Raw genomic sequence first — 121896 nt, 5'->3', positions numbered from 1 at the left:
TACTATAGTTGATGTCAGGGGCGCCGACTTGTCAAAATTATTTGGGGGGGGCCCCTCTGATCACTGAAATAAATTAATGAATGACTCACTCACTCCCTTTTTTAAAAATAAAACGTCTTCATATAGGAGTTTTTAAGCAGCTATTATATTCCTCATGCAAATGGAATGTTACATGAAAAACGTTTAGAAAATGTTTCAAAGTCTTTGTCTTTTGTGTCTGCTCATTTGTTTTTTAGATAATTAACATTTTTATTGAAAAGTATATATTTACCTTACGAGGCCAATCTAACAGTTTTATGCCAGCCTCAGTAGCCGAGCATGTTGGGTGGTCGACTCAACACGCTTTGATCCAGAGGTCTCGGGTTCGAGTCCCAGAGAGGGCATGGGTGTGTATTAATGTCCGCAACAGACATGTGACGGGTTGAAAATAACCTTAGTGTTGACATACACATAAAATAACGAATATTTACAATATTTAACAGTTTCATTTCATTATTTACATAAATTTGTTCTTGCTACAATATTTTACTTTTTAAGTTTAATTTTGCAATAATAAAAAAAATAGTATTTACACTAAGATATAAAGTGACATACACAACAAAAACATATGAACATGATTTAAAAATAAAGCAAAAGTTGCTCTACACACTGGGTTATTTTTTTATGAACTCATTAACAAGCGGTCTCAGGTCCAAATTATCAAGCACAGTTTGATGTATGTGGACTACCGCTAAGCTGCTTAGTCTCTTCTGCCCCATTGTAGATCTCAAATATGTCTTTAGTCGGCGAATAGCACTGATTGACCTTTCGGCTGTGGCACAGTGCGGAGGACCATCATGAATTTGGCAACTTCAGGCAGAAGCTCCTGGAGGGTGCTGTCTTCCAAAAGAAACTTACTTATGTCACGCATGGTAGTTAGAACCACTTTCTTCCATTTGGCGATATCACCAAGCATGGACATGTGTAAGGAGAGCCTATCGGCATCCAAATCTTCGCGGAAGAATTCTCGCATTTGCTGAAAGTTTGTTGTGCAACCCTTCACAGCTGAGATGCATTCTTTCTCTACGGCTGTTACTTTTTGTAGTCCTGTAGATTCATGTCCTTGCTTAACACATGATTTTACAGTGTCACAGACGTCAGTGTATATTGATTTATAATGCTATTTTGGTGTAGAACTTGTGAGTTTTGGCAGCATCAGGATTTTCAAGTCTCTTAGGGATGTGACATTGCCGGGGCAATTCTGACTCATCAATGAGGCTGGGCTTGCCCTCTGTGCATTTCTACCATAACTGGTCAAAACCCATTCGCTTTTCTTGAAAGATGTCAGTCAAGTATTTTAGTTTTGATTCCACTTCTGTAGCACCAATGCGTGGAATCTTACAGTTTACCTCTTCTATTGGACCCATCACATGGCAGTAGAGGGAGAGAAAGAAAAATGTCTTGAAGTGAAGCATTGTCTCCAGGTATCCAGCACATTTTGATGCTGCGTCAGTAGAATCTTCTTCAGAAAATTTCTCAAAAAAATTGAGAAGGTTTTCATAGTTCCTTAAGATCTGTTGCATACTGGAGGCTCTCAACGTCCACCGACGAGGGCAAAGTGGTCGCAGTCCAGTAGGAGTCCTGGGTTTTGTTATAGTGGAACAACCTGCACAGACCCCTGACTCCTGTGCACCGTACCCCCGCAAGTAGGGGAGGGGAAGAGTGGACCATGCTTCCTTATGGCCCGAGGTGGAGGGAAGAAGGGAAAGTTGCACAGGGAACTTTTTGTCCCAAGGTTTTTTTTTCCTTGTGGTCGATCTATACCTGGTGGAGACACATACTGGTTCAGATTCCACTTTAAAATGTAGGTTCAGTCCCAACTAGCCTATATGTGTATAAAGTGGACATAAAAAACTCATAAACTTGCAAAAAATATATAGAATGTATTTACATGTCTTTAGAAGGTAATTTCCTGTACCATAAAATAGCAAAATAATATGGGGTTCCAAACTGTCCTTAAAAATAGCAAAATAAAATGGGGTTCCAATCTGTCCTGAAAAAGCTCTTTCGGTTTTATGCTGAGCAAGATTCCTGGGAAGGATAGAGGCACTTGCGTGGGTGGGGGTGGGGGGGATTGTAACACTTAAAAAACAGTTTTCAGGATATTCTGATGGCTTTATAGAAAATAAATAAAACATTCTGTGGGATATAGGGGGTCGAAACTCCAACAAATATTTTTCTGGGTGGCTATCAGTCTAAAAAAAACGTGAAAAATTAAAGTGAATTTTAATGTTTGTGTAATAATTGTTCTGAAAATGTGCAACTATTTGCATAAAAATAGTGTACATGCACTGTACATTATATTTTGCTAAAGTGATCCCACATAGCCTGAAATAGATTTATGTGCTTCAAGTATATGGACATCGTGAAAGGAAAATGCATTTATGTACTATGCTGTAACTCAAGAAATTCTTATAAACTAATGTACTATTTTCTTAGTGTCAGCATTCCCAAGGTATTGTAGATTGCAAAAAATGCTAATCGGCACAGTTAAAGAATTCTTAGCCTACCCAGAGATAAAATTATACCCCTTGTACTTTATAAAACATTTTGAAATTAATAACTGTATTGCAATGCAGATTAATTATATAAGGTGGATGGGAATTTTAAACATAATCCACATTCTTGGTCTGCAAACTAAACCCTACTTCATTGTTTAAACAGCAGTACTTGCATAATATATAAATAGAATAATAGATTATGAAAAGTGCTTAATCTCTGGATTGTTGCAGGTTATTTTAGGCAGCTCCTTAAGATGCTCTTTTTTTTAATGAGTTTTATGTATATCTTGCATGTCAAGTAAAAAGATTTCCTTATATGTAATTACCCAATCCTGATTGCAATGCCCACTAGATACCATGAAAAACATTTTTAGTAGAATCTCACATGTAGCACCCAAAATCAAAAGCATGTAACCTTTCCAATGTTAATGTATAATGATTTTAATTGAATGTGTAACAACTGAGTAAATTATTGAATTTTGGTACTTTCACTGTGAGCTAATATAACATTCTGGCTGAGTGTTTTAATATTGCAGATTGAATGTAGAAGACACCATGCCTGAAAAGTATTATTATTATACATCCAAGTAAAAATACATTTTTGAAACTATAGTTTTCCTCTACTATGCTAGATACAATAAAATGAATTCCCTTTGAAAATTTGTATGTCCAATTTACTTCAAGTGAGAAATTAAAGGAGTTTATTGCTTATTTAGAGAAAGCAACTGACAGCAAATGAGCATTTGTACTTCATTTCATCTGGTCAGCTTGTAACATTTTTTATATCTATAGCGTAACACCACTGCACAGATTTCCACTCATTGGAAGTCACTGGGTCTGTTCCAAACCAGAAGTGTCCCTGACAGTACCACAATTACATAATCAAAACAAAGGATATAGTTAACAGAACTTCTAGTTGATTGTTTCAGTAATAGCATTAGCATTGCATTACCTAAAATGTAATAAAACATTACTTTGATTTTATACTCGTTTATTCTAAATTCTGAAGTGGGTTATTTATTCCACTGGAATAAAGGAGTTTTTAAATTTTGAGAATTCACATATTACTCTGCGCAGAGTGTGAGAGAGATATGTTTATGTAGTTGCCACCTAATCGCCCTTTGGATGGTCGACAGCAAGGACAGAATGCAAGGATAATGACGTGCAGCCGGTAGCTCCTCCCCCTTGCTACTGCACAGCCATGCTTGGGCAGGGTTCACCCACAAAGATACAGCTCATCAACTCTACCTACATTTGTGATCAAGCTCCTTTAATACGTGGGTCGTTCAATATATAAGTTTCTGTATGCTGTAAAAAAATTATTTTTAAGATACATTAGAAAACTATACATACATACGTGTGTAGGAGGATCCTTCCTCACTTCTCCACATAATCCCCATAGAGATTCAAGCATTTGTCCCACCGTTGCACCAATTTTTCCATACCCTTTGCAAGAAAATCAGGGCTCTGGCTATTGAGCACTATTCTCACATTACGCTTCACTTCTTCATCTGTTTCGAAAAAGGTAACCCTGCAATTCAGACTTTAACACTGGAAATAGGTGGAAATCACTCGGTGCTAAATCGGGGCTGTATGGAGGGTGGGGCAGCCGTTCCAACCCCAATTTTTCAATTTTGTGTTGTGTTTGCACTGTTGAGTGGGGGGCGAGTGTTATCGTCAAGAAGAAAGACACCAGCTGACAGGAGACCCGGTCGCTTATGTCGAATTGCATTTTTCAGTTTATCCAATGTTTGACAATAACGATCAGCATTAATTGTTCTTCCTCGTTGCAAAAAGTCCATCAGCAGAATGCCCTTAGCATCCATGCTTCTGAACTCCTTATGACGTGAGCCCACATTTTCCGATCAAGCATTTACTTTTCGCCCTTGAGCGCATGCGCCTTCACGTCTGATAACGAATCGATTGTTGTTCCTTGTAGACGAAGGATGGTGCTTGTCAACCGTGTGCTTCTTTTTAATGGCATTGCTTTATACAATATTTTATAGCACAGGGAAACTTATATATTGAACGTCCCTAGTAATAACCCATGGTGCAACAGTCCATTGAGGGCCTGGGCCTACCTACCGACTGCTGGCCTCACTCCTACCTGATCCTACTCACTCACTCGAGCTGGATCATGCAACCAGTTATGAAGTGATGTGTGGTCAGCATGACGAACTCCCAGTCATTGTAGGTTTTCATGACCACGTTATTCGTAGCTCCCCACAATTTCTTCATGATGGTGGGTGGCCACGGGTCCCATACACAGGCCGAAATCTCAAGAGAAAAGTTATGCTCCCCCCAGGAGACTCAAACCTGCATGGATCCCGTAGCCAGAGCACAAAGCTTGGTGCAGGACATGAAGCACCTTTGGTACAGTCAACGGTAAAGATAATGGTAGGCGAATTGCACACCGCTATTTTCATTACTTTTTTATTCTACATCCTGTGTTGTTTTAAGGAATGAAACTACGTTAGTTCGAAGCGGGCATTGCCCCTCTGCTTATTGAAGTCATTATTTCAATTTGTAATCATTACACTGTGTAATGTAGACCGAATTAAAATGGCGATGGACAATTCGTATATTGTTTCTTTTGCTGTTGGGTGTACCTAAGATAAGTCCTGTCAGTCATCTTTTGTTGATCCAAAAATTCCTTGTTACCTTGTCCCAGGCAGGAGAGCAATTAGCAGAAAGCTTTCTCTGAAACTTCGTGGAAACGATTGGTTTGTGTTAGGGGATCTTCAATCTGACCAGTTATTTGTGCAAAAACAAGATGACATTTGCAACTTGAGATGAGACCAAGACTGAAGTTTCAAACTCAGGGAAATGTTGAAGGTATGTTATTTTTCTTTCTACAGTAATATAAATAGTATTTTTTTATATTAGTATTTTAGAATAATGAAAGATTGCTGCAAAAGGAGCAGCATAGCATAAGGTTGAGAAAAACCTTTCTGGCTACAAGTAACATGTTATACTGTTTGAAGCAAAGTAACAGTAACATTTAATTTTTTGAGTAGTTTATCCAACTCTGTATCCAACTAACCTTTGGTTCATAAAAAAGTTAGCATGTTTAGCCTTTTCATCTACATTTTCTATATCTCTGGCAATAAGTACACTATTTCCCATAAATATTTTAACAAACTGAACAAGAGGTGAGAACAAACAGATTTATAGAATAACAAAACAATGTGAAAGATTTATTTCATAAGATTACATGCCCATTCAAAAACACTTCATTATCTACATGTCAGCGTCTTTTAGACCTATCTGGTATGTCGAAACGCCACTCATCATCGAGTGCTTCTTCTTCGATCACCTCTTCCTCACGTTTACTGTTCTGAACGTGCCTCTCAATTTCTATTCGCCTGTCTTCATGCTGGAAGAGGTCCCTTCCTCCTATGATATGTGGAAGAATACCATGGCTGTAGGGTCGACTCTGAAACAAACAATTTATCAGTGTGCAAGATATCAGATTTAGTTATAGAACTTTATCAGGAAGCTTTCCTTCAGAAACCCGAGATGAATTACAAGAGAGTTGTTGAGAGCTAACATTATTATTATTATTATTAATTACTACTGCTTGCATCTTAATCACTGTTTTACAAAGTAAGAACACCATTCACAAATAAAAAATGCACAGTTCACAGTAGAGTGCTGCAATGAGCTTTTTCTGCTCGAGTGGAAAATAGTTCGCACGGGCAACGCTAGATGGCACACAGAATTGATAGTTCTTCCGCTCGAGCGAGAAACGATCGAACAAGTGAAATACACTTGAACTCTATTAGTATACGTATTTCCGTCATTTGTCTATGGTAGTGGGCCTTCAAATATGGATCTTGAAGTAAAAGACGAAGTGAAATTGAAAAATAAGAACATAATCATCATCTCCATGTTAGAATGCAGTTTTGTGTATCATACCGAGATACGTGAAAATGAAATAGATGATTATGAGCTGAAACTGCTTAGGCTGACATTTTATGTTTCTACGATTATTGTCACATTGAAATGATGTTTGATTGAATGTTATAACTTCAGTTTATTATTTTGCAGAATATGATTATCCTTTCCGGTAAGTGAAAAATGATGTACACGTACTTCTTGCACTGTGATATGATAGTTGTAATTGCTTAGGGAGGTCTCTCGGCATGTGTATCCATTTTACGTTTCGGTCTGTAGTTATTGCATACGTTCATATATGCTGTATTTGAGTCTTACATAATAATGTACGGAATTATTATTTAGAATTGTAATTGCATAGAGTGATTTCCTTCCTTTGGGTTTTAGGTTGACAGGGATGTTTATTAGGCTCTGAAATATGGGACGTTGCCAATCATTCCACTACGAGTGCGGTACGATCGAGCGTGGGAGATTCGAAAGAGTATTTTCGAGCGAAAGTGGTCCAACGCAGTACTCTAATTCACAGCAATTATAAAACTAAAATGTAACATCAACGTCATGAATGCATCAACAGAGCCAAATAGAGAGAATTTATACTTTACCCACTGTGATAAAAAATCGAACACATCACACTTTTGAGTGATATGGAGCAAATGTTTCTTACTAAGGGCATGACTCACTGTCATTTTTAACTATACTGCTGTTAGTGTGATGATGGCGAGATGCACAAGTTAATGATTTTCGCCAGTGAAGAGCCCATGCATTGTGCATATATTAACAACACTATGCAAAAGTTCATTTATAAAAGGTGCACTAAGACTAGACCTACACTTAAATCCCTTAAATGTACTCCTAACAAGTGATACAAAGAATGACACATTGTTTCCAAGATAAGTCTCTTGAGCACTAAATATTCTAATAATCGAGTACAAAGAATCGTACCTTTCTGAACTTCTTAAAGTTGACTGCAGTTGAGTCTTCTGCATTGGTCTCTTTTCTGTTTCCTGGAATTACTCGTTGCGGACGAAGCAAATCCTTCTCAATTACCTCTAGTGCCTCAAACTCCCTTGTCAAGTGCTCATCAGGATTTACTTTCTTTTCCACTTCCTGCAACAGTAACCAGTTAAACATTTCCCTTCCAGCAACTCTCAAAAATATTAATGGTCACTTACACAGTATAAGTAAAAGTTAACTTGAAATCTAAATTAATACAGTTGGTGGAAAATTGTCTCCATAGACTTGGATGAAAAGAAGTATCCTCAGTTACTAGGAATGTTGCAGATCAATTGGTACTCGTTATTGGTATAGGTCAATATAAACATATCAGTAAGTGGTTCTATCCAACATCTTATTTTTACATGAACTAATCAATGGCCACAAAATTGCCTGTTGCCTCTATAAAAACCACTTTGTTAGTTTTGTTTTTTACAAACATATCTGAATATGAGTTGACAATTTACAACACACAATATCAGCTGTGTTTGAATGTAGAGCACTTTAGAACTATAACTTGCAGATCATCACAAAAAAAAAATCCAAATTAGATAAACTGTACCAAAAGGTAGCAAAGAAATGTGGAACTAGGTACAGTACAGAAGATTGTTTGCTATCTATTTTCAAAATTTATGCTCCCAAAAACTAGTGCATATTATACATGAAATAATTTCGACATGAAACCGTGAATGTTTTCACCATGTCACTGCTTTAACACGTACATAACATATCAATGTGCACAAATACAAATTACCAGGTTGGATTTCGTTAGTAATAATAATTTTAAAAAAACACTATAAAGGTGAAATGTCCATTTCCTATGATTTTTCACTTTGTATCGGAGCATTTTGAGGCATCATGAAAAGCAGCACCATTCTTGTAGAATTCGAGCATGTACCTCTTGTCATTCAGGATGCATATCAATGGTATTTGTTGGGAAAAAAATTATTGGAAAATAACTTCCTGACCGCTGGAAATCCATAACACAATTTTGATATTTCTGCTTCTACTACAGAAGTGAAAGCATTAGGATGCTAAACACAGTGGAGGGAGAAGTGGTGGTTCCTGACTCAGTGTATATGTATGATGTCATTCACAATAGCATAGCAATAGCTTTACAACCTACAACTAAGAAAACCATTTCTTGAACCTGCATTGTGTTGCACGTTACATACGAGATATAATTTTTTGTTGCTTTTTCCCATTAAAAAAAGGGGTGTGCATTATGTACGCATGCACATCATGCATGCATAAATATGGTAATTCCATCATGCCTACCTTATTCTCATTGTCTTTTGACATGAAACCTTGAGTAGCTTCTTTCTCGGGTTCATTTGCCTTCTTTGATTCATTTTGTGCTAAGCTGCGTTCACGGACATTCACTTTCTTTGCAGGAGGTTCGTCCAAACTAATTGTAAAGCTGCTTGGTTTCCTCTTCTTCCTTCCAGTCACGGAATCTATGTCTTCCACTGCCTCCGGAGCTGCTGATGTTGGCTTGTCAGCATAAGAGAACGGGTCAACACCTGATACTTTCCTACTTTGTGTCTTTACGGTGGCAAACTCAAACAGATCTGCATCCTCATTATTTATGCTAATGTTATCTTGTGGCTCTTCCTTCACAGGTTGCGGGAAATCCAAAATTTCATCTTTTATAGGCATGCAACTCCATTTTTCACTCTGAATGGTGTTCGTCTCGTTAGCTACCTTCTTTCGTAATGGATCACTTTCATCATCATTGTCACTATCATCTCTTGTCCTGTAAATATGAAAGAATGTACATGTGTATAGAATTGAATAACAATAAGTTTCAGAATTGAAAGGCTTATGCCACAAAAACATATTTTTTACAGAATTATTTCTGTTGTAGTTTCCAGATGTTAGAAGCATACCAACACAATTTTTGTTGTAACATTTTGGGAGAATACACACTCCATTCATCAGACATTTATTTTAAAACTTAATTGTGTTTATATCCTTGTAATGAAAATTGTGTTTTCATGCTTGTAACAAATGTAAACTACAAGAGAATGATTCTACAATGCAAGCATTACATACATACAAGAAAATAATTTTACAGATAAAGCATTTTTAAGGCAATGTGTTTCCTACAAAAGGTAACAGACAGACATTTGTAAATGCTTCTGTAATGAGGTAGGTACATTCCATAATGTTTCCAACATTAGAGGAAAGTTCAGGTACCAGTTCCTTGCACCAGGGCTGACACCAGTGAGGCATGGGCCCCTTTCCTCTAAGTCTTGCTATTCAATGAGAGTAGGCAAACATGTAAAACAGTTTAACATCAGCCTTTTTCAAGAAGACATTGTGTTTTATCAACTATTTTACACAAAACTTTCATTACTTTTACACAGGGATCCCATTCAGCACCTACAATTTACATCTATGACAACTGCATGGGACCACTTTGGGTCTCTCAAACTCGTTCGAGTCACCCATGCTGAAGCATGCTACACTCGAGTGTACAGCACTCGTAGTGGAATGATTGACAACATCCCATATTTCAGAGCCTAATAAGCAGCACACTCAACCTAAAACCCATACATGGAAGGAAACCACTCTATGCAATTACAATTCTAAATCATAATTCCATATATTATTATGTAAGCCTCAAATACAACACATGTGAAAGTATGCAATAACTACAGACCGAAACGTAAAATAGATACACATTTGACAGACCTGTCTAAGCAATTAAAAACATCGTATCACAGTGCATGTATTGACATATACATCATTGTTCACTTACCGAAAAGGATAATCATATTCTGTGAAATAATAAAATGCAGTTATAACATTCAATCGAACATCATTTTAACGTGACGATAATTGTAGAAACATAAAATGTCAGTCTAGGTAGTTTCAGCCCATAATTATATATTTCATTTTCACATATCTCGGTAAGATACACAAAACTGCATTTTAACATGAAGATTATGACCATGTTCACTTATTTTTCAATTTCACTTTGATTTTTACTTCATGATCCATATTTGAGGGCTCACTACCATAGACAAATGACGGAAATATGTGTACTAATATGTTTGCTGTTTCGAGCATTTTTTGTGCAAACTAAAATACTGGCTTTGGTAAAGAAAACAAAGGGAGGTTTTATTATTTATTTATTTTTTTGGAACTGTCAGCATGAAATCTCTAAGAGCTGAATTTTTAGTGTTCACATAACAAGTTTCCTTTTTTAAAAACAGCACAATACAGGTTTCAGAATAAAAAATATTTCTGTAAAATCATATGCATTATAGTATTATTCAGATGCTGTTGCACATGCAGTTTATCTGAAATTGCACACATGAAAAATTGTTGAGGATTTGAGAGGTTCTGTATGGAGTCAATTAACAAAAAGGAAGAAATCGGAACTATTACCAACTCGAACAAGTGTTTGCACTACCACCTCCATCATAAATGCTGTATCTGTTAAGGAAGGCAGTGGTCCTATGAAATTAATAAGAAACCCAATAAAAACTGCAATGCGGAAATACAGAACTTCACCTATGCAAAACCTTTAGAGTAGTCAGTGTACCAGGTGACTCTGAGGTACCAAGCTTACGTCATTCATCACTGGAGGCAGAAAGGTAAATTGTGGTGAAAGTTGACGTAAAAGAATACGGAAAACCCTGCCACAAGCCTATGGACATTAAGTAATGATGTGCTCAAATTATTTTGTCATTGGTACGGTCAGTTCTGCCAAATCAACAGAAATTTCACATGCAGAAGACAAAAAAAAAGTTGTTCTATAGAATCATAGAAAATGTACTGTACATTAAAACTATGGAAAAATGAAGCTAAAATAAACACACACATACATTCATAATTTCATCAATCCATTGACTGAATTCATCAGCCACTGGTAGAAAATTTCATTTAATTTGTTCAGTGAAGTTCTTATTTTTTTTTCAGTTTTTGTTTTAAGTCCACTTTATGCACTGATAGACTAATCGGGACTGGATCTACAGTTTAAAGTGGAATCTGATGTGCCTCCACCAGGTATCAAAACTTGGACCTCTTCATTCCCTCTACACCATCAGTAAGGCCCTTTTTCTACATTTTCAATGTGGCATGATGCCTGCAACAGGCACAGTTGTTCTGCCACCCAATGTTAGCTTTGTGAAATTTAAATTTATGGAAGACTTGCAACATCAGAATGATGGCTAATTTTTGCAAGTGCAGTCATAGAGCACATTTTACTCTAGTGACAATTTTCATACAAATAAAATGAAACTTACAAATAACGTAAAATGAGGGCAAATATGGAATCACCATACAAGTCAATGCTGTGAATTTTACATGTGACTTCATCAATCCATCGTGTTTATCTGAGGATCATGGAGTTTTCATTGATAAATTAATAAGCACATCAATAAAAATTTTAAATGGGTATCTTCATGGGTAGAAAAATACAGGACATTCAGTCACCATAGCACCTGAATTTTCAAATTCAAATTCATTTTTTTTTATATATATTTTGAGTTTGGTTATGAGAATTTTGATTATTTTTTTAAAAAAAATAACGAGTAGTGTTTTTTTAAATGTTTGTGTGTTTTCTGTATCATATTTATTCTTAAATCAGAATAAATATGCTTAAATAAAGACCATTCTATTCTATTATAATTTTTTTAATTCTTGGTAGCCAAATTTTAAAATTGCAGCAATATGGTACAGTTGGCTGCATATGTATTGCATAGTTATTCATGTTGTTAATGGTTGAGCCTTCTTTACGAAGGCCACTCCTGTGTAATAATTTAATTATCTCTAATTCAATCTTATATTAATTAATAAAATGAATGTTTTGAGGTCACATTTCAAAATATGTAGCTTTATCTTAGTTGAATTGATCGCTTCCGTAGCCCATATTTGAAAAAGAAAACAATAAAAACAGGCTGCTGAGAAAAATGGGCTGGTGCCAGAATTATTTTCAGTTTTGTCTACCCTTGGCTATATTAAGATTTGTTCTCCCTGAGTGACTTGCAAAATACTAAACATCTGATCAAGTTTTGGCACATACTCACCTCTTTTGGGTATGCCTGGTCATGAATATATTGTCTTGTGACAACAGCTCCTCCTTTAGGTCATATTTCACAGGAACTGTATTCATTGAAGACATGTCTGTGGTCTCCTCATAGCTCTTTCTCTGTGCACCTGCCTTATCTTTGGAACAATGCCCAGTTTCTGGAATAATTCTACAAGTCGGGGTCAAATCACTTTGGTTCGTCGCTTTCTCCTTAGTAGATGCTTGCGAATCTGCTGCAAGGATTTGATGAGACTCTCCCTGGGTCTGAGTGGAAAGCATGTTCTTACTAAGAAGCACAGTGCCGGTTATATCGAACTCTGGGTTGCAGTGCTTCTCCATGGAGCAGAAGAGGACAGCCAGTCCAATGTCTGCCTCCGGAATAACTCGCCTACCATTCTGTTTTAAATATTCTGAAATACAATCAAAGTAACAAGTTAATTTCATAACAAGCTTATTTCGTTGCTCTTGCAGATACCACTCCTTTAGTATTGTCATAATTTAATGTAGTTCAGAATATTTACAAATGTAAATGTTAGGGCTGAACCAATACCGATACTTGAAAATTGCAATAATTAAAATTTGTTCAAAATATTGATCAATGTTGGTGTGTAAATATTCTTCTCCAATTATATCCATCAATTTACCAAGGAACTTGCTTTAGAATATTCAATAATTACCTCAGAATATTAAAATAAATGTTATGTAATCACAAAATAGTTTTTGTGCAAAACTGGTGCAAAGTGGCATTTTTGCAAACCCCGTGAAAGACCAATATGCTGTAAAATTATAGGCTGGTATAGGTAGAGGAATTCCAACCGATACTGATACATCGGTAGGAATGCCGTAGTTGGCGCTGCACTGGCTACCCATTTGCTATTTTACCCTCACACGATACTTGTTACCGCATACTTGTCGATAGACTTTTGTTCCCATAAGACATTGCGCAAAGCAGACAATCTGTACTGTAAAGATGGACGAGTAATTTGAAGAATGTTGTAGGAGAATTACTGCTTTGTGCTTTTATTAAAAACTAAAAAAGGAAAGCATGGACTAGAGATTGTCTCGAAAAAATATAGTAATCAATGTGTACTCGGGTATGCATATTTAATATTCGTACATGAGATTCACAGGATCATTCACAATTTTTTAAAAAAAACAAACATTTAATTTATTTAATACACTTGTAATAAGGATTTTCATTTTCGGCTAATTTTATTTATCACGTACACATCTCATCACTTTGCATAAATACCTAAATATTAATGAACTGAACACGAATGCACTTCACGTCATCTCGTTGCTTTTTCTTTTATCGAGAAACTAACAAAAACAGCCAACACTCGGAAACCACAGACAAAAACTCCCCTTTGCAAACTCACAGCTTATCTTCACATGCCCAAACTTTGCTCTGATTGGCTGTTCCACAGAATCCAGTCGAAGAAAGCCAGTAGCAATTAGAACATGCCCTATTGCTCCAAAGCAGGCAGCCATCACATCCGGGTAGGTAGCCAGTTCTGCGCCAACTAACTTGATATCCAGTTCCGTGTGATTTGGCCTTAAACTATAGTATCTATTTCAATCTACCAATTTTATTTTAAAATACAGCGGAACTCAATTTTACGTTCCCAGAATTTACATATTCCCGCTTTATACATTCAATCTTGATGGACCCAACATAGAAAAATGTTATAAAAATGTCCTAGTTTTTCTTTTTTTAAAATTTTCCTCCACTTTTAAGTTTTTCGATTGGTCCCCTGGTTCCAACATACTCATTATTTCACATCATACTGATGCGTCGGAATTAGTACCAACTCAGCCCTACAAAAAAAAAATTGAGCATTTCTTCCAGCCTGTTTATCTTTGTGGCTGTGACCAAATATGATAACTATCTGTTTATTTTAGAAATGTAGAGAGACCTTTTAAAATTCACTGTTAGAATTCCCTCCTCAACACATCAAGGCATGAGGGCATATCATCAATGAGATTAACCTTTTGAGTCCCAAGGCCATTTTCACAAGTAAGCTTCACGGTCCCGAGCCGATTTTGAGCAAAATGCAGAGTTTCAATTAAATGAGTGTAGATGGGAGACTAATTGCCCTAGAGAGATGAGTGATATACCGTTGTATGCGGAATGAACCAGAGATTCAGACTATATGAAATTTATGCAAATTCGGCATATATATGGAGGGGGAAAGGGGGGAAATCCCCTGAAAATACTTTTTTTTAAAAAAAAATGGGGTTTCTGATCACTGTTCACAAGTTACTTCCCTATTATTGCTAACTCTTGGTCTGTCTGCAAGCATGTAGTCTTCTCTCCAGTAGCCGTTTGAACTGGCCAAAGAGTGGGTAGAAGAATAAATGAAAGCAAACAATAACAGCAATCTGCCTACATGCTTTTTATCTTGTTATGAGAAATACCTACTGATGATTTCTTCATATGAGTCAGGTGACTGCATTGATTGTGACTTCTTGTCAGTCGAGTGCTGCATAAGAATGACATTTGGTCCACAGAAATCTTCTTTTGTCATTCCACTCCTCTCTAAGGTTGCAGCTTTACCTCCTGGCATGAAATAAACATGTCACATTTTCAATAGAACTGCATATCATATCTCAAAATAAGATTGAATAAAACAAAATTGATATGTGACAGAGTCATAAGTATTAGTTTAACAAGGAATTTATTTTGGAGGAGGATACAAGTTGATGAATTATTATCTAAAAAGTATATGTGCAAATATGGCCAATGACTAGGCTTACCATATGTTTACATTCGCGATCAAATCGTTACTGCTGAATTTCAGTTCTTTTTACAAAAATAAATTGTGCAAGAAAAAATAAATATTAACATTATTTTCTAAAATCAATCAATTAATTTTCAAATGTATACAAATAATACATTTTCTGAAGTTTAGAAAACCTCTCTGTTCTAGGTAGCATTATCTGTTAGTTGATTCAGTTGTACTTTTCACTAGACATGACTTTCTTCAGAAATTGCTTGTTTGTTTTAATAACATCATAAAATTTTACACAACATGAAAGTTCTGAATTAATTTTAACATTCAGCAGTGGATACTAGAAGTTTAACTTGAATTTCATCCTCTAAGCTGAAATATCTTACAACAATTGGAACAAGTTCTACTTGACTTCTGTTTGAATTATCCATCGATAATGTAACATAATTAATGTTTTCTAAAGAATGCAACACATTATCGTAAATAAATGGCGAAATAACAACAATTAGTTCCTCGATTTTGGTTCTAGCAGATGAAAATTTTGGGTCCTATAACTATTTAACCAGTTTAGAAGTGCAGTCTGATGTGTTGAAACTGAGTTCGTGTCTACCAGTGTGGTATGAAAATATAGCTTCTTTAGCAGCACACTCCAGATTAGGGATGGCCAGATCCGGATCCTAGCGGATCCGAAATTTGGATCCAGTTGGTTCCGGATCCAAAAAATTTTCGGATCCGGATCCAAAACTTTGGTATCCGGATCCGGATCCGTTTTGCCATCCCACATGTGCTTCTTTGGAAAGTAAGAATGTGCTTATACCATATTGTTACCTGCTAATACACATATATGTATAATATACATACTCATATATATGGTGTGTGTGCGCGCGTGCGCGATTTGTAATTAATTAATACACTTACAAGGGAGGTCTAAGTCTCTCCCTCAGATTTCCATGAAACTTGGCAGGTGTATAGAGGCCCCCCCCCTCCTCAAATGTGAAGATGAGGAGAAATTGAAGTGGGGATCTGACCCCGAAACCACGTAAATATGGCATAGGAAGAAACAGGGGGCATAGGGTCTCTCTATACACCTGTCAAATTTCATGGGAATCGGAGGGGGTCACAGGGGTCAGATGATCCCCATGTCAATTTGTCCTCATCTTGACATTTGAGGTGGGTTTTGCCCCCTAAAACAGTTTCTTAGCCGAAACAAAAAAAACACGTATTTCTTCCTTTGGGCCCCTCTATACACCTGCGAAGTTTCATGAAAATCGGAGGGGGACACAGGGGTCAGATCCTTACTTCAATTTGTCCTCATCTTGACATTTGAGGGGATTTTGCTCCCTAAAACAGTTTTTAGCTGAAACAAAAAACACGTAGTACTTCATTTGGGCCCGTATATACACACACACCTGGAAAGTTTCATGGAAATCGGAGGGGGACACAGGGGTCAGATCCCCACTTCAATTTGTCCTCATCTTGACAATTGAGTGGATTTTGCCCCCTAAAACCGTTTTTTAGCCGAAACAAAAAAAAACACGTATTTCTTCCTTTGGGCCCCTCTATACACCTGCCAAGTTTCATGGAAATCGGAAAAAAAAACACGTATTTCTTCCTTTGGGCCCCACTATACACCTGCCAAGTTTCATGGAAATCGGAGGGGGACACATAGGTCAAATGCCCACTTAAATTTGTCCTCATATTGACATTTGAGGAGGGGGGGTGCCCTCTAAAACAGTTTTTTAGCCGAAACAAAAAAAAACACGTATTTCTTCCTTTGGGTCCGTTTATAAACACACCTGCCAAGTATCATGAAAATCGGAGGGCGACACAGGGGTCAGATCCTCACTTCAATTTGTCCTCATCTTGACATTTGAAGGGGTTTTGCCCCCTAAAACCGTTTTTTAGCTGTTACAAAAAAAAACACGTATTTCTTCCATTGGGCCCCACTATACACCTGCCAAGTTTCATGGAAATCGGAGGGACACAGGGGTCAGATCCTCACTTCAATTTGAGGGGGGTTTTAACCCTAAAAGAGTCTTTCTTAGCTGAAACCAAAAAAACACGTATTTTTTCCTTTGGGCCCGTAGTACCTGCCAAGTATCATGGAAATCGGAGGGGGACACAGGGGTCAGATCCTCACTTCAATTTGTCCTCATCTTGACATTTGAGGGTTTTTTGCCCCCTAAAATCGTTTTTTAGCTGAAACAAAAAAAAACACGTATTTCTTCCTTTGGGCCCATTTATACACACACCTGCCAAGTATCATGTAAAACGGAGGGGGACAGAGGGGTCAGATCCTCACTTCAATTTGTCCTCATCAGCCCCCTAAAACAGTTTTTTTAGCTGAAACAAAATAAACACGTATTTCTTCCATTGGGCCCCACTATACACCTGCCAAGTTTCATGGAAATCGGAGGGACACAGGGGTCAGATCCTTACTTCAATTTGTCCTCATCTTGACATTTGAGGGGGTTTTAACCCTAAAACAGCTTTTTTAGCTGAAACAAAAAAACACGTATTTCTTTCTTTGGGCCCGACTATACGCCTGCCAAGTTTCGTGGAAATCGGAGGGGGACACTTAGATAACCTCCCTTGTTGGTCTTACACTTTGTAATTATATAACACTGCATATATTATAATGTTTTATTTTAATTGGTAAAGCTGTAACTGTAGAACAATTGTATAATTTTTGTATAACATTTCTATCTTCTTATGTGTGTTAAAGGTTTCATCCTGGAATGGAATGTCTCACATTTATGTGTGTTATCATTTCCAATACATTCGAATGAATAGATATTCGTTTCAATGGCATTTACAAAATCACCTCTGACATTTTATGTTAAACAAGTAAGATTATTTTTGTGCACGAGTGTGTTAGCCGATGCGTAGCAAAGTATTTTAGGAACAACACTTGAAAAAAATTCTTGTAGGACTAACTAATGAAAAATTTCTTTGTAATCGAAGATCATAATACCTTTTAAGGTGTGGTAATATTATAATGGGATTAAGATAGTTCCGGATCCGATTCAAATCCGGATCCAGATCCGAAATTTCCGGATCCGGATCCAGATCCGAAACTTTTGGATCCGGATTTTTCGGATCCGAATCCGTTTGGCCATCCCTACTCCAGATCACTGTTATTCCCATCTTCGGCTTTAAAAAAATATCTTTATGTTTGCTGAAGCAGTAGCATTAATAGCATTCCTATGTTTAACTGTTTTCACGTGGTCTTCAATATGTCTTCTCTTTATGGGCAACAGAAAATACTCCATTACAGAGTTTACATTGCACACGTTCACTGTCACTGTCGTTACACAGTTTCAAGAATTTATATTTCTGCTGCAGGTTAACGTTAAATACTCACTTTTCTTTGCCCATCTCCAAATGCAAAGACCTTGTAAATAATTATAATTATGAAAAACATGTAGACAAGTTAGTTCACACGCTTGCAAGACCAAGACGCCCACGGAAGTATGGAAACGCTCGGAAGTCGATATCTCGAAGAAAGAAAAGGTATAATCGATCGATCGTTGCCATTCATTAATTCTGGTCATGAATATTCAATACCGGTAGCTATTTTTATGTTCAGATTCTGAAAACCCAGGACATTTTGCAATCCCGGACAGCCCTAAAATACCAGAACTGTCCGGGCTAATCCCGGATGTATGGTAAGCCTACCAATGACAAATGAGAATTATCGAGGGAGGTTTGGTTTTCAGTCCAGGGGGAGGGGACCCTCCCTGGTAGCTACAGCTATGGTGGTAGGAATTTTATGTGAAATAGCATAATAAGTAATCTGTATTCACACATCAGAACACTATCAAATTATTCATGACTTTACCTACATAAAATGTATTTATAGAATATTAAGTTTCTTTGCAAATATATTAAATTTTCATATGTTCATCTCATTGTTCAATGACTGATGATGATTCATTACTTTTTCTGGCAGTGAATCATTACATATTACTCCAATTTGTATTTCCTTCATTGCACACTGCATTTGTTCTTTCTCCTCTGATTCAGAATGTAATAAAATATGAATCATGAAATAAATATAACGACGAATACCCTTTCATATTACAAATTTATATTTTGATGTAACATTGATTTTCTGAACATTTTGACAAAGTACTTTCTGTTTTTCAAGGAAAAAATTAAATTGAATTATAACTTACTGGAAACTAAAATGGTATCATAAATTTTATTTTGAAAAGTGGCTTTTATTCTTCCAGCAATATTTTGTTCTAGTTACCCAGAACGTTTCAGGAAATGTTGGCATTAAATGCTTTGAAAATTTGAAGTTTTCTTTCCCGCCATGAGAACATGGATGGTAATGAAGCTACAGTTATTTATACTGTACTTGTTATATTGACTGAACATGGAAGCAGCATGACAGCATATTTTAATAATAAATGCATTGACTTCCCAGTTGATGGAGAAATATTCTATTTTGAAAAGATCATGATTATGTCTTCATTTTGACTCTCATACTTTTACATGGGAACATATGTCCAACACGTAATTTTCGGGAGGGGAGTGATAAAAGTGCACAAATTTTTAATTTCATTTTTAAAAAAATCATTTCTCACACATTCTGTAATGAAAATACTTTTACATTCTCAGCACTATATGTTAACAAACAACATCTCACCTGCTGCAGTAATCATGCATGCCAATCTGCTGTACTGTTTCTCAGTGCGGAATACAAATGTCTTTCCAGAAAACAATTCATGCCTTTTCTCATTAATGACAAACAAAACTTCGTTCTTGTTCAGGGTCGACTCTGCAAGAACTGGGATGAATTCCTCATACTTTGGCAGAGGATTTCTCGAGGATGCAGCTTCTAAGAATTTCTGCCAGTATTCAAGGGTTACAATGGGTTTCCCAGCAGCTAGGGCGCACACGACCTGAAATTAGGTACAAGCAAACTGTATAGACATTCAACCAAGGAGCAACGTTTTTTTACATTCTGAACATACAGGGTAATTCATATAAAACTAATACATTTCTTTCTTGTTTTATTTCAACAGGAATACATAGTAATGTTAGTTTCAGATTACATCAGACATCTGGAAGATTCATACATTCTCAAGGAGTGGATAATTTCATGAAACGTATGGCCACCAAGATTAACTGATTTGACATCCCCATACTTTCTTTTTCGGTGGTATCTTGAGGAAAAAGCATGTACTACATGTCATCGACATTGGACAAATTAAAGAAACTTACAAACGAAAATGAAATCACCAGTATTGACGGAGTCCTGGGTTCGATAGCATTTAGCAAGGAACATTGAACGATGTGTCCAGCTGTGCCTTTAGGGGAGAGTCTATTTTCAGCATGTAATGTCATGGTTAAACTCCCATATCTATGCTATATTTCAGTTGTAATAACTTGTTGGTAGCTTTATTTGTTGTTCACATATATTGATAATGAAATGTTCCAGTTTTACCAGGTGTATAAGCTTAAATCTGCTGTTTTGTAGTCAGAAAAACACATGGTTTGTTCATAGAAAGCAACAAGAAATTTATTCAAAGTACTTGCCCTCGCGAGCTACACATTTTGCCCATCTCTCGGGCAATTTGTGGATACCACGCCAAAAAAAGTCCTTCTCTTTCGAGGCAAACCACTCATCAAGCCATTTTCGGACGTCTGCATACGAATCGAAGTGCTGCTCAGCGAGGGCGTGGCCCATCGACGAAAACAGATGGTAGTCGGAAGGGGCCAGGTCTGGTGAATAGGCAGGATGGGGTAGCACCTCCCAGTTGCGTGTCTTCAAGTAGTTTTGGACCAGTCTTGACGTGTGTGATGGGGCGTTGTCGTGGAGGAAAATCAGCTTGTCATGTCTTTCTTGATAATCCGGTCTTTTGTCACACAGAGCACGGTGCAATTTGATCAGTTGTTGGTGGTAGCGGTGGGCAGTGACAGTTTCACCAGGTTTCAACAGCTCAAAGTAGACGATGCCCTGTTGATCTCACCAAACACACAGCATCGTCTTCCGGCCGAAGCGATTTGGTCTCGAGGAAGATGTTGATGGTTGGCCGGGATCAACCCACGATTTCTTGCGTTTAGGTTTCTCGAAATATATCCACTTTTCATCACCAGTCACAATCCGATGCAGGAAAGACTTTCTTTTTTGTCTGGCAAGCAAGATTTCGCATGTGTTTTGGCGTCTCTCCAGCTGCCGATCGGTCAATTCATGCGGCACCCATTTTCCGATCTTTTGAACCTTTCCCATGGCACGTAGACGCATGGAAATGGCTGCTTGAGTAACACCCAATTGCTCGGCAAGCATCTTTTGCGTTTGGGTATCGTCCTCGTCCAAAAGAGCCTGCAATTGATGGTCCTCAACCTTCCTGGGCCGATTTTCACGCTTCTTGTCGCTCAGGTCAAAATTGCCGTCTTTGAACCGACGAAACCAATCCCTGCACGTTGTTTCTGATACAGCACTGTCACCATAGGCCTCCACAAGCATTCGATGCGATTCGGCAGCCGATTTCTTCAAATGGAAGCAGAAAAGCAGAGCTTCCCGCATATGCTCTTTTTCTGGCACAAAACTAGACATGCTTACCACAGGAACACTGTCTGTTGTTGTCTGCACCTGCTAACGATGTGCACTGATTTGTGTTGGCAGATGTCCAACTCATAAAAACACCAGGTATGGCGTGCTCATGGTAGCTTCATACGCTCACTAACGCCATCTATGAGCAAACAGCAGATTTAAGCTTATACACCTGGTATATGAATCACCCTGCAAACCATGTTTTGACACAAAATGCCATAGTTGCATTCATAGGATATGGCAAAGGGTAGAAATAGCAAGTAAAGAGGGAAAACATTAAAATAATAAAATTCAGAGTAGGTAAGGGCATTAGAATTGCTTCGGTAGAAAATCATGATCAGCCCAGAAGGTGATTAGCAGAATATTTCATATAACACCATATAAAAAAACAGAATAAATGCCAAACAACATCCAGACAAAGCAGAATTAGTGGACAGCTTTGCTTGGTAATTTTAGGTTTGGTGACAGTGCACTTGTTTCTACAAACTTAGAATGGAAGGCTCAATCGGCTTCTTATTTAACAAGGAGATTGATTGATTTGGTTTATTTTACTTCGCTTTTCTGCCATTTTTGGCTAATTACAAAGATGAGGACAAGTTATTTGATAAAGGGACACTCACAAAGAACACCCATGCCCAGGCGAGAATTCGAACCTGGGACCACTTACTCAACAGGGAGATTACAACATCAAACAAGAAACAAGGCCTGCATCGACGATCAGAGTATCCATGTTTTCTGTCTTTCTTCACAGAAGTATGCTATTTCTTACTTTCATATAGCATTAACAAAATCCTACATCACTACCAAACATAAAATCAGAGACGATCTACTGATTTATTGGGATAATCCAAAATCTGGAAGAGTTTTCAGAATATTTGGGTGATAAAAAAGTAAACATACTAAATATGATTTTCTGAAATCATGCAAATATATATATTATATTCAATATCCATGGATGAAACAAAATTTAGCATTCCCAAACAAGCACTCCACTTATAATGAACTCTGACATGCATTTTATCACATGTCAAAAGCAATATGAAAATCTATCATATACAACTTACCTTAACTGTGAGAGTTAAGCTGTTCATTGTAAGATGTGTGCACTTATCCTGCCAATCCCCAACCAGATGTCCCCCTAACTTTGCAAGTGTAGACTTCAATTCCTTTTTCTCAGGTACAGGGAGTGTTGATGTTGACACTATGATGGGCTCACATTCCACTCTGTTGGAAATTAAGTATAAATATCAAACAATAGAAACAGAAAAGCACAAAGGATTTCAATCCATTTCCTATGCTATTTGGAAATAAACTACATGAACCAATCTTCTTGTGGTATACCATTCATTAACTTGTAATATAATTATATTTTGACTGCTGATTTCGAAGAATTTCTGTTTTACAGGTAGGAAGAATTTTATGTCGTGAATTATTTCAAACTAATAATTGTGAAAATATGCAATCATAACTGAACATGACATTATGAAATAACTACAATATATAAATTATAACAATGCATGTTACCAAAAATCAGTTTGGTAAGCTTAAAGCAGTGCGTAATCTATATATTTGATAGAATTGCCTCTCTGATGGACTAGAGGTAATGCTTTTACATTGTAATCAAGCATTCCCAGCTTCAATCTAGTAGTTTGGAACCCACTTTTAATTGTCCTGACTAACCTCTCTGAGCATAAATGGTAAAACCAACAAAAACATTTGATAGAAACATATTGCATTGTTGTACAAGGTGTACAACTTTGCTTCCGCCGTGTTTCCCCAAAAATATGACGCTGTAATGAAAAACATTGCTTACCCAGGCATTATTCAAAGTATTGTCCATCGCTGGCCACTAATTTCTCCCATCTTTCGGGCAGCGTACGAATGCCGCGTCTAAAAAATTGTTCATCTTTGGAGGCGATCCACTTTTTGACTTCTTCATAAGATTGGAAGTGTTGGTCAGCCAGTTCATGAGCCATTGATCTAAACAGGTGATAATCAGAGGGAGCGATGTCTGGAGAATAAGGCGGGTGGGGTAGGACGTCCCATCTTAATGTTTCCAAGTACGTTTTCACCACTTTGGCAACGTGGGGTTGTGCGTTGTCATGCTGCAAAATCACTTTGTCGTGCCTCTCGCTGTATTGCGGCCGTTTGTCCTTCAATGCTCGGCTCAAACGCATTAATTGCGCTCAATAACGAGCACCTGTGATTGTTTCACTTGGTTTTAACAGCTCATTCTGCATCTTCGAAAACTTTCTGTCTTCCACCACTATGCCGGTCTTCGACGTTAAAGTCACCGTTCTTGAAGCGTTGAAACCACTCACGACAGGTTCTCTCACTTATAGCGTCCTCACCATACGTAGTGGAGAGCATTCAATGAGCCTCAGCCGCAGTTTTCTTCATATTGAAACAAAAAAGTAGAACCTCCCGCAAATGGCGAGAATTTGGCTCGTACACTGACATTTTCAATCGCAAACAACTTCACGATGCACACACCACTCGACTAATGTTTGAATGGGGTTATCTTGACAGAGGTCCAAGCTAACTGCGTGACGTCTGCGATCTGCTTCTTTCGACCGCTACTTCCTGTTGTTGCCACCTGTCGGAAAACGGCGGAAGCAAAGTTGTACACCTTGTATTAATATGGACCTGCACTACTTCTTAAATTTCTGTTTTGAGACATAAAAGCCCCAGAAAGAATTATCCTGGCTGTGGGTTCAAATGGCAATCCTCATCAGCTTAAGGTCATACCTTACACCTCAAGACATAAATGAACACATGTCCTATGTGATAGTATCTTCCTGTGGATTTTGAAAATGCTAAAAAATATTCTCATTACGCTTTCTCAAAATTATAAACAGGTTGACAATTTTAAAAATTCACTTAAACATACCATTACCTCACCTCCACTCATTCCACTGAACTCCGAATCGAACACGATCACCCTCTTGCAAAGGCTGTGGTGCATTTGGAGACATTTTTATAGACAGATCTATGTTGCCATTGATGAATGTCCCATACTTTGATCCTGTGTCCGTGAGAACCAAACGAGGAACTTCGCCTGGTCTTCCCTGAAATCACAGATGAGAGTTTTACTATAAAATAAATATAAAGGTACAAAAAGGTAAAGCATTTTGGAATTCCAAAAAGTGCAATTTATAGGCGAAAAAAATACCTTATGCAAGCATCCATGCTTCCCATCAACAAAGCATTTTTCCTTCCTAGAAGAAAGAGAATGTAACGCAGAATAGTGGAAATCACTGTGATGGTGAATTTGAAGCTTTCTGAAAGCAAGTTTGCAGTTTCGAAAAGTCTCATTTATCGATTAAAAGAAAATTTAAAAGCTACCTTACACAAATATCCCTGCTTCCCATCGACAAAGTATTCCACAGACTACTGCTGACACAAGGCTCAAATGCGTGTCATGCTTGAGACCAGCACCAACATGATGATGAGACGTTGAAAGCATTTAGGGAACTTACTGAAATGCTAAGAGCCCTTAACCTGACTCATTTAATCATTCCACAAAAGCATTTAGAGGCATTATGTGCATACTAAGATCCCTACATCTAGGGTGACCAGACACATACATTAAAAAAAGAGGACAGAGCATGGCGAAAAAGGAGGACACCGCAAAAAAATGGCTATTCATTTACCATTACTTATAATTTATTCAATGTACAAAAATCTTACCAACATTTTGCTCACACATGCTTTTCAGAAGATCTCTTTCAAGAAGTTCATCTTACCTTTAAGCAAAGAAAGCAATCTCCTAATCTGTTTTTTTTTTAACAAATTACAAAGAATATCTATAATTTGAAGCACAGAAGTTAACTCCTTTTCTATTTTTTGGATATTAGACTGAAATATCTCCACAAGTGAATGCAAATGTAACAAGTAAGATTCGCTTAACTTATTTTGAAAAGCCAAATTAAAATTTTAGGTAGTTTGGATTGGGTAGAGAAATATGATATCAATGCCACGAACATTTCTAGCACTCTTTCAACAGCAGGGGAAAGTGGCAACCACCTTACACTTTACCCCATATTCGTTTCTTCCATCCTTTAAAACTGGATATATTCTTTCGCTTCGTTATTTCATGAAAGTAAATATTACTTAATAATCAAAATTCTCACTACGCATTTCTGTATCGCGTATGTATAACTCGAAAAGGAACTGGCCGACCTCTGTGCTGGAGTGGTTATCACACCATGCCACAACGCCAGAGACCTTGGTTTCGTATCCTGGCCTGGGCATGTGTGTCCTTCATCAAAATCATCATATCATCGCTCATACTCATCTTCGCGATTAGCCAAAAGTGGCAAAAAAGCAAAGTAAAATAAACCAAATCAATCAACTGAAAAGGAACTGCAAGTACTACATGCGTTCCAGCAGTCTCAACGCTTAATACTACTGACTGGGGTGCGGAAATTTGCCTATTTTATTCCTTTGTAGTAAACCATAGGCTTTCATGTTTAAACTTTAAAGTTAGTTTCATGGAGTTTCTATTCCGAAAACACATTTTTATGGTGCCTATAAATTCCTATTTTGCTTAATCATGCCAAAAAATGGATATTGTGCAATTTTTGCATACTTCAGCTTTTTATTACGTGCATTTGGCTTTCCCTGTATTGAAAGATGTAAGGCTTTGTTGATGTTGTACTGACTGAAATCTGGAATTCGCCAGATTTGATGATCTGAATTGGAACATTGTTTTAAATATTTTTTTGTTACAATGGTGCAAATTGTTTATTCTTCATTTGTTCAAATTTGCAGTCGTTAGCACAAGCTCTTTTTGTGAGAATTACTTTAACAGACGATTCCCCGCAAATGTGAATTTCGATCAAAAGAGTTTTATAGTATGTTAATCGCTAGCACATTTTTATGTATACACTTAAGTGCTAAATACAGTATAACTAAACATTGTAAGAAGAAAATTTAAATAAGTTCACATCCATTGCCTATTTTAATGTTTTTTTTTTTTAATTTTAAGGTGCCTTTTAAGTGCCTTTTCTTAGTTTTGGTGCTTTTGTAAATGCCTATTTTCATCATTTTGTTGCCTATTTGACTACCTATTTCAGAAGTTTTTAGTGCCTTAAATATGTGCCCTACTAATGACTCAGTTGGGAAAGTGATCGTATTGAGCTCCCAGATGCAAGGTGAGCATTGCTCGAATTAACATGCACCAAATGAAGAATTCTGTATGCACCACATTTGCTATGGTCAATGCTATACTCTTTCCAAAAAAGGAGGACATTTACCGATTTCTAAAAAATCTGCCCAGACGCCAGACAAACACCTAAAAAGGAGGACATGTCCGGATAAAAGAGGACGTCTGGTCACCCTACCTACATCTGACTTGCCTAACCCTTCGCACCCCATGCATGTGACCTAGATGGTAGAAGTAGTCCGGAACCAAGACAACAAAATGAATGGCTGGTTGCAAGAGATGAACCATATAAGGGTATATGGAAGTGAAAAACCATTCTCAAGCAAACATGCAGTAAGCAATCACTAAAATTTAAAAGTATGTGTTAACAGACATAAAGAGAAATCGAACAATGAAAAAATGTCTGTGTACCATGATGAAATTGGAATTAAACAATCGGAACTTAAGCCAACAAAAAATGCTAATAAAATGAAACACAGGCTGTTTATGGATTGGGTAAAAGAAGAGAGAACAATATATGTCTTAATATAAGGGAAATCAATAGCATGTAATACCAGATTGTATTTTGATATTTATATGTTAGTGAGCTTGAAGAAAATTTCAAGACTTACCACATCTGCTTCATCAAATATAACTTGCAACATAGCATGTTTCCTGCTGATAGACTGGTCCTTGGATAGTATAAAATCTGTATCTTTTCGTCCAACCAAATGCTCCTTTCCACACAATATATAATAAGGTGGATCTGAAACAAAAAAAAATATGCTTCTTCAGACCATCTGGTATCAGCATAATGCTGGAAGAAAATTCTCTTCCCCAACAACTACGTCAATTTGTGTAAACATTAATTTCTTTGTCTTTGGCTAATCATGAACATGAGGATGGGTGATGATATGATGATAGGGACACTCATACAAAACACCTATGCCCAGGCTGGGATACAAACCCATGACCCCTGGTGCTGTGCTAACCACTCTGCCATGAAGAGTGGCACAGTTAATTAAATAATTGGCTTAATTGAAGATGACAGGAGTGTTCCCCGATTGGTTTCAAATTTTGTATACTTTCCACATGAGGCCTCCTGAACACGAATCTGACATTACAATTTCCCGGTCACGTCTGTAACTTGAAAATTTCACATAACGTTAGGTTACGTTAAGTTAGGTTAGTCTCCCAAAAATGCAGAGCTGTAACAGTGATAGCCTAAACCTTGCCAAAAAGGTACCTTTTCTAAGGGACACTGAGTATTTACACGGCTTTCTTTTCTCTTTATTTTCTACGAAACTTTTATAGCACTTCCACGAGTACTTATCAATGCGTGAACTGTCTTTGCACAAACTAAGAACATGTCCTCGGGGGACACATGTAATCACATTCTTTCGGTAGAACACCGTACTCCATTAGTTTCTTTATCAGCTGAAGTCCATTTTCCTCTACACTCCAGCAATGCAGTTGCATAACATTTACAATCTTCGGAGCGAATTGACAATATAGAGAAAGTCTCCAATTTTGTTAATTTTCGGTATACTAACTAATTTTGGCCTCCTAATCACGAATCTGTTGTAAAGAAACGGGGGTCACGTCTGAAAATTTGAAAAAAAGCAGATAGATTTTTTTTATATATATATATGTGTATACACGTAATTTTACGAACGAAAATGTAATCTCCTATTATTGTTTCCAACCACGCCGTTGTTTTACAAGAAAATGATTTATGATGTTCAATTTTAGTACGAACCCTATTTTTTCGATGAATTTAGGGGTGAAATGAGTGCTAATGGAACCTAACCTAACCTTGTGTGAATGATTCATGGGGCTACCCGTGGATGGTTTTTGGGACTAACGTCAACAGATTCTTCATTAGAAGGCCAAAATTAGTTAGTATACCGAAAATTAACAAAATTGGAGACTATATCTATATTGTCAATTCTTACCCAATCTTCACACTCTGCTGTCCCGCCATTCTCAATCGGTCCTTCCTCTTCAAGTGACAAACACACTGTGTGGCAATGCTGTAGACAGCGCAACTCAGTGGCTACATTCCACAAAACATGGCTTCCTCACTTCTTTCCGGAGAAATATCGCCATTATGAAAAGCAATATATTACACCTTACAACGTAATATCCAAAATTTCAAACAGTGACCGGGACATCAGAACCTCTGATACTTGATCCGGAAAACTTATTTGGTTAGTACAATCTCTGGTAACAGTTTCATAGATCGGAGACACATTAAAATCTGATATTTTGTGTATCGCAAGGTTCGTACTTACCAATTGTGTATTGCGGAACATAGTTCAAGGTACCATTATACTTTTTACATAAAAACGAAACACTTTTTCTACTAAAATAACGGATTTTTCTAAGTGATACCGAATGCACGTAACGGTGCGATATCGCTTACTTTGCGAATAATATCGCTTTTTTTTGTTTTCGAATATCATTGTTTCCAACCTTCTACACCGAAAAATACCCACTATTGTGTTTGTCACGTGTGCAAATTGTACATTATGAACGGGTAGCTGACGGATAGCCCCACGAACCATTTCCGATAAGGTTAGGTTAGGCAAGCATAGTTAAAAAAAAAAAAAAGATATTGGAAACACTGACATGATTTCTCGGTCAAATAGATACCACGATGAAAGAAAATACCTCGACTAACGTTGGAAACCTTAGAGGAACTCATTTCCGTAAGTAGTTTCTTCTGTAAAAATGAAGAAATGTGTCTCCGATGTATGAAACTGTTACCAAATCATTATTCATGATTATGATGACAGTCAATAATAATATCCTTGGAACAAAAAAAAATATAGTATACTTAAAACAGCTCCAAAAAGAATGGGGGAATTTAGAACAGACTCAATTATACTACAAGTATGGACTTTGAATGTGTAATATATGACAGGCTTTGCATGAGAAATATCTTCCATATACATGCTTACTATCTCTACATTAGTATCAAATATTATCGTATGATACTCACCTTCGTTTTGTAAATTTCGCAAAACCCACATCTTAGCAACTTATGAATCTGAAATCAAAGATAAATAATTAATAGCAGTTTACATCAAACAGTAATTGAATGGCTAGATGTTCATTAATATTTGCAGTGACATGACTTTAAACAAAAAGTTATCCAGCAACATTAATTACACTAGATGAAATTGAGCAAATGCACACAGACTGATACAAATCACATTCAATTCTCTAAAATCTTACACCCTCACTTCCCCTTGCAATTTGTTAAATAAACATTTTCGCACTCAAAACTACGAACATCGAATTTTAACACTAATTTTTCAAGTAAAAATTGAGAAGTGTCAAAATAAACGAGGGTGGACAGATGTATCTTGGATGCAATTATCATTGTGTACTACGGTATCTTTGATAGTTTGGTGATTAATTATGATAATTATGGCGTTTACATTTCACCTAAAACTACGGGCAATGATTATTCATGCTATGGGTATACTTTAGCTGGATGTATATAAAGCTATCAAATAAAAGTACAACAGTAGTAAATTTGACTACAATTATACTACATCAGATCGAAATTTTAATTTAAAAATAAACCTCTATTTCAAGCGAACTCCTTCGAAGCCATTCCAAACATAATAGTAAATAAATAAATAACAAACATGTACGTACACAGATTAAATGGTAAACAGTCCTTGAATCACAAGATATAACTACTGTCACACGGAAGTATGAAGGTAAAACACTATCGTCTTTACTAATTTCCTCGCAATGCAAATTGCCCACTCGCCAGGCAGCACTCTGGTATTTGACAATTTGTATCATGGCACCAAAGCATGCAAGGTCGGTGAATAAAGGTGTCCTATATGTGTGCGTCTGGTGCTGAGATGGAAAAGCGAAGTATTTAAAACGTTGTAGTAAATATAAATCGAAATAAGCAGGAATCTACTAAGTTAGTAAAAACATCGTACACTAGGAAAATGTCACATTTAGTACCAGGAAGATTATTGACTCATACCAGATTACCGGTATGCTCGTTACTAGTAAAGGTATGTGCATATGAAGAAAACATTTATATTTCGTCTCGAGTGCTTGAGATAAATTTTGACTTAATTGAAGATGACGGGAGTGTTCCCCGATTTGTATCAAATTTTGTATACTTTCTACATGAGGCCTCCTGATCACGAATCTGACATTACAATTTCCCGGTCACGTCTGTAACTTGAAAATTTCACGTAACGTTAGGTTAGGTTAAGTTAGATTAACAGTTTCATGCATCGGAGACACATTTAAATCGGATATTTTGTCTTTCTCGTGGTTTGTACTTACCAATTATGTATTGCGGAACATAGTGGAAGGTGCCAATATGCTTTTTGCACGAAAACAAACACTTTTTCTGCTAAAATAAACCATTTTCCTTAATGCTACGGAAAGCACGTCACGGTGCGATATCGCTTGCTTTGCGAATTGTAACGCTTCTTTTGTTTTCGAATATCAATGTTTCCAACTCTATTGTGCATGAAAGTTGTAAAAAACCGGGGATCACGTCTGGAAATTGTACATTTCGATGAAACATTGTTCGTTAGCCCCAAAAACCATCCACGGGTAGCCCCACAAACCATTGATGTTAGCCCCAAAAACCATCCACGGGTAGCCCCACAAACCATTGACGTTAGCCACAAAAACCATCCACGGGTAGCCCCACAAACCATTGACGTTAGCCCCAAAAACCATCCACGGGTAGCCCCACAAACCATTGACGTTAGCCCCAAAAACCATCCACGGGTAGCCCCACAAACCATTGACGTTAGCCCCAAAAACCATCCACGGGTAGCCCCACAAAACATTGACGTTAGCCCCAAAAACCATCCACGGGTAGCCCCACGAACCATTCACACGAGGTTAGGTTAGGCCTGTTAGGTTAGGTTCCATTAGCACCCATTTCACCCCTAAATTCATCGAAAAACCATTTTCCTTTCTCGACAAAAAACCGCCCGTTTCTCGAAGAAAAAAAAACTCGCGTTTCTCGAAAAAAATCGCGCGTTTGGAAACCCTGATTCCACTAGCGAGATCGCGTGACTTCCGACGCTAGAGCCATCTGCATGTACATCTTGGAAACAACGGCATGATGTTGTCGATTTTCACAAAATGCGCAATATTATTACATGGAAAGTGATTATTTATTGTTCTGCTGCATTGTAGGATGAAGTTTTAGGAAGAATATATATCGACGGAGGTTATAAACCTTGGAGAAACTCATTTCCGTAAGTAGTTTCTTGTGTAAAATTGAAGAAATGTGTCTCCGATGCATGAAACTGTTACCTAAGTTAGAAATATCGCCATTATGAAAAGCAATATATTACACCTTACACACGTAATATCCAAATTTCAAACAAAGGCCGGGACATCAAAACCTCTGATACTTGATCCGGAAAACTTATTTGGTTAGTACATTCTCTAGTAAATAAATCGGAGGGTAAGAATTTACAATATAGAGAAAGTCTCCAATTTTGTTAATTTTCTGTATACTAACTAATTTTGGCCTAATCACGAATCTGTTGTAAAAAACCGGGGGTCACGTCTGGAAATTGTACATTTTGATGAAACATTGTTCATTAGCCCCAAAAACCATCCACGGGTAGCCCCACAAACCATTGACGTTAGCCCCAAAAACCATCCACAGGTAGCCCCACAAACCATTGACGTTAGCCCCAAAAACATCCAAGGGTAACCCCACGAACCATTCACATGAGGTTAGGTTAGGCCTGTTAGGTTAGGTTCCATTAGCACTCATTTCACCTCTAAATTCATCGAAAAAATAGGGTTCGTACTAGAATTGAACATCATAAATCATTTTCTTCAAAAACAACGGTGTGGTTGGAAACAATTACATTTTCGTTCGTAAAACTACGCATACACACCTATATATATAAAAAATTCAATCTGCTTTTTTTCAAATTTCCAGACGTGACCCCCAGTTTTTTACAACAAATTCGTCATTTGGAGGCCAAAATTAGTTAGTATACCGAAAATTAACAAAATTGGTGACTTTCTCTATATTGTAAATTCGCTCCAATCGGAGAACACTCCCGTCACCTTCAATTGCCCTAATTCACGTTCCAGTCATTCATTCATTTTTCTCGAGAATGAAAATGACTTTAATTAAGTAAGAGCATCGTCCGGAAATTTTGGTAATAGTTCGTTATATCGGAGACACATTTCATCATTTTTTACAGCAGAAATTCTGGTAACAGTATGGTATAGCAACAACACATTTCTTCAAATTTACAGGAGAAACTACTTACGGAACTGGGTAAAAGTTTACTATCCGTCGGACACCTATAACTTCTGAGTTTTCGTCAATTTTGCCATTCGTACTTACCTATCTGCTTTGCGGAACATTCCATGAATTGTTTTTGGGGCTATCCATCCCGGAATCAGTGCAAAATTTAAACAAAATAAATATTTCAGTTTGAAATTTTTGACTTAAATTCCCCACCGATTGCGGGCTCCGCCCCTGGGGTGATTGACCTACCGTCCCCAACCCCGATTGTGGCCCTGCCTCCATTCCGCCTCCTACTTTTTCTATAGACTCCCTGTTAAAGGCATGTTAGAAATTAGCCGGAGTCACCTGCCCCCAAATGAGCCCCAAACTTTTAAGAAGAAATCCAGGTACTATTATTGTATGAGGGAAACACCTACGAATCATATATTTCGGACTTCTTTACATTGCTAACGTAATATTTTGGAATGCGGAACATTTCTTAAGGTGAAATAATACATTTCTAACTAAGATAATGTCTATTTCTTCTATTTACGAGTACTTACTGTTACTTGTTGTTTCGAATCTGTAACACATTATGGCCGTGATAGCGTACTGGTTTAGGGGGCGTTCTGAGAGTGTTTTGTCGATTTATGCAGTGTTGCAACCTCGTTCACCGGAAAATATCTACTTTCGTGCCCGGATTTGAAATTATGCTAATACGTTGCAAACCATTGACGTTAGCCTCACAAACCATTGACGTTATCCCCAAAAACCATTCACGTTAGCCCCAAAAACCATTTTCCGTAAGGTTAGGTTAAGTTAGGTTAGGCAAGCATAGTTAAAAAAAATTAAAAATACTCAACATGTCATGTTCTAGTGAAAACATGGTGAGGCTGAAACACTGGCTACAGGGTTGCATCATCTTAGCACACGGATATTGCAGTCTTGTGCAGAAAGCAAATGGCGGGAGCAGAAACAGCGTGTCGGACAGATTTTCGCAGAAAACAACACACATTCACATTAAAATGGATCAAATCTACATCCAGGAACTTCCAGAATGCTAAAGAAAATGATTTCCGTAAGTACGTTCTCCTGGAAATTTGAAGGCATCCGTTTCCCTCATACGATAATGTTACTGAAATCCGTTTCCAGGATACGGAAAACTTACCTGATTTCACACAAATTGCCTTCCCGATGTTAGACAATACTCCAGGAACTTATTACGGTAGGTAGTTTCTTGTGTAGAAATGAAGAAATCCATCCGATGGATAGTAAACAAGTACCCGGAAGGGAGTTTCTGTAAACTTTTGAAAGCTCGTGGAACTGTTTTTTCCCTTCGTTCAACTTATTCTCCCGGTAAATCATGTATTTTTCAACATTAATGTCTCACCGATGCACAAAAGCTCTTGCCTCGACTATGTGAACCAAATGTTCCGTCCATTCAATGACGTAACCCCCGGTCGGTGTTTCCAAACTCGCGATTGTTTTGCCAGAACATGACAATTTTCACTATGTTTGCCTAACCTCACAGAACTTAACCTAACCTTGCGTGCATGGTTCGTGGGGCTATTTATGAATGGTTTGTGTATTTATGATTGGTTTGTGGGGCTATTAGAATGGTTTGTGGGGCTACACGTGCATGGTTTGTGGGGGTTTCGAACCTGAAAAAAATACAAAATGAGTAACACGAAAGTGGGTATTTTTTGGTTAAGAAGGTTTCAACACAGCAAACCTACTGATCATAAACAACGCTAGTCAAAATTTCTCCGCCATATTGTGTGTGAGAGGAACGAAATAATTACTCGATATGTGGAAAATTGAAACTATTTTTGTGAAAGAAGCGAAATCCCACCTTAAACAATATTTCGCAATGCATAATAGGTAAGTACGAATGTAAAAAATGACTAAATGAACGAGTGAAATGTGTTTTCCCTATACCATACTGTTACCGAAATTCTTTCAAAATATTGTTACACAACTTTTCTCATTTACGAATTAGTGGTGGTGTAGTTGTGGACCAATCACTTACATCATTCGGTAACAGTATGTTATAGTGAAAACACATTTCTTCAAATTTACAGGAGAAACTACTTACGGAACTGAGTTTCTGTAGACTTTTGGAAGCTCGTGGAAGTGTTTTCTCCCTTCGTTCATCTTATTCGGCTGGAAAATCATGTATTTTTCAACATTAATGTATCTCCGATGCACGATAGCTCTAGCCACCATTACCATCGACTATGTGAATCAAATGTTCCGTGCATTCGATTATGTAACCCCCTGTTAGTGTAGCAACCATGCGGTAGTGTTACAAGATGACGTGTGAGCATTTTTTTTTCCAATGTAATTTTCTATGTTTGCCTAACCTAACTGAACCTAACCTTCCGTGAATAGTTTGTGGATCAATTTTCACTTAAAAATCATCTATGAATAGGTTGTGCGGCAGTTTTACAAGATGACGTGTGAGTGTTTTATTTTTTTCAATTTAATTTTCTATGTTTGCCTAACCTAACCTTCCGTGAATGGTTTGTGGATCAATTTTCGCTTAAAAACCTTCTGTGAATAGTTTGTGCGGCATTTTTTGGTTCATATGTTTGGAAACACTCCATATCAGCTGATGATAGACAACGTGAGTCAAGGTATGCCCGCCATATTGTGTATAACGAAAGTGAATTAGCAACGAACAATAAATACGTGTAATATGAAAAATTACGCTTATTAAGCATAATCCCATGTTCAAAAATGTTCCGCTATGCATAAGAGATAAGTACAAATGTAAATAATTAGGAAATAAGCGAGTGAAATGTGTTTTCACTATACCATACTGTTACCCATCATTCTATCTAAATTATCTATTTTATCCGTTGCTTGTGATAGGGGTCCAGGTTCTGATTGTGCAATTCCGATTTCATTCCATTACACGCGTTTTTAAGCATATAAGAAATTCTATGGGTGCATATTGAACAGATTTTCTGATAACTGCATTTTTTGTACATAATGATTTTTGGTAACAGTTTAGTATATCGGAAACACATTAAAATCCGATATTTTGTGTTTCGCATGGTTTGTACTTACCAATTGTGTATTGCGGAACATAGTTCAAGGTGCCATTATGCTTTTTACACGAAAACAAACACAATTTTTCACATACAGAGTGATTTCTTTGATTCCTTTCCTCGCTTCCGTAACACACAATATGGCGGCCACATCTTGATTCATGTTGTGGAAATTGGACATTATGCACAGGTAGCTGATGGATAGTCCCTCGAACCATTCACGGATAGCCCCACGAACCATTTCCGATAAGGTTTGGTTAGGTTAGGCAATTATAGTGAAAAAAAGGGGGTTGGAAACACTGACAGGAGTTTACGTCATGAAAGTTACGCTGCACCCAGTTTAGCTACGGGAGGCAAATGAAAACAATGGCAATTGTGCGTCAGTGAGATATTTCTCTTGAAAAATACATGATTTCCCTGTCAAATATATTCCACGTTGAAAGAAAATACCTCGATGAACGTTGTAAACCTTAGACACACTCATTTCCATAAGTAGTTTCTTCTGTAAAAATGAAGAAATGCATTTCCGATATACTAAACTGTTACCTGATATTTTTCCTTCTGACTTGTACAGAGTAGTTGCAAAGTAAACATACCCCTCTTTATTTTTTTTATTTTCGACACTACAATTATCGTTGATATGGACACATACCTGATACTTAAGAGTCTGGAGTATTGATATGGAGACTCATTTCAGTCATGACAGCCGAATTCTGCACCATGTTCTGGAACACTTCGCGTTGCAAGTGTGTAATTACCTAAAATAAGACCTACCTGGGCAAGATGTTCTGAAGATTACCCAGCTCTCTGAATCTAACTTTCAAGAAGTCCCGACATCATCTCTGGAGGTTCATCAGTGACAGAGTCTGAAAAAAAAAACGGGTATCACACAACACAACAGTTACGAGCAGCTGTGATCGATATCTTCACATACCTAACCCCATATTAATATCTGCAGAACATGGCCCCGAATTCGGCTGTGCTACGAAAATAGCAGTCTCCATACTAATGTTCCAGACTTAAAGTATCAAGTATGTGTCGATATGAAGCATTTAACCCAAAATTTCACTTTGTCGAAAATAAAATTGTGGTATGCACACTTTGTGACGACCATTCTGTAATGTTTGCATGAGAAGGTTGGTGCATTAGGATTATAATTTGTCTCATGTGTGCTTATCAGGAACTGTGTTACTATGTTTATACAGTAGCTATATATTTGAAGTAAGTTATTATTGTTATATTTGATTGGCTAAATATTTCCACATTTTTCTATATCTCCTGCCTATGTATAAAACATTTTCCATGTGAAAAGAGCACTTTAGACAGCTGTGATTTAAGAGGACAACCTCGTGTACAGACAACTTTTCACAACATAATTGACCACAAAATAATACTTTTTGAAACTTTGAAATGCACAGTTTTTCAAATTGCAACATGTCACTTATTGTTTTAATTTTAATATACTGCTGCTCCTTTATCATTAACCAGGTACCTTAAATATGTTGTGGCTTTTTCACTATAGACAATTTATAGGAAAAGTTGAGTGTGTCAGACTCATAGCTATGGTCCGTATTTTATTGTTTGCATGAAAAGGCTGGAGGATATTATTTTTTCATAGTTTCACTAACCTCCCACCAAAGAGGTTTTACAAGGTCAAAAATGTGCTAACCTCTGTGACAGAGTGGTTAGCACAATGCACTACGATGCTAGGGGTCCCAGGTTCGCTTCATGTACTTAGGCACCTGTGGCATGCGTCTGTTGACTATTTCGACCTGCTAGCATTGCCATATATGTCCCAAAAATGGTACTTTTTCACTGAACCCATAAAATGGCCAATAAGAAAATCCATCAAATGTTGCACATGATTAATATTGATCGCAAATGGCAGATTGACATGGCATCAGTCATCTAATTGTGACCCTTCGATAATTTCTTACGTATTTTTCTCATTCAACAGTGCATTTCTGGAAAAAATTTAACGCTGCCTTCCGCCAGTTATTAATTTATCTAAATTTTCTGTATGGAGAAAACTGATAATTTTAAGCATTGAAAAATATCTCAATGGATGAGACTTTATAATGCAGAAAACACGGTGACAATATTTATTACGGTTTTCATGATATACATTTTCAAAGTTTGGGTGGTGCAACTTTTGAAACACAGTATAAGAAACTGAGCATCACGGTATTCAAAACATCACTAAATCATTCGAGAAAACAGGAAATTGGGTATTGGGGGACAGAAAGGGAGAAATTATTAGACACACTGGAATGTTCACAACGTTGATTTTTTTAAAAAAAATTGCTAACTTACACTGTACTGCAATTTGAACTTAGAATCATCAAAATTTCATACATATTGCGGCATAAGATCACAGTCGCCAGGCTGAAATTTTTTGAGCCCTGGTGTAGGTGTTGTTTCGTATTTGCACAATTGAATTGTTTTTTTCCAATTAGTTTTGAAGGGCTCCAGCCTTCATTAGCAAAGGTTACGGTGTCTGGAATGGAGATGGTAGTGCATCACTGCTAGTTCTACCACCTCCACCCGGGAACAAAAAAGCAGTGATGCTCTACCATCTTTATCCCAGACACCACAACCTTTGCTAATGAAGACAGCGGTCATTCGAAATTGATTGGATTTGCAATGTGGAAATACGGAACATTACTTATGCAAGCAACATAGTGTCTGTTCAACGTAATTTGACATGTTTTTTTTATTATTATTTGTAAGTGGAAAAGTTGTAATTTTTAAATAAATATTGCTAGTCTTCATTAATGCAACTGCATATCTTTCTGTTTATAGGTCAGTACCAATGTCAAGGCCCACACAAGGCCCTTTCACTTGTCCATCTGTAGAAATGTGAACTTCTGTTTGAGAACAGAACTCAAGAGGAATGGATTGCTTAGTGCAAAAAGAAAGAATGGAATTCAGCTTGGATCCGGTGTGTTTCTGAGACTGGAGAGTACCAATGCAGCAGGAAGTGTTGTCTTTAACTCTGCATCATCTAAAAATGAAACTGTGCTACCATCTGACGTTTCGAGTCCAGTGATAGATGCCATTCCTGAGCCTCCTGTTGCCCCAGCACCTGAAGTTCTGGATGTGGTGCAGGCTGTCGGAGAACCAAGCTTTGCCAGTTTGGGTCTTGGTGGTTACACCCCTATCGGTCTAGTCCAGAATTGCATGGAGTTCTTGCACATCAACTGTGACCTGCCATGGTGGGGCTGCATAGCAATTGGTAAACATGAAATATATATGATTTACATTTATGAGTGAGAAAATATGAATAAGTTTCATATTGCTAAGTAAAATTTATATTTCATGATTGTAGCAGGGTGTCTTATTTCCTGATTTATAACAATTGTTATCCAGAAATAAAAATTAATTCATTTGATTTTTTTTAAAAATTACATTGAAAAAATTATATATCTAAAACAGTTTAAATATGATATTCAAATGAGTGTTCTGCACCATGGCACAAGAACTCTTTGAGGGGCACAAACATGGTGCATGATTAATGCACTGAGTTCCAGTACAGCGGTTATATGGCTTTCTAAACTGCAGTCCACTACTATTTCTTTCTAGTTGTTCCCCAGTTTGCTTCCACCAAGCGAACTAATAAAAAGCAATATTTGTAGCTACCAAACGTTTTTAATACTTGATGTTTCAGCACATTTTGCATATCATGACTTATAAACATAATGTTTTTTTTATTAGTTATACTGTGACTGTGGCAACATGAACAGTCTAAGAATTGAAGCTACCCCTCTCCGCAGGACTGAACCTGGAGGACTAACCAGCCAGCTATGTGGGAGATTAAGAAAATTTTACTTTATTATTGTCAAGTAAAAAATGAAATATTTGATGTTGTCAAGAATCTCAATGCACCGCAATGAATCTTGTAACAAATATGCCAACTGTTTTTGCATATCATTGTAGAATGTGCAGAAAATACCCAAAGCAGGCACATGTGAGAAATGGAGGAACCTTTCACTAAAATTACCTTGTGTAATGGTTGGAATATGGGAGGGAGTATGCTCGTCACATTTTTTTGTGATAATGGCTACCTGTGTGCAGTGTTTTGCTGCAAGTGCTATGTGTACTCTTGTCACCTGTTTATTTGTTGCATCATCTATTAATCTTTGGTCTTGGTGGTTGGAGTTGATGTGGTGTGTGTGTCTGCTCTCAATGTTTAATTTATGCTAGAAGTGCATTATCCACATTGCATAAAAAAGCTGAGCTTGGTGCATACTAGTCCAAACCTGCATCCAGTGTCAGAAAGAAGGATTTTATCTTCCTCTGTCATCCAACAACCTAGCCAAAGCCCTCCAACCATTCAAGATCAACGTAACACACACGACCCATCCCTGATAATCCATGACTGTAAAATGCAGAGTATGTGCAAGGCATATTACATCAGCAGATCCATAAAGGAAAGATTTCAGCAGCACCTCACGGATGCTAAGGAAACTCATCCCACCACTGGCCTTGCTAAGCACATCCAATAGAAAGAGCATACTAACAGAAATTATACACTGGGCATGTAGCTTTCACTATAAACATTACAAGAATTAAAAAAACTGTGCATTGTGCACTTCTGACATGAACTAAACAGTAGACAGCCACACCACAGATGGATATCTACTCCGATAGTTAATACCAAGGAGTAGCAGACATCACAACAAACAAGCAGTTGATGACAGCATGCCTAGTGACTCGGAGTAAAGTACCAGAAGTCCACCAAGAAATAACACATGCTCCTGAGAATAAAAGTATCATTGGCCACCAAAATTAATAGGATAACTTAGTTTGACCAATAAGAAAGTACTTCATTCCACTATGTTAATTTACTACCTTGTTTTTTGTTGCCTGAGACATGAGTATATGTAGTTCACATTTTGTTTTCTAATTCTCATGGTGATATTGTCCATGTTCTTGTGAATTTCCTCAAGATGAAAATATCAAAACAAGAAAATTCACAAGGACAAATACAACATTAAAAACTGTGAGGTTTTTGATGATTTCAAGGGGTTGAAGCCTCATCAATTATTTGCCCTTGCATAAATTGACAGCATCCCCCTTAATCTATCCATCAGTATTGTGCCAAATAATATAACTTGTTTGTTTGATGGCTTAACCTTTATAATTGCACAGTGCTTTGATATACAGTATGTCCTGCTTAAAAGTATAATATAAGAAAAAGTAATAACTTTTAAGTTTATTAAGATATTTCTGTACAGTTTTCTTCTATCTATAGAGTAAGTTAAAAAGTTTTTTTTCACACCTTATACACCTTGATATGTGCACCATTAGTATCATGACAGATGTCCAACTTATATTCAACCTCCGCGCATCTGTTACTGGCATTTGTGCTGCAATCCAGAATACGACATCAGTAATGCTGTACAACACATGGGCGGAGCTTGAATATAGGTTGGGCATCTGTCATGCTACTAATGGTGCACATATCAAGGTTTATTAGGTACGTAAAAAAAACTTTTTAAGTTACTCTACAGATAGAAGAAAACTACAAAAATATCTCAAAGTTATTAGTTAATAACTTAAAAGTTATTAAGTTTTCTTTTATTATATGTACTTTTAAGCTGGACACATTACATTACATAAAAGTTGCAAACGAAGAAACAGTTCTTAACAAATAATATTATTTGTAAGATGGCTGTGGTTAACAGCCAAAGTCCACTATGGAACACACTTCATTTCTCGAACAGGATTTTGTACCGAATTTTGAAATAGAAATTTGAAAAAGTACCTTTATAATGGAAACAGAATACGTATGCAATCACTTGTCTTCCAGGTACCGTAGCAGTGAGAATCCTCATCTTCCCGCTTGTAATAGCTGTTCAAAGAAATGCAGCAAAAATGAATAACCACCTTCCGCAACTACAGGTGCTGCAGATGAAGATGTCTGATGCAAGGCAGTCAGGAAACCATTTAGAAGGTGTGGTTCTTCTCCTTTTAACTCATTTGAGAAGATTGTTCAGTATGTGGAGCTATAATTTTTTTTTTCTTCAGATAAAAAAAATGCATATGAAATAAACTTAACAGAAAACACATGAGTGGTAGTAGGGATGACAATTTGTGACAAAATGCTCTACACAATTTTTGGACTATAAACATCTTATTTTCACATTTATATACTTTTTAAAGATCTTTGTAGTTGAGTTTAAAATGTAAAAAATGAACTACATTTCTTACTCATCTGAATATTGTGATCTATCATCTTCCAGTATGCACAAAATTGTTTACAGTGTGTTTTCATAAAATACCAGTTTGTATTACTGTCATCTTTTTTACTGATACTGTCTCTTCCCAGCTGCGAGATATGCACAGGAATTGATGTTGTTCATGCGGGAGAAAGGTTTGAGTCCATTCAAGAATATGCTGGTTCCCTTAGCACAGGTATGTGTAAATTGCCATATTTGCTTACATGTGTAGCACATAGCAATATGTATTCATATTGGGTGGTTATCTTGTTGTTGGCTGCAGTATGTTGTTCTAAATTCAAACGTGCAAAATATAATAGAGTATATTTCTATTGTTAAATACAGGAATAAGTCAAAATATTTCAGAAGTGATAGGTGAAAAAAGTGTTACTTTCAACTTTATTGTAACAAACTTTTCACATCTTTGATTTAACAGTTTTGTTTGCTCTAGATCTGTTTGACCTCTCTAATTTGTTTCCTTGGGGAGTGGATTTAAGTTTGTAACGGGGAGAGGTTGCTGAAGGCAAGATACGTTGTGTAAGGTGAATCTTCGATCTGGATCACTGTTTAATTTCACAACTTTTATCCCTGTTTGAAACATGGGACAAAATGTGCGTAAAAGTCCAACTCAATTTATTGTATTGCTGGTAGGTAGGCAGGCAAAATAGTTATATCTGTCCATCCATAGTTGGAGCTAAGTGACGTGCTGTATCCTTTACAGATAGAGCTGGTTTTAATATTTAGCCAGAAATTTTTGGAACCACCCTGGTAAAAAGAGTTCAACATGATATTGTATTGATCATTTGCCCGTCTGCTTGTGTCAAATTCCAGGAGTTAATTGTAAATCTTATTCTTGTGTTAATGGGTCTTTTGAAGGATTTTGGTTTCTGATGCATAGACTGTCCACCTTGCTTACCAGATCTTGCTTTGTCTATTACAGTGGAACCTCGATATTACGTTTTTCAGGAGACCAAGTTGAGAAAATGTAATATAGCATGTATTAAGCTTGAAAATGTAAAATCGGGGTTCCACTGTACCTATTTCCTCACCTTAAGGACACTGAAAGGACATACATTTTGTAAGGATTCAGAGGTGATAGCAACGACAAAGCAGTTTTTTTGTACACCAGACAGAAGAATATTTTTTTTCGAAGGGATAAGAAACTTGAAACACAATGTGCCAAGTGTGTGGAACTTCAGACTGAAAATATGAAATAGCAGGAGTTACATGTGTATCAGTAATTTCCTTCTTGACCACGCCAAGAACTTTTCAGCTACCCCTGGCATTAAATTTTTGATGTAACAAAATAAACTTCGATGAAATGTAACGAAACATGTGTATGGGAAAAAACAGAGGGTGGCTATAAACTCCATAATTAGGAGGTGTGGGGGTGTAAGGGGTGCTGCTTCCACGTAGTGCACCCAAAAGTCAACCTCACTTCCACGTAGTGCACCCTGGACAAGAGACTAACGAGACTCTGGCGACTGGCGCTATTGCCAGTATAATTTTGTGTGTGTTGTCCTGTTTTATGTCCTTGTGTGTGCTGAGTGCGCGTTTACAGCCTCAGCTTTTAACAAGTCAGAACATTTTAAGGTTTTAAAGTTTTTAGTTATGCAACGTTTGAGTTGTAATTTGTAATGGTAAGGGGCTGGACCCCGTATAATGTGACGGGAGCAAATTAGCCTAAGTGCTGACGCTCCCAAAATTTTAAATTCAAATTCAAAATTCAAATTAGGAGGTGTGGGCTGCTAATAAATAATAACAACAACAGTGGTGACACCAGAAAGAGAGTATGGAGGTAGTTTGCCCCAGTAAGAAAATCAACCTGTCCTGGACGAAAAAACACAAGAAAAAGAAGCTTATCAGTAGCGAGCAGAACTTGATGACCTAAAAAATATAGGTATATGACCTATAGAATGTCCTAAAAAAATGGGAAAATTTGCCAAAAATTACCATTAAATTTATTAGTTTCAGGTTAAAAAATTGAAATGAATAGGAAATTAAACAAAATACAATCTTACTTTTTAAAAAAGGCACCATATGATACCACATGCAATTTCAATTAAAATATGCAACGAGGATTTCCAATGGAAACAATTGAATAATTTTAAAACAATTTAACGAAAAAGTCGTATACACTGAATGGATTGGTGTAAAATGCATTAATTTCCCGCATCTTTGCCTGGTTATGTACTGTGGTGTGTTTATCTGTGGCACTGTAAAGAAAAATTATCCACGTAAGACAAGTTTTGTATAGAAATTTAACAAATTGTATAAAAAAATAGGGAAACCAAAATCAGGGACACATCCGGGAAACGGTTCATAGACACCCCCCCCCCCCCAGAAAAAGTACATCAGAAATTGTTTGAAATATCTGAGTGTACCCCAGACGGGCACCTGGTGGTTTCCCCCGACACAACAAAGACTGTCACCAGTTCAGCATTTCTTTTCCTCGTAAATTGCAATCCTGCGATATATATATATAGGCCCATGTTTACCTTAGTGAAAAGACTCAAGAATATTACCAAAATGAAAGAAGTGACAAAATGTGACGAAACAATACACTGAATATTGCGAAAAATGACATAAAACCTGAAAATTGGCAAAAAATGCACTTTAAGATAACCTTTTTTGGGTTCTAGATGAGGTGTAATATTGTGTATATTTAATGGGCATCGTGTCAGAGATGTCAGAAAAAAGATGACATTTCATCAACTTCCGCTCCCTACTTATCACTATTGGACCTAAGTTTAAAGTGGGATCCTAACTACAATGTGTCCCCACTGTCAGGAGGCACCAGGAAAGATTAGTAAAACTTTAATTGAATGTTTAACCCAAACACATGTAATATATATTAAACCCCCACAAAAATACAGAAATGTATACTTTGCCTTGATTTGCTTGTTTTTCTGGCAATAAATTTATGCTGTTGTTTCCTTTGTTTTACTGAGTAACTGAACCATAAGCGGTACTCTCTGCGCTCTTCTACATAAGAAAGTACTTTGCTGATTTATATAATATAGAATTTACCTATTGTGATTATTTTCCAGGCTCCTGTCTTTTTATCATTTTTCCTGGGATTGAGAAGAATGACAAACACTCCTGTTGAAAGCATGAAGGAAGGCGGACTGTTTTGGTTTACAGATCTTACCGTACCAGACCCATACTTCTTGTTACCTATAATAACAAGTGTTACAATGTGGATCACCATCGAGGTAAGACAGAGAAGGTTTCCTCAATTCTGACCATAATTTACATAACGGTGCATGTTGTTGCATAAATATTAAATTCTCATGCTAATAAAATAGTGTATGTGACCACTTAACCGATTGTCATCAATACTTAAACTTCATCATTGTAACAGTTTATTTAAAGTTGGGAATATTTGAGTATATTGTTGTGCAACTGCACCTAAAATTTGATTTAAAATACAATTTATAGATTCTGTTATGGGGTGATCAATATTATTAGTCAATCACAAAATTATTGAAAATTCAGTTTTATATATTTTTCAGCAGATTTAGATTCAGTGAAAGTGTAATGTGGTATTTTATGGGCTCTGTAAGTAGGTATGTGCAATATTTTGATAAATCAATGTCAACATTATCGAGATCGTTAACAACCGCATTCGTAATTTTTAAATAACATCATTCTGCATTACAATGCATGTTGGTTATGCATTCTATTCCATTTGAAAGCACTTCGCAATAATAATCAGTACAAAATAATACAAGGTACAGGACTGACACCGAGCTCAATTTAAACTTGGCACGGCCATCTTTAATCCGAGGGAGGCCTGAGCCTTCAATTTGGCAACCTTGTAAACCGTGACATCAGCCGGCCGATGTTACTTAGAAGAAACATTACAGAATGAACGTCAAGACATAAAAAAGTAATCGCTTCAGTCGCTCAAATTGTATTTACTAGTTTATTCAACGTTATTTTTCGTAAGTAAGGCAGTATGTTATTAAGTTGTTAAAGACATACATTAAAGTTTTTGAGCCGCATACCAGCATTTCACAGAGCATTCCGAACTTTTCACATGTGGTGAATCATCAAATATAATATATATCCAATAAGATTAAGATTTTTAATTATGTGCGAATATTTCAGTGACGTCGAAAAGCCATAACCATGACATAGAGGCAGACTAATGTAAAACATGTTTACACAAAAAGCAACTTCCACGCTGAGAAAAGTTGTGTGCATGAGGCACCACACACTAATCTTTAAACTTACTCATATGAAGTACAAGGGCGAAACTACAACACTCAAAAAAACAATTTGTATAACCTCTAAGAGCATAAAACTTAACAGGCTTAACCTAACGAAAACAGTAGAACACAACACTCATGCTTTCACTGTAAGATATCTCCGCAAGAGAAAAACAACAGAAATGTAAAACTAATTTCTAAACCATGCAAAATTATTCAATTTATCTCAGCGTGTATATAGTCATAAACACCCGAATTGCCACTTGTTTGGAAAGATTTATTTTAATATAATCAATTTCGTGGAAGGCATTATTTTATCCGTGTACATGTATATGCAATTGTAATTACAATGTATTGTCTGTTGAATAAAATCTTGGCAAATCATGCCATAAAACTGCTAAAATGAAGATTATGGTCAGAAATATTATGTACACAAGATAAATTTTATACTCTGTAATACTTGCCCATGCTGGTTTATCACATCCAGAACTACTTTTACGTTTTACTTTTAAAACTTTAAAGCCAGTGTGTTAGATCTTCCATCACTTAAATATTTAGTTTGTAAAGAGTTTCTAATGTCATTCTGACATTCTATCAAAAAAAATAAGGTCAAACTATTATACACATTATGGAAAGTTCCATGCTGCATATGATATGTAAAGTTTGCCTTGCATTTTCTGTTAATTTATGATTATTTAATGATAAATTTCCGTTTCTATTGTTAATGTATGTTTCCTACTTACATCGTAATGTCAATCTTCTGTCCAGATTTGGAAAAACAAAAACATTTTACACAGATTCCCTTGTTTCTTTAAAAGTCAACATCAATTTTGCTATTCGTGCCATGCTTTGTAGCTTGTAGACAGTGTTGCCAAATTTCATGATTCCGGCCTTAATAAAGCTGGCCGTGGCCATGGCCATCCTGTAGTCAGTAGTCACAAATATGCCAGGTGTCCCGGGTTCGAATCCTGGCTTGGACATGGGTGTTTTTTGTGTGTCCCTTCAACAACCTCATCATATCGTCACTCATTCTCATCTTCGCTATTCGCCAAAAGTGACAGAAATATGAAGTAAATAAAATCAAACAACAGTCAAAAGCTTCACTTAGGAAGTAGAAGTGTGGTGCAAATGAAAACCTTTTCCTTTGTAGAGCTTTGATGAGAGAAAAAAAAAGAGAATGTTCAATACATGGCAAGGTGGGAACATACAGATGGGGAACAAAATAAAACGAACACCTGTGAAAAAGTATGCCACATGTCACACTGGCAGTACAGGAGCACCACCTGGCACTGAAGTCTGCCACCTAGTGGCCGTGAAGGGGAAGGTATTAGTCTGTCAACAGCTGTCATTGGTGGTGCATTCGTCTATCGTACGTTCTCGAGAGATGCTGCAATGTCAAACCTGACAGAGTTCCAAAGAGGCATGTTGTTGGAGCACATTCAGCTGGAGCCACGGTGACGAAAGCCCCAAACCTTGTGGGGTGTGCAAGGAACACAGTATCAGCCGTTATAACAGCGTACACAACACAAGATAAAATGACCTCTTCAAAGCACAACAGTGGATGAAAGACAAAGCTTGCTGCTTGGGATAGGAGGGTGTTCAAGCACATAGTGGCCTGAAAGCACGAGCAATCGTTATCCGAGATAACATCTGAAATGAACAGGCATCTCCAGAACCCCATTTCAACCAAAACTGTCAAAATGGAACTCCATGCTGCAAACATTCATGGCAGAGTGGCAATTCGTAAGCCATTGGTGACATAACATAACGCTGTCAAGCGATGCCAATGGTGCAGTGCTCACAGAAGTTGGTCCCCACAGCAGTGGCAACAAGTCATCTGGTCTGATGAATCAACATTCATGTTATTTCAGACCACCAGGCATGTTTATGTGTGGAGAACGCCCCGAGATGCGTTTCATCCTGACTGCCTCAGACTATGAAGCATGGAGGTGGATCCATTATGGTATGGGGTGCGATATCTTGGCATGCTGTGGGACCACTTGTTTTTCTGCTTGGGAAGATCAACGCTAATCACTATCGGAGCATTCTGAGGGATCATCTCCATCCTTTTGTCCAGACTTTATTTCCTGGGGAGCGGCTACTTTTTCAAGACTACAACGCTCCTATTCATACTGCTGGGTCTGTTCAAACATGGTTCGAACAATATGACAATGAAGTAGGACGTCTTGAATGGCCCCCACAGTCTCCTGACTTGAACATTATAGAACATTTGTGGGGATATTTGGAGTCCAAACTGTGTACTCGAAGTGTGCCTCCAGCCACACTTTCGGAATTGGAGACTGCTCTGGAGGAAGAATTGCTCCAGATTCCCTTAAACATTGTTCGTATTATTTTGTCCCCCATCTGTATGTATTACACATTTGTGAGAATGGCATTTACTGGAAATATATCACTTTGTACTGGGTGTTTCAGAAATAATTGAGGAGTTATAAAAATTTATTGCAAATAAAATATTGAACTTACATTAATGAAACCAGTCCAGAAAGAACAAGGAACTCAGTTTTTTTTACACTTGCAAATATTCAATGTGTGCACCATGGGTGACACAGCACACATCGACACGATAGTCTAGTTCTTGCCATGCTCGCATCAACATTGGCCTGTTGATAGTGTGTATCACTATGATGATACACTCCTTTAAGGCTGCTATATCACACGGCATCGGTGAGACGAATACACTGTCTTTCATGAAATCCCACAAAAAGAAGTCACACGGTGTAAGATCCAGTGATCTTGGGACCAAAACATTGCACAGCTTAACAAAACATACACACACACAAAGTGTTTGAGTTCTTAGTACCTTCTGAACTGGTTTCATTAACGCAAGTTCAATAGTTTACTTGCAATAAATTTTTGTAACATCTCAATTATTTCTGAAACACCCAGTATTTCAATTTGAAATAAATTGTTTTATCCTGGTTTCTTATGATTTTAACGTGGATAATGCATATCTTGCATTAATACCATCACAAATAACAATATGAAAGTTGAAACCCCCACCTGTATTGTAGTTGTATCACCATTACATTTGTAAAGATTTGGGAATTAGTTTTAGAAGTACATGTACACACCTGTTCAGGCAAAGTTGAGGTTACATATTTGAAGTGTGTGCTACTTTATCTGAATAGGAGTGTACATAAAAACAAAATTGTCACAACTGTTGAAGTAATATCTCATCAGTAAAATTATTGTCTAGTAATCAATGACTTCTGTTCCTAGTATGCATCATATGAATCCCTCAAACAGTCCCTGTATAGTGCAAAGCAAAGCTGGGCAGCATCCAGGGTGCAAATTTTGTTGAGCGAGCAGGAAGCCCAAGAATCTCTTTTTCACATACTAAGAGACTGTTCACTTAACTGAATATATCTGATCCATCAGTGGGGCCCAATTCACAAGTACTTGGTCTATCATTTCAAATACAGTTGAACCCGAGTCATACATACGTAGGTATGTCAAAGTGAAGAGAGAAAATAATACATATAACTAACAATTACTTACAAATCAGATTTAGAAACCATGCCATATCATTATTATTTTCAGGAACGTCGGTAACGCATCTGACTACCATGCTCAAGGTCCCGGGTTCGATCCCCGGCCGGTTCAAATCTGGGAACTTTTCTAACGGTGGAAGCGGCCCGGGCGCCCACCCAGCGTCGAATAACATGGGTACCTGGGGGAAACCCTGGGGGGTAAAGGCGGTCAGGGGCATGATGCTGATCACATCATCCCCACTCACGACCGGATCAAGAAAGTGTGGGGCGTTACCCCCACACCCCCTATACGCCTTCATGGCATGGTGCTATGCACAGGGGAGCACTTTACCTTTTTTACCTTTTTTTAGGAACAAGAAGTAGTAATACAGGCTTGTCATAAAGTGGTAAATTAACGAATCTAAAAGTTAGATCCTTAAGTTTTATGTCGATTAGGGTCCACTTCCCGTATAAATGTTACTTTGTTGTCAAGCGTGTAACATTTCCTCTTTCTGTTTTCCATTGCCGACCAGTAGCAACTGAAAACGTTGTGAAGGAACCACTGTTCTGTTTTTATTATGGAACGTCAAACGTCGGCTATCTGCATATTTTTAACGTGTGTAGTTTCGTATAGCGATTACGTAGACAAAAAATGCGTCTCATGTTCTGAACAACTGCAGCAAATCTTTCTCCTCTGATTTCATGCCGTCTCTCCCTGCCTTCTCTGTGATACTGCCGTGCCACACTCATCTTTTTCGCAACTCGAGACTGACTGCCGCCATGCCATCCTATCTTGTTTCATATTTGAAAATCGTCTTGTGCTTTTGTAACCACAAGAAATGTATAGTTTTGTAGTTTGGTTACAAAAAATCAACTGTACTTTATGAAAATTACTACATATAACCCTGATTTACATATAAACACATTACCTACAAATAAGGTTTAATTAACATTTTTAAATTATATTTTGCCGGGACCTACAGTAATATCTACAAATAAGGTTTAATTAACATTTTTAAATTATATTTTGCCGGGACCTACAGTAATATACATATAAAACAGAATTATGCAGAATTGAGTTATGTATAAAGCAGTCCCAACTGTATGTATAGTAGACTAAATTTGGGCTTATAATATGGAGAGAAGGTGCTACATAACTAGCACCCTCAATTCAGACATGCTCTAACTCCAAGTGCCTTTGCCAAACTTTGCATATAGATATTATAAGAAATTGAAATCTCTGATTGAACAGCTATGGAAGTGGTTGGTTCATTAGGATTTTCTGTATCACTTGTATTAGGTTGGTTAGAATGAAATGTCCACCCCAGGTGCGTCATTGCCAAAGGCCAAAAAAATCAAAACTACAGTACCTGGTTAATCAAAATAGTCGCTGTCTGCAGCCACACACTTCTGCCATCGCTCAGCCAACAATTGGATTCCATGGCGAAAGAAGTCTGGAGTCTGCGACGCAAAGAACTCCTCAACGGCATGTTGCACCTCCCGATCATCAGCGAAGGTCTTCCTTGTCAGGAAGTGATCGAGATGCCGGAAGAGATGGTAGTGAGTTGGAGAGAGGTCGGGAGAATATGCTGGATGAGGAAGGGTTTCATATTGCAACTCATGGAGAGCCTTCACCGTTCTTTGTGCGACATGTGGGCAAGCATTGTCGTGCAACATGAGGACACCATGTCTGTGGACCCTTGCTTGCAGAGAAGTTTGCGGTGCATTTCATGGAGTTGAGCACTGTAACGATCTGCGTTGATGGTTTCACCTTGCCTGAGAAAGACATGATGGATCACACCCACCATAGTCCACCATACCAGCAACAACACCTTCCATGGGTGGAGAGGTGGTTTCGGAAACTGCCCTGGACGTTGATCATGATCCAACCCATTGTCCTGATCATTTACGATTGTCATAGCAGATCAATTTTTCATCTGAAGTGACAATCCGATACAGGAAACCATCTTGGTTATTCCTTACACTCAGAACTGCACACCTCCAGACGGTGAATCTTGTTGGCCAGTGTCAAATCATGTGGTAGCCATGAGTCCAACTTTTTCACTTTACCGATCGCAGAGAGCCACTGAACGACAGTGGTATGGTGTATGCCTAACTCGTCTGCAATGGCACGAACACTTTTCCGAGGGTCCGCTTCCACGGCGTTCCTCAGGAGCTCATCCGAACATGATGTTGGCCACGGAGCTCATTTTGCAATACTGTGTCACCGGAACGAAATTTGACAAACCAGCAGCGAATGGTGCTTTCATTTGCCATTCCTGGCCAATGTTTTTGGCAGCTTGCTGAGAAGAATGTCCCAGTTTGAATTCGTAAAGAAAAATCACTCGCAATTGTGTGTTCTCCATGGTGCACTTTCAGACGACGCTGTTCAGCAACACAGTGCCTCCTGGCTGTCTGGATGCTCCAGCCTGTTTGCTGGACATATACAGAGTTTATGACGTCATACCCATGACCTCAGTCAATCCCTGTGTTGTGTTGTTGAGTTTCCCACCAGACGTCAAAAGCGGGCATTTCATTCGCACCAATCCAATACAAGTCAGCCTCTGGTTCTTTCTCTTAGATATTGTGTGCATAAACTGAATTGAATTATGTGGCAAGAACCCTTTCAGGAACAAGGCCTGTTAAGTGTCTTCCCCCGGGTGATGTGGTCAGCACATTGAGTCCCTTCACTGCTCTGATTTCTAGACTGGAGTCTATTTCTTCTTTTCAAGGAGCTCCCCAATTGTCCTCATCATGTTAAACCAACACAGACATTTTTGACGCACCCAGAATCGAATCCTGGATTGTGACACACACCTACACTGGTCCTCTAGGGCCTTGGACGGGTTACTAAGTTACTCTGATCGAACTTCTCAGTTAGCTATTAGGGTAAACAAATTGCAGGTTCTGACTGGTCACTGGTGTAGGATTTATACCTTCCTTAAGTTAGAAATGAAAGGTTATGGAACTTTCTTCCAATAAAGTCTGTTTTATTATCGTTTATGCACAGTATACAATAACACTTATCCACTGGCAATCTTGGATTCAAGTTAACTGATGCAGATTTGAGTACAAATTTGACACTGGTAACCAATCCAAGATTATTCACAGTTGCATAGTATCGCAAGAACCTAGAGCGTGAGCAGTAGGTTTATGAGAAACTAACCCAAGCATAATGCAGCGTCCAAGAAGGGACCGGGCAGTTCTCCCAACGAAGTAAACTTGTGATACCAGCAATCGGGTAAAAAAGCCGAAACATACTCTTGTATACTAAAAGGTTGTTTACAAAATACCAAGGAAACTTAGCATATTTACACGTATCCATGGATTTCCATAATTACATCATGCAATTTAGAATTTTACAACATTTACATAAAATAATCAAAGTTGTAAATAACATACCTTTGTAAAATATTTTTCCAATTCCTAAAATATTTACATAATAAGTAATTTTGTCATCTTTAAGAAATGCAGATTAATTCCTGAACATTCGAATCTCGTGCAAGTCACAGATAATGTATGCACGCACAGATGTTGAGCTCCTGTTCTTTAAATGGAAACATGATCAGATTCGACAGGGGCGACACAATTGCTTGTAACAAAAGCAAGAGTTCTAATCATTCAGTTATGCAGGAACGCATTGTATACTTAATTTTATTCTTTGTCATACATGCCTCTTATTTATTGTATAAAGTAAAAATAAATTGTGCATATGTAATATTGATATATATATTTTTTTAGGTGGGCACAGACTCGATTCGAGCATCTGCAACAAATATGCAAATGATGAAATATCTTTTACGGGCGATGCCAGTGATAATTTTCCCATTTGCAGTAAACTTCCCTGGGGTAAGTTGGATAGACGTTCAAGCATGCCTGTTGGAAGTGGAATTGAAATACCTGTTGCTATTAACTCTGTTCACAATTATCACGTAGCCTTCCTCACAAAAAATTACATGTTTGGCACAAGTGACATTGATTTGAATTTACACAGGTTTTGGACACACTGTATCTTGTGTCGCTGCTACTTAAATTTCTAGATGAAATTTTATATTTTCCCAATATTTCTGAACACTTTTTGTGACTGCCAAAAGGCATATATTTGATGCAATGAGAAATATTTAAAATTTAATCCACATTATCAGTCAACAAGTTATTCTATGTTAGACACAATCCACTACATCACGTACAAGGGTAGTGTGGAGAACGACTCAAAAAAAAACTGGTTCCCAAGTTGAATGACAACAGAGATGGCAGTGATATCTGTATCGCTACTGATTTTCTTATGAAAGTAATGCAGCTTAGTTTTTATAGAATACATTGTGTAGATTTGTTTATCTTGAAAGGTGGTAAGTGAATTGATGGAAATAGTTATATTTGGAGAGTGATTTGCAGTCATGAAATTACATTAATTTGGAAAGAAAAATAAAGTAAATAAATAGTATGCTTAACACAAGCAGCGACATCGCAATGTGATAGTGTTGGATTATGTACTAAAGTTTATTTTTCTATGTTAATAGAATATAAATAGTACCTTGAGAGAAATTTCACACTGAAGCGACAAACCATACGTGTTGCTTGGAAGCAAGCACTCTGTTATTAATGCAGCCTTTTGAACCAAAACAACACTAGCTTGGATTGGGGAGCAACACAAGCCCTTTAGTCCAAGGCAGCTTTCAGACTGAAGCAACATACGACACATGTAACTTGGGAACAAGCCAATCAAAATCAATGCTTCATGATGTAGCGACATAATGGGCCGCACAGGCCTGCATTTGGTTGGTGAAATTGTCAAGCAACAAGTATCGCATGCCACTTCTTGCTTCAGTGCGAAATCTCCGTAAAGCAAAACCTTCATGATGCGATAGTGAACAACAAATCACAGTGAATGCTATTTTACAGACTGGAAGTGTCTGTGTTGCTAGTCACATCAGTGTGAACATCCCATGTCGCTTGTCGCATTGGTCTGAATGTTTCCTTATACTCCTCTCAAGAGAGCTTTGAGGGTTTCCCTTCATCGTTTCATGCAATCAGTTATGATCATCACCGCTATTAGTAGGCTTACCATATTTTTTTGGGTCCAACCCAGGACATATTGGCGATCAACTCGTTACTGCTGAATTTCATTTGTTTTTTACAAAAATAAATTGAAATTACTTAAAAGCCTTAATATTTTATTGGAACATTAAACTATAAATTGTACAAGAAAAATATTAACATTATTTTCTAAAATCAATCAATTAATTTTTAAATGTTTAATTGAATAATACATTTTCTGATGTTTAGGAAACCCCTCTGTTCTAGGTAGCATTATCTGTTAGCCGACTCAGTTGCACATTTTCACTAGACATGACTTTTTTCAGAAATGGCTTGTTTGTTTTAAATTCTGGTAGTGAATATTCAATACCGGTAGCTATTTTCATGTTCAGATTCTCAAAACCCCAGACATTTTGCAATCCCGGATATCACCCCGGACAGCACTAAAAAACAAGATTTGTCCGGGGTAATCCCGGATGTATGGTAAGCCTAGCAATTAGTTAAAAGTGGAAGAAAAGCGACAGTAAATATCAAAAGTACAAATGCTTCAGTGCGTATTTCTTTAAAAAATGTTTATAATAATTATAATGAACCTTTTGTGTAATTCATACACAAACATTCCAAGTGTATATTTCATCTTATTCAGTCACAATACCAGGACATGATAAACTGTCTGGAATGTCCATTACTATCTTCACGACCACTGTATCAAATATCACAGCAATTATCACATTAATATTTATGCTCCACATAAAAGAATCGCACACTGCAACAAATACTCCATTTACATCCATTACAAGCAAATGAATTCTATGTATCCATGCTGACACCAGTGCCTCCAACAGATTTCATCATGAAATAGAACCAGCAGAGAGCTCAGAATGGTGCCGTTTTCCACACTATCTGTTCAAGGCGGTGTTTGTTGCCATTTATTGCAGGAAGACCATACTATTGTTAAGTTATCTCTGATGGAAGAATATAAATTAGTAAATGAAATGTCGTTGGTACCTAGGATATTGTCAAGAGATAATTTCCACTTACCTTTAAGTTTAAAATAGTAGTACTCGTTCATATAGATTTAAGCAGACTGAACCAGGACTTGCACCCGGCTGTCTGACATACCGTGCCATTGCTTTCCTAACTGACGTACCGAGTCAACATTGATTTCATCTGGATTTTTTTTCTGCTGTTTTACTTGCGTGGTAATTATCCCAGTCAGTGATATTGCAAAACGATCTGTTGTAATGTATGCCCGTTTGAACTATGCTGAAACTTGAAGTTCCTAATTGCAGACCTGCACTTTGTTGAATTTCATTCTATTATCTTTCAGGCCATCCTGTGCTACTGGGTGTCTACAAATTTCATATCCTTGGTGCAAGTAGGTTTTCTACGGATTCCTGCAGTGAGACAATATTTCAAAATAGAACGTTTGGTGAATTTCGAAGCAGACGCACTCCCTGTGAAGCCTAAGGGATTTGTCAAGGGATTCAAAGAATGTGAGTTTGTAACACTTAATTTTTACCATGCCATTATTTTCTGTTACATCTTTGAAAATTTTTCAGGAGTTTTTAAGCAGGTTAACCGATTCATACCAACACTAAGAGTGATGATATTCAATGTGTGTGGAACTATTAATATATACAACTGCTTTGCTATTCTCCAGTATTCATGAATACATTGCTGTTAGTCATGCGTGCCAGGATTTTTTTTCCAGGGAGAGTAAGTAAGGTATTTTTTACCTTACCTTTTTAGAGGCAAACAGGCTATATTTCCCTCATAACAACATTAATACCCTCCCCCCTAGAATAAAACACTTCTTCAGTTTGAAGTTATCATGTTCCTGCTACGCCCTTACAATAATTAACATAATTACTGTGACTAAAATGAAATTATATGTGTGAAATATATAATTTTAGGCCGACATTCATTGTCCAGGGAGCATAGCATCCCTTGCCCCTCCTTCTACACATCCCTGCTTTTAGTGTACTGGTTTCAAAAACAAACATTTTGCTTGTGCAATAATATCTTACCTTCAATAAAGAACTTTCGAATTTCTGCCATTAAAAAACATCACTCATTGTTATCCACACTGGTAACATGCATGTTGAATCCATTGATTAACATCCTTGGTCTGGCTACACTGTCTTCGTTCATGGTAGTGTAGCATTGTGATGAATGTATGTTTTGTTCATAGATAGAAGTCTTCCCGTCATGTTCCACCTTTGTGTACAGAAGGCCTCTACCTAGAGTGACCATAATATTTTGACCCAAACACTTCTCAAGGAAGTCAGTTTACCCCCTCCTGAAAGATCAGCAATCATAATTTTTTTGTTATTATTATTAGTTAAAGTATGGATCACATAAATGATACATAACAACAACATATAAAATATTAACTCAGTATGACTTCTATGGTGTTTCTCATCTCTCCTGATCAGCCTTTGATGTTAGGCCTGCGGTAAAGTTGAAGAATGCTAGAACTGTTCATAATCTCTCCCCCTGTCCCCAACTCTCGGTAAAGTTAACTCATGCCAACAAGATAGACTTCATTGTTGAAACATGTAAGCAAGATTTTTTCATCTCTCCACATATTCAGGATTGAGCAAACATGCTCAACAAAAGTGGATGTACTAGGCAAGCGTAACAATTCCCACCGTATTCAGAAGGATGTCATACTTTATGTGGTCTACTTCTAACATAATACGAAAAAATCTGTAGCCATTTATCGAATAAGCAAACCTTATTTTTATAGTCTTTCAAGTCTTTTTGAAGTTGTGTGATTCCTCTTGCAAATTCCCACTGATCAAATGGTTTTGTTTCCTCTTCTGAACTAGAAAATATATTAGCATTCACCAATTCATTAGGAATTGATTTTGTGTCAAGATGCAGGACTTTAAATTCTTCGTTCAGGCCCACATTGAAACTACATGTACGCTTCTTGGTCACCCTTATGCACTGCTCTAGAAATAACGGAACACACACAAAACAAGAAGAAACGTGATGGGAGCTAACTTAAACAGTAAACTGCTGCCTGCTCGAATTTTCTCAACGAAATTGTAGCATTTGCATTGTTATGCGCAATTAGCCAAAAGTGGCAGAAAAGCGATGCTAAATATAAAAAATACATTTCTATGAATAACTTGATTGATTAATTTGCTTTATTTTACTTCGCTTTTGAGCCAATTTGCGAAGATTGGGATGAGTAATGACATGATGAAATTGATGAATGGATGGACACTCACAAACATCCATGCCCAGGCCAGGATCCGAATGCAGGATCCCTATCGTAGCACGGTATGCTAATTTCATACCACGAGAGCCGGTATGAATAACTTTAAACAGTGTTTCCATGACACTAATTTAAAAATTCCAATTTTAGCATGAAATGTCTCAAATTTAGATTTAATTTTCGAGCTAACTTCTAGATTTTTATAAAATGGGACATATTGAGAATTTTTAAAATATGGACAGGACGATTGTGACAAGTCTCCTAAACAGGACGGTCACGGTCAAAACTGGACATATGGTCACCCTACCTCTACCACTTTGGTTTCTCATTGTTAGTGTGATACAGTTTTCAGAAGACGAAGGTCAACAAACGTATAATGCAGGAAAACTTAAAATCTAGAAGAATTTTATAACATTTTGTTCTACTGGGACAACCAAGACTGAATGTATTACGTGGGAAACTGTAAAATCAGGATTCCACTGTAAAATGCTACAAGAAGAAAAGGTTAATTGTTGATCTGCTTTTGATAAAATGTGAACTACCACCATTTTTTTTATTAAAGTATGTAATAATGTTTTTCTTAGGTAAATATTATTTACTGTGTAATAAAACCCACATTTGTTGTTTTTGCAAGAGGTAAGTAACATTCCATACACGTTGTTTGCATCATCAGACGGAATGTAGTTGAAAGTTAAAACAGTACTGTGAATTACATAATTAGTTGAATCAGTTCCAGAATTGCTAATTCCTTTATTTTTACTCACATATTTTCCTTTCAGCATGGACAAACATGAAGATATCCAGGGAGTTAGAAGACAGGCACCGAATAGATGAAGTCAGATTCAAGAGAGCGGGAAAAGCTCCAATAGTGAAAACTTACAAATATGATCCAACACAACAGACTAGAACTGAAAAGCAACCATTGGTTGCTAAAAAGAGAGAGACCTAATTGAAAATAGGCACATGGTAGAGTACTCTATTTGTATTAGTACTATGTACAAAGTAATAATAAATATTAGTTGTTTTTTTTTCAATACTGCATTTTGAAATATGATGGTGGATCAAATGAAACGGAACAGGGGCCACAGAATGAAATCAACAAGGTTTATTTCAAACGTAATCTCCAAAGTTACACAAGCACTTGTCCCACTGTTTCACCAAGCGGTGAATACCCTGCTCGTAGAACGGGCTTTTGCTGAGATCGGAACCAGTTGCGAACATTGTCCATGACTTTATTGTCCGAGTGGAAGCACCAACCCTTCAATGCCTTTTTCAACTGACCAAAGATATGGAAGGGCTATACAGTGGGTGTTCCAACACTGTCCACCCGAACGTCGCCAACGTGTTCTTTATAACAGCTGACGTATGTGGCTGCACGTTGTCATGCAGCAAAACCACTACAGAGGAGAACAGGCCGGTCCAGTCTTGATTGCCGAGTGCAAATGGTGGAGGGTACTGCAGTAAGAAGCAACGTTGATTGTTTGACCATGGTCCATTATGCAGTAGGGGTTTCCTTCCTTACCTCCCGCTTTACTTCTACCCAGGGTTGTCGCCACACATACATAAATATAACCCAATACATCGACTGTTCCGTTTTCATGTGATCCACCCTATTATTTGTAAGAAAAACTATTAACTTTGGACATCTCTAGCATTATATTTGTGTTAATTGCACTCTAAGGATTATTTGAAATTAAATTATAATTCAGAGATTGCCAAACTCCCTAGCAATTCCCACATTTAAAAATACATGGCAAGTTATCAAGCAGAAGTAACCCCTTTTCGCAGCTTTCCCGATTAGTTCCCTCAAATTTGTTAATTGTATCAGTACATGAAAGGTAGTCAAAGTTTAGTTGTACAACGAGTCCAAGAATAATTCTAGGATTATTAGTATAATTGCTCTTCGAATTTTGGCCAGGCTGTCCACTACCTATGGTAGGGGGTGAAATCAGCCTGAATTGTTTCCCGCAAGATCGCCGTCAGGACTTGTAGTGTGTTGCCAACCAATCATAAGCCACTGGAAATATCCCTTCAAGTTACTACTCTTAACTAGGAATGGGACATTAATTTGTACTCTTATCAGTATCAGCTGATACAGGTATATCAGTTTATTGGTAACATTACCGACCTGATATATTTATAAATATCTTACAATCGAGTGCAATATTGTGCCATTTTGTATAATTTTTATGCATATAAACAAAAAATCTCCATTCTGTACTTTTTTAAAGTAAATATCTAAACATGTAGCTTTTCCATTGAAAAAGGTTTGTTCATCTGGTATACATTTCAACATACATTTGTTAAGGAGGTCAATGAACCATTTGGAATTTTATATTGGATCAATAGAATAATGGTTATTGGTAAATTTTATATATCAGTAATTTATCAGTATGTGCCAAAATTTCATATTAGCCCATCCCTACTATTGACAATTTGGCAATCCCTGTCATTGATAATGCCTGCCCATTACTATTCTGGGAGCTATCATGTTTTAGACTGCTACTATTTTTCTGTACTAACTCCACTAAATTGCTCCTGAAGATGTGATGTCATGAATCACGTGATAAAACAAATGCAAAAGTAAAAGGTGTCTATGAAAAGAACCCTTTAAATGTACCTTATAGAATTTACATGTGGCTCAACCACAGTGGTGAAGCATCATAAGAGACCCAGAGGCCTAGCCTACCCTAATATATTTGGCTATTACGGATTATTTTATTACTTGTAATTCCATTAAACGATATCTTAATACAAGAAAACTGAAATTCTAGGCCTTACGATAATTTCCATCCCTGACAGGGGCTCTATCTTCACATGTTGAGCCACTTCTCCAAGGGTCTCAGCTAGTCCCATAACATTCTATGTGATTCATGCGGGAAAGCATAATTTCAGGGGCACGTTCGCCCGAAATGAAAACAGTGAGTCCGGCCTCATGCAGTGATGCCAACCCTAGCATAATTGTGCTAAACGTAGTACAATTTGAACTTTATTGGCACCTAGCACCCTGTGTTTGGCATAATGTTAAAATATAGCATCATCCTGGGAGACAGACACAAGTTAATTTCAGAATATATTTAAAAAAAATTATAAAAAAATTGAGATCTTATTTGTTTCAAACAAAAGGTAGCATGCTGATCCAGTCACAGCTGATCCACAGTCTTCTTTTCATATTTTCTTTATCTTTCCTTACTTAGCTCACGAGAAACATTTTATTGAAGGAAATTGGTAGAAAGTTGGAGTCACAGATAAAACAAGCCGACGCATGTTCACATCACAACTCCCCTCAAAATAGATGCATAAAATGAACTTAAAACCTAAGTCATCCGAGCACAATAGTTGCATTTAGAAAAATTTAAGAGTTCAATCAGCACACTTTTTCTGATTGGGAGCTTGGCAACGCTGGACACACTGTATAAACTGGGCTTCACATCTGTTTCTTGCCCACCGCAGTGTGTCCAACGAGGGGATAGGAAAGGCTAGAGTAGAAAGGCAAAGACAACTTGTTCCGAGGGTGAAAAAATGTTTCTATCACAGCGTTCTGCATTTTTGTTAGTTCCTCGATTTACTCCTGTTACGTTTTTGTTGTACAGTATTGTTATATTTCATCTCGTTTTCTTCTTTTCATTATTTTTATATTGTTTGATTGATTTGGTTCATTTTACTTGGCTTTTGTGCCACTTTTGGGTAATTTGCGAAGATGGGGATGAGTGATATGATGAAATTGATGAATGGACACTCACAAACATCCATGCTCAAGCCGAGATTCGAACTCAGGACCCCTGGCATCATAACGCGATGTGTTAACCACTCCACCATGTGGGTTGGCTTTCCATTATTGAGAGCATTGGGAATAATGACTTGTATTACTCGGAAATGCTACATAACAAGCCTATTTTCGGGCATAGGAAGAAAGAAGGGGCATTGGAAAATTGAGGACAGCCACTCGAATGGCATCTAAAGCATCAATTTACAATAAAATCAAGAAATACGATTTACGAGTTAGCACAAAGAGTAACTATTCAGGTAAGTTGATAGATGCAAGAATATGTTATGTTTTCAAAAATAACTTTAAAGGTTATATTTTTCATATTTTAAAAAAGCCTCACCCATAACACAAACGCCTGTGCCTACCCTTCCAGTGACACCACGCTTCGCCACTGCTCAACGAGGCATCATATCATACAACTTAGGTATTCAATGTCCTAACAAGCCACCAAGTTGACCCATGATTACAAGGGTTGATCAAATGAAAAGGTACAAAACGACACTGTCGGTGTAAATGAATACTTTATTCAAAGTATCCTCCATAGGCCTGAGCACATTGATCCCATTGATGAACGAGCCGAATGATTCCTTTTTCCCAGAATTCCTTTGGCCGTGACGCGACCCAGTCCTTCACAGCGTCCTTGAGTTCATTGTCCGAGGTGAAGCGCTTTCCTTTGAGATGCTTTTTCAGGGGACCAAACACATGGAAGTCACAAGGGGATAAGTCCGGACTGTAGGGCAGATGGTCTAGCTGCTCCCACTTGAACCTGGCCAGTTCCACGTGTGTGACCCTGGAGACGTGTGGATGTGCGTTATCATGGAGCAGAACCACACCCTCCGTGAGCAGCCCCGGTCATTCGTCTTTCCTGTAAACGTTCACCATCCGGCGATGAATATCGGCCGGTTTAACACCTTCTGCTGTCAGAAAACGGATAACGCCTCGCTGCTCCTCAACAGTCGAATTTGCCAATGTTAACGCCATCCTGTCCGAACACGCACTGCCGCATCACTTGGACGGCACTTTGTATCGGAGCCTCTGCTCTCTCCTGTGCATGCGCGTTCCCCTGCATGCTCCGATGCCGCATGGCACAATCGCACCCCTACATATCACGCTACATTCTCCCATCGCGGCATCGGTATTATATAAACGATTCCGTTGTTACAACGTTTCGTACCTTTTCATTTGATCAATAAAATAATTGTATTGTTCATTGATTCCATACACATGAAGATGAATGAAGTATTATTTCTTGTACACAAATGTGAACGTTAGCAACACTTGCACCTTGTTGGATAGCAGATGTCACAAGGAAGTAATTTAAGTAATTTGTACGCTTCGTGTCATACCATTTTTGTTATTAATACGTTGCCAAATAAACTAAGAGTGCATTTTTTTATCATCACTTGTAAGTTTAGACCCACCCGTTACTTACATGTGATTGTTATTTGGAAAAAAACTTTTTTTTAACAAACCACTTATTTGTTAGCTATCAGAAAATGCTGAAATAAGTTCCATACAATGAGCAGTTTTTTCTCCATTCATCTTTTATGTGGAAAATTGTCATTTTTTTAAAAAAACAATTGAAATTCGATTATCTCGAAAACTACTAATTTTCGGACGGGGTATCATATGGTCAAATTTATTGCAAATTGTCTCTACTTTAACCCCTTTCAGGGAATACATCTAATTACCAGTCACCCTGTATAATTACATTCTTTTCACTTAATTTCTCAAGCTCTAATTCACCACAGAGAACTTAAAATCACTTACATGAATTGTAAAGCATAGTTTTTTTCATTCAGTATTAAATACTGATTTATCATTAACTAGGTTGCCTGCTTGGAGATGCATTTTAACTCCCACAGTTATGAAGATCATTCATGTTTTTCTTCCATTCTACAATCTATAGCAACAGAACAACACACAAGACCTTGAGAATTGAAACCTGTTTGCAACATTTCATAAACTGAAGGATTCACGTCATTAGGTGATCGAGACCAATAGATTTAAATGAAGTTCGTGACATGTTCTGTGCTGGGTGTATTAACATGGTTACAATTACTCATTTTAAAAAGTAACTCAGTGACAGATACTTGAAAAGTAACTAAGTTACTTTGTTACTTGCTGCTAGAAATTTTCTTGCAAACAAATTACAATTACTATTTGTAATAAAATAAATATATAAAGACTGTTCTATTTACATTCCTTTCATATATTTATATTATTACAACATACAAATGAGGGAACAAGAAGTCAGCTTTGCTTCAGTGGTATTACTTCTAAAAATCGTTTGTATTTTCACATTATTTGGTAGGAGGGCGAAGCATTTCTCTTGCTAACTATGCCTGTAAGGTTGAAAATTGCAGGTCATCTTTGTGTTACAACACAACCCAAGTAACCAAATGTGGTTGGCCAAATGCAAGAACATACTGTTGGGCAACAGTAATTTCGGCTGTGGTTCCAAAGTTGGCTCAATGCATAGTTTTGACGGGCCAACGTACTGGAAACTAAAATGTAGTTTGTGTTTTGGTATGTATATATTATTTATTGTGAGGCCAAATATAAACTATAGTACAAATCATTTGTGTAAAATAAAAAAAAAATATACACAACACTTTCTCATTCATATGGTACCATTGTTCTCAAAGTACCTTCAAGTGGTATCACAAAAAAAAATTCAGTTTACTTAGTTTTCCACCTTTCATAGAATCTAATCTGCACATAACATTGTTTAACCACCTTCACAAGAATACCTGTAAGAATGTACTTATTCTGCTACAGCTAAACAAACAAACAAACAAGTAATTCTCAACACATCCTTCATCCATGGTGGCTGACAAAGGACTGGTAAGTGACTACAAGTTAAGAAGTTCAATAATATAATATTTCCAGTATGTGCTGTGACAGATATATTTGGTAAGAAACACTGTTACATGTCACTTATTTTACCCTAGAATTTACAGCATACTCTTGAAAGTTGTCTTAACACAAGAAAGTAGTTTTTAAAACTGATTTTTGACTCATTTTTGCATGGTTGGGCAAACGTTGGCCCAACATAACACCAACTTCAATTTGTCAACCAACGCAAACCTAACCTTTCCCATGTAAAAACTTCAGTTGGCCCAATGGTTGTGGTTACTTGGAAAAGCAATGCGTGGCTTTGGGTTATGTGGACTGTTCTGATTTCTGGTCATAGTAAAAACATTGATACGTTAAAGGGAAACTCTTATTCCACTTTTTTTGTGAGTTAATGAATACTTTCACCAATTTCATATTGTAACAACCAGTGGTCGGAAGTAGCGCGCTACTTGTAGCGTCGCTACTGTAGCTAGCTACAAAATTTGTAGCAGTAGCTGTAGCGGCGCTACATTTTGAAAATTGTAGTTGTAGCGGTAGCGAGCTACAAAATTCCTGTAGTTGTAGCGAAAATTTCACTACAGCTACATTTCTTCTCTGCATTGTGAGGAAACTTTTAAAAGTGACCACAGCATTTTAAAAAAAGACAATAATGCTTACTTTTGGAGAAGGTTCATAAAGACAGTCTATTACATGGAAATACGTAAAATCTAGATTATAAATATATTTCATAAATCTAATATCGCAATAACTAAACTGAACTGGCATATATGAATATATTCTGGCTGACGGCTACGTTTTTTTAGATGCATCGCTATTTTGGGGAGAAACATGCCTAGTTTGCGGCAGCCCTAAAAAAAAAGGCCTCATTTGCACCACTCCAGGAACAAATCCTGTTGATATCCATGGTGTAAGAGGCAGGTATATGTCATTAATCTCTGCGTAAAACACAACTTGCAGTGCAAAAGCAAGCGATTCAGTCTCCACTACAATGACAAAGCAATAGTACCAGCAATCAATGGTTCAGCATTAATCATTGTTAGCATATAGGATATCACCAGCAAGAAATTATTGTTACAAGAATGATAGACATACACTTTATGGAATTACAATTATTTTCGATATAAATTTGTTGAGCAATTTTAAAATTGCAATACGTTTAGAACACTCGAGTTTACACACCGCTTTCCTCAATATATTTTATGATATTGTAAAAAGTATGTACGAGATCTTGACTTTTCTGCAGAGATGATAATTTTCTTTAGTTAATATGCAGTTTCCAAATATATGTAATTCTTCTACATTTACGTCGCTTTTCTGTAACTTTTGCTAATCATGGCAATGAAGATGGATGGTTTATTTTGTTATTCTCTTATCTAGAGTCTATTTCTGCCACTTTTGGCTAATTGTGAGAATGAGGAAGAATGGTGAATGATGATGAGCAGTGTGGGGAATGGAGGAGCAGGAGAATCCATTCTCCAAACTAGGTGTCTTTCCTAGTTTTTGTTTTGAGTCCACTTTATGCACAGAGACAAGCTAATCCAGACTGGATCTGAACCACTAGTGCCTCCGCCAGGTATCTAACCTGAGGCCCCTTTGATTACAAGGTGACAAAGTTTCCACTGTGCCTTCAGGGAAGCATTCCCAACAGGAAACTTACATAAAGCATCACTCCACCTGTCGCTCATTTAGCTATACCAAAGAAACACCCCCCAGCTATCCGCAAAGTTAGAGCAAACATCTAACGAATTACGCTCGTATAACGATCTACGATCGTATTTTCCAGTAAGTAGAACTATCATACTAGGGGCTTCTTTTGAATATCCATGTGCTTGTTTCAAGTTTTTTTCTTATGCAGAAGTAGCGCAAAAGTAGCGAAGTAGCGAGTAGCGCACATGAGTAGCGTAGCAAGCTACTTTTGGTAAATGTAGTTGTAGCGAAGCTACATTTTTGGCCAAGTAGCGGTAGCTGTAGCGAAGCTACTTTTAAAATGTAGCGTTCTGATCACTGGTAACAACTAAGAAAAGGTATGTCATACTTTTGTGGCCTGGACAGTGTAAGGTCAACTGCAAGACCTAGCATTTAAGCTGCACATGGAAATTCTCATCAGCCTATTGTCCCAAATCATGCACAGACAACAATGGGATTCTGCAAATAAGAAAACTTCCAAAAATTTATTTCGTAGAATATTATTATTAGGCCTTTAACCATTATAAAACAAATTTACATGGATTCTGATATATTCACAGGAGTCTATAGCTGAGTATATGCATCACTCCAATGCAATGCACTGGTTTATAACTTCCAACAGACTAGAATTCTCCAAAGCAGCAGCCACCCTCTCTTTATCGGCTAGCTGTTTGTTGATGGCATTTTCTGAAGCATGGGTGCCGGGTGCTACCTCCACAGTTACTTTGAAACGAGTGGGGAGCGTGCGAAGCAGCTGAACTCTCAAAGATAACCCTATAAGGGTGGCCATGCTGCAGTGTGGAATTGTGGGGGTGAACACCACTTTCACGGTGTTGTTGGCATTATCTACCTGTAAAAAGAAATCATTTTGTATTCATGGAAATCAGAGAATACAAATAATGTGGTCTTCGTTTTTGACATTTACAAATGGTCATTTTAAAAAAAAAATGTTACTGTGTAAACTTGAATGGAAGTGTTTTACTTCCATACATTGGTGAGACAAGTTGAGAACATATATTATCAACTGCTTACTAATACACATACAGTATTGGCCAAATTATTGGACTCATTGTAAAAAAGCACATTTCCTTGTTTTGAAAGTGTTCTAACTACATATATTTGATGATTGTTACAACTAGGGCTAGGATTTTTATGACCTAAAAATCACCAAAATATGCAAAATAAAATATGCCCTTATGACCTAAAATTTACAAAATATGCACTATAATTTGAAAAATATGCCCTTATAACTAGACTATTTCAAACATCAATATCTAACTTATGCTGAAATGTTTTCATATTACATACTATTTTTAGTTCACTTTATGTGCCCTGATGAGTTGAAATGCGCAATGAATAAATACTTTCTGTAAATTTTCAATTAAAAATGAAAGAAATTTTGCTGCAGTCGAAAAGAGAAACCTCAACTGAAGAAGGGAGTAAAAACGAAAATGTTGGAAAATGACTGTATATTTCTTGATACAGCGAATATGACCGAAAATTCATGAAAATATGCTTTATTACGTTGAAATGGCCAAATATACCCTTAAAAGGCACCTTAATTCAATTAGTTTCTTCACAATATGAATTTCACCCTTACAAAAAAAAATGCTGTCATAAAAATCCTACCCCTGGTTGTAACTGTTTATGGGATTAAACTGTTTGTCTGTTTCGATATAATCTTGTTGCCCAGAATCATTTGTTACTGTGTCCCCAGAATACATGGCAGCACAATTCTTTGCATATTCGCAAAAATGCCTGAAACAATATGTACATTGTTTAACGTGTTATTTATGCTATTTTTTTGGTTATAACTAGACCTTGGATTTTAGTTTTTAACCTATTTTTTTTCCTTTACAGGTATGCAAGAAATAATAAGTTATGTCAGCGTTTCGTTAAAAAACTCAACTCATGAAGTTTTATAGTGCCTAAAAAACTATTTTGCTTGTTAGAACCTATTTTAGGTTTATGTGCCTAAAACAAACCTTTTTTAGGTTTTTATATATTTTTAAAGGTTTTACAGACTTTTTATGTCACACAGAGGCATTTGCTTTGGTCACGAGAAAATTCAATGACGAACGTGTTTGAAATGTACTCTCTGTCGATTTCCCTTCCTCCAAGTCCATGATGATTTTCCAAAGCTATAAACAAAGCAAAATTTCTGGTGCCACTGTTACCTGTACAATCAAAAGTGTTCTGATCTGTGTGGTCTTGCTAACTTTCGCGTCACTTCCATGCTTTGTGGCATTCACGTCTTGCAAACTAACATTTCAGCATTGAAGTTTCACCACGGACTATGTTTTTGTTGAAAGATTATTTTCAGCATATAAGATGGTCCTCACAGACAAAACTGCGGAGTTTGACTGTGGATAACATGAAAACAGATTGTTGCCTAACTATACGGCGAAGAGTGGATTTTAATAGCAAATTTCCAATGTTAAGTTACGCCATTGCCGTAGGGTTAGGCAATACACATAATGTTATGCAAGATGGTTCAGGATATAGGTGTCCCATTTTCTTTGCCGGTGACTACATAATCAGTAGTATTCAGAAATTTTGAACTATTTTCAGTTTTTTTAAGCCTAACTTAACCTATTTCAGGATTTTTAGAACCTATTTTAGGGTATTTCGAACCTATTTTAGGAGCCTAAAAGCACACTTTTTAGAACTTAAAAATCTGAGGTCTAGTTATAACAAAAAAATAATATTAATTCTGGTTGTTGTAAGGGTGTTCTTTATTTGTTTCTTCGGAGCAACATGTAATTTCATAAACCACGTGGTTTAAGGTTTAGAAAAAAAGTAAAAAGGAATTGTACATAAACAATTATTAAAATGGGGTCAAAAAGAGCCAAAGGTGCTCATACGAAGTACTGACAGTGTTTGCAGTATGTACAACGATCCAATGTGTATCACAAACCATTAGGCACGTGGAAACTTCAACGAAAGAAAAGTAAATGAATTTCTAAATTTTGCAGAAGCATATCCCATCTGAGAAATGCATTTTCAAACTTGTTTAATTCCACAATAATTATTCCATGTGTACAGTTGTAGGAGTATTATGCAGTAATTAATAAAACTTACAAATATGTTGGATTGGTCAACAACATTAAGTTCTTCTAATGTCAATGGATGCTCAGGATCATTTATACTTCGAACCAAATCTTGGAGACCAAGTTAAGGATAATCCAACAATGTTTACACACACATACAAGCAAAAAATGTAATCTCACTGTGAAGAAAAGAGGATGGTAATATACGGTCTGTAGCAGTCAGGACTGAAAAATTCATTGAAATTCTATTCTGAAAAAAAAAAAAAAACATTGAACTGTCTCTTGCTTCTTGCTTTACCACTACCTGCCTTTCTTAACCCAAAGAAAAAATTGCAGGAATTTTTTAATGTTTTAATGATTCCATAAGAGCAGCAATTTTCTACTGACTGTACATCCACTTGCATATTTTTTTTACCTTTTTTGTTGTAGAAGAGGTGTTTAGAAGTAGTTTTTTCTGATATTTTTTGAAGGATTTACAATATTATTATATTAGATCAAAATTGTTAAATTAACAATGTAGAAGAATACTTATGGTAGAGAAACCTAGCCTTGCTGCCTAATCCACTTACTGATAAGCTTAACTGAACCTGTCTTTACAGAAAATTTTGAGATTGGATGGATGCAAATGGCAGATGTTTGTGCCAAATATTACCTATGGCGAAAGCAAGTTTGGTTGGTTGATTTGGTGTTTTAAGTCCACTTTATGCACAGTAAGTCTAATTGGGACTGGACGTACGGTTTAAAGTGGGATCCGAACCACTTGTGCCTCCACCAGGTATCGAACCCGTGACCCCTTGATTACAAGGCGACGAAGCTACCACTGCGCCATCGGTGAGAAAGCAAGTTTGGCTCCCTTGATAAAAATAAAGAGTGAACAAAGGATCCAGTCTAATATAAAGGTACAACCAGAGTCCTGTCTGAAAAGGCAGTGAACCACACAACTGCCTCTAGTGGAAAGAAGTTCAATTAACAAGAGGAGTGAAACTAATTAACTACATCAAAAGGATGGGACTCAGAATTATGCAGCTGGTAGAATTTGTACTGTTGTCACAAGTGTGCTAGGACCTACTTACAATTTGTAATACCACGCTGTCTGTTTTCTTAATCAACAAGATACATTTGCTGGAAATATCAGGGATAACCATGACTTATTTTCTTTTGGATGGAGAGTTGATACCAAGATTAGGAAATGCTGCCACATTTGTGTGTTTCCATATGCGACGAGATGCACTTCTGTTCAGCTGTTGGTATAGGGACCATAGTTTTAATGTTCTTGAATTATCCAGGAGGATATAAAAGTAATTTAGAATACAAAAAATTGGGACAATTAAGTTTGGATAAAATATTTTCAGTGTTTTAAGTCACTGAAAATACTAATTTGTAAGAAATTGGGTCCTGAAAAGTAGGTGGTGGGTGTCAGTGACCATGATGGTAAGTTGCTACCTTTAGTCATTTAAAAAATACGAAAGTTTCCATTAATGTTTATATTGTGTAAAATTAGGCAAAAAAAAAAAATATTGCAGCGTGATTCAGGAGTGGGCATATGTTCTGAATGTTTAATGAATTTCACAAGTTTTATAGATAAGAATACTGAAAGGATTGTGGAAGTAGTTTGAAGTTAACTAGCACAGTTAAAAGTTTTGCTAAGTATTATTTATTTCAGAAATTATGATTTGAAAATTAGCTCATGCGAGCATCCATGCTTCCCAGATGTTTTTAGTTTATGGTCATCTCATACACTAAGTACCGGTGGATTTTCACTTGAGGCTCAAAGAGGGTTTTGTGTTTGAGACCAGATATTACGTGGTCAGGTGCTGGAAGCATTTAGGTCCATGCAACTATCAACTAAATACAGGAGGGGAAAAATAAACGTGCAGCAAGTATTCACTAATCGGATGAAGCATGTATTAACAGACATATATATAAATTGAACCATGTAAAAACTGGTTACATGCCAAGTTTAGATGAATTCGTATTCTCAAAAATTTATCAAACAAAACATTTGTACTTACGTCTAGTGAATATCTATTATTTCATACGCTGTTTCAGGAAAAATAACTTAAAAAGTACCTTACACAAGCATCTGTACTTCCCATGGCATTTTTCATTCATAGAAGAATGAGAAAGTATCGCAGAATAGTAGAAATTAGTCTGAAAGTAAATTCGAAACACTGTTTGCAATTTCGAAGAGTCCTATTTATAGGCAAAAAGATAATGAGATGTTGAAAGCATTTAGGTAAATAACTGTAACACTAACCTAACCATAAAATAAATTAGACGTGTTGTTTGAATACTAACAGCCATAAACCTGACTTGCCTAACCTATGAAACTCCTTTACACCACACATATGACCTAGATGGCAGCAGTAGTCTGTAACCAAGACAACAGTAAATGAATGGGTGGTTACAAAAGAAGAATCATCATGTAGGAGTAGGCTATATGGACGTGAAAAATAATTTTCATGTGAACACGCAGTAAGTGATTGCTAAAACTCGGAAAGGGTAACAGTTTCATAGATCAGAGACACATTAAAATCGGATATTTTGTGTTTAACATGGTACGTACTTACCAATTGTGTTTTGCGGAACATAGTTCAAGGTGCCATTATTAGAGGCACATATTTTTGGTAAATAAAAAAACAAAATTTCGGTACAAAAACAGAGTTGATTTCGGGTTCAAAAGCGGTAAATAAAATAAAATGTCGGTGTTATAGCGGTGAATAATCACTTCAAAAGTGCTATATAAAATGACATTTTGGTTTTAAAATTGTGAATATAATCCTAAATTTGATTTAAAACCACTTATTACACAAAATAAACTTATCCCTGCTAACAGCACATTTATGTAGTTACCAGAGTATTAAGTTTATTCCTGTGTAAAGGGGTCCATTTTTGCTTCTCAAATATTTACAGCAGAATTAATCAGTTTTCCGTGAATTGCATAACTCACAGGATACTTCAGAAAGTGTCGCGTCGGTATATAAACGGTAAATTTCGTGTTTAAGAGTATATTTTGCATATTGCAGTTCATTTCGCATTATTTCGTGACAAAACAGGGTAGAAAAATGCACCTCACACCTTTCAGAAACATGAAAAATGAACATTACAGCATGTTATTTCATATTTTGTGTTTTTGTCAAAAACGAAATTTGCATGCCTCTAGCCATTATGCTTTTTACATGAAAACAAATGCAATTTTTCACATTCTGAGTGCTTTTTTTAATTCCTTTCTTCGCTTCCGGAACACACAATATGGCAGGCACATCTTGACTCACGTTGTGGGTATGCAGTGTTTCAACCATCTGCACCGAAAAATACCTACTATTGTGTTCGTCACCGGTGGAAATTATACATTATGCACGGGTAGCTGATGGGTTAGCCCCACGAACCATACACAGATAGCCCCACAAACCATTCACGGATAGCCCCACGAACCATTATGCACGGTAGCTGACCGATAGCCCCACGAACCATTTCCGATAAGGTTAGGTTAGGTTTGGTTATGTTAGGCAAGCATAATAAAAAAAAAGGGGGGGTTGAAACACTGACAGGGGCTTACGTCATCAAACGTATGCAGCATCCGGTTGTCGTAAGGCAAGTAAATGAAAGCAATGGCAATTTTGCATCTGTGAGATATTTCTCTTGAAAAATACATGATTTCCCGGTCAAATATATTCCACGATGAAAGAAAATACATCGACGAACATTGTAAACCTTGGAGAAACTCATTTCCGTAAGTAGTTTCTTGTGTAAAATTGAAGAAATGTGTCTCCGATGTATTAAACTGTTACCCTCCGAAAGATATATTAACAGACATAAAGAGAAATGGAACCATGAAAAATATGCCTGTGTACAATGATTAAATTTGAATGAAACGATCGGAATTTGGTCCAATTACTGTTTAAATATCATGTCAATTTCAATGGATCCATAAAACACAATGTTTAATGTTTATATCATGAGTTCGTTTGGCTACAGTATGCAAGAGCCTCCCGCCTTACGTTTTACCAGCTGTTTCAACATTTTTCTTAGAAAATTAAAAAAAGGTTTCTCAATTATCAGTGTCTAGGAAAGAACTGCCTACTACAAGTTCTTTCTGTATTTCCTTCAGGTAAATGTCCATAACATCTTCAAATGAGAAAAATGATGTGAACATTTCTTGTTTTTCTTTAAAAAAAAAATTAACGTGAGAAAAGTAATATGGAATTCATTCTGATATCCCCCTAAGCTCGTAAATACACATTTCAGCACACTAGAAATATTGGTACAACTTCCGTATAGGGGAAAAACCTAGCAATCATTTATTTCACACTTTTTAACATTGGTAACGTACAATTCTGCATTGCGGAACAATTCTTCAGGTGTAATAATGAATTTCTACGGAAATAATTTATATTTCTTAAATTTACAAGTACATACTGTTCTCCCTTTTCTCAGTTCTGTAACACGTAATATGGCGATAGCATACTGGGTTATCGCACGTTGTGGCAGTGTTTTGGCGATTTGGAGTGTGTTTGGAGTGTTTCAACCTTCTTCACCGAAAAATACCTAATTTCGTGGCCGGATATGAAATTATGGTAATACCTCGTTAGCCCACAAACCATTTCGGAGCGAATTTACAATATAGAGAAAGTCTCCAATTTTGTTAATTTTCGGTATACTAACTAATTTTGACCTCCTAATCACGAATCTGTTGAAAGAAACCGGGGGTCACGTCTGAAAATTTGAAAAAAAGCCGACTGAATTTTTTATATATATAGGTGTATATGCGTAGTATTACGAACAAAAATGTAATATCCTGTCATTGTGTCCAACCACGCCGTTGTTTTACAAAAAAATTATTTATGATGTTCAATTCTAGTACGATCCCTATTTATTCGATGAATGTAGGTGAAATGAGTGCTAATGGAACCTAACCTAACAGGCCTAACCTAACCTCGTGTGAATGGTTCATGGGGCTACCCGTGGATGGTTTTTGGGGCTAACGTCAATGGTTTGTGGGGTTACCCGTGGATGGTTTTTGGGGCTAACGTCAATGGTTTGTGGGGCTACCCGTGGATGGTTTTTGGTGCTAACGTCAATGGTTTGTGGGGCTACCCGTGGATGGTTTTTGGTGATAACGAACAATTTATTCATCAAAATGTACAATTTCCAGACGTGACCCCCGGTTTTTTACAACAGATTAGTGATTAGGAGGCCAAAATTAGTTAGTATACCGAAAATTAACGAAATTGGAGACTTTCTCTATATTGTACATTCTAGCCACCATTTCCGGTAAGGTTTGGTTAGGCTAGGCTAACATAGTTCTAATTTTAGAAAAATAAAAAAACTTGCGAAGAAAATGCGTAGTTTGAAACATTGACAGGGGGTTACATCATCACACGGAACATCCTTGATGTATAGAAGCAACAGGAATTGTGTCTCGGAGATATATTTTTATAGAAAAGAATAAGATTTCACGCTAAAAAATATTACACGGCGCAAGAAAACACTCTGAGAAATTTCCAACGATGATACAGAAAGTGATTTCCATAAGTAGTTTGTTCTGTAAAAATGAAGAAATCCGTTTCCCCTATACGGAAGTGTTACCGAAGTATTATATATCGCCTTCAAAACATCAGAAAACGAAGAATTTATTAAAATATTGATGGAGGACTTTCGTATACCGGACCATTCGTTCTTGTACAAAGGATACCAAATATTTCTCTCTCGTCAAATTCATCTACTACATCCTCGTCTTCTTCCTCTGGTGTTAATTTTCGTTCTTCACATTTACGATAAAGCTTTGGATTTAAATTTTCGATTCTGTCAGTACCTGACATTATGAAAGGCACTAAAAATTACACTTCACAAAAATCATTACACACGAAGTCGGACGGTCGCTTTCAATTTCGCTTCACGATTTTCTTTTTTCCACGTTTATCATTTGTTCTTCGGATTTAACAAAAGATGGCGTAAAGTTCGTCACAAACAGAGCATCATTAATGAGCATTTCTATATTTGAAGTAAATGCCATATGTACAGTGGATGCATAAATATCGACGAGAAATTGTACTCGAACTATAGATCCACCAACTTATTTGAAACCCTGGCCAGAAACAAGTGGCGCTAGTGTCGAATGTTTTGGAGGGGAGCTCGGGAACTCTGGGGCAAGGGAAGGGATGGCAGAAACACGTGTTTTCCTCCTGTGTTGCCAAATCTAGAAGTGGGCGTGTGCCGTGAAAGGTTTGCAAGTAAACAAATATGCAGGCCGAATATTAAGTTTCGTTTTTAGACGTGGTAATTCAAATAACATAGCATAAGAGAGAGGAGGGAGGGGGACACTAAAGTTAAAAACGCCTGCAGAAGGATATCAACAATTTAAACACATAAGATTAATATTCTAAATTATGTAAACTATAAAAAAAAAATTATGTAAAAAAAAAAGAAAAAAAGAATGAATCCAAGTTTCATCAATGTAAACAACAGGCCTCCCTTCGTTGCGGAATCTGTTGATCGCACGAAGATATCTTGCTCTCCAAACCACAATGTTGCTTCGTTCAACCAGAGCTAAGCGAGAGTTTCTACATTTCTTAAATTTAAAGCCTATAATGAATTTCCACCATATTTAATTAACTCAGCTGGTATTAAATCAATGCCAGGTGCTTTGTTATTCTTTAGCCTTTTAATAGCATCTTTAACTTCAGTCAAGTTAGGTTCTGGAACTAAAGGTTCTGCTGTGTGTACTTCATTCACTTCTGATTTATCTCCTACATGGACATTTAAAAGGTCATTAAAGTAGTTCTTCCATCTATTTAGAATATCGCTTGGATCAGCTAGAAAATCACCGTCTTTATCTTTTATCAAGTTTACTTTAGGTTGCCACCCCTTTCTAAATTCATTTGCACCTTTATATAAATCTCTGATATTTTTATTTTTGCTGTTTGTTCCAATTTCGTTAATTTTGCTTTTCAAGTAATCTCTTTTTTTACTTCTAAACGTGCGGTTAACTTCTCGCTTTATTCTATTATAATTGTTTAGATTTGTATCATCAGAGTTATTTAACCACCTAAGTCTAGCCTGATTTCTTATTTCTATTAGATTATGACATTCATTATCAAACCATGGCTTACTTTTTCTCGGTTTATGGTATCCTATACTTTCTTTAGCTGCTGATTCTATTGCATTACGTATGTGCTCCCAATTTTTATTTACGTCTGTTTCATTTATATTTTCATCATCATTTAAATCCTGCAAAACATCAAATCTATTTGACAGTTTAATTTGGTAATCTTTCTTAATTCTTTCATCAGTAAACTTTCCTGTATCAAATTTTATAACTTTTAGATTTTGTTGTTTATGATTTATCACTGAGAGTCTTTCTCTTAATTTAGCAAACAACATATAAAATATTATCTAACATTCTTTTAACAAGACTAACCCCATATGCTAATGAAATTATAGGTGATTATCAATGTGTATTTAAACGTAACAGATCAACTACAGATCAAATTTTTCACATCAGACAGACACTTGAAAAAAAGTGGGAATATAATCAAAATGTCATTGATTTCAAAAAAGCATATGATTCGGTCAAAAGAGATAAATTATATAATTTATTAGCCGAGTTTGGAATACCTAAGAAGCTTGTTAGTATGATAAAAATATGCACCAGTGAAACAGAAAGTAAAATTCGTGTGGGTATTAATATGTCTGACAAATTTACAATTCATGATGGGTTAAAACAAGGAGATGCATTATCTCCATTACTCTTTAATTTTGCCTTAGAATATGCTGTTAGGAAGGTAAAAGAAACTAAAGAAGGACTAAAATTAAATGGTGTGACTCAGTAGTTAGCATATGCAGATGATGTAGACTTACTGGGGGATGATGTGAATACAATTAAGAATAATGCTAAAATATTTTTCAAAACTGCTAAAGAGATAGGTTTGGAAGTTAACAAAGAGAAAACTAAATATATAGTTACAGGCCGAAACCAAGTGTTAGGTAATAATAAAAATCTAATTATTGATAACAACTCGTTTGAACCAGTTTCCAAATTCAAATATTTAGGAGTAATATTAACAAATGAAAATTATATTAAAGAGGAAATAAAAAGTAGGCTTAATTCAGGAAATGCATGTTACTTCTCTCTTCATAAACTTTTGTCTTCTCGTTTAATGTCTAAGAAACTAAAGGTTAAAATATACAAAACGGTAATTTTGCCTGTAGTATTATATGGATGTGAAACTTGGTCCCTTACATTGACAGAGGAACATAAATTGAGAGTATTTGAAAATAAGATCCTTAGGAAAATCTTTGGACCTAAAAGGGATGAGGAGACAGGTGAGTGGAGAAGGTTACATAATTTAGAAGTACATAATTTGTATTCATGTCCAGATATTATTAGAATAATTAAATCAAGAAGACTTAGGTGGTCAGGCCATGTGGCACGAATGGGAGAGGAAAGAGGAGTTTACAGGATTCTTGTTGGGAAACCTGATGGTAAGAGACCTTTAGGAAGGCCAAGACGAAGATGGAGGGACAACGTTGAGATGGACCTAAGGGAAATCGGTAGGGATGGAAAAGAGTATATAGAACTTGCTCAAGATAGGGAAAGATGGAAGGCCTGTGTTGCTGCAGCCATGAACCTTCGGGTTTAAGAAGGCTAGGGAGTTAGTTAGTTAGAGTTGTTTCATAATTTTCCGTAATGTTTCTCGCCCCCCTGATAATTAATTTCTTTCTTAGCAATAACTGAAAGTTTCAATATTGTAGGAACTTCTCTTTTCACTACGTACATTTCATGGACAATTTCTGGTCAGGGGTTTGTAAATCTTTTTTCTCTCTTTTCAGTTTTTAAGCAATGACTCTGACCGTCCCGTTAGATATACTGCTCTCTTTAGTGGTTGATCGCGAGGATAATTCCACCCGTCTCTTTTCTCTTCTTCACACTTCTCGATGATTCGTAGTAGCAAATTTCGCTCACTGCTGTGCACAACTTTGGACACTTTACACTTACTCAAAAACACGTCTACGCACATCAACAAGACTCCTCGAATTCTTGAAGAGAGTAAAATTAGCAACACTGTGTCAGCGGAAGTGGGAAGGTCCTTGCCTGACCAGCGCCAGAGCAAACACCGGGGGTGAGAGAAGGGGGTGGGGGAGGCCGGTTAGTTCGCATATTTTCCGAGGTTTCAGAAAGCTTGGTGGATCTATAGTAGGGGTGTGCGGGTGTTTTTGCATTTCTGGTACAAAAACTAATGGCAAGAATTTACAATACCGGACCCTTCTGTAATTTCTATGCAACTGCTTATACTCACGAAATAATTATAGATCGACCACAAGGAAAAAAGCCTTGGCACGAAAAGTCCCCGCGCAGCTTTCCCTTCTTCCCTCCACCTCGGGCCATAAGGAAGCATGGTCAACTCTCCCCCTCCCCTACTCGCGGGGGTACGGTGTCCAGGAATCGCGGGTCTGCGCAGGTTGTTTTGCTCGTGGTTCCACTATAGTCGCGATGATTTATTTGAATTTAACATGTTGGGGTGAGGTGTAGAAATTGTTCATTAACGTGTAGAAGTTGTAAAATAACCTTTTCTATTCTCGCAATCAGTGGCGAAGCGTCCTATGAGGCCAGGAGGCCGGGCCTACCCACGCCATTACTCTTTGAAAGGTGTATTTACTTATTTTGTCAAAACACATGTAATGCACTGGAAAAGTTTGGAATTTTAATTTATGATAATTACAAAAAAATTCTAACCCTGTCCAGTATACGAACTTTCCACGGAGTGAGGCACATTTGCTGGGGCCTCTTCTCTTTACATTCCGTCGTACGGTCGTATATGCGGGATGCCTAATCTTACGAGTACTGTACGTATGCTTATAACGTGCTCCTGAGCAGTGGCGTACGCAAGGGGGGGTTACGGGGTTTAACCCCCCTCCTTGAGCTTGTGAAATATTATGAAAGATGCTGTGGATAAAAAGTGAAATGGCCAATTTTTCACTGTCAAAGATCTGGGACAATAATATTACTATTAGAACTTCTACTACTACTACTACTACTACTACTACTACTACTACTACTACTACTACTACTACTACTACTACTACTAGTAATAGTAATAATAATAATAATTTGAATTATTATTTCCATGCAGCATGGAGAAAAGCACAGCATTCCAAACTCAGGCGTCTTTCAGAGTAATGCCTTGAAAATAAACACGAGTTTATGAGGTTAGGTTAGGGTAATTGATTTAAAAGAGAAAAAAGTTGTTTTGTATCTCAGTTGCAACAATGTTCATTACACTGTCGTACGCAGGATTTTTTTTTTCGGGAGGGGCTGGAATAGTAAATGTGGATAGCACATGGCTTCGTTTTGGAGGGCAGGATGCATAATAAAATATTTCGTAGTTTTGGAGCTTTTCAGTCTATTAAAATTGTATTCAAAGACAAAAATGGTAATCGGAATTCACTTTAAAAGAGGTTTCGCATTTACACATTTTGATTTTTTAAAGTTCTTAACGGAGTTTTATTTGAAAATTCGAATTTTCTCAAAATTTCGGTAGGGGCTGGAACACCATCGGCCACCCCTCTACGTACGCCAGTGTTCAAAGAACATGTATTTTTTTGTGTGAACAATGAGAATTAACTAAATAAAGTTATTGGTACGTTGTAAGAGGCTAATGTATAGGCAAAGGCTAGGCGGACAAGAATACAGTCACCAGTTCGCCTTCCCTTTGTATCAGGGGTTTATCCAGGATTTTTCCCTTGGGGGGGTGCTGGAAAATTTTGGGGGGGTGTAAGTTTGGGGAAGTTAAGTGCATATTTTGGACAGTTTTAAAAATGTTCACCCTAATTCAATTTCTTCATGGATGTTTCTAGAGATTAACCCCTTCCTCCCTTCCCTTCACGTAACATTTCAGAAGAAAAAAGATGTCAAATACAGGAAAAGATGGAAAATAGATTAATGTTAACATTTCAGTTTAACGTTTCGAGTATTGCTTTCCTTCCGATAATGTTCAGTACTTGATTTAATCAATCGTTAGACAAAACACAAGGGATGACATTAAAAAACACAAAATTTTAACATCATATTACCAGGAATCATTTCATACAATTCTTAAGCTAGTTATAAGAAATTAGGAACACTTGCGCAATATTTTTTTTAATTGTATTTGTATCGTTCTTACCCTAGGTGTAACTCTGAGTTCATCTTGGGGTACCCAATTGAAATATCAGTGAGAATGAATTGCATAGGTGTGTGCGCACTTGCCTGTCTGAAGTAGTAGTAATAAATGCAGATATAATATGACTGCCAGCGAAGGGAGCAAGACAATTTTTAGAACTATTTCTTTGCAAACTGATTATGCATATTATTAGTTAAAAATAGCGACAGTATCCCATGATGTTTACTCTTTACAATCTTGCTTTGCTGGTTCGTTGAAGACTTCAATATGAAATTCCTTGACCGATTTCATTCAAAAGCAATATCAGGTATCTATCAAACGTGCAGCCCAACTTCCCACTATATTTTAACGTCTTCATGGCCATGCTCTAAATATATAGAGTTTCATTACTTTATTTCAGTTTGTGAATCATCGTTTAAACAGAGATTTGACAACACCAGCAGAATTTGGAACTCACTCGCTACATAGAACTATTAAAATTATACATGCATATTTTCTGTTAGAACAGTACTAGGGGGCAGGGGGCAGGGGGCATGTGGTGAGGTAAAGAGGATGCCGAAGGAGCAAAGCAAGATTGTAAAGAGTAAACATCATGGGATAATGTCGCTATGTTTAATTAATAATATGCATTATACCATTACAAAACTTTGGAAAATACGCTTGGCGCTTTTGAGAGTTTATCTTTCAAATAATAAATGAGAGACTCTAGGGAATTAGGAGTCACGTGCCTCTTTGCCTTAAAAGAAAACGAAATAGCATGTGCAAATAAACGCATGGCATGTTAACTGCAAAAGGAAGAAAATGAATTTTCACTTCAAAATTGAGGCAATGCTTAATTTTATTTTCAATTATTTAAAAATTGAATAGCATTTATTTCACTATCCAACACAAAGAGCACAATGAACCAAACAAATTTTCTCTCCCCACGTTTTCCAGCAGGCAGTGGCAAGAGCCGTCGTGACCTACTGGTGCGCCTATGGTCAGATATAAATTGTGGGACTTAATGAAAATTAAATTTCTTTTATGTTTAATTCCTTACACTCAGGCCCGTAACCAGGAATTCTTTGTAGGAGGGGCAAAGTCAATCCTAGAAGGGGGCAAATTTTTAATATATTGTGTCGGTCGCATTGGCAGATATAGCAGGGTACACAGAGGCACTTGACACCTCCTCCAAAAGAGATAAGTAACAGAAAAGGGATGATATCTTGAAACTTCAACGGACAAAAAAAACTTCGATCAACATCAAATGGCATTTTTTTCGATAATGACCTCTCCAGATTGGCAAAGAATATAAAGTTTAACATAAATAGGCTAATAGGGACTGTATACACTTGATATTTAGACGATTAATGGGCCTCTCTGAAGAACTGATTAAGGCAGCCCTTTATAAATCATGCTTCATAATGATTCCCTCTAGTTTCCAGTATGCAAGATTTTTCCGCACATAGCAATCTAACGAGAATCCAACACCACCATTGTGTTCTGTTAGGCAAGAAAAATCGAATTAATTAAATAATAATGGTTACATATTATCTACACTTTGATGAACTATGTAAAAATTTGTAATACATTTTTTATGTACTTGCTAAAATATGGGTGTCCACCACGGACTCTTATTTCCTTCAAAGGGGAGACTCTTGCATCACTACAGACAATGATTGCCTACTGGTTACGTTAACAATTTGGAAAATATTGTGTGAATTGTATTATATTATAGTTGAAATACATGTTTTGACACCTGACAAACAAATAGGAATCCCTTGATTGATCAATGACTTCTTGGATTACAGTGTCATAATTAATATTTCATATTAAGTTTCATAGAAAGAAATTGTTTTAATAGGGCGCAAATAATTTTACGGGGCACCATGACATTCCCTTTAACATTTCTTTTTTCATATAGAACGTTTCGCTCCCAGGACCGACTCCCATCGCCCCATAGCTATGACTCTGAACTTGGACAATAAGAACAGAAGGCATTGCGAGCTAAGCGAGCAAGAAAATTTTACGAAATGTATTTTTATTTGTATAAAATTTTGAAATCGAGAGGGGGGTAATTGCCCCTTGCAAGTGCCCTTGGCAGTCTCGAATAAAAATTCAAGGATCTCGTAAAAACTAATTCCATCATGAGTATCCAATTGTCCTGCTATTCTTAGATTCTTCTAGTCTTGTTTTTTTTTACTTCAATGTTTGCTTCCCCTAGAATGGACTTCCTTCCAAGGTCAGGACGGTAGGGGGGACAATGCCCCCTGCCGCCCTGTGGTTACGACACTGTTTATGAGTGTCTCTTCATCAATTTCACGTCATCATTCATTGTTGCAATTAGCTATAAGTGGAAGAAAAGCAACGCTAAGTAACAAAAATCAGATATCCACTCCCCCTCTCTACCACATGAATCACTGTTACCAAAAAGGAAATTTTTCCCTCCCAATCCTGATACGACATTATACTGAATCCCCCACACGTTCATAAATCACAAAATCAATAAGTGTCTTTGTTATGTTGCTAGAGTAATTGTAAAGATTAGTGAGAATTCTAGGCGTTCTGTATTTTTCACAGGGGGGGGCAAAGCAGGCTCTCAGGGGGCAGTTGCCCCCTGCCTCCTCTAGTTACGGGCCTGCTTCCACTTCCTTGGCTTCTTCTGAAAAGTTGAATAAACTTAAACATATCATTATATCAGGGAACCGACTAGATACAAAGAGAAATGCAATTTTTACTAAAGCTATATCTTTGCAAACTGACAATAACTTTAATTTAATAGGGTGCCAGTAATTTCACAGGGCACCACGACGTTAACGTTTTTCTATTTTTATCTGTTTTGCTTGTTCGGCACCACATTTGTACTTAGCGCCTAGGCAAGCAGGGGTTTATCCAGGATTTTTCCCTTGGGGGGGTGCTGGAAAATTTTGGGGGGGTGTAAGTTTGGGGAAGTTCAGTGCATATTTTGGACCGTTTTAAAAATGTTCGCCCTAATTCAATTTCTTCAAGGATGTTTCTAGAGATTAATCACCCCCTCCCCCCACCTCCCTTCCCTTCACGTAACATTTCAGAAGAAAAAAAGATGTCAAATACAGGAAAAAATGGAAAATAGATTAATGTTAACATTTCAGTTTAACGTTTCGAGTATTGCTTTCCTTCCGATAATGTTCAGTACTTGATTTAATCAATCGTTAGACAAAACACAAGGGATGACGTTAAAAAACACAAAATTTTAACATATTATTACCAGGAATCATTTCATGCAATTCTTAAGCTAGTTATAAAGAAATTAGGAACACTTGCGCAATATTTTAACTGTATTTGTATCGTTCTTGCCGTAGGTGTAACTCGGAGTTCAACTTGGGGGTGCCAAATTGAAATATCAGTAACAATGCATTGCATGGGCGTGCTTGCACTTGCCTGTCTGAAGTAGTAGTAATAAATGCAGATATAATATGACTTAAATAAATTATGACACTGCCAGCGAAGCGAGCAAGAAAATTTTTAGAACTATTTCTTTGCAAACTGAGTATGCATATTATTAGTTAAACATAGCGACAGTATCCCATGATGTTTACTCTTTACAATCTTGCTTTGCTCGTTCGTTGAAGACTTCAATATGAAATTCCTTGACCGATTTCATTCAAAAGCAATATCAGGTATCTATCAAACGTGCAGCCCAACTTCCCACTATATTTTAACGTCTTCATGGCCATGCTCTAAATATATAGAGTTTCATTACTTTATTTCAGTTTGTGAATCATCGTTTAAACAGAGATTTGACAACACCAGCAGAATTTGGAACTCACTCGCTACATAGAACTATTAAAATTATACATGCATATTTTCTGTTAGAACAGTACTAGGGGGCAGGGGGCAGGGGGCATGTGGTGAGGTAAAGAGGATGCCGAAGGAGCAAAGCAAGATTGTAAAGAGTAAACATCATGGGATAATGTCGCTATGTTTAATTAATAATATGCATTATACCATTACAAAACTTTGGAAAATACGCTTGGCGCTTTTGAGAGTTTATCTTTCAAATATTAAATGAGAGACTCTAGGGAATTAGGAGTCACGTGCCTCTTTGCCTTAAAAGAAAACGAAATAGCATGTGCAAATAAACGCATGGCATGTTAACTGCAAAAGGAAGAAAATGAATTTTCACTTCAAAATTGAGGCAATGCTTAATTTTATTTTCAATTATTTAAAAATTGAATAGCATTTATTTCACTATCCAACACAAAGAGCACAATGAACCAAACAAATTTTCTCTCTCCACGTTTTCCAGCAGGCAGTGGCAACTGGCAAGTGCCGTCGTGCCCTCACTGGTGTGCCTATGGTCAGATATAAATTTGGGACATAATGTAAATTAAATTTCTTTTATGTTTAATTCCTTACACTCAGGCCCGTAGCCAGGAATTCTTTGTGGGGGGGGGGGCAAAGTCAATTCTAGAGATGCAAATTTTTAATATATTGTGTCAGTCGCATTGACAGATATAGCAGGGTACACAGAGGTACTTGACACCTTCCCCAAAAGAGATAACTAACAGAAAAGGGATGATATCTTGAAACTGCAACGGACAAAAAAAAACTTCGAGCAACATCAAATGGTATTTTTTCGATAATGACCTTTCCAGATTGCCAAAGAATATAAAGTTTAACATAAATAGGCTAATAGGGACTGTATCTACTTGATATTTACAGGTTGATAATGTTAATAGACGATTAATGGGCCTCTCTGAAGAACTGATTAAGGGAGCTCTTTATAAATCATGCTTCATAATGATTCCCTCTAGTTTCCAGTATGCAAGATTTTTCCACACAAAGGAATCAATGGAATCTAACGAGAATCCAACAACCCCATTGTGTTCTGTTATGCAAGAAAAATCGAATTAATTAAATAATAATGATTACATATTATCTACACTTTGATGAACTATGTAAAAATTTGTAATACTTTTTTTTTGTACTTGCTAAAATATGGGTGTCCAACACTGACTCTATTTCCTTCAAAGGGGAGACTCTTGCATCAATAGAGACAATGTTTGGTTACTGGTTACGTTAACCATTTTGCAAAATATTGTGTGAATTGTATTATATTATAGTTGAAATACATGTTTTGACACCTGACAAACAAATAGGAATCCCTTGATTGATCAATGACTTCTTGGATTACAGTGTCATCATTAATATTTCATATTAAGTTTCATAGAAAGAAATTGTTTTAATAGGGCGCTAATAATTTTACGGGGCACTATGGCATTCTCTTTAACATTTTTTTTCATATAGATCGTTTGGTTCCCAGGGCTGACTCCCACCGCCCCATAGCTATGGCTCTGAACTTGGACTATAAGAATAGAAGGCATTGCGAGCGAAGCGAGCGAGAACATTTTACGAAATGTACTTTTATTTGTATAAAATTTGAAATCGAGAGGGGGGTAATTGCCCCTTGCAAGTGCCCTTGGCCTTCTCGAAGAAAAATGCAAGAATCTCGTAAAACCTAATTCCATCATGAGTATTCAATTGTCCTGCTATTCTTACATTCTCCTAGCCTTGTTTTTTTTTACTTCAATGTTTGCTTCCCCTAGAATGGACTTCCTTCCAAGGTCAGGAGGGTGGGGGGACAATGCCCCCTGCCGCCCTGTGGTTGCGGCACTGTTTATGAGTGTCTCTTCATCAATTTCACATCATCATTCATTGTTGCGATTAGCTAGAAGTGGCAGAAAAGCAACGCTAAGTAACAAAAATCAAATATCCACTCCCTCTCTCTACCACATGAATCACTATTACCAAAAAAGAAATTTTTCCCTCCCAATCCTGATAACGACTTTATACTGAATCCCCCACACGTTTATAAATCACAAAATCAATAAGTGTCTTTGTTATGTTGCTGGAGTAATTGTAAAGATTAGTGAGAATTCTAGGCGTTCTGTATTTTTCACAGGGGTGGCAAAGCAGGCTATCAGGGGGGCAGTTGTCCCCTGCCCCCTCTAGCTACCTACGGGCCTGCTTACACTTCCTTTGCAGGCACGTATCCAGAGGGGGGGCTTAGGGGGCTCGAGCCCCCCCCGAAAGTTTTAGGTTTACACTAGATAAAATGAGTTTCTTTTGTTTCTTGTGGTGTGAAATAAAATAATGTGACAATAATTTAAGGAAAGAAATAATTATCGAGGCAAGACGGAGAATGTTCCGTAACCCTGTTATTGATAATAGCACATATCCAAGATGGAGCACAGGGGGCTCGACCCTCTCCCCAGGAAATTTTTCACTTTACGTTAGATAAAATTAGGTTTTTGGCTTCTTAAATAATGTGAAAATAATGTAAGGAGAGAGATAATTATCGAGGCAAGACGGAGATGTTTTACATCCCTGTTATTATTAATAGCACGTAGCCAAGGTGGGGATGAGGTGGCTCGAGCCCCCCCCTCCTCAGGAAATTTTTAAATTTACACTAGATAAAATTAGATTTTTGGCGTCTTGAATAATGTGAAGATAATACATTTATAAATCTGAGAGAAATAATTATCGAGACAAGACGGAGAGTGTTCTATAACCTTATTTTTGTCAATAGCACGTATCCAAGGTGGGAATCAGGAGGCATGAGCCCCCCTTCAGGATTTTTTTTCTGTTTACGCTAGATAAAATTAGGATTTTGGCTTCTTGAATAATGTCATGATAATTTGGGAGAAATAATTAACCGGACAAGATGGAGAATGTTCTATAACCCTGTTATTGTTAATAGCACGTATCCAAGGTGGGGTTGATGTGGCTCGAGCCCCCCCAGGATTTTTTTTTTATTTTACACTAGATAAAATTAGGTTTTTGGCTTTTTGAATAATTTGACGATGATTTAAGGAGATAGACAAGTATCGAGGCAAGACGTAGAATGTTCTATAACCCTGTTGTTGGTAATATTGCACGTACACTTTTCTTGCGCTTTCGGTGTTGTTTCAGCGCACTTGAGGACTATGTAGAGACTTGTCAGCAGCACAACAAAGGTAGAGCTACACGTAGGGCGATTCGTTGTAATTTCTAATCTTTGGAAGGCGGGAGAGGGTACGTTCTTGAATGAGAGAAGGAGTCAATTACTGGCGAGATTAACGAATCGTTTTATCTGCGGAACGTTCTACAATATAATGAGGATATAAATACGCCGATTCAATTTTTCGATTGATCTGTACAAAGAATCGGTTAATGAGATTTCAGAGGTAAGTGTGACAATTCATACAGTCGATTGGTGATCAGATCAGTCAGCGTCCTCTGGTTGCTTTATAAGATATAGTGATTCGAAAATGAAGACATTGACCACAGCAGAACTTCCGGGGCCTCAGAGTAGTGCTAGCTCGGTTCGAGGGCCGAAGAGATCAAGGCCTCTCTCTCTTTCTCTCTCTCTCTCTAAAGTGAATATTTCATCAGTACCGGATATTAAAACAGAAATAAACTGCATAGATCAACTGAAAATCAAAGTTTTGAGTGATGATTTAGTTTTGCCAGAACTAAATTTCGTATATGTAGTCTGAGAATTTCATGATATAAAAAAATACTTTTGTTTAAGCCTACTGGGTTCGAAACACATTCAAACTCTTAACTACCATAAAGAGACAACCGAAAATTTATGAATGTCGAGAAGAGAAAGCAAGAAGATGTTGCATATGTAAACATTTTAGGCAGAAATTGCAGGCTCTACCAGGACCCAAATCAGGGCTCTACCAACTGAGCCATCCTTGACTTCCACCGATTTTTCGTTAAAATGTCTACATAGTACATGTCCTGTGTATATCAAATCGTAAGGTGTTGCCTGTATAGTGAACAAGCACAGAAAATATAGAAGAGAGAAGCAAACTGAGGAGCATTCCCACCGGTTGAGGAGAATTTTTTTCTGTGGTCAACAAGAGCTACTACTTCAAGGTGACAATGACAGTGGCCTAATAAGGGAGATTTCACACCGTGTCGCCTGAAGATTAGGTTTGTGCGGCCTTTTGTGTCGCTACGGTGTGAAACGTTGCTGTTGATTGGCCCATTCCAATCGACATGTATCGCGTGTCCCTTCGGTCTGAAACCTTCCTAAGTCTTGAAAATCCAAGTCACGAGGATGGAAAATTAGGGCCTTGTTAAGGTTAGGTGTGAAGGCAGGCAGACGACAGCACCCTAAAGGATCATATTCAAACCTGCAGGAAGAACGCATCTTACTTCAATCTCCAATACGATGATAAAAACTTCTGGTGAGTTCATTTTAAAAAATGTGTCCGAGATAAAGAGAGGCGTGCCCAGGATTTTCGGAAGGGAGAGGGGTTACGCATACTATTTTTGGTAGTCAGTCCTGATTTTGCCATTTTTTTCCTGTCTTTGACGTTCCTTTTTTTATATATATATATATTAAGGAATACTGGGTCAAATGGGGTTATTACCTCACCAACCCTCCCTTGGGCACGTCTCTGGAGATAAATGATCATACTGGGAGATGAAACATTAGATGTGTTGGGAACGGAAGGGTTTTCATTATGCATTAATTGTTTGGTGATCCACCTGTATTCGAGAAGACTTCCTTTGTTTCGTGCCAATATATAACAAGACAGCGGAAGCTGTGACAGGCATTTTTGAACACTTGTGAGTGCTAAGGCCTGAATCTGAACAATTTGGTGGGTTTCGGCTTTTATAAGAGCTGAAAAAATGGGAGGACAAGACACGTTAGTGGTGTTCAGACTCGAATCAGAGAGAAATATTCGAGAGCTGTCTGCGTCCAGTTCGCAACCTACAATTTGAATCTCGCGTTGTCGAGTGGATTGTCCATCCCGTGCATGTGTAACAGCTTCGTAAAAACACTCAAAGATACCATAGATGTTTTTATACCTGATGAGAAGAAATGGACAAACACACATACTGAGATGGTTCCGGCACACATTATTAATGCATGGAAACAGAGGAGTCGAGTGGTAAAAAATGTTCCGATTTCACGTTCTGATTAAAATGATAGCCTTACAGTGGCAACGATTTAAGGGATAGTTGCTCCCCATTTTTTATTTTTCTGTTTCAAAATTATGGCCTCTTAATGTTAAGCCTTGGCTACCAAGAGAAAGTAAACTTTCCTTGCAACGCCCTTCGCACTCCCCCCCCCCCCCGTTTTGGAACCCAATTGCAACCACTGGTCTTAAACATACAATTGTGAGGTTCTTACTATACCCCTTAAAAAATTGGTGTTGAGCCCCCCCCGAAAGGAATTCCTGGATACGTGCCTGTTCCTTTGCTTCCTCTGAAAAGTTGAATAAACTTAAACATGTCATTATGTCAGTGAACCGACTAGATACAAAGAGAAAGACAATCTTTACTAAAGCTATATCTTTGCAAACTGACAATAACTTTAATTTAATAGGGTACCAGTAATTTCACAGGGCACCACGACGTTAACGTTTTTCTATTTTTATCTGTTTTGCTTGTTCGGCACCCCATTTGTACTTAGCGCACAGGCAAGCACCACACGTGGACCCTCCCCCTTTTACAACTCTCTTTCTAATAGTATCGTAACGCAACTTTATTTTAATTTCTTTTACAAAGGTAAGAACTCTTGGAGCCACAAAAATGGTCATCAACTATAGACGTGAATGAATCACTTAGTTTCTTCATGAAATACTTGCCATTTTATATCGAATACTCGGTCAGAAAATTTTATATTGGTACTTTATGAATATCGGTTGGAATAAATTATACCTACATATAGTGTCACTGATTTTCTACTCACCACTTTCGGTTTCTTTCTGTCTGGTTTTTCATTTTCACTATCTTCTTCGACAGTTTTACAGTCTAGTTTCAGACATTGTTATACACTAAAGAGAACGACAACACACGAACGGAGATGCTACACTGAGACTGACCTAAGGCCAAAGGCATTTGACTGTTCTTTTCTCTACCGCTCCAAAATCATTCTTCTAGCCAAGTTACAGAAAATAGTGTTGCTAACCATAGTAACAGAATTCACTACAAGGAGTCAAACCTGTATCTTTTAATTTCTTCCCTTACTTTTATCGTACATTTTTCACATGAAAGAATTGAAAGGAAAATGTAACAAAATGTAAATTTCATTGACTCAGGGGTTGAATAATTGAATTTACGAATCTTAACGTATTTAAGAAATATATAAGGTATTCAAACGCTGAACTGTCAACACTGTGCGCGGAATGTGCTCCCTGTAAGGAGGGCGAGAGGTGAGAGTTTGACATTTTCCAGATGGCAGTGTCCCTTCCCCAGAGCTGACCGAAGCCTTGTCAAGGGAGCTGCTGTTTCCAGGAAATGACCATGCTGATTCCACCCTCCTTCCTTGACACTTTGGTTTCAGTTGACCGAAAGGTCCATTGGACTATGCTCCTTTCTGTTAATGTTGAAGTATTGTTATTCTATTGTTGATATAAACATCCATATTTACACCCCCCCTGTAGGGGGGGGTGTTCCACTTTTCTGCTTGGGGGGGTGTTCACTAAAATTTGGGAGGGTGTTGGGGGCGTGTTAGGGGGGTGTGGATAAATCACTGCTTTGTATTGTTTACCACAGCTCGTTTGAATGTCTCTATAAAATGTCTCACCGTGTTGACTAGACAATTATTCAAACGACAATAAGCTTAACTATTGTAAAATGTTTTATTGGTAAGAACAGGGAGACAATCCAGATGTGAATCATCGGGGACATTTATGCGGGGAAGAAGCCGGAAAAATTCCAACCAATTCCGGGAATCGAATCCGGATCTCCCGCGTGATTGTCACTTGTCAGACGCTCTACCGACCAGATCACCGCAGCTCCTTGGATGAGTTCCATACTTTGATTATTTCAATTTATTTTAATATATTTTCTTGTATTTATGGATCTTCTTCACCCTTGAAATGTCTCACCTCGTTGACCAGACAATTATTTCGTAACAAAGAAACAAAAAAATGCTCCCAGGAATCGAATAAAATAAATAAAATAAATAAATAAAATAAATAAATAAAATAAAAATCGAATGACTAGAAAGTAATTTCGTTCTAATGTTTTCATAAATACTATATTTATGTAGATCTCTACTACTTAATAGCAGTAGTAGTGGTATTAGTAGTATTATTAGTATTAATTTAGCTAATTAATTAATTATAAGTATTATTAATTAATTGTGATTATTATTATTTAATTAAAGTATAATAAAACAATGGTAATGTGAATTTGGAAAAAGTTTTAGAAATAACACCCCCCTTGATGAAATCCTGCGTACGCTACTGCTCCTGAGGCCGGCCGCATATTTACGGATCCCACTCAGTTCAGCATAGGAGGAACAATTCTTGCCCCTGATTGGTCGACTTGGCGGAAGTGACCTAACACTTGTCTTCTGCTGGTATTTTGAAAGCAAGACACGTATTCTGTAGCCACACGATATATTTGTTGAAAATGTAGCCTAATGAGAATTGTAAAATGTACACTATTTTCTAAAAAAATTAATGAAAATAAGTATTTTTATTCTGATGGTACGTTCATCGGAAGGTAACTGTAGCTAGTAGAAAATAAAATCCATTCATTTAAATCGTAAAATGAATCTTTAAATATTCCAACTTAGTGAAGCTTTGTAAGCAAAATAATTCTTGTATACGTCCTTTGATTTGCGTTTCATTTTTCTATCTGCGAGAGAGAAAGCAACATAGATATGCTTGGAATATTTTATCAATGAGTAGTAATGTAAATTACTGGAATAATGCCTGCTTCTGGCAAATTTGAATAATTTGCAATTCCCATGCCAAGACACCTAAATGAAATCAATTGATTAATTACAAGTTTCAATGTAAATCGTGAGATGGTACATAATTATTTGTACATTTATTCAGGAAAAATATCAGCGGCTTCAAAATATTTATAGAAACCTTGTATAAAAATGTTCCTAAAATTTAATGAAGTTTATTGATAAAAACTATCAAATGCAAATGTGAATATAGCTAGCTCATAAGTTGCATGTTTCATTTGCAGGAGAAATCTTACACATGCATCTGACTACTTATATTTCTCCTTGAAAGTGATATATGTAAAACAACAAATTCAAAATGAATAAAAAATGAGCATGTCAAAGGAAGGCGGCATATTAATGTTAATAATAAAAGTACAAAGATGCTAGTAAATTTAAAATCTTTTCTTGGTAATAAATGAGAAAGATCAGCCTGTTAGACGTATGATCTGAACGCTAATAAATAAATAAATACGAAAATTCAGTGTGAATATTTTCAAGATGTTATCTGCATGATTTCACTTTTCAGTTTGTATTTTTTCACTACTTTGTATTAATTAAAAACTTGCAGCAGCCCTAAGAGCTCTCGAGTGTCTTTTTCAAACGTTGATTTTATGCTCAGACAGGCTAATCGGCACTGAAATTACTGTTCCTTTTCGGATCTTTAAGTACTAGTGTGCAATGTATCTAGTACATTGAATTGAATTGTTGTTTTAAGTCCATTTTATGCACAGTAAGGCTAATCGGGACTGGACCTACAGTTTAAAGTGGAATCCATGTGCCTCCACCGAGTATCGAAAGTATTATTACCAGGTGGCGACGCTACCACTGCACCATCAGGGAGGCCCTGTACCTAGTACAGGAATCTTACCTGGGACCATTTGATTACTACACATATCTATTATTTGTCCTAAGTATGACATAGCATAATATGTTCGCAAACACAAACATTATTTATTTCATGTTATCAGTTGTTTGAAGATGTAAACAAAAATATTATGGTTTCCAACATGAAATAATAGCCTGCCCAAATATCAAGTAATTAGGGATGTGCCGAAGCCGATTACAGATGTATGAAAATCGGCAGAAATTGACATATCGGCATCGGTATCGGCAAAAATCCGATATTTAAACCGGTACAGATTATACTAGAGTTTTACCTTCTAATAAGTTTTATATTCTAGTTTTGTAAGATTTATTGAAAATTTGGATATGATTATTGTAGAGTTTTTGTAATAAAACTATTGCAAACTCTCATTCAGAGGATCAACCTAACTATAAATCGGAAATAAAACAGTACATTGCTGAACCAGGTTCTGTTGTTGTATTGGAAATTCAAAAATGACTATTCAAACCTGAAGCAAGTGCTGAGAAAATACTTGAGCATACCTGCTGCATTAGTATTAAGTGATTGAGCGTTCAGTGTTGCTGAACAAATTTGCGATAAGAGAAGAAGTAGGTTACTTCCTGAAGTGCTTCCAAATCTCGTATTTCTGAAGTTGAATCTGGCAGAACAGGAATTCATTTTGCATTTCAAAGAACTACTTGTGTACTAATGTTAAATCTCCAGGTTCACATAACCTTTTGTAGATGCAAATGTACATTCGCATCTCTTGAGAATATATATGTATATACATATGATATGCAATAGAAATGTACATACCAAATTTATTTTTGTCATGCAGAAAATAACATCCCATTTCTGTTTAATAATCTTATGTATCGGAATCGGTTAAATATCGGCATCGATATCAGTTCCAAAAATTATCGGTGAGTACATCGGCATAGGTAAATTTTCAGCTTCGTCACATCCCTACAAGTAATGATATTCCTATCCACTGAGATATTATCGTTCAATATCCAAATCAGAATATCAATAATAATTAATCCTGATATGGCATGTACACTTCATAGAAAACAAAATTTAAAAAAGAAAATGTGTCTTAAAACAAACATATGTGGAATAATTTTTGTATTAATACTTTGTAATTACTTGTAGAGGGGTTTTAAGCAAACTAATTTGTTCATATGTGAACAAGCACATTGAACAGTGATCTTAGAATGAATAATTTTTGTTACACCTTTGCTTCATGTGCAATGACGATCATGTCAGACATCTTCCTCCAAATATGTAATGATGATACGTTAACATGTCAGCATCATGTGCTAGTTACAGGGTTCCCTCATTACACAATCTTTCAACACTGCATCTCTTCTTGTGTTTAAACTTAGAGACTCCCTATCAGCACCATTTGCGGAATGACATCAATTATCTATACACAATTGTTAATGGCAAAGTTCCTTGCAACACACCTTCAGGAATTCCACTTTCGAGTGCCTATGCACATAGGACGTATCACAAATATATTTTACACAGAAAAACCTACACTAGGTATACCTTTTGGTCTTCCATCACATGACATGCTTGTAAATAATCAAGTAGTGTTACTTATTTTTTGATAATTTGTTAATCATTTTTATGATATTCTTAATTTTGCTCTTTAAATTGTTGACAATTTCAGCATAAAATGGCTATCCATGCTGTATCTAAAATTTAATCAGTAAATAAATAAATATGTATTAAATAGCATTTCCCACACAATTGTAAACAAATTTAACATTTCACAATGGTGCAGTGGTAAATTATGCACCTTAAATTATTTTAAATGTATATAAACCATTTAATTGAATTAGACTTTTTGGATAAGTTTGAATCACACGGACTCTTTGTATATATGTGTGAATGGTGAGAGGCAGTAATACGTAAGATTGAAATACCTGTATACCCTAAATTTTTTGAAAGTTCGTTTTGAAAACTGGCAATTATAATTGAATTTTATCATGTACCTAGAGTAGCCACCCTGTAAATGTATCCATGTTATAGCTTGTTATTTATTTATTTTTATTACTTGTTCAACATACCAGTGACCTTTACCTTACATACCAAGATTTGAGAACGGTTTCTCCAGAGTGCATAGGCGTAGCTAGAACTTTATATTTGGGTGTGCACAAAGAAAAAAATGAAGTCTTGTACCTTTTTAATAGCATATTTTGCAACACAATCACTTGGCTCTTTAACTGCACTGATGTTTGTAAAGGAATATAAATTCACTAAATGACAGTGTTGAAAATTTCTGAATATATGTAGTAGAAAAATCAAATTGCATAGAAATTACACACACACAAAATATTCATAAATGCAATTAAATACATCAAAATACACGTCATCTATAACAAGAGACGTCTGTCAAAATGTACAATGTTCTTAAACTCATCAATAACTTCATTTACATCAATAGACTAAGCTTTTTCCTGTTCCACAAATAGCAAGAGCAGGGCTTTCAATCTATCCTGTTTCTGAGTTGCTCTTAATTTAATTTTAACTTGGGTAAGCTTGGAGAAAGCTCTCTCACATGTGCAGCTTGTGACAGGCATAGAAGAAAAACGCTGTAGTACAGAGTATAATTCAGTAAATATCTTCTTTCTACAAAGAGATAAAGAAATCGAAAATCTATACACTCCTTTCATCAGAATGCACACGTTTGTACCAAGTAATGACATTTTCAACTTCTTACAAACTGCCGCTTATTTTCTCTCTCATTGAAATATCGGTCTTTAATACTCTTTGATAAAGCAGCCCATTAGGGTGTGCCTAGGCACACCCGGCACACCCCGTAGCTACGCCTATGCCAGAGTGTCTGACATGCCACTGTTGATTTCTAGTTTGCAACTGCAACTATATAATTTCAGTGTCCACAAGTACTGGAGGTTTATTACCTTCGCACTTCATAAATTTTTGTTCGTGAATAAAAAAGCTGATATGGAGTCTTATACAGAATCTAATTGGTGAACAAATAATACCATGGAAATAAGTATGCTAATTTTAACAAATGTTAATATTCAAATATCCTGCTTCATTGATGTGAACTTAGAAATGATTCTTATCTTGGATAAAAATGATTGATTTTAATGCAATACTTCAAGTGGTTCTGCTGTCTTCACTATATTTTATTTTTTACACTTGTTCATTAACTGAAAAACTCCCACCTAAAGTATAAAAAAGATAATAGCAAAGAAATTGCTTTTTTCGATGGTAATATAATGTGTGTGTTAATGATGAACATCTTGAAATACTAAGCCATGCAGAAAAGGCATGAGGATGGAGAGCACAGCAGATTTTATATAAACAAACTTCAAAAGATAACATGCTGTACAGACCAATAAACTTCATTATACATTCTTCATATATTTACATATGACTTAATTTAGCCTCTTCATGAAGCAAAGTTAAGTTGACTCATGATCTCATCACCAAACGTTCCAGTCAAGTGGTCAGGAGTGGCAAGTTGAATTGTTTCTACATGTAACCACTGACTTTAGTGTTTGTATGTGCCTATGTTTCAGAGACTGGTTCTGTGTCACTCTTACGTGGAACAACATGGAAGCAAATACAGCACACTACCCAGAAAACGGGAGCAGAACCAGTTTCTGAAACATTGGTACATATGGAAACTAAAGAGAGACTTCACACTAAAATGATGTGTCACTTGGAATGAATAGCAACAATTCACACTGATCCACTGCACAAGCCACCATTGGATTGTCTCATCCTCAATTGACACATGTTGCTTCAGTGTAAAAAATATCCCTAAAAAAACAAGCAATGCAAAGTCACAACCAACTTTGTCTTGGTTGTTTTTATGGTGTTAATATGTGATGTAAAATACAACCTTTCTGAAATAAATTCCCCATACCAGTCCATAGCTTCCATCACAAGGAACAATGCCTATCCATCCTGAATGCCCTTTTCCACAGGGCAGTAACCTAAAAGCCCATAGTGCCCATCTCAAAGCACATCATCTCTTAGTCGTGAATATTCTCGCCCACAAGGTCGACACACACACACACACACACACACAGAAAGTTGGTATCTATATTTATTTTCTACATCTCCTGCAAACCAGAAGAAACATGCATGCCTTGTCCAGGATTGAAAGTCAGCATCCCTGGTTTCACAGTGCAGAATAGAATAAACAGCATGCCAAATACAATTTGTTGGTATTACAAACTTATGTATTGTTTAACTGCTTGCTCTTTTAATGCACTGATTTCTAGTGCTGCTTGTAGACATACCTTCATGACCAGTGCTTTAAGTGGTTTCAGTCAATAGCCAGAATGTCAACCACAAATGAATCAACATGAGTACTACTACTAATGATGACAATAATAATGGTGATTGGTATTGTTATTATTATTGCATACAAAGTAAATATAAACATAAACTATCACATCTGTTATTTCAGAAGGCTAGTCTAGTTTACATCCTTCTTGCCTTTTGGTGGTAACCGATGGGAGTTAACAACACTGCATGCTCGTCTTTGTGTCCGCGTTGTGAATGCGTGTTAAAGAACAACAGGTTCCAAAAACTTCTAGATAGTGTAAAATACGTTTATCCCCAGTGATAATTCAGTGCATCGTTCTTTGCTAGCAGACAGTCTGCGCTCCAGCTTCTCTTAGGGTAGCAGACAACCATTCACGGGAATGAGGTATGCCTACAAGGTTAGATTAGGTTCCATTAGCACTCATTTCACCCCTAAATATGTGCTTCATCATCGAAAAATGTCCTCAGTACGTTCAATCACGCATATCCGGACAACATCGGTTTTTCTCGATTTTCTCCTGGGATTTAGTTTGTTGAATTCCTTATACAATAACCTTTCCAATGATATATGACACGTATTCCTTAGGAAAAGGACGTAAACTAGACTCTTACCATTTCAGAAAATTTAAGTTGTCATTTGGATTATAAAAGAGAGCACTTGCCCAAGTATAGTATTTTTTTCAAAATTTCCGCACTGCTCACTCACGAGAGACAAATTTAGTACAAGAACTTCATCTATTGTTTGCAAAAAAGAATGTAACAATGGACAGACTTTCGTAGTGTAGTAAATAAAATGGACGACCGGCAGGAACTGAGTTCTGGCACAAAAGTACCAGAACGGAGTTCCAGCTCACTTAAGCCCTGTTCATGACATGGCACTGTAAAGGACTTTCTAGATTTGTATGCATCCATCATTGGTTTAAAATTTGAAGCATTATGCTTAAGTAAGAAAAACACATGTTTTTGTATCTCAATACAAAAGAGGAGCATTTGCACTACTTTCATTTACAACCTAACAAGACTGTTGCATGGGTGTATTTAATCCAGGATCACTTGGGTATATAATTGTTACAAGTGCTCAAAGTGGCGGGTAACATGGAAAATTTTCCATAAAGCATCCATCAGTTTGGATAATTTGCACAGGCACCTTCCCACCTACTGCATTGTTTCCATGTTGGTTCATACAAGCACCCTCCTACCCCCAAGCATTCCACCAGCCCAGCTAGGAATTTCCACTTCAAGCATTGATGATAGGGAGACTCGGAAGGACCACTAGTGGCAAGATATTTTCTATCTTATTTTCCATCAATCTTTGTTTCTATGATTACAATTATTATGAATTAGAATGAACGGCAATTTATAGTCGATTTGATTGCTGAATATATTAGGTGATCACATTTCAAAAGTGTCACTGAAATTCCCATGATTGAGTCCCAACTTGTTCATAGATGTTCTCCGTGGGTGTGTCTTCATCAATTTCATCCAATAATCACTTATCCTCATCATGATTAGCCAAAATGACACAAGAAGAGAAATTAAATAACAATACAACAATAATTTGAAGATAATAAAGGGTGTTCCGTATAGGATGCCGCATTTGAATCGAGTGCTATTGTTTTGTTTCGATGTTGTCAGACCTGTTCTTACCAATGTTGGTATCTGTTGTTATGAAGATTAATGTAGCCTCAATGTTTTGACTCGTTTGTTCTGGTTACGATATGGAACTCCATGAAAAATTCCCGCAACGAGTGATCTCTTTGCACGGTGCCCACGAATGGCCGACAAAGTCATGTGATTTCTTCTTATGACGGTTTGTGAAATCACAGGTGTACGCCAACAAACCACAAAACCTTTTGGAACTGAAGGCGGAAATCATATGGGTGATTGGAGGCATCAGGACAGACATCTGCGAGAGGGTTATCAATAATTTTGTGGAGAGTATAAATGCATCCATACTCAGTAGGTTTGGACATATACCCGACATTGTTTTTCGTACATAAATGGGAGATGTTACTGCTTACATATATGTGAAATACACTAGACTCTCGCTAATTCGGCCATTCCTTGCACATGTGGGTGCTGGATTCACGGAAGTGCCGGATTATTTTGAGGGTCGGAAATTCCGTACTACTATGTAGTTTAAACACATAGGGACTATACCGGCTGTACTTTACGTGTTTCCTTTTAGAAGCCATAGTATGTACTGAACTACTGAACTTTACTGTAAGAAAGTCACAATTTCAAATACTGTACGTATGTATAGCATTGTTTAACATTTTTAACTAACAACATTGTTGAACACGATAATCCATTGTTGTGCGCGTCATTTCTGCTTGAGTGACTACAGGCCGGATGTGGGCCGGACTACTGAGAGGGCGAACTATTGAGGGCCAGATTAGCGAGAGTCTAGTGTATAACTATTTTCATGATATTTTCCCTATTTTTATTTAATTTTCTAATTCGGCATCCTATACAGAACACATATATATATGTACACCCAACGGCGAAAGAAACAGTAGGCGAATTGTCCACCACCATTTTCATTTGGTCTGAATTACACAATGTGATGAAGACGAATTGAAATAATGACATCAATAAGCAGAGAACAATGTCTGCTTCGAACCAACGTAGTTTCATTCCTTCAAACAACACAGAATGTAGAATAAAGAAGTAATGAAAATGTCAGTGGACAATATGCCTACCATTATCTTTGCCGTTGACTGTACATGTAATGTATATGAATCGCTAGTAACATTCTACCAGCTGCGACCACATACTATATAAGCAAAGAACAAAAAGATGTAGAACAAAGTAAACTTTTCCCCAAAAATATTATAATGTTTAAGAAGAGTGGATGTACATTTTATGCATAAGTGAAAGTATCAAGAGTAGCACACTTTAGGTTGCACTTATTTTTGGTTGTTTTTTTTTATTTTTGTTAGTGTAAATTGGAATAAGGGTATGGGGAATTAATTATTTTATTGGGTTCTATTTATCAAAGTGCGAACGTAAGACATTTCAAGGTGACAAAAATTAGCATTTTAAGTTATATATACATTTATACTAAAATTCTAACAGACATAGACACAATCACCAAAGCAGCTGAAATGTTAACATTTTATCCACCCCTTGACAAATGACCATCCTAATTAACACACCCAAAGAACACAAGACAGAACCCTTTAACTGGTTTATTGGACATTGGACATACATGACCCCCTGTAGTTTATCTTTATTTCTTGATTTGGTTTCACTTTGTTTATTTTACAACACTTTTATCCGCAACTTTGGCTAATCACGAAGATGGAGATGAATGATGATAATATGAGAACGATGAAGGGATCATCACAAACACATACATGACACAAAAACAAACTCCTGGAAATACATACCTGTTATAACATATTGTGAAGTTTAATGTTGCAGACTGGCAACTATGCTCACTTTACACGGGATTGAAGAGTCTGTGGGTACCAGGTAGAATGGCGGTCTCGAGGTGAAGACGTCATAGAAATTTGTACAATTTTGTATCTTACCGTTTTGGCAGTAATAAATAGTTGTTATTGTTAATATATGCGTCGTCGTATCTGTAAGATCCTAGAAACGGAAATACAGTGGTAGCAGCCTCGTGGTTAGCAGAATGGCAGACGTGAGTAAGATAGAATTACTGAACAACGGCAACTATCATGTCTGGGCACTAAAGGTAAGTGCAGTGCTGCGAAGTAAGGGATTGTACAAGGACGCAATATTGAATGATGAACCAACAGAAGAAAAAGCTAGAATTGTTTGGGAAAAGAAAAATGACGAAGCTTTTGGTGTCATAGTTGTTACTTTATCGCCCGACCAGGCTGGACTGTTCATTAACGAGACATGTGCAAAAACAGTGTGGGATGAACTTAAACGCATTCACACGGGAAACACACAGGACAAAATAATAGATATAGGTGTGGAAATGAAGAACATAAAAATGGGTGAGAAGGAAAGTGTTGACGAATATGTTTTGAGAGCACGAAACATAATGTCAAAAAGTGCTGCATTGGGTCAACCAATTACGACACGAGAAGTAGTGTATCATATTGTACGGGGTGTTCATCAAAAGTATGAAAACGTCGCGGCAGTATTACGAGCACAAAGGGGTGCGACAATCGAAGAAGTGCAAGATACCTTAAAAGAAGAAGAGGTTAGGTTGCATAAAATGGACTACAATGAAAAATCCGAACAGGCATACAAGGCACGGGATAAGAAATATTGGAAAAATAAAGAAGCTGTGCGAAGATGCTGGACGTGTGGAAAGGTAGGACATTTTTCGAAAGCATGTTGGCACAATAAAGAAGGTGGGAAAGTTCAAGCTAGGAGACCTTCTACGTCTACCTCTGCATCTGCATCTTCTAAAACACCAAAGGGAAAAATGAAACAGACGGGATTCACATGCGAAGACAACATGGAAGCTGCTTACAGTGTATACGACATGCAGGAAGACAGAAGAGAAGTGCAGGTATGGTGTATAGATTCTGGTTGTACATCTCACATGACAAATAAAGAAGACTGGCTGATAAATAGAAGAGAAGTGCAAAGTGAAGTGCAACTTGCGGAGGAAGGAAAGTCGATGGAGGCCAAAGTGCAAGGTGACATTAAGGTATCAACAGTAACAAATGATGGCCAACTTCATGATGTGTGTATTTATGATGTATTATATGTACCTGATTTGCGTTTGAATTTATTGTCAGTTAGAGGTTTGGTGAATCATGATAATGAAGTGTTGTTTTCCAAAAATAGTGCAAGGATAATTGACAAAAATGGCATGTTAGTGGCAGAAGCACAGGAAAAGAATCGTATGTACACGTTACAAACTTATGTAAGATCAGATGTAAGTCATTGTAAGGATGCATGCTTAAGTATGGAAACTAATGTAAACAATGAAAAATACATGTGGCACAGAAGATTAGGTCACTTGAATGAAAAATATTTAAATAAAATGAAGGACAGTGATATGGTAAGAGATTTAGATTTTAAGCAAACTTCAGAAAAATTAGAATTGTGTGATGCATGTACAAAAGGAAAAATTGTACAACTTCCTTTTAAACAAAGCAATGATGTATGTGAGAAACCACTAGATTTGATACACATGGATTTATGTGGACCTGTAGAAAAAGAGTCATTGGGGGGTGCTAAATACATGTATGTTATTGTAGATACTTACAGTAGAAGAGTGTTTGTATACTTTCTCAAAACTAAAGATGAAGCTTTTGATTACTTTGTAAAATTTAAAAGCCAATATGAAAAGGAAGCTAACAATTGTATAAAAAGTGTAAGGTCAGACAATGGTACTGAGTTTGTTAACAGTAAATTTCAAGAGTTGTTTAACAAAGAAGGTATTGATCACCAGTTAACTGTTCCATACAGTCCACAAAGTAATGGTATTGCTGAGAGAGCAAACAGGTCACTACTAGATATGGGAAGAACAATGTTAATTGATGCAAGGTTACCCATAGAATTTTGGGCTGAAGCGGTTGCAACGGCAGCGTACATCAAAAATTGTATACCTACCAAGGATGGTGGCACAAAAACTGCAATGGAAAGATGGACGGGAAGGAAGCCTACAGTAAAACATATGAAAGTATATGGATGTGTAGCATACAGATACATTCCGAAGAAGTGTAGAAGCAAATTTCAACCAAAGGGAGAAAAGGAAATATTTGTTGGGTATTCCAGAAAAAGGAAAGCATACAGGCTGTACAACCCCAAAACGAAACAAATACATGAAGCTAGAAGTGTTGTGTTTGATGAAAGAAACTGTGGAGGCTTACTGATGAATTGTAATTTGGAAGAGCAACTAGAATTCAACAACTTGAAGTATAAACATGATGAAGACAGGGAAAGTAAGCAATATGACAACAGCAATGTCCATTTGCATGAATCGAAGATAGAAGAAAGAGGACCGGACATATTTCTTGACTTAACACCTGAAGATCTACCAGAAGAAATACAAACAGATGAGTTAACCATAGAAGACAGTGGAGCCAAAAGAAGTGGACGGAAGAAAGGAGAAACAAACGAAGTGTTAAAAACAAGACACAAAGAAAATTTGAAAGGAAATGAAGATCAATTCAAAAGTCTAGGTGTGAAAAGATCTGAGAGGATAAAAGCAAGAGAACAAACAAATTTTGCACAAGATATCGTACCACAAACCTTCGATGAAGCTATGAGTTCAGCGTACAGTGAAAATTGGAAGATTGCAATGAACGAAGAGATGCAAGCATTGGAATCACATAATGTTTGGACATTAGTTCCCAGAGAGGAGAACATGAAGGTTGTAAGAAGCAAATGGGTATTTAGTACAAAGGAGAACATGGATGGGACAATATACAAAAGAAAAGCAAGATTGGTGGCAGTTGGTTGCGGACAGAGAGAAGGCCTTGATTATGAGAGTTCGTTTTCACCAGTAATAAGAATGGAATCAGTACGTGTATTGTTAACTGTGGGAGCACATTACAAAATGAAAGTAAAACTCTGTGATGTAAAAACTGCATATTTATATGGTAATTTGAGGGAAGAAATATACATGGAACAACCAGAAGGGTTCATGGAAGATAGGCATAAAAACAAAGTTTGTAAATTACAAAGAAGTTTGTATGGGTTACCACAATCAGGTCTTTGTTGGAATGAGAAACTGAACGAAGTTCTCACCAAAATAGGTTTCAAAAGACTGGAAAGTGATCCTTGTATCTATAAACTGACAGGAAAAGAACTTTTGTACATAGGAGTATATGTTGATGATTTTTTGGTAGTAGGTCCAAATAATGAAAGCATAGATAAGATAATGCAAATAATTCAGAAATATTTTGTAATTCAAGAGAATAATAGCATAAGTTCCTTTTTGGGTATGGATATAATTGTAACTGAAGAAGGTTATCAGTTGTCACAAAAGGGTTATATTTCAAAAATATTAAAGAAGTATGAACTTCATGATTGTAATCCAGTGAAAACACCAGGTGATTTGAACCAAGATTTGCATAATTTTGAAGAGTCAAAACCAGTTGATAAAACAAAGTACTTACAAATGTTAGGTTCTCTTATGTATTTATCTGTAGGGTCAAGACCAGATATAGCTTTTTGTGTGAGTCAATTGTCAAGGTATAGTAAAGATCCAAGGGAAATACATCTAGCAGCAGTAAAAAGAGTATATAGATATTTGAAAGGTACGTGCAATTATGCATTAAATTTTTCAAGTGAAGGTGGTAAGCTTGAATTATGCACGGATGCAAGTTGGAGTACAGCAGTAGAAGCAAAATCTCGTACTGGCTATCTTGTCAAGGTTGGAAACTCAGTCATCAGCTGGAAAAGCAAATTACAGAATTTGGTTGCTTTGTCTACTTGTGAGGCAGAATTGATTGCATTATGTGAAGGTTTGTGTGATATAAAATGGGTCATAAGTTTAATATCAGAATTAGATGTTGGAAATTTTGTAAATAGACCAGTGATTGTTAAAACTGATAGTAAATCAGCAATTGATTGGATCTCAAGTAACAATGTAAAGGCAAGAACTAAACATATAAATAGAAAATATAATTTTGTAAAACTGGATGTAGCAAATGGGAATGTGTATCTTCAACATGTAAATTCAGAAAATCTAGAAGCTGATATACTAACTAAAAATGTAACTAAATCAAAAATGGAGAAAATATGTAAGGGCATATACATGTAAAATAATTTAGTATTAGGTAGTGTATGTGTAAAAGTAGAAATACTATAGTTAGCGCGTAATGTTCGCAAAGGGGGGAATGTTGCAGACTGGCAACTATGCTCACTTTACACGGGATTGAAGAGTCTGTGGGTACCAGGTAGAATGGCGGTCTCGAGGTGAAGACGTCATAGAAATTTGTACAATTTTGTATCTTACCGTTTTGGCAGTAATAAATAGTTGTTATTGTTAATATATGCGTCGTCGTATCTGTAAGATCCTAGAAACGGAACTACAGTTTAATTGTTTGGTTTGCAATAACGAATTTCTTCACTTGACAAATGCATACCAAATGAAATCAGAAAAAGAATCAGAAGTTTATTGAAAATTAAAGTTCTTGTCTTTGTTAATTTAAAAATATTAACTGGATTTAATGAGATCTGTCAAATGTAGTTTATATATATTTGGAAATAGATTAGTTTTTCCAATGACTGCTTTTTTATTTGCACAATTTATGACATCGTTTGTAAACAAAATGCCATTCTTGTTCTAATGTTAGTTTGGTATGATATATTTAACCATAATATTCAAAAATTAAGAGCATGCCTAATTTAGAAATTGAAACCAGACTTGAATACCACACTGTTAAAACAGATAATGAATAGAATAAATATATCCTTTGCGGCAGTTTATCTGGCAATGGCTATGGTAACATGAATGAAATGCTGTTTAAACCTTAATCCTATTTTATACTTTGTACTATATATTTCCTACCACCTAGGTGGCTATGCATGGTGAGCAGTCAAATCACAGCCTCGCTACCAAACTTGCTTGCTCGAGATCTAGCCTGCAGATGGAAGTTACTTTGTATTCCCTAATCTATTTCATGTGATCAACATTTCATCTTCATCACCACTATTAGCCAAAAGCGACAGAAAATCATTGTCAAGTGAGAAAAATAAAAACTACAATGCATTTATGTTCCCTATCTGTATTGTGACTGTGACCAATAAATGTCAAATACTGAAATATACAATGAACACACATTAAGAAACAATCATGTCTTATATTTGTTGAGAATTGTAAGGAAGAATTCCTGGCTTCAGAGCCCACATGGAAGAAACAACTTGCCTAATGCGATTTGGTAGTGCACCATTAAACTTAAACTCTTATTATGCACCATTTCATGGTGTTTCACATAGTAGACATGCACACAACATGAATGGGCATTGTCTAGGCATAAAAATATAACGTTTTTTAGTGGTTTTTATTTTTCCTGCAATGTTTCGTCTGGTTTCCCACAACTTTTTCAAGCTAACATCAAAATTAAATAAACACACACACACATGGCTAGCCATTCTACACTTCTACATAGTGTGGTACACTGCGCATCAGAAGAACTTTCCATGTACAATTAAATTTTTTAGTGGTTTTTATTTTTCCTGCAATGTTTCATCTAGCTTCCCAGAATGTTTTCAAGCTTACATCAAAATTTAATAAACACACACATATGGCTAGCCAATCTACACTTCTACATAGTGTACTACACTGTGTATCAGAAGAACTTTCCATGTACAATTATTTCATACCAAAACACAACAGTGATGTTTATTTTTTTTACTTAGAATTAAATAACAAAGATCCCAACACACATGCATGAACTGAAGCTAAACTTGAAGCTTACTTCTGCACACATTTCCAATATTCTAAATGAAGTGACGAGGTTTCTAAGCTGCACATGTGCATAATCCACCTAACCTGGCCTGTTATATGCATAACTGTACTCTTTAGTTGTTAGCATGTATCAAGCTTACGTCAGTTTGCATTTATTTTTGTTTGGGTGACAAGTACACGTCTGCACACCATGGGTTTGGAAAAATTACCACAAGGTGTTCCAACATTCACTGCTACTGCTAATATGTCACTTGACATAGGTACGAACGTGTACTTAACACATTCCCAAATGCTTTTGTTGTTAGGTTAGACAGGTCAGGTTTAGAGTTATTAGCGTTAAAAATAATTCTGTAAGCACTTTCCACTGTCCCATATGTTAGTCTCAGAAACTGGTGAAAATAGTTCCACATGCTATCCTCACAACCTGGTGACAGTAGCCTCATATACTATGCTCATCACCTGGTGAAAATAGTAGCGACCTATGTAAATGCATTTTCCACCCTTCTATATAAATTGTTAAAATGATTACACAGTCAAAACTTGGACGCATTTTAGTGTAAAAATAGCACGAAGGAAATATTTTAAGGATAAAATTAAAGTTATCAAGAATACTGCTTCGTACTTAACAACGTGTTTTTATTTTCTGCACATTACAATATTTCTCTGCTGTAGGAAACTAAAATTTAGCAGGTGATAAAGAATATCATGGTTCACTTCAAATGTCTAAATTTTCGCTTGTGTTGATTTTTTTTAAAATACATACAGATATCCTTTGATTTCTCTTAACTCAACTAGCACTATAGTTAATTATATCTCCTGTTTACAGTACGAAAGTGACTTTTTTTTGCACACACTACACACAATTTCCACCGTTGTTACATTAATATTATAATATATTTTGAATGCACACACTTACGCATGTTTGTTGTTTATCAATTCACATTATCCATTCAATTGTTTTTGTGTTGGTGTGACGTCACATCCGCAAAATCAGCCAATCGGAGAGGAGAATCAAATCGCCTATGAGTCATTCCATGCCAAATCAACACAGATATGTGCAATTTTTAACCTGACCATCTCCGATTTTCATGAAATTTGGGGAGTTGAAACTATGCATAGAACTTAGTAAATATGAAAAATTTTAGTCTCGTGCGTCTTGTAATTGTTAAATTATTCAAGGTCAAAGTTTGCAGAAATTGCCTTTTTTGAGCCCGCTTAGCTATACTAAATGTGCTGTAACTCCGCCACTATTTTGCCTAGGAAGCTCAAATAAAGCTTATTGTACAGGAAATTGAATAAGCTTTCCAGTGATATATAACAAGCCTACCTTTGGATAAAAATATAATTTTATCACGTGACCTTGACATTTGACCTTGAATATCTCAAAACACGTCATCACCAAAATTCGTGAAAAAAATATATTTGGTCCCTCATACCATACTCTAAACCATACCAAAAAGTCACTCTGGGACTGCAATGGGATCAGAAGATACAAAATAATATGTGTAACTATGTGACTGATAAAAGCCCCATTACATGAACTATGAAGAGTCAAATGTCCCTTAACACCCCCTAGAAAATGTGAAGGAGTTATCCTGGGTATAATTGGTCATGAAAGAAATAGGTTAGGCACAGGGAGATCCCTAGCCGTGTGTGTCAAGCGCAGGTCCGGCATATTGTTGACCGCCATATTGAATTCAACGCAAAATTTTCAAAGGAAAGGGGGTGATGTGATATATCAAATGAGGCTAGAATTTCACTAGAAATGAAGTGACGAAGGTTTATCCAACATATACTTAACCAGCAAAAATTTATTACAGCATGCTTGTAACCATATTCTCCTTTTCGAGGTGTTAAAAACGAAGCATTGGAATGCTCCTAACGTGTTAGGAACTCATCGAGATCACGCTGACATCTTGGGAGAGAAAGAAGTATACGCACCATTGCATATGATTTTAATCAGCTACATTCACCAAATAGTTGAATAGTGAAGAATATTGGGAAAAGTATCTCAAACAATTACGTGACACTTCCTTTGGAATGAAAAATTATTCAGTGAGGAGGCAAATTTTTATGTTCACGGTGAAGTTAATAAAAATAATATGCAATACCTGTGATTTGCTCAGTCGAATGGTTGTTGCTGGTAAGCTAATTATGTGGTATAATGTATGGCCAACGGAAATGGTTGGTACATATTCAACAACGGAACCTTAAATGGTGAGGGCTTCTTGGATTTGTTAAGTGAACAGGTTTTTCACCCTTGCTTACGGGATATGGCACTTTTCGAGAGTTTTGAAACAGGACAGAGTGTGACCACACTATGTGGACATTTTCGCAATTTCTTCATGGTAATTTTCTAGGTAGATTGATGGGCACACGGGGATCTATTAAAAGGCCTGCACATTCCCCAGATCTAACATCTCAGGAGGACTTTTACCTTCAGAAACATTTGAAGAGAATGGTGCATGCACTAAAAGTCCCTGATATTGACCATCTGAGAGAAGGCATAGTTGCTGCTTGCGATGTTGTTGCACATGCTACATTACCAAATGTTCTATGCGAGTGTGAGAGACGTCAACGAGTGTGCTCACAGGAACATTGACAACATTATAATGTGCATATATCGTAAGTGAAAGATATGTGTATAACTTTTTGCTGGCGTAAGATACGTTGGATAAACCTTCGTCACTTCATTTCTCGTGAAATTCTAGCCTCATTTGATATATCACATCACCCCCTTTCCTTTGAAATTTTTGCGTTGAATTCAATATGGCGGTCAACAATATGCCGGACCTGCGCTTGACACACACGGCTAGGGATATCCCTGTGCCTAAACTATTTCTTTCATGACCAATTATACCCAGGATAACTCCTTCACATTTTGTAGGGAGTGTTAAGGGACATTTGACTCTTCATAGTTCATGTAATGGGTCACATAGTTACACATATTATTTTGTATCTTCTGATCCCATTGCAGTCCCAGAATGATTTTTTGATATGTTTTATAGTATGGCATGAGGGACCAAATATATTTTTTTCACGATTTTTGGTGATGACATGTTTTGAGATATTCAAGGTCAAAGTCAAGGTCACGTGACAAAATTATATTTTTATCCAAAGGTAGGATTGGTATATATCACTGGAAAGCTTGTTCAATTCCCTGTATAATAAGCTTTATTTGAGCTTCCTAGGTGAAATAGGGGCGGAGTTACAGCAGATTTAGTATAGCTAAGCGGGCTCAAAAAGGGCAATTGATGCTAACTTTGACCTTGAATAATTTAACAATTACAAGACGCACGAAACTAAAAATTTTTATGCTTACTAAGTTCCATGCATAGTTTCAACTCCCCAAATTTCATGAAAATCGGAGATGGTCAGGTCAAAGGCTGTGTTGATTTCGCATGGAATGACTCCTATGCTGAACTGAGTGGGATTGGCATATATGCAGGCCGGCCTCGCGGTGTTACCCACTAGCACGAATATCAGCAACACTGCATTTCCGCCAGGGTTGGAAATTTGTGGTGTACCGGCATTTTTTGTAAACATTAGCCTGTGTTCGTGCAGAGATATTTCTATTTCATTGTACATTATCCATATTTTGTACGAAACTTAGGTTTTCCTTCCTTTCATCGAAAAGTGTAAGTGAAATTGAAAATTACGGAGTAGTGCAGTTCTGACTTCGTTTTCTGGTCAGAGTGCTGATGGTCTTGTCGATTCACCCAACACCGTAGCGTAAACAGAAAGTCTAAAGAACTTATATGTGTAAAGTAAGTCTTCATACCAAATAATGTAAATTAAAATGCTAGTTACGCCTTATATTTACAAAGTAGTTTTACTTTCACTGGAAATAGAATAATTCATTTTTATCGTGAACGGGGATTCCCTCGTTCGTTCCCTCTCTGTGAAAACTTGCCTCCTGCTCAGGGCGCTACAAAGGAGAGTGGCTCGGAGCGCGAGTTTCGTGGCGGTAGAGTTTTGTTTGTGATTCGTGTGTTGTACAGCGATCAGATTTATGCAAGAAGTGCCGGACTGAAATGCAAGAACAATCGAGTTCTTCATTCAGTGAAGATGTAATCATCGGTAAGGTAGGACCCACTTTTGGTCTTTCATGTTTCCTTCTTATAACAATCATTTCTAAAATGTTTTCAACTATATTTTCCTTTGCAAGTAGCAGTGGCAAGTGACAGCAACATATTTAAAAAAATTCAAAGTTGTTGAAACGTTATTTAATGCGTTAACACTGTCGTTGAATAAATATTACAAGCAGACATTTTTTTATGCAGCCGACACAAGCGAAGAGGTAGGCAGTTCCGTTTACCCTGAAGGGATAACAAGAGAAGAGGGCGGTCAATGAGAGTACAATACAAGGGAAGACTTTTTTTGGGTTTAGGACAAAGAGTTTTGTGTTATGGGGTTATTGCGCGGGCCATGTCTGTTTCAGGTCTGGCGGAACAGGCCAGTGTTGTCACATTGGATTGGCAGAAAAGATCTGAATTGCGCCTAAAAATTGGGATTCTATTCTCTCAAGCAACTACATTTATTATAACCTGTTTATATGTTACATAGTAACCTGTCGTGTTGCCGGGTCCCAAACAAAGATCCTATGTTCTATTATCACGTAAAGATGTCTACTAACACAAGGGGTAGAACAAACTAGGATGCGAAGTATACACACTGAATGAGAGAGGTCACCTTTACTTATGTTATTTCTTGAAAGCCGCGTGGTGGTCATCCTAACACGTTACGAAGCCAGGTGACCTAATTGTGGTCATGTCAATGTTTCCTGATCATCTTTAATGCATTCTCCATACATTCTCATCGTCACGATTTGCATAGAGCAGAACAAATGAGACGAAAATATTCAAAATTTAAATTATGTTTACTTGCACATACAGGTGTTAGAAATTCATTTATCTAGAAAGCCAAGACTGGAATTAACTACAATCAATCCTTTAGTTAGACAACAGATAACAATGGTGTTTTCCTCGGTGCGAGGAAGTCTTGCTAAAAAAAACTAAGTTGGCAGCAGTAGAACGTACCAAACTGACACTCGCTGAAAGTGCGGAATTCTGTCGTCTGCTCACGGCACAAACGTCAGACTGACCCGAAAATTATGGGGGGGGGGGGATTTCTAGCCCTTTTCACCTCAATTGCAAAATAAATTTAGAATAAAAGTGATGAAGAATTGACAACAGGGCTCGAGAACGTCACGCCACTGACAAGTAAAAAAGCGGCCTGGAGAGACATTGAACCACTCTCCATGACATAGCCCCCCTCCCTTTCTTTTTACATATTTAAGCAACTAATGGAAATTATCGCACTTTTCTGCCTACCCTGCTAGGAAATCTACGCTTCGCTACTGCTCGCAATGATTCTCCGTATACAAGTATGGGCTTGGAGAGCATGGATCGTGTAAGAATGGGGGAAGAGAACAGTAAAAAAGTTGTTAATGTTGTAAAGATTGGGTGCGTTCCAAAAGTCTTAACGAAACGAACGCATTCAACGAAAATAACCGGGCTCTTGAATCTGGTGAAACCAGTTATTTCACAGACTTATGGGACACCCTAGGCGAAAGCGCAGGCGCAGCGTTTTGTTTAGAGAACGTTTCCACATGGCGTCCAGCGGAAAGAAGGTCCTTATGGCAAAAATAAACTCTACCGTGGACACTGTTACTAATTTTAATCACATTCTAAGAACGGTTAAGGCATACTCATCTTGTGCACGTTGCTTCATATCGCTCTCTGTTAAAATTATAATACATTTTTCGAACTAGTGCAGTTTGAATCCATCAGCACGCGCGTTGTCTGAAGGCAGCAGACGATTCTCACCGAACAAACCAGCCTCCTGGCCCGTGCGTTTGGTCAATTTCGTTCTTACACGAAACGCACGGAATGCGACTTTTGGGACAGCATAATGAAACTCGTGAAACGCACGGAAGCACTTATGGGACAGCTAGTTACCATAGCTCGTTTAACGCGTTAAAGTCGTGCGACTTTCGGAACGAGCCCATTGTTAGTAGTGTTGCTCACGGGACGGGACATGTCCCGTCTCGTCTCGTGTCTCGTCTCGAAAACGAGACGAGACACGAGACGGGACAAGCCTTTTGAAATTCAAGACGGGACGAGACGGAATGCCTTTCTCGTCTCGTTTTCGAGGCTTTTGAAAAGTCTCGTCTCGTCTCGAATGTCTCGAAAAAATAAAAGCAAAATATTTAATCAGTTGCAAATACTTGTTTGTTTGGAATAAAGTATTTCAATTAGAAACGTTGATAAACGTGTATTAAGTCAAAAGAAGACTATTCTAGAGAGAGTAATGAATGAACACCTAAACTTATTTTCAATACTCTTTCGAAACACAGAATTATTCCCCTTTTTTGTTTTTCAATTTATTCCATGTTAATAACTTTATGTAACGATAGTACTCCAGATACTAATACAATTCTGAATAACATCAAGTAAAAGGGCAGGTAGAGAAGGTGGAAGGAGGGGCCAAAAGATCGTGGAGTGTCTGCGTTCGAGGTTTATCTTGTAAAAATAGTCTCAGCTCTATAGGTTGGACATGGACGTCCGCAGGATTTTTCCAGGGAGAGGCAAGGAAGGTATTTTTTTCCAGGGGGGCAACATGGCATATTTTCCCCAATAATCCCTCAAAAAACATGGCTTAAATTTGAATTTATCATGTTCGTACAATAATTAACACACATTATTGTGGCTGAAATTAAATTATATGTGTGAAATATGTAATTTTTGGTTGACTTTCGTTTTCCAGGGGGGGTGCCACGGCCCCCCCTTGCCCCCCCTTCCGGACGTCCATGAGGTTGGAAAGATAAACGGACCGACGGATAGGGTTTATTATTATTATTTAATTTTTACATCAAACGGTGTACAGAAGTGAATGTTATTAGGAAGTAGGAAAATCATTGTGGGAAACATGGCAGTACAAATTGATAAGGAGTTTTTGGGAAAGTTATTAAGGAGTCCAAGATATTAGCAAGACTAAGAGAAGGAGATAATTAGGAACAAATACTCTTGCATTATCCCACTCCGAACAGCTGAGAGCTAAAGAGGAGGAGAAAATACGGGAAATATGGAAAGAAGTAATTTGGTGATTTTAGTGTTTACAGGGAACCATGACAAGATTTTACCACACGGGTTGCGAAATTATTAGAATGTTATGGAAATTTCGGATATGTCTTTGTTGAGAAAATTCTTGTTGTTTCCCTCAGGAATTCTACAGGTGGTTGGATTCGATTTTTTACGTCCGTTTGAAGATTGTTTCCAATGCTTTTTTTTATTTATGTATTTCTTATTTAAGGAGAATACTATTCCTTGAATTGTAGTAACGAAATACTGAGCCTGATATAGAATAGATTTCAAATGAAGGAATGCACTAAGTTCTGTATAATCGTCGTAGAAGGAAACGTTGTTCTATGGGGACTCCCCGATGGTACAGTGGTAGGGTCGTCACCTTGTAATCAAGGGGTTCCGGGTTCGATACGCGGTGAAGGAACATAGTGATTTGAATCCCACTTTAAACTGTGGGTCCAGTCCCGATTAGCCTTTCTGTAAATCAGATGAAGGAATGTTGTAGCTGTTCTTTTTATTCTGTAAATTTAGCCTTCAAGTTTATGAGCAAAATGCATGTAGTATCTACTGTCTACATTTTCACTCGTTACTAAACACATTTCACAAAGTAGTTTTATCGAACTTCAGAGGGAAGCTGACACCAATGTCAGGGTGGCGGGAGCTTGTTTACGAGCAGGGCGTATTCCGAGACAATTTTTCGCCGTTCCCCCCTGACAGAGGTTTCGCTTCGAACAATGGACACCGTTGCTTCAGGGGGCAAACACCAAACATAGGACGAGGTTGACCTGCAGTAGCGGGTACGTGCCATAAATCCAGGCCTAAAGTAGGAATGGAAGTTGATGCAAGGGAGGGGCAATAAAAATTCTGTAATTTGGTTTGCTTGCTGACAGGAAGTGTTGCAGGGAAAGCTGAAAAGGAAAACGGCAGACTTTGAATGAAAGAGGGACAGTGAACACAAGTTCTTTGTATTATTCGCCGACACACAAGCTTCCATTTCGAAGGTGAGGCTATCGGCAGCGAAGTTATTAGAGGGTTGGAAGCAGTGACGACGCCAGAGGAGGCAGGGAGACGCCCCATGTCAGACACTTTGCCCCTCCCCCCCGGGCCCTTCAACTGAAGTTAATTAAATATCGAATAATAAGAGAGTTCATTTATAAGAGAATGACGATTTTCACCTTTTCAAAGTGGTGTATTCTGCATGATATCACTTTCCTGCTTATAATACCAACTTGATTAACAAATATTAATTTGTTTAGTATATATATATAGAGCTATGTGTATGTGACTTTCGTTCAAGATTCGAGCGCCGACCCGGGCATAGGTGATTTCTCATTCATTTATGTCCTGTAATAGCCGAGATTAACCTAAGTTATACCCAGTCTTAAGAACTGGGGAAAAGTGTGAATGTGGATGGTTTTAAAACATCACGAATATTTTCAGGACCACAAGACATCATCTGTAGTACGCGCAAATTATTCTAATCGTGGTCGTTAGTGACAACGCTAATTATTAAAAGACATTGAAAGTTGATTCAAGATTTGGTTGGTTGGTTGATTTGGTGTTTTAAGTCCACTTTATGCACAGAAAAGCCAATCGGGATTGGACTAATAGTTTAAAGTGACTCCACTGGGTATCGAACCCAGGACCAAAGGTGATCGAAGAAAACCCGTCACTACATGTCAGTTGTAGTGGATTCATCGCGGTTTCTTACTATTCAGGGACTTGAATTTCGAGATGATGAGTCTGAGGAAACCTTAACAAAGGGAATTTCTTCGATACTCTTGAAGTTAATGAGGGGATATTATTTGGAAATGTATTGAACGTGAACCTTAAAATGCAAATTACACTTAAAATTCGATTCAAAACATATCGCGGGCAGGTAAAAGAACGCTTATTAGGATTTGCCACTCTTCAATCATTGGATGCAGGTTCGCTCTTTCTCGTACATATCAAAATCGAAGAACAACTTCCCACGAACTCCATAGGTGCCTGTAATTGTGTAGCACAGACATACGTTGGAGTGATAGAGTAAGAGTAAGTAACGCCAGGGTCAGAATATTTCTTAAATTATGAGATAACTGTAACCTTTGTCTGATTTTTTTATCCTGTGATAACATTTCCCTGAAAGGTGAAACACAAATTTTGCCCAAAACTCTTCAGCATTACGAAGATGGTTGTCCTTAAAATCTTTGAAAAGGCTTGCTCGATACAGGATGCTGGATGCAAACTGCCTCATTTGGCTGTTCTTGCCATTGAGAAGAAATGTCAAGTCCTGGACGTACCAAAGGTGGGCAATGTGTTCTCCAAAGCACATAGAGCAGAATTCTCCTAGAGGAGAAGTGCCTCACATTGTTTCAAATACTCAAGAAGATTCATTTCTTCCAACGTTACGTTTATTTTGCAAGAAAATTAAACTCTTCGAAGCATTTTTTCGTCTTTTATATTATTATCTTATAACTAAAATATTTATATCAGTAGTTTCATCTCAAGAAAGACGATGAATTATAAAATTATGAATGTCTTCCAATACTGAAATAGGCCACTAGAGACAACGCAACTTACCAATAAAAAAGAATTAATGTCTTTATTAAAACGAATCATGTGGAGATAAACTCGTAATCAAGAAGTAAATTAAGGCAGTAAACGTCCACTCTAAATAAAGGACAAACACAAAACACCATACATGAATATAATAATAATAATTATTATTATTATAAGTATTATATATATATATATAGGTGTAGTGTTTTCGGGCGTTTTAATGTGACTGCCCCCTTACAATATTTTGTTGCCCCCCTTCCGCCCCCCGTCACATTTCCCTGGCACCGTCACTGGTTGTAAGTAAATTTATTAGGATGAGGAAAGTAACATTAGCTGTTGACAGTGTTTGACCAAAGGACGTGATATGTGCTACTGTTTGTATAAATTATAGGAAATTTAAGTAAAAAATTATATTTGTTGAGACTTGAGAGTTGTTACCTTCATTTGATCGTAGGAAGAGGTTTTCTGAGACAGAGTGGGATTATTTTACACATGCATGAGAAAGGGTGGTTGTTTAAAGATAGAGACGTATTTTGCACATTTTTTAAAAGTTCAGATAAAACGAGAATTTAGCCTTACTCTTATGAAAAGAAATAACGCAGTACAGGGAAAGAATAACTTCACATTTCTCGCACCTGGTGGGATGCAACATACATGCACAAGAATATTGCAGGAAGTCGATGAACGAGGATGAAAAGTGATATGTGAAATTTGACTTAGGTGCGGATGAATTAGTGGATTCTAATATTCTTAAGGTTGATATTGTTTATTTAAGTCCACTTGATTCACAAATAGGCTAAATCGCGAACCTACCTACAGTTTAAAGTGCGATCCGATCCACTTTGTGCCTCCATTGTGTATCGAACGCGGAGACCCTTGACTACAAGACCTCGACGTTATTACAACGCCATCGGGGAGTTATCCATTTACACAATTTTTTGATTTCAATAACACGTTATATGCATAATCTGATAATGATGCACTTTTGGTGCATCTAAACATATTTTTTTCAACTATAGCATGTCTAAAAGAATCATTGAAGTTGGGATTTTTATAACTTCAGGAGGCACGGCTCTGTAAATGTGCGATATAAAATATATGCAGGTTTGCCTTCCATACGTGGTGGTTTTGTCACGTTTCTTCGCTTCGTACGACATACACTTTTGCAGGAACGGCTTCTTTCATCCTCCTGGGGCCTTGCTCTAGCTAAACAAAAATATATATTTGTTTAGCATAATCGAGGGTTACTTTTTCCTGCCGAAGAAGGATTTTATTGCGATCATACGGCTTTGAATGACAGTATCAATGAAGATTTATGTACACTACTACTTATAATAATGAGCATAAAATATTAATCAGGAACTTTATTTTTCGTCAACTGGATGTAACATCCTTTTTTGATATTCAGCAAATATTCAATTCATCACCTTTTTTGACATTAAACTTCTTGCCAGGACAGCTGTTTTTATGCAAATTTTGGCGATCTTAACTACACGTAAGCTAGATATTAGATAATATTCGTGCTGCTATATTACTATTCTTCTACAATGTTTGTAACATTTCATGTAATAATAATAATAGAATTGATTAATTTACATATTCAAATTAATAGACCTATGAATTATATTAATGTATTAATTTACACATTTGCTTAATTGTTGTCGTTAATGTTATTATTATCATTTTTTCTTAAACACTTGGCTCGGACACCCTCCCCCGACATATATTTCTAGATGCGTGTCTGCCGAAGGATAAATTAGATCAAGCGGTGGTGGTACCAGACTTAGAGGCCAAAGAGAAAACAAAGAAGTATGTGCGTCATAAGCTGAGCATAAGAAACAGCACAATATCACAAAGAAACACTTTGTGAAACTTATGTCATAGAAGATGTTTAACAATGTTAAGAACAATAAATGTAATATACTAAGTATTGACATTTTAAATAGTGTTTTGTGTTCGTACTACACATTTAAAAACTTTTTTGTTGCTCCCGAACGCCAAGCTTAGAATTTAAAGAAGAAATGTACATTTTCATAGTGCACGGAAGTTCGACATTCAGGAAGAAAGAAGGTCTAGTGGAAAACATTTCAAAACTTCCAAAAGGTATAGCAGTAATGAAAAGAGCACTCTTTTATGGAAGCCAGAAAAACCACAAGGTAGATTTTATAAGATACCTAGCAATCAGTAAACAACAAACTGCATTTTTAATATTAATGTCCTCATTTTTAACGAACCTTATTTATTCTCACCACGCAATGGGTAAAATATTTGGAGCTTTATCCCACTTTCCGGAAAAATATTTCGTGTTTCTGCTTCTTTTGACTTTTGTTGGCATGATATCCCGGATCACTTTTTCGAGACGAGACGAGACAAAACGAGACGGGACGAGACGAGACGGGACGAGACGAGACGAGACAGAACCCTTCGAGACGGGACACGAGACGGGACAAACGAATATTTTCGAGACGAGACACGAGACGAGACAGCATTTTCACGAGACGGGACGGGACAGACCAAAGTCTTGTCTCGTCTCGTCTCGTGGGCAACACTAATTGTTAGGTGGAGTGTGCAGGAGGTTGGCCGTGGGCTAATCAACAAACTTTGACAATCACGATGTAGACGAGCATATTGAATGTGGACTGATTTGATTACAGGTAAGTTTGGCAACAATGCATCGATCGTAAAATTGCAGGATACGAAAATGGCGTCTTGGATGAAGAACGTTTGCCGTGAAAGTGCTACGAAAATAAGATTTTTTTATCGGTTCGTTGTCACAATTAGCGCAAAACCATTCACGGATAGCCCCACTGACCATTCTCGGTAAGGTAAGGTTAGGTTAGGTTAAGCAAACATAGTTAAAATTTGGGGTCGTAAAACCATGCACGGATAGCCCCACGAACCATTTACTTTAAGGTTAGGCAAGCATAGTTAAAATTTGGGGTCGTAGTAATGTCAGGAATTTATATTGCGTTCCTTAAATATTCGAAAACCAAATTCTTGCGACAAATAATGAACAATCGTGCATTGTCGGTTGCGATCACGGACCCCCTTATTTTGCAATTTCTACACGTGACCCCCACATTTTAACTTCAAATTCGTGATTAGGATGCCTCAATTAGGGAGTATGCGAAATATTACAAACATCGGGAAGGAGTCCGGTATTGTAAATTCGCTCCAAACTAATAATTTCCGATAAGTTCCAGACATTTACAATGCAGAAATGTCGAGAATTAAGGACTTTTTAAAATGACCATTTATTATTTCCCGACTGCTCGGGATCCCGAAAAGTCATTTCCTGAAGTCGGTATAGGGACAGGCTTTTTTCCCACCCGATCCCGGTCCCGAATTTTCGGGATCCCGCACACCCCTAGGTGGCAGTCGAAGTGATTAGTGGGGCAATAGTCTCCAACTTCTTGCCTCTGCATTAACTAACTAACTCTATAGCCTTCTTAAACCCGAAGGTTCATGGCTGCAGCAACACAGGCCTTCCATCTGTCCCTATCTTGAGCAAGATCATTATACTCTTTTCCATCCCTACCGATTTCCCTTAGGTCCATCTCGACGTTGTCCCTCCATCTTCGTCTTGGCCTTCCTACTGGTCTCTTACCATCAGGTTTCCCAACAAGAATCCTGAAAACTCCTCTTTCCTCTCCCATTCGTGCCACATGGCCTGCCCACCTAAGTCTTCTTGATTTAATTATTCTAATAATGTCTGGACATGAATACAAATTATGTAGTTCTAAATTATGTAACCTTCTCCACTCACCTGTCTCCTCATCCCTTTTAGGTCCAAATATTTTCCTAAGGATCCTATTTTCAAATACTCTCAATTTATGTTCCTCTTTCAATGTAAGGGACCAAGTTTCACACCCATATAATACTACAGGCAAAATTACGGTTTTGTATATTTTAACTTTTAGATTCTTAGATATTAAACGAGAAGACAAAAGTTTATGAAGAGAGAAGTAACATGCATTTCCTGAATTAAGCCTACTTTTTATTTCCTCTTTAATATAATTTTCATTTGTTAATATTACTCCTAAGTATTTGAATTTGGAAACTGGTTCAAACGAGTTGTTATCAATAATTAGATTTTGATTATTACCTAACACTTGGTTTCGGCCTGTAAGCATATATTTAGTTTTCTCTTTGTTAACTTCCAAACCTATCTCTTTAGCAGTTTTGAAAAATATTTTAGCATTATCCTTAATTGCATTCACATCATCCCCCAGTAAGTCTACATCATCTGCATAAGCTAACAACTGAGTCACACCATTTAATTTTAGTCCTTCTTTAGTTTCGTTTACCTTCCTAACAGCATATTCTAAGGCAAAATTAAAGAGCAATGGAGATAATGCATCTCCTTGTTTTAACCCATCGTGAATTGTAAATTTGTCAGACATATTAATACCCACACGAATTTTACTTTCTGTTTCACTGGTGCATATTTTTATCATACTAACAAGCTTCTTAGGTATTCCAAACTCTACTAATATATTATATAATTTATCTCTTTTGACCGAATCATATGCTTTTTTGAAATCAATGAATAGCTGATGGACATTTTGATTATATTCCCACTTCTTTTCAAGTGTCTGTCTGATGTGAAAAATTTGATCTGTAGTTGATCTGTTGCATTTAAATCCACATTGATAATCACCTATAATTTCATTAGCATATGGGGTTAGTCTTGTTAAAAGAATGTTAGATAATATTTTATATGTTGTTGAGAGTTTAGATTTTTATCATCAGAGTTATTTAACCACCTAATTCTAGCCTGATTTCTTATTTCTATTAGATTATGACATTCATTATCAAACCATGGCTTACTTTTTCTCGGTTTATGGTATCCTATACTTTCTTTAGCTGCTGATTCTATTGCATTACGTATGTGCTCCCAATTCTTATTTACGTCTGTTTCATTTATATTTTCATCATCATTTAAATCCTGCAAAACATCAAATCTATTTGACAGTTTAATTTGGTAATCTTTCTTAATTCTTTCATCAGTAAACTTTCCTGTATCAAATTTTAGAACTTTTAGATTTTGTTGCTTATGATTTATCACTGAGAGTCTTTCTCTTAATTTAGCAATTA

At 36.9% G+C, this 121896-nt stretch overlaps 3 protein-coding genes across 8 annotated transcripts; 1 reads left to right on the top strand and 2 right to left on the bottom strand.

The window, feature by feature from the left end:
• Window positions 1-5707: 5707 nt before the first annotated feature.
• On the bottom strand, window positions 5708-30694 carry LOC145998573 (uncharacterized). Of its 5 annotated transcripts, none has more exons than XM_083135002.1 (11): window positions 30584-30694; window positions 29919-29966; window positions 27547-27680; window positions 24670-24836; window positions 22833-22992; window positions 19858-20113; window positions 14894-15031; window positions 12470-12881; window positions 8709-9186; window positions 7380-7544; window positions 5708-5976 (listed from the first exon to the last, which is right to left on the bottom strand). In XM_083135002.1, the coding sequence occupies exons 2-11, from the start codon at window positions 29947-29949 to the stop codon at window positions 5788-5790; spliced, it is 2130 nt and encodes a 709-aa protein (XP_082991128.1). In that variant the 5' UTR covers window positions 29950-29966; window positions 30584-30694; the 3' UTR covers window positions 5708-5787. The 5 variants fall into 5 exon arrangements, with proteins under 5 accessions (XP_082991128.1, XP_082991130.1, XP_082991132.1 ...); XM_083135004.1 differs by having other exon boundaries at window positions 30509-30609; XM_083135006.1 differs by lacking the exon at window positions 30584-30694 and adding an exon at window positions 30361-30385.
• Window positions 30695-30739: 45 nt separating this feature from the next.
• On the top strand, window positions 30740-67414 carry OXA1L (OXA1L mitochondrial inner membrane protein). Of its 2 annotated transcripts, XM_083135788.1 has the most exons (9): window positions 30740-30960; window positions 39032-39464; window positions 42042-42185; window positions 42561-42646; window positions 45501-45665; window positions 53897-54004; window positions 56523-56688; window positions 59201-59387; window positions 67296-67414. In XM_083135788.1, the coding sequence occupies exons 1-8, from the start codon at window positions 30892-30894 to the stop codon at window positions 59368-59370; spliced, it is 1341 nt and encodes a 446-aa protein (XP_082991914.1). In that variant the 5' UTR covers window positions 30740-30891; the 3' UTR covers window positions 59371-59387; window positions 67296-67414. The 2 variants fall into 2 exon arrangements, with proteins under 2 accessions (XP_082991914.1, XP_082991913.1); XM_083135787.1 differs by lacking the exon at window positions 67296-67414 and having other exon boundaries at window positions 59201-59451.
• On the bottom strand, window positions 67210-75724 carry galla-2 (MIP18 family protein galla-2). The gene is made up of 3 exons (XM_083135789.1): window positions 75481-75724; window positions 69817-69896; window positions 67210-67585 (listed from the first exon to the last, which is right to left on the bottom strand). Exons 1-3 carry the CDS (start codon window positions 75605-75607, stop codon window positions 67319-67321), a joined length of 474 nt encoding a protein of 157 aa, XP_082991915.1. The 5' UTR covers window positions 75608-75724; the 3' UTR covers window positions 67210-67318.
• Window positions 75725-121896: the final 46172 nt, after the last annotated feature.

Source organism: Lepisma saccharinum, chromosome 14 (assembly GCF_977018435.1).
Source record: "Lepisma saccharinum chromosome 14, izLepSacc3.1, whole genome shotgun sequence".
NCBI classification, from domain to species: Eukaryota; Metazoa; Arthropoda; class Insecta; order Zygentoma; family Lepismatidae; genus Lepisma; species Lepisma saccharinum.
Note: the sequence above shows the minus strand (reverse complement) of the source record. Positions and strands in the feature narration are given on the sequence as shown.

Coding starts and splice junctions, on each gene's coding strand:
- LOC145998573 (XM_083135002.1), bottom strand. CDS start 29,949: ATGTGGGTTTTGCGAAATTTACAAAACGAAG. Junction 24,837..27,546: donor TATTTGATGAAGCAGATGTG/GTAAGTCTTGAA, acceptor CTGTGATTTCAG/GGAAGACCAGGCGAAGTTCC. Junction 22,993..24,669: donor GTTCAGTGGAATGAGTGGAG/GTGAGGTAATGG, acceptor AATTTCCAACAG/AGTGGAATGTGAGCCCATCA.
- OXA1L (XM_083135788.1), top strand. CDS start 30,892: ATGTCACATTTAGTACCAGGAAGATTATTGACTCATACCAGATTACCG. Junction 42,186..42,560: donor GTCAGGAAACCATTTAGAAG/GTGTGGTTCTTC, acceptor GTCTCTTCCCAG/CTGCGAGATATGCACAGGAA. Junction 54,005..56,522: donor TTGCAGTAAACTTCCCTGGG/GTAAGTTGGATA, acceptor ATTATCTTTCAG/GCCATCCTGTGCTACTGGGT.
- galla-2 (XM_083135789.1), bottom strand. CDS start 75,607: ATGTCAGGTACTGACAGAATCGAAAATTTAAATCCAAAGCTTTATCGT. Junction 69,897..75,480: donor TGACGAGAGAGAAATATTTG/GTATCCTTTGTA, acceptor TTGGTCTCCAAG/ATTTGGTTCGAAGTATAAAT. Junction 67,586..69,816: donor TTGACCAATCCAACATATTT/GTAAGTTTTATT, acceptor TTCTTTTTACAG/GTAGATAATGCCAACAACAC.